This window comes from Danio rerio, chromosome 22 (assembly GCF_049306965.1).
Source record: "Danio rerio strain Tuebingen ecotype United States chromosome 22, GRCz12tu, whole genome shotgun sequence".
Lineage (NCBI taxonomy): Eukaryota > Metazoa > Chordata > Actinopteri > Cypriniformes > Danionidae > Danio > Danio rerio.
Genome location: NC_133197.1, coordinates 22,534,439 through 22,667,500, shown reverse-complemented (window position 1 = coordinate 22,667,500; position 133,062 = coordinate 22,534,439). Strand labels below are relative to the sequence as shown.

The 133,062-nt window shown below is 36.2% G+C and overlaps 1 protein-coding gene and 2 long non-coding RNA genes across 18 annotated transcripts in view; 2 read left to right on the top strand and 1 right to left on the bottom strand.

The window, feature by feature from the left end:
• The first annotated feature begins 12,315 nt into the window (after positions 1–12,315).
• On the top strand, positions 12,316–66,597 carry LOC141380326 (uncharacterized). Of its 15 annotated transcripts, none has more exons than XR_012398185.1 (8): positions 12,316–12,533; positions 12,838–12,914; positions 14,155–14,232; positions 35,843–35,975; positions 53,820–54,053; positions 57,122–57,265; positions 57,480–57,589; positions 65,779–66,589. It is a non-coding gene; the product is annotated as an uncharacterized lncRNA (long non-coding RNA). The 15 variants fall into 15 exon arrangements; XR_012398178.1 differs by lacking the exon at positions 65,779–66,589 and adding an exon at positions 60,929–61,214; XR_012398186.1 differs by lacking the exon at positions 65,779–66,589 and adding an exon at positions 60,929–61,209 and having other exon boundaries at positions 12,316–12,376; positions 53,727–54,053; positions 57,122–57,274.
• Positions 66,598–100,465: 33,868 nt separating this feature from the next.
• Positions 100,466–105,011, bottom strand: LOC141380325 (uncharacterized). Its single transcript, XR_012398176.1, has 2 exons — positions 104,964–105,011; positions 100,466–101,973 (listed from the first exon to the last, which is right to left on the bottom strand). It is a non-coding gene; the product is annotated as an uncharacterized lncRNA (long non-coding RNA).
• Positions 103,541–133,062, top strand: part of nr5a2 (nuclear receptor subfamily 5, group A, member 2) — an 87,143-nt gene continuing 57,621 nt past the window's right edge. The window contains exons 1-4 of one of the 2 annotated variants that reach the window (XM_009296226.5): positions 103,541–103,778; positions 107,587–107,705; positions 109,398–109,539; positions 117,170–117,864. In XM_009296226.5, the coding sequence (XP_009294501.1) occupies positions 103,727–103,778; positions 107,587–107,705; positions 109,398–109,539; positions 117,170–117,864 (1,008 nt within the window). In that variant the 5' untranslated portion in view covers positions 103,541–103,726. Of the gene's footprint in view, positions 103,779–105,185; positions 105,524–107,586; positions 107,706–109,397; positions 109,540–117,169; positions 117,865–133,062 lie in introns of those variants that run through there. The other variant, NM_001313729.1, reaches the window with a different exon arrangement.

Below are 133,062 nucleotides of genomic sequence, written 5' to 3'. Positions count from 1 at the left end.
TCCGTAATAATCGTGACACCTATCAGCACGTAAATTACATTTAACCTGACGTTCAGCTAATATATCAACCCCATTTAGATGAATTGCCGAGTTATTGCTGTAAAATGGCCGTGTTTGCTAAAAATCATTATGCTAGCGTGAACCCGAAAGCTCAGCGGACATCAGAAGGTCCCTGTTCACTTTCAGCCAAGATTAACATTTGTCAGGTGTTATTAGCATGTGTCAACATTTGAGTTGGAAAACTCAAAAAGTTCAGCGGGGTCTTACATGAACAATGTACTAACAGCAAAATTAGCAAATAAAGAAGTTTTACCTAAATGGAGATCGAGCGAACATCGTCTGTTATTTAACTAATAAAGTCTGTTTGTTTTTTTGGTAGTTAACCTAAACAAGGAAGGTCATTTAACAAGGTGGTAGCACTAATTACCATATTAATAATGTTTTGTTAATATTTTCAATGTGCCAATGAGATAGGCTATAGGCCTACTACACGTTTATATATATATATATATATATATATATATTTTTTTTTTTTTTTTTGCAATTGGTGCACATAAAATATTGAATATTCATGAATTAAAATAAACATAACACTTCCCCACACCTCATGAAACCATGCCTTTATGGCGTATAACCACATATAGTGTTAAATATGGGTATATTATAACTAGTGTAGTAAAACCATTTGTCTTTGGTTTAATTTGTACTAACACTATGGTTATTTTATTTAAATATAGTCGTTTCAACTTTCAGTCATTAATTGAGGTATGACATGCACATAAAATAAACATATAAAAAGGGTGTTTTTTCGTATTTAAATATATAACACATATGCCTGTATAAATGAAATTAGCTAAACTCATAAACAAAATTCTAGACAAACTAATTATTAAAATGATTATAGTTGTTGTTGTTGTTGTTATTAAGCTATTATTAGCCTATTCCAATTTCAAACAGGTCTCAGTAAAAAAAAATGAGCAGGGTAAAAATGATATCTTTAAATCATAGCTACATTTTCTTAAACATATCCCTAAATTCCTAAATTGCACAGATCTAAGCCTAAAATGGCCAAATTTATTAATTAATATAATAAATGTATCAGACATTAATAATAAAAACGACACATATGTGTACAAACGCCTTTGTTTGTTGTCTGGTGTACTTTTTAGCATATTTTTAAAAAGTTTATATATATATATATATATATATATATATATATATATATATATATATATATATATATATATATATATATATATATATATATATATATATATATATCTGCGTAATCTGGATAAGTTGGCAGTTCATTCTGTTTTGGCGACCCCAGATTAATAAAGGTACTAAGCCGCAAAGAAAATGAATAATTGAATAGAAATTAGTGCATGATAGCTTACGAATTTGTGTAGACTGTTAAAACTAAACAAACGCTGCCATCTAGTGTTCACCATGTGACGTCAACCGATTAGTAAACATTTTTTGCCTACTAATAATCGACTGCTTTAAAAAAAAAAATAAATAAAAAAAAAATTAAATAAAAAAAAAAAAAAATATATATATATATATATATATATATATATATATATATATTATGCTATAAAATTAAATGTATAGTTTACCCTAAAATTAAAATGACGTACTCATCCTCACTTGGTGCAAGCATGCTGAGTTACTTTCTTCTGTTGAACACAAAAGAAGATATTTTGAAGTATGCTGAAAACCGGTCACCATTGACTATGAAAGACAATGTACAGTTTTTACTTTACTTTGTTCAACAGAAGACAAAAACTCAAGCATGTTTGGAGGATGAACAAATGATGAAAGAATTATATATTCATTGAATTTTTATTAAATTCATATCCCTTTCTTTACAATAAGGGACAGTGTACATTAATCAATATTTCTTAAAATAATAATAATAATAAAAAAACGTAAATTTACACAAATTAGCCCAAAGTTTAGTCCTCATTGGTAGTACACTTGCCAGATGCTATAGGCTTATAGATAGTGTGGATTGCAGTTTGTTTTGATGGTTTTATCTGGATAGCAGTCAGGATGGGGTGGGCTGATGACCTGATGATGACCCCTGTCTCGAGGTCAGTTGTGTCATCTTCCTCATTTTTTGACTGTGTGTGTGTGTGTGTGTGTGTGTGTGTGTGTGTGTGTGTGTGTGTGTGTGTGTGTGTGTGTGTGTCTTATTAGCAGCTAATGATGCAGAGGGGACAATCTGCCTGTTCCAAAACGCTGCTTCTGCCTGCACTAGAGCTGATTTACTGGCCCTTGCAGCAGCACTTAGGGCTGAAAGATGGAGGCTTTCCTCTCATATTTTGTGCTCTGTCCTCCTTCTCTGTCTGTTTTTCATGTTTGAGATGGTGAGAGGATCACATTAAATGGTTTAGAGGGATGAATAGTTGCAAGTGCACTGGGAACTTTTTGTGAAGAAGCTTCATCTAAGAGAAAGAAAGAACCTTCAGAAATGGGCACTGTTGTTATTTTTCTAAAGAAGCTGGCAAAAATAAAGGAGGAAACCATTTGTTAAGGTCTTTAAAATAAGAAAAACAGTAATATAGAGGAGGGAAAATCATATTTGTTATTATTTTAAAATAATGAAAAAAACTAAATAAACATATTAACTTTAGAAATAATATAAGTAATAATTATAATAATACTTTTATCTATTCATTCATTTTCCTTTAGCTAAGTCCCTTTACTCATCAGGGGTTGCCACAGCAGAATGAACTGCCAACTTATCCAGCACATTTTTTTACGCACCTATGCCCTTCCAACTGCAAAGGCCACAAAATAAACTAATCATATGTTTAATTTATACATTGAAGTCAGAAAATCTATAAAAACAAGCAGGAGAAAAAAAAATAACATTAATAAAATGTAATATATATATATATATATATATATATATATATATATATATATATATATATATATATATATATATATATATATATATATATATATATTTTTTTTTTATCTTTTTTAATTTATCTATATATAGGCAGGTTAGGGTAATTAGGCAAGTTACTGTTTAATGATGGTTTGTTCTGTAGATTATAAAAAATATAGCTTAAAGGGCCTAATAATTTTGACCTTAAACTGTTTTTTAAAAAATTAAAAACTGATTTTATTTTAGCCGAGATAAAACAAATAAGACTTTCTTCAGAAGAAAAAAAAAAAACATGATCAGACATACTGTGAAAATTTCCTTGCTCTGTTAAACATAATTTGGGAAATATTTAAAAGAGAAAAAAAATTCAAAGGTTAAATAACTCTGATTTCATATACAATAATGTTAATAATGTTAAAACTTTTCATTTATCTTTGTCTTTAAGCAGAAAAAAACAGACCTACTTTATTATAATAATATATAAATAATAATATATTAATTACAATTTCTAATAATAATTATGTTATTATTATTATTATTATTATTAGCATTATTAATACTACTAATAATAATAATAATAATAACAATTATTGTCTGGCAAAAATGGTGAGGAAAAGTAACCATTGTTATAAAACGTAATTTAATAAATGATTTAATTGTAAAAACGTTTAAACGGAATATACTTTATTTACCACTAGGTGGCAGTGTATACCTGAAATAGGCTTCTTTTAAACAAGACAACGTCCATATCTTTTATACCATAGGCCCACATTTATAACATTATTTGTTAATATTAGTAAAAAAGCAAAACAAAAAACAAAAAAAAATCTAATTTAGACATTTTATGCGCTGATCACTAACAACAAATATGAACTACAATGTCTGATTATCGACATATGTTCTTTATAAACATATTTCTGCATTTTTTATATGTTGTAGTAAATATAATGCAGTTCTAATTAATTAAATTGCAATGTAGCCTATGTAACGATGAAATGTTGGCAAGAGCAACATATTTGCAAAAAAAAAAAAAAAAGAAGAAGGTTGCGCTTATATTTGAATCTGAATTAGAAGCTGAAGTATGAAAAGGTCAATGACTGTTTTTTTGCGTCTTACTGACACTCGCTGCGCTGTCGTTAGTAAAATAGACAGACCTGCAGTTGTGCCTAAATGTCTATCCGAGCACCTAAAGCTGCCCTTTGACCCGCAGCCTTATTTAGGAGGTATAAATGACGGAGGGGTGAACAAAAGAAAAAGACTCATCCGCATGGCACCGTCCGAGCCTCCTGTCCGAGATCTGCGACGGCAAATGGTCCGAGCGCTAATTAAAACCGATTGACTCCATTAAGTCATTCTTCAATGCTCCGATGCATGTCCGATTCGTCTGTGTTAAAGGGACAGACCATTCAATAAATAAATAAATAAATAACATCCTTTGCTCACCCTCAAGTTGTTATAAAACTAAGGCCCGTCATTTCAATTAAGTAGTATAAACAAGTAAAAACTTTGTGGTTCGAAAGACCTACCCCTCAATGACAAAAGTCCAGAATTTGTACTATACATGAGCTTATTTGTATGATTTTGACTGCTGCACCATCAAAAATTGTGAAAATAAAAGAGCTTTCAGACCAAGCCAAATTATCTGTTGACCGTCACATCAGTGTGACTTCAGCTAATCAGTTTTGTCCAATGCAAACTATTATTTTTCATTAGTCCAACATCCAGCTAAAACATACAATCTGGTGTAAGTGGTCATCTTTCGCTACTGTATTGTTTTTAAATAGAGAAAACATTTTACAAGTAACTTTTATTCTAAATCTTGGACCTTGTTCTTGAAACAAAAATTGGCCAATAAAAAGGTGTAAAGCCCCAGAAGTCCCATAATAAAATTAATTTGACTACTAATTTAGCTATTGTTGTTATCCATAAATCTTCAACCAAATATACTTTATTTACAAGAAAGGCTAGAAAAATCATAAATTGCTTTTATTTTTAATATGTCTCAATTTTTTATTATTGGAATGGCCAAATTCTGAATGAGGAAATTTGAATGTGCTGGCCAGTTTGTTATTTGCCTAATGCATTTTTTTTATTTAAAACTTAAACAGATTTTTTTGTAATGATATATGATGTAATATTCATTCATTCATTCATTTTCTTGTCAGCTAGTCCCTTTATTAATCCGGGGTCACCACAGCAGAATGAACCGCCAACTTATCCAGCAAGTTTTTACACAGCGGATGCCCTTCCAGTCGCAAACCATCTAACATCCACACACACATTCACACTTACGGACAATTTAGCCTACCCAATTCACCTGTACCGCATGTCTTTGGACTGTGAGGGAAACCAGGTCACCCGGAGGAAACCCACGCGAACACAGGGAGAACATGCAAACTCCACACAGAAACACCAACTGAGCCGAGGCTCAAACCAGCGACAGCACTACCTACTGCGCCACTGCTTCGCCATGATGTAATAAATTTGAATTTAAAAAATAAGTGTCCATTAATACTTATTTTTTTCTAAATCTTTATGAAATATTTTGGTACTGTAGATCATAAAGTGTTGTTATGATGACCATCTGACAAGCTAATACAGCTTAAAATTTTTTCAACTTCATAATTAAATAGAAAATGAGCCAGAAACCTGCAAAAAGGTCTTAATTTTGATTAAAAAAGAACCACCCCTTTCCCCAGGCTGGCTACGTGCCTAAAACGGTAGGTATTTCATTTTCCTGCTAAACACAAAATAGGATATTTTGAGTATTGTTGAAGAAAGAAACTGGTACACCTAGCTGGGTTTCCATTGCCCTGTGTTAGTGCACATTTTAAAGTAGCCTACTGCATGAGAAACAAGTGATGGAAATGCCAAATTTAAAAATTAAATTAGATTATTGTGGATTAATGGATTAAATTCCATTAATCCACAAAAAAAATGCTTGCATGAGGTGGTTTTGGGTGTTTGAATAAAGGGAGATGGAAACACATTTTCCTAAACAAACCCTGACATACTGAACAATGCACCCACTTGACTAATCGGCTGTTTCCATTGTGCTTGTCTTGTTTACTGTTGGTTACTAGGATACCAATACTACAGTCAGCCTCTCTAATAGCTTAATGGAAACCATTGTTCCTTTAAGGCAGGGGTCACCAATCTCGGTCCTGGAGGGCCAGTGTCCCTGCAGGGTTTAGCTCCAACTTGCCTCAACACACCTGCTTGGATGATTGAAGTATACCTAGTAAGACCTTGATTACCATGTTCAGGTCTGTTTGATTAGGGTTGGAGCTAAAATCTGCAGGACACCAGCCCTCCAGGAACAGGTTTGGTGACCACTGCTTTAAGGTAAGTATTTCAATTAACGGCCATCTTTGAAACGTCTTTCGAGCAGTTTGCTCGGGCATTCTGTCTGAATGGGGAAACATCAAATTCTCCAAAACTGTTGGCCAAGCTTATGATTACATTACATAAAAGGAATTACCAATAAAGTTAAACAACAACTGTATCATAAGTTTAGTTTCTGAACATCCAAATCAAGTAAAATCTTGACATTTTCAGGGTGCCCCAGCTAATGCGCATGCGCACTCGAAAGGAACGAGATCACGACACCAACCTTATTTATGGCCATTCTACACATTATCATCCTCTGGATAATATATCATCAGATTGTGCTGCTCTTCTGAAGTAATCCACAACTTGCTCTTGATGGAAAATCTCCTCCAGAAATGTCAGTGGCTCTTTGTTTACAAGTTTGTAGGTATTTGAGTAATTGCTGTCATGTGATGTGCATTTGACAAGATGGTCTGTACCTTGCGATTGTTTCATACAGATTACAAAATAAAAAAAAAAACTTTTGTCTTCAAGTGCACTTGGTTCATTTAAAAGTACATATTTTAAGCTTTATTTAAATATATTTTTTATGTCTGTGAAGCAAGTATTTGCTGAGATTCCACTGCATTTGTTGATCACCAAACTGTCATAAAAGCGCATGTCTGGTCCGAGATTTTCCCCTGGAGATTCGTCAGTCTTTAACGATCGATGATTGGCTTCTGTACTAGTAGACGGGGCTTTGTTCGCCACATTGACCATTACACTTTTCCCCATTTAAAACTATACCAGTGACACTTCTTGTGTATTCTAGAGTCTTTGTGGAAACTCACTTAATTCCAATCAAGTGATTCTCTTTTTGTAAAATTTTTAAAGATTCGCTTCACATTATAGGTTGGAAACTCGGCTATTGAAAAAATAGTATGTAATGTATATTCAAAATACTACTAAAATACTATGGAAGACAATGACTACCAATTTCCAACATTCTTCAAAATATCTTCTTTTGTGACGTTGTAAACTCAAACAAGTAATGATGAGAGAATTTTTTTTCATGAACTAACCCTTTAATTGCAAATCTAAATGTGAGAATTTGAGGGAAAAGGGGTGGCTAAATTATATATAACCCTCATGCGGCTACCTGGCATTTTTGCTTTGAATCTTGTGTTGTTATGACTGGTAAATTTTCACCTATTGATTTACCTACGAACACACAGTGGCTCAACGCGGCCTGAACTGAATATTGCGTAGCTAAACTACTCGTCTTATAGATTCTCTTTCTGTCTGACAGGTATATTCTCAATTAAATAATCATCCCCTGCTTGTTTACTCATACACTTTTGACAGGCCGAAACGTATACGGAGGAAGCATCTAAAATGCATGCATGAAATTAAAAATGAAACGCGGTGGAGCTCCAAATGAAGTCCCCAGCCTCAGAAAAAAAGGCAAAATTCAGATGAGAAATATCTGACAGTACTGGAAACTGCCAACAAGACTGCAGGTGAGGAGATGGTTAATATTTGACTTTCGTCCTGGGAAACAAATTCAGCAAACATTTGTTATGTTTTGCAAGCAGTAGTCATTATCGTTTTCAAAGACGTGTAGGCCTACTGTTGCTTATCAGTTGATGTGTTGAAACCTTTGCCTTTAAAAAAATAAAGCGGTTTTACATAGTAGCTTGGTGTTAAGTTTCTGCAAGTTATGTGAAAAAAATGAACACCCGATGGATGTATAAACTTTGAACTGACTTTTTAAAACTGTACCACTTTTTAACACAAGGTTGTGAGTTTGTGAACCTTTCACATTAACAAGTTTTTGTCAGCTGGCAAAATCAATACCATAAACATTCATTCATTTTCGGATTAGTCCCTTTATTAATCAGGGGTCGCCACAGCGGAAAGAACCACCAACTTATCCAGCATATGTCTTACACAGCAGATGCCCTTCCAGCTGCAACCTATCACTGGGAAACACCCATACACTCTCATTGACACACGTAAACTATGAACAATTTAGCTTACCTAATTCACCTTAGGGCATGTCTTTGGACTGTGGAGGAAACCGGAACAGTCGGAGGAAAACCACACAAACACAGGAAGAACATGCAAACTCCACACAAAATAAAATAAAACAATTAAAATTCATTCTTTCATTCATTTTCTTGTCGGCTTAGTCCCTTTATTACTCCGGAGTCACCACAGCAGAATGAACCGCCAACTTATCCAGCACGTTTTACACAGCGGATGCCCTTCCAGCCGCAACCCATCTCTGGGAAATATCAACACACACTAATTCACACACACACTCTTACACTACGGACACTACTTGGGCCTACCCAATTCACCTGTACTGCATGTCTTTGGACTGTGGGGGAAACCGGAGTATCCGGAGGAAACCCATGCGAACGCAGGGAGAACATGCAAACTCCACACAGAAATGCCAACTGAGCCGAGGCTTGAACCAGCGACCCAGCAACCTTCTTGCTGTGAGGCGACAACAATACCATCTGTGCCACTGCGTCATCCAATACTTTAATAAACAAATAAATAATAAAGGTAGGACATTACTCATATTACAGCATATCTCCAAAAATAATGAAACTCCTTTTCTATAGTTTGGAGGATTCGCTGTACTATTTGTATTATTTTACTTTATTTGTTACGGAAGCACTGTTTGAAACACATCTGAAACATAAGTGTATGTGTATTAAAAATACAATTAAATTAAAATGTATTGTGAGTGCACTTGTATCAAAAAAAAGTGTTCATAATACATTGCAGAACATTTACGGTGCTCTTGAGGTGTGATAAGGGAAGGGTTAGGGACAGGCTTGGTGGTGATGGTAGGTCTAAGAGTCGGTTAAGGCAGTGGTTCCCAAAGTGGGGGTCGGGACCCCCTGGTTGGGTCACAAGACAATGAGGCGTGGTTGGTTGGTGATTTCCAAAAATCTAACTCAATAGAACTACCATATTTTATCTATAACCCCCTGAGGAACAATATAGTAGTGAATAGTAATATTGGTAACATGTTAATAATACACATAGAAAAAACAACAACATGCCAATAAACAGCCATCAGCCTTTCGATTTTTTTTTGCAACCCCTGGGGTGACAATTGTCAGATGCAGCACATTGATTTTATGGAACCAGGTTAAACTTATCACTCATGCTCAATAAAAACATATACAGGCCTAAACTGAACATGGAGGATGATCTCCGAGTGGCGTTTTCCAAACTTTAACGATTATTAGACCTGGGCCTATTGGTATGTGTGCACTATTGTGTGCAAAGTTGATATATTTATAACCGTCTCAGAGAATATGGGGGGTCGCGAGTCACAAATGCAAGTAAATTACTTCTGGCACTTTGAGAGTCAATTGATGTCATTGAATTATAATAAAACAAAACCTATCACTCTGTAGAGGAGTGGTTTTAACCAAATTATGAACAAAGTGGTTTGGTTTTAACCAAATAATGAACAAAGTAATGGGGTTAGACAAACCCTATTTTTTACCAACAACACACAATCCTCTCCTACAAATGAGCACTGGTTGTATGACCACCAGACCTATGAATTCTGTGCAATATTGCCAAAAGTGCCAAGAGTAAAACTGTTACTATTTACCAAACTTGTGGGGCAAGTTGTAACAGACAGAGGGTTAGTAGTAACACATGCTTATAAAGTCAGATTTCACACAATTCATTTAGATCCAGTTTACTTTAAATAGTAGCTATATTTCCTTTTCATTCATTCATTTTCTTTCCAGATTAGTCACTTTATTAATCCGGGGTTGCCACAGCAGAATGAGCCGCCAATTTATCCAGCACATTTTTACGCAGCGGATGCCCTTCCGGATCCCCAACCCATCTCTGGGAAACATCAAGACACACATTCACACACACACACACACACACACACACACACACACACACACACACACACACACACACACACACACACACACAATGGACGATTTAGCTTACCCAATTCACCTGTACCGCATGTCGGTAACACTTTACAATAAGGTTCATTAGTTAATGCATTTACTTACATGAACTAATCATGAACAACACATGTACAGCATTTATTAATCATAATTGTACATTTACTAATGCATTATTAACATCCAAGTCCATGCTTGTTAACATTAGTTAATGCACCATGAGTTAACATGAACTAACAATGAACAACTGTATTTTCATTAACTAATGTTAACTAACATGAACAAATGCAGTAGTAGATGTGTTGTTCATTGTTTGTTCATGTTAGTAAATGCAATAATTAACATTAACTAATGAACCTTATTGTAAAGTGTGACCCGCATGTCTTTTGGGGAAAACGGAGCATCCGGAGGAAACCCACGTGAACGCAGGGAGAACATGCAAACTTCACACAGTGAGCCATACTTTTTCTGTTAAGAATATTTTCTATTTAATAAACATTTTATATAAAAAGTTTTCAACATTACAATCAAAATTCAACGATTATTCTGTTAATTTAATTGGTGTCCAACAGTGTGTGACTTATATTAACACCCTGTGTCGTATTTTACTACAATAATCACAACAATATGAGATTTCACAAACATACTTTCACGGATAAAAAAAAAAAAAGAAATAATAAAATAAATTAAAAAAAAAAATAAATAAATATATATATATATACTTACATGCTGCATAAATGTTTTTTCCTGTGTTTCTCATCCATTTTTCGCCAAACTTTTTCAGTAATTGGCAGGAAGATGACACTGTGGTGAAAACCTTGGAACCATGCCATGGTTAACCCTGTTTAAATACCTAAAAACTCCATTCTACTGGAGATTTAAAAAAAAAACATTACCTACATCTTGTATGGCCTGAGGGTGAGTTATTTTCAAAAATGAAAACTTACAAAAAATTAATAATAAATAAAGATAATGTAGATAATATTTTTTTTATATGTTTTGTTTACACTCACTGGCCACTTTATTAGCAAACCTATCCAACTGCTTATTAGAACCATCTATAGGGTTTTCAGAGAATGGTCCGAAAAAGAGAAAATTTCCCGTGAGTGGCAGTTCTCTAAGCGCAAATGCCTTGCTGATGTCAAGAGACATGGTAAAATGGCCAGACTGGTTTGAAATGATAGACAGCCAACAGTAATCCAAATAACCACTCGTTACAACCAAGGTATGCAGAAGAGCACCTCTAAACATACAACACATCCAACCTTGAGGTGGATAGGCTACAGCAGCAGAATACCACACCGGGTGCCATTGTTTTAGCCTAAAAGATGGTAATCACAGCAATATAAAATTTCACTAACATATTTTCAAAATTTAAAAAAAAAAAAAATCGACTAATAAAAAATACTTTTATGCTGCATAAATGGGTCTTCCATGTTTCTCATCCAAATTTCGCCAAACTTTTTCAATAATTGGCAGGAAGACAACACTGTGGTGAAAACCTTGGAAGCATGCCATGGTTAACCCTGAGTAAATACCTTAAAACTCTGTCACATTGTACTCTACATTACTTTGTGTCCCCGCTCCCCTAAACGGAATATTATTCAAATATGTTGCTTGAATTGTGTCTTATGAATCACTACAAACCATGATTTTACCTAAAATCTTCTTTAAAGTTCTACTGAAGATTTTAAAAAAACATTACCTTCATCTTGTATGGCCTGAGGGTGAGTTATTTTCATTTTAGGTGATCTATTAAAGACAGAGTTTTTCAGCACATACTATAAAAGTGAATAAAATCACTTCTTTCTCAGAAAAAGTGAATGTACTTGTCTTGTCCTAGAACATTAAATACTCATAAACAGACATCTCTGAAGCGAAGCCAAAGCTTTTGTTTGAGCATTTTTCTTCACTTTTCCTTTTTTAATCGATGGTCTGCTTCTTTAATGAGACATACTATATGCACGAAGCATGTAGGACTTGACAGGATCAGTCACCGGTGGCAAGTGTGCTGATACATCAAGGATACCACCTTTTACCCTGACAATTCAGCAAACTCAGGAGGCCAATTAACACCTTCACAGTGAGGGCCGAGAGAAGCGCGCCGGATTCCTTCCCTCGTGAGAAGCGCGCGCCGCTGCTGATGCGCGCGTGGCTGAGAATGGAAAAGCGCGGGAAAATCGCAGGTGAACTTCTCCTCAGGGTAATTGTGGCGGGACCTCAGGCGAGATACGGCTGAGGCGATGCTTTTTTTTCTTCTGTCTTTCGCCTTTTGTTTTCGATTGTTATCCCCGTTGTGATTCGAATTAAGTCACATGAATTAAATATTAAACGCACATCAGAAAAATATTCATTTAAAGGTAAGATTTCTGTCAGGGGAGCCGTCTCGATGCAATTGATATTCCTCGGACTGATGGTTAATACATATTCATTCATCAAAACAATCATTAAATGAAATGAGGCGTAGGTTCTGAGATTTACTTCTGTTATGCAGTTAGATTTTGGGGGAGTAAGCCAAGTATTGAAACGAGCATGTTTTAATGCATTTTAACTACATTATCACTATTAAGTAGCCTAGCCTATATCCTAACAGCTTATTAGGCTTATATATTTATGTACATGAAATGTTAATCTAAGTTTAAAATTAATTTTACTTATTTTCAGAAAAAAGGAAGAAATACTGACCAGAACAAGGGACATTACTTTGAGATATTGGACCAGTAAATGCCACATCTGACCAGGTTTGATCCTTGTAATTAAAAATCAAAAGAAGTACTATAAAGCTAGCTCAAAGACAATTGACATTTGTTGAAGACAATTATAAGAATAGAAAGTAAAAAATAAAAATGTGTTCATGTATAACTGACAATTAGCCTATTTTACATATAGCTGTCAAAATTTCAGTTTCACAAATCATCTTACATAAATAGTAATAAACAGTATATCCACAGTTATGGGTTCGACTTAGAAATTATCTGTTACTGATATCAACTTACATGATTTAATTGAAAATTACCCCAACTATATTTCAATGTAAAACTAACACAAACATTGATAAAATGATTATTAATAAATATGAAATGTTTGCTTGAATGTCATGTGACCATCTGATAACTACACTCACCGGCCACCTTATCAGGGACACTTGTCCAACTGCTGTCCAATTAACACAAATTTCTTTTCAGCCAATCACATAGCAGCAACTAGATGCATTTAGGCATGTAGACATGGTCAATATGATCTGCTGCATTTCAAATTGAGCATCAGAATGTGGAAGAAAGGTGATTTAGGTGACTTTTAACGTGTACCCATCTTCTGATGGCCAGCAGGATAGCGCACCATGTCATAAAGTGCAAATCATTTCGGACTGGTTTCTTGAACATAAGTTCAATGAGTTCACTGTACTCAAAGGGCCTCCACAGTCATCAGATTTTAATCAAATACAGCACCTTTGGGATGTGGTGGAAAGGGAGATTCGCATCATGGATCTGCATAAACTGCTCGATGCTATCAGGTCAATATGGACCAAAATATAACTTGTTGAATCTGTGTCATGAAGGATTAAATGTACCTCTGAAGGCAAAATGGGGGCCCAACCTGGTACTAAAGTGGCCGGTGAGTGTATATGCAAATATTGTTTACATTTCTAAAATACTGTATAACAAAATGTATAATAATGAACATGAAAATGACATGCTATTCCATGTTTATTACCATAAAGATTTTCAGAAAATAGTGAATTCCACTACTAAAGGCATTAAATTCCACTTGATAATAATAATTAGTTTTATAATCAAGACAAAAGTAGCTGTAATCTGATTATGTAATCTGGATTACATGTAATTTGTTACCATCCATCTACACAAATAGAAACTTTAAACATAACGTTATATCTGTCTGTCTGTCTATTTATCGATCTATCATATAAAGTATAGTTAGTTAAAAGAAACTTTGTCCTTTGTCTTTTACTTTGTCCTCCAGGTTCGTATTAGCATCCTCATCACATCCCAACTTGGCGACGACAAAGATGAGAGGAAACAAAGAGACAAACCCTGACAGGTGAGATATTGTACATTTCGGTTGTCTTTTCTATCCAGAAACCCGACATGGTGTGCGAACTGACACGGAGGAGCCATTGTGTCCCATAAAAAGACATCTCAAGACCCCCTGCTCATTGGATAGAATTTAAATAAGATCCAGGGGAATGTAGTGGGAGATCGGCATCATGGAGGTGAACGCCGGCAGCCGGGGTCACCATCCATCATGCCGACTTGGGCCTGGTGCTTTAGACAAGCTTGGCACAAGCCAAGAAACCCGAGCTGCTACAAGACAAACACATGCTCCCTCCAAAATAACAATGGGCTCCGGTGACACACGCGGCCTGCTGTCAGAGCTTCACTGCAGACTCACGACACCTGACATTGTTATATTGAGCGTGTCGTGTTACCAGACCCGCAGTTAGAACAGAGCGGCCTGTTTGTGCAAAGAAACGAATGCCAAAGATAATCGCAAGTGACAAGTTTAGGAGACAATCCTGCGGTCTGTTTGGGACGAGGCTCGCCATAGGGAAACTTAGAAGAGTAACATATAAGGACAATGATAGCACGCTATATATGTCAGACTGATGGAGAGCTGGAGAAATTGAAATCTTTTATTGTTCACGTTGTAACAAATGTAACAAATACACTACCGTTCAAAAGCTTGGGGTCAGCTTTTTTTTTTAAAGAAAATTATTCTGTTCTTCAAGGCAGCATTTATTAAATATAAAAAATGTTAAATTATTAAATACTTATTTAATAAATATATATTAATTACTTGTATGCATTTTTAAATGAAATTATTACTCCAGTTCTTATAGCTTTTTATTACTTTTACCATTAATAATATTATTCTATCATAAAAATATTATTAATATTAAAGTGATTTCTGAAGGATCGTGTGACTGAAGACTGGAGTAATGAAGCTGAAAATTAATCTTTAAAATCACTGGAATGAATTATTAAATTAAATGTTAAACTACGTTTGAACAGTTATTTTATAGTGTAATAACATTTCACAATTTTACAATTAAAGTACTATAAAATTAGTACTATATTTTTGATTAAATCAATGCATTGGAGCATGTTTTTGCTCTAAAGAAATGAAGACTGATTGTAATTACAAGTAACTTTCTTTTTAGACCTTAATTAATGACTAATGCAGGTACCTGTATATATAGAAGAATCAAGCAACACGTTAATTTAAGCAGCATTAAAGACATAGTTCACTCCAAAAATCTGTCATCATTTTTTATTACGTCATAAATCTGTTTGTGTTTCTTTTTTCTGTTGAAATCATTTTTTGAAAGATTCTTGCAAACCAGAAGTATTTGACTTTTGTAGTATTTAGGGATTCTCCAATCAAGATTTTACTGATTCCTTGTCATGGTGATTGACCAATAATGAGTACTGATTCCAACCCAGGCTTCTTCTGAAAATGTACCTCTATATACATTTCTGGAAAACGCCAAATACATTCCAGGAGCTATGTTTTTTTTTGGGTTTTTTTGCAGTTTTTGTTTTTGCAATTCCACCAGAGATAGCTGTGTACGCTTTTTGAGATCTCAAATTTCTCTCGCGAGTGCCATTCACACCTGCTGTTCTGAGATCTCCTGAAGCATACGGCTACGAAGGCTACGTTTTCAGAATGAGACTATGTTGACTGTGATGGAAAACTGTATATTTCATTCATTCATTCAGAAAGGCTCTGAGAGCATGCATCCAAGAGCGAAATGCAAACTCCAGTGGACAGTAGCAGACTCTGAAATGAGACAGATTCAAAGTTCCACATGATGTCTTTTTTAATTAGCAAATAATATAAATATTTCAAATGTAAACATTAGGTGAGCAGGTTACATTGTAGCCTTGTGTCCTAACAACAGGCTACGTGACGAGATAAGCAGTGATAAGCAACTTGGCTGTTCGCATCAAATGAAACACAACAGAAATTTAAATATAGCCGTTCAGAAGCACAGAATATGCACTGCGGCTGCTTTCAGTATATGGCATTTAATGTCATGTGAAATGGCATTCAAACTCACATTGTTAGCATTTAACAACGAAAAAAGCATGCAAGGTTTACCTGAGGTGATCATTGTCAGTTTTCTGTTCCACTGCTGCAGTAAATAGAAGCCATTTCTAATATATTTATTTGAGGTGTTGATTAGAACAAAAAATCCTTCTAATATAGAAAATAGTCCTTCTTTCACGTACCATTGCTTTAAAATAGAACACCATTTAAATCAGCCTTTAGGCTTGATCATTAGACTTGCTCTTGTTGGTCGTCAATCTGGCAACCTGAACTTGAATTTGTTTTAATTCAGGAATGTAATAACAAGTTCGACCACTGAGTGTCAAACTTAAAACTGCACCTTTAAGTGGAGCTTTCTTCTTACCTCAGGTTGCTGTATGTACAAACTTAAACATCTCTCTTAAATCCGAATGTACACTTGAATCTTGTAAACTCATAAAACGCACTTGTGATTGGTTCATAAGATCGGACTGATTTGTGTGTACCGATCGAGTCAATCAGAGCATCCCAATTAGTATTTGATTTTTTCTACTATTGAAGTCAGAGGTTACCGGTTTCTGACATGTTTCAAAATTTCTTCTTTTCAGTTAAACAGAAAAAATAAACTCTTATCGGTTTGAAAAGTGTTTTGTATTTCATGTTAGGGTGAATAAACTGTGAGTAGATTTTCATTTTTGGGTGAACTATCTCTATACAAACATATTCTTATAAAATGTACTATACACAATGATTAATGAGGAAAAGGTTCAATTACTACTTAAAAACAAACTTTTTAACATTGTAGTAAATGTATTCAGTCTCATTTTTTGATAATTTTAATGCATCCATGCCAAAAAACAAACAAATCTGACCTCAAACATTTGCTGATATACAAAAATCAAGCTTCATTTGTAACCAAACCCAATGTTAGCCAACATTACTCATTCACAACCTTAATATATCTGTTTTGTGTTCAATCCATCATTTTGTTTGAGGAATTAACTCTCTACCAGTCAATTCCCAGCCTCTCTTTGGATCTGATATAAACGTGGTTCATCTGACAAAATCCCACACCCTCAGATCAACACATGAGCACTTTAGTTTATTTCCAAAAACCCTTTCCTGGACCTTCCTGTCCGTCCACCCCATCATTCCTCATTGTGTGTGTGTGTGTTTTGGGCTGGATGTGGGGGAAGGTTCTTTAGGGTCCCTCTGTGCTGGAGTCCGCACAGCTGCACCGTGAGAGCGCAGATTTACAGGTGCCACTGACCCTTTCATCAGAGGAAGTTTACCAGGCCGGCTGTTCCTCTAGTACTCCCTCTTGCTCTCTGAATATCAGGCTGCACTTACACTAGTGTTTTAGTTTGTAGGCAACACACTGCAGGTGAATTGGGTTACAAAACTAGCTGTTTATTAGTACTTATAAAAGTATGATCTTATTGTATATCTTTAATTCTACCCAAACCCAGCTACTACTTTACAAACTACCAATAAGCAGCTATTGAGTAGTTACTGAGGTAATAGTCTTAGGGTGCTTTCACACCTGTGAATCGATTCAGTTGTTCCGAAACAGAGATTACAATTGTTACATTGATGCTCTTTGCTCTTGGAGCGGTTCGCTTTCACACTGCAAAGTTTCTAATTGGACCAAAAGAGCTAAAACAAGTCACGTGCGAGTAAACTCTCCTTACATTGGTCAGAGTGTCAGGGTTTATTTTGTATATCCATAAAACACTGTGATATAACCGCGCTCGGATCAGATCGCTTTCTCACTGCAATCGAACTGCTCTAGGGTCCGTTTCAATCGAGCAGAGACCACCTCATTCAAGCGATCTCGGAGCGATTACTTTGGCGCGGAACAGAGTGCGATTGCCCTGTTCACATAGGCCAAACGAACCACGCTAACTGGGCAAACGAGATACGTTCGGAAACAAAAGTGTAGGTGTGAAAGCACCCTTAGTTTATGCTTCGTTAATATCGTGAGTTATATAGTATGAATAATAAAATATAGTTACCAATTTTTAATGAATTAGTTACAAAATTTATGAAAATATATATAAAAAGACTTTTTTAAACTAAACAAACATTTTAGTTCACTAAAATGTTAATGATTACATATGTATCATTTTTATTAAATATGTGATTATTCATATACATTTCTAGAAAATCCAAACATTATATGAAGCTAGGTTTAATTTAGCTTTTTTGGCATATTAGTCAAAGGTTTTTACAGAGGGGATTTTAAGATATGTTCCAGATTTCAGACAATACTATGAACAGACAGAAATATTTAAAATATATCTATTTTATTCCCAATTATTTGTAAAATATAATGTTGTATAAAATCAGGCAAATTATGTATGAACATATCACTTTGTGAAAACCTAGAGAATTCAGATATGCATTAAATTGTGAAGAAATTACAAAATATCTTTAAAAAAAGGTTTGGAACCACTTGCGGAAGAGTAGATTGTGAGCAAATATTTATTTTTGGGTGAACTATCTCTTTAAGTAACTTTACACTAGTGCTTTTTAAGATGCACAGATTTAAGATGCAGATTTAAAAATGCACAAATTTTTCTAAGGTCATCCTAGAAATCCACAATATTCCAAAACTTACAGCTCTCAAAAATGGAGACAAACAGACAAAATGCTAATTTATGGAAATAAAGGCATGGTTATTTATTTTGACTTTCGGATTATTGTGTAAGTGATGCTAAAGTGAAGATCAATGACTCAAATACACTTGGGTTAAACTCATTTTGAGAAAACAGATTTAATTTGTTTTAATTAAAAAGTGGTCCTCATCCATACATCTACTAAATTTCAGTAAAAGATCTCATTCAAAACTGTAGTGTGACTATTTTAATATGTGTTTAATAGCTATATTATCAAAAGCTTATAGAGTTTTCAAAATAAAGGAAACATACAGGATGCACTTTATGCCATCTCGGTTTCACTAAACTTAAACATGTCACAAGCAAAGCTCAGCATTAGAGTCATTAAAAACTGACTGTAAAAATGCATAAGTTAACCTAATTGCTTTTACAAACTTTAGTGCATTGAAAACAATTAAGTTGTTAAACAAACAACTCAACATTTTTGTTGATTCAGCTCATTTTAAATAAAAAGAACAAGCAGTTATTCAGAAGAGCCAATAAGAGAGTCAATGTGAAGAGTCATGCCTTTATTTCCAAAAGTTTGTATTTTATTTGTCTGTACTGAAACATGGTGGCAACAACTTCTCATAAAAGTCTCCATTTTTGAGAGCTGAAAAAAGTGGAATATTGTGGATTTCTAGGATGACCTTAGCAAAAGTTGTGCATTTTTAAATGAAAAAGCACTAGTGTAAACTTACTTAAAGGGAGAGTAAAAATTAAAATTTGCTCACTATTTACCAACCCAGGCTCATTCTGAAAATGTACTGCTATATACATTTCTGGAGATCGCCAAATACATCCCAGGAGATACCTTTTTTTGGAGTTTTTGTTTTCGCAAATCCACCAGAGGCTGCTTTGTAAGCTTTATAAGATCTCAAATTTTTCTACCGAGTGCTATTCATGCCTGCTGTTCTCATGTAAATCCACCAATGACCGATAGTCTATAGACGATAGTCGCCTGACTGATCAATTGACTGACCCACCCTGCTCCTTCCTTAAACCCAACCAATAGTGTTTTCAAAAGCACTGATTGACCCATCCACCCCCTTCCCTAAACCCAACCTACATTTTTTAAAAGCTGGTAGCATAAAAATAGCGGTGTCATACCGCACTGTATTGCTCGTTTTTAAATATGAAATGCAACCATACGTTCTTCTGGCTGCATAATTCGTGATCTCCAAAAATGTATATAAGGAGAAGGTTTCAGAATGAGCATATGTGGCTATTTCCTCTTCCTCAAGTAGTTCCAAACCTTTTTTTTTTTTTTTTTGAAGATATTTTAAAGAAAGCTAAGGAAAAAATGGAAACCACTCACTTCCATAGTATTTCAAATAAATGGTTACCAGTTGCCAGCTTTCTTCAAAATTTGTGTTCAACAAAAGAAAAAACTGAAAAAGGGTTGGAACAAGTTGAGGATGAGTAAATGATGAAAGAGTTTTCAGTTTTGGGTGAACTGTTCTTTTAAATCTTTAACAGGTTTGAGTTCAGCGTATCGGAAAATCCCTATTTTAAAGCAAGTATTAATAAACGAGAATGTATTCTTTGTTGAAAAGGGAGAAGTTGTACGACACAACTGGAATGGCAAGAAATAGTTCAGATCGCAGAATGAATTCAGTATGAAAGAGGACAAGTTTCTGCAAATCAATTCCTTTGAAAAAATGTTCATTCGATGTGCTGAATTGCTCGGCGCTCCTGATGAGGAATGTTGTGTGTCTGAAATACCTCCTGTAAAAGCACTGACCCTGAACATGACAAACTTTGGCAAAAAAAAAAAAAGTAATTATTGAGATATTGCTTGCTTTTTTGATGTTCTTTTAGTTTGTAGTGTCTGATTATCCAGACCCGACATAAACGATAGCAAAACAGGCGGCATAACATGTTTTGGAAAAATAAAAAACAGATTCTTATAAAGCATATTTAATATATTCTAATAAACTATATACAGTTGAAATAAAAAATGTTAACTCTCCTGTGAATTATTATTTTTTAAAATATTTCTCAAGAAATGTTTAACAGACCGAGTAAATGTTCACAGTATTCCTTATAACATTTTTCCTTCTGGGGAAAGTCATATTTCTTTTAGTTTGTGTGGAATAAAAGACAATTTTATATATATATAAAATTAGATTTAGGTCAAAATTTTTAGGACCCTTTAGAATCTTTTTTTCAGTTGTTTATGGAACAATCCACTGTTGTCCAATGACTTGCCTAATTATGCTATCTCGTTAACATAATGACCTAGTTAAGCCTTGAAATTACACTTTAGTCTTACATTAGCATCTTCCAATGTAAGTATAAAATATTATGTTCTGTCTTCATGGCACAGACAAAATAAATTAGTTATTATAAATTAGTTAGTAAAACTATTATGTTTAAAATTTGTTGAAAGAAATCTCTGTTTGCAGCAGGCTCTTTCTACAAAATGTACCGCTATATACATTTCCCGAGAGCACCAAATACGTCCCAGGAGGTACTTTTATTTTATTTTAATTTATTTATTTTTTTTGCAGTTTATGGTTTTCATGAAATCACCAGAGGCCGCGGTGTACACTTTCTGAGATCTTAAATTTCTCCCGCGATTGCCATTTGCGCCTGCTGTTCTAGTGTAAATCCACCAGAGGCCGATGTGATTTTTACCATGTTTTCAGATTTTACCACATTCTCACCCTGTTATTTACATGTTTATTATATTTTTGGGTTTTCTTCGACCCCGTCATCATGGTCAACTCCTCTCTGCGTCTCAGTTATCAGACTGATTAATATTTATTAATACAGTTATTAAAAATTAGTTATTAAAACTATTATGTTTAGAGGGAAAAAAATTAACGGGGGGTTAATAATTCAGGGAGGCTAATAATTCTGACTTCAACTGTATATGTATATAACATCTTTTGTAAATTTATGTAGAGTACATTTTTGTGATTTCATTATTGTAAAACGAAGGATATTTAATTTCCTTATAATTCCTTTAAATGAAATAATAAAATTCTAATATGTTTGGATATAATTCAGATAAAGAAAATAATACATTTTGTGTATGAAAAATGCTTTTAAAGGGGTGGTCCACTATGATATCATATTTTAAACTTTAGTTGATGTGTAATGTAGCTGTGTAAACATAAACAACATCTATGAATGTAAAAAGTTCCAAGTTCAATACAAAGGGAGACCTTTGTTTTTTACAGAGTTAACTTAGCAAAGCCTACAATGAATGAATTTTGGGGACTACAAAAAATACTTCCGCCCCCTGTGACACCACAAAAGTTCGTTACTGCGCATCCAAACTGAGCAGGTAAGGCCCGTGGCCAGAGGCGCTGTAACGTTATAGCACAGATGAAGCTAAAAATGCGTCTAAACACGGCTGTTTCCGTAGAGCTTCGTCCGTTTCTTTATTTAGGCTTCCAAAAAACACGACACAAACACAGAAGTGCTTACAGTTCAATATTAATTATTTTCCAGAGAATTATAAAATACAAAGCAAGCATGATATGACAAAACTAAAAAAAAGCTTCCAGAATCTCTCCCAGTTCAGTGCTGGATTCGGCTAAAATCTCCTCAAAGTAGAAGCTGTCAGGTACAACCAGTAAGTGTTTTTATTAGTTAAAATTGATCATGACATGTACAGTGTCTAGCGTTAACGGTATGCTGTAGCAACGATGTAAACAATGGGTAATTCTGCTTTGCGGGCAAACGATTTAGCTACAAACTCATATTTATTAGTCAAACTGCTGTAAACACACACACTCCACCAGCACGTTCATGTCTCTTATGTGTGTGCGCACGGGACTGCACTGAATCTGATTGTCTTCAGGCAGCTTTTCCATACGTTACACATCTCAGATAATGAAGTCGCAAAAGATATGTGGATAATTCATATTACTTACACCTGCTTATTCCGGATACACGTGAAAGCCGTCATGTTACTCGTTGAGTTAAAAAAATACAGTGCTAGCAGCAGAAAAATAAATCCAGGCTCAAACATAGCATCCCACATCTTGTGCTTTATTCTTCTGTCACAATATATTACAGAAAATAACTTAATCCGAGCATCAGAGAAAAAGAAAGTCCCGCGCACATGCGCTTGTTACAGAAAGTTCACACATTTACACACACACACACACACACACACACACAGACACACACGCAAACGCTATTAAAGGAGCCACACCCCATTTTCATTTGTTACAGACACTTGTCAGATATTATTTTAGAGCAGGCAGGAGGTTGACTGAGGTTTACACAGCAGAAAAGCGTGTGCTTTTACAGTCGTGACGTAGACCCGATTCGCCAATCGCAGCACATTATAACGATGACCAATCAGAGTCACTTAAGGGCTGGCCTTTCAGAGGAACTAGGACATACAGTCGTTTTCATGTTAACTGAGTAGCTGTGTATAATCAAAGTGAGATATATGAAAAAATTAACACGATTTCCTTCAAGTGAAACATAAGCACACATTGTTTTGCATCTTATAAACACAACCAAGACTTAAAATTACATTGTGGACCACCCCTTTAAATTTATTGTCTTTATTTTCAATAACTATTCTAACCTCCGCCTGTTAGCACTTTATGCCCTTTTTTAAGACTATCATAAAGACCCAGAAAGATAAATGAATTAATAATTCCTTTAATTAATTATTACATTTAACTCTGAACTTTAACTGACACAGTTTCAATTGTAATTTACTAGAACTTCTATGTTAAGCCGCTTTTACAACCTACATTGTAAAAGCGCTATAGAAATAAAGATGAATTGAACTGAATTGGATAAATAAAACAGTAAATTAATTGCTGAAAATATCATAGAGCCAAAATAATTTTCGCCGTTTTTAAAGAAAAATGCCTCAGCATTTAAAATTTAATTGCTGTACAATTTACAGTATCACTTTTAGTTTGGGTTGCAAGTAATACTGTAAAATGTACACGTGCACTGTAAATAAACAGTTACAACTGTGCTATAGTTTTACAGCACAATTATTAACGTAAAGTGCACTTGTAAATTTTACAGTATTACTGGCAACCCAAATTGAAAGTAATACAGTAAATTGTACAGAATTTTTTTACAGTGTTTTGTTTGTAATTAAGAATGTTTCCCCTTGTAATAGATTGCAATCATCAAATTCATAAAAAACACTAAATTAATTGCTGAAAATATCACAAAGCCACAATAATTTACGCAGTTTTTGAAGAAAAATGCCTCAGCAGCAACATCTTCATCTCAGAGTCTGTCCTCCAGAATAATGTGTGTGAAGATGAACCAACGCTCACACATTTATATATTTCAGCCGCATCTCAATAACCAAATAATGAATCTGAGAAAAAAGGACAAGACAGAATCGATAGACGACGATTGGCATCAGAAAACACGCGCAGATGGACAGAGATGGACTTTGAATGGGATCAAGGTCCAGTAACCCCTCGCCTAATAGCAAAATTAATCTGCTGAATATAAAAGCGCTGTTAATGCAATGGGCTGTGCTTTAAATGAGGCTGTGTTTATTGATCAGAGGTCAGATCTTTCTTCAGGAATAATGTCAGTGAATGTCGTCGCTTGGCTTTATTCAGATGTGGAAATGTGCTGGATGTCTGAATAGACCGATCGCTGATACAATAGTGAAGGGACAATCACTATCCGTCACCGCTTCGCCAGTCGATTGGAACTGCTAATAAACATTCCTCTTCAGTATTGTTGTGTTTTTGGCGATGCAAATGTCAGGATGGATCCTATGAATCAACTGAATTGAAATTGTTACCAAAGCAAAACCATTTGTGCCTGTCAGTATAATAAGATTATTTGACTAATTACAACTTGTTACATATTATATTGGTTTATATACGCGAATGAGTGTATGATAAACTGCTTATTATATTATTAGATATAAAAAATGTCTCTGTCAAATGCCAAATCTGAATCTTATCTAACAAAATAACTTACGGTAATGGTCCAAAAACTAGTACACTCAAATTTATGTTATAGAAACACATTAAATACAAATTTAAAAAAAAAGAAAAATCATGAAAATCAAAAAATCTAGTTAAAATTTTGTAGGTTGTAATTTATTTATTTTTGCAAAATTTTGCCTGAATTTAAACGTATTATTGTTCAATTTCTCAATATGTTCAGTGACAAAAATATTATTTTATTTATATATATATATATATATATATATATATATATATATATATATATATATATATATATATATATATGTTTAATAAATATATTACAGTGTCATAATATACCAAATACAACATTTTTTATGTTGTACAACATAAAAAAAAAAACAATACAACATTTGGATAAACTATGCATATTATTATTTTCATAAATGTTTTCCTACTTACTCATGACAGATTAGTTTAAATGACATTTAATTCATAATTAAAACCGTATACTTTTTCGTATTATTATATTTTTTAAAAATTATATATATGTAGGAGAGAGCGGGGACGAAAGTAAAATTTTTTATGAAAAAAATTTGCTGTGCACTAACTCACAAGAGTGGTGTAATCAACATCAGGTTTTATTTTGTATCATTCATTAATTTTCTTGTCGGCTTAGTCCCTCTATTAATCTGGGGTTGCCACAGCGGAATGAACTGCCAACTTATCCAGCACGTTTTTACGCAACGGATGCCCTTCCACCCGCAACCCATCTCTGGGAAATTATTTTGTATCAGTGTAGAATAACTCCAATATAACTTCAGTTTAAACAAGATGCACATTGTTACTTTTGACCCAATCAGCAGGGACGAAACTAAACACCAATATTTGCTAGATTTACTGGCTTAATCTTGTTCATTTTAAATACATCTGACCCAGAATTTTCATTTTAAATTTTAAATTTCACTTCCATTTAATGTTTCAAAAGCAATCCAACAATGCAATATGTTAAGATTTTCCACATTTTTTGAAAATTTTTGTTATTATTGTCGGCAATATGCATTCATTCGTTAAAACATCTGAATCCAAACACTGCAAACTCTAATGTGGAAGTGAAAAATAAGGTTTGGCTATTAGCAGTAGGACATAAACAACAGTGTTACTTTTGTTCCCACAGGAACTCTTGCCATTTAAACTGATTTACTTTTTAATTGAAAAATTCAGATATTGCAAATTTGAGGATGTGTTATTGCACTAAATAACCCGTAGATTGATAATTATTGAGACACATGAAAAGAAAAACACAACTTGTAAATATTAAAAAAGAACCATACAATAAATAACTTTTTTGCACTTAAAAACAGAAATTTACTCGTGGGACACAGCCACAAAATCACATGATGTTTGGTAGCTCCATCAAAGGTTGCATGCTGAATGTGCTGCTATAGCCTGGAAAGCAAATGTTGTCTTTGAAAAAAATGGTTTGTTACTTTCCTCCCGCTTCCCCGCTCTCCCCTATGTAATTAAATAAATAGTTTTATTTTTACAAATGTTAATTAAAAATTATTTTTATTAAATGTCAGTAATGTTAATAAATATTGTAAATTATATAATTTATATGAAAAAATACAATAATATTTAAGTTTATTAAATTTTGAAAAAAATCATTTGAAAGTATATTTCTCTAAAGAATGTCCCCCCTTGCAATAAATTGCACCCATAAAATTATAGAATTTAAATATATTGACATGTGTAGTGTATTCAAAATATTTAATTTAATTTTTTTATTATTTTTATTTTTATATTAATTTAATTTTTTAATTTTATTTAATTTTATTTTTTTCCATACGAGTCAAGCATCCCTGGTCACATGTTAAATGGTAACATATTTAATCGGCATGGTTGTATTTTCCCTTATTATCCTATTAATATTGTTGTATATTTATACCTTTTATATCACATAAATTATATATAACAATAGTTAGCATTGTTGCCTAACAGCAAGAAGGTCACTGGTTCGAGTCTGCATTCTCTGTACAAAACATGTGCTGGATAAGTTGGCGGTTCATTCCACTGTGGTGACCCCTGATGAATAAAAGGACTAAAGGAAAATTTATTAAATTAATGAACAATATTAATACTATTAATACTATTTAATAGTATTTAATAATATTAAATTATACATACATCATTTTTTACTTTGTATCCCTGGTAATAATATTTCAGCCACAGCTGATCACGTGTTAATGGTTGACATCATTAAAAGAGAATAATGTACAACAGTGATTGTGAGCGGAAACATCCAGAGCAGTGCGTTACTAATGGAGGTATTGGAGCTTTGACTTCGCTGTTAAAAAGAGACACTTGTGTGTGAAAGGATGTTCATTAGGAGCTCAATGTGGCTAATGAAGCTCATCTAAATGAAGAGGAGGAACCAGCAGCTGTGGCAGAGACACTGCAGACAGCGGCACACATTTTAGCTAACAGTCTTGGGGTCAGTAAACATACAATTTCTCAAGAGCGCTTTTTGAAGGAGACACAAATAATACCGCTAAAACTGTACTAGAATATGTATAGGGGTGTCATGGTCGCTCGGTTAGCACTGTTGCCCTACAGCAAGAAGGTCGCTGGTTCGAGTCCCGGCTGGGCTAGTTGGCATTTCTGTGTGGAGTTTGCATGTTGTCCCTGTGTGGGTTGCCTCCGAGGGCTCTGGTGCTTTAGGTGAATTGAGTAAGCTGAACTGGCTGTAGTGTATGTGTGTGTGTGTGTGTGTATGTGTGTGTGTGACTAGGAGTGAATGGGTGTTTCTCAGTACAGGGTTGCAGCTGTAACAGCATCCGCTGGGTAAAACATATGCTGGAATAGTTGGCAGTTCATTCTGCTGTGGCAACCCCTAATGAATAAAGGATAAAGGGACTAAGCCAAGGGAAAATAAAGGAATGAATAAGAATATTTATACACAATGGTTGTTTTGACCGTGTTAATGTACACAATACTATCTGTCACAGCTAAAGTTGTTATTGCCAAAGTAGCTAAAAATATATTGACATCATCTGGTAAAGAGAAAATAATTGCTTTATCTGATATTTAAGTGAATAAAATAGCCTTGACAGCAGCATTATCTAAAAACATTTGTCAATTTAGCTTTTTTTTTGGACATTTCAACAACAGTGCATATTTTAAATAATTGTTTTCTCCAAACGTATAAAAAAATTTTATGTGTTAAATCTTGCAGTATGTGTTAAATCTGCAGTATCAAATAGATACACAAAACTTAACAATCGTTTTTATTCATACTGTAAAAAATGCTGGGTTCCACACAATCAATTTATGTTGGCACAACACAAAGGAAATAAGTTACTTATTAGTTTCTACAAATTTAAGTAGATTGAGCATTAAACAATTGAGTTGTTGGAAAAAAAAACCTCAAGAATTGTGTTGTTTCTGCTCATTTTAAATATGTAGTTTGAACAAACAGCATATTTTTTGAGAGTGTGTTCCAAAGGTTTTGTATGAGGGATTTGTTTACAGTGTTTTAGCCATTCCTGCATGTTTACGTAAATGTGATATGTAAAACTTTATCAAAATGCAAGAAAAAAAAACTTTCTGTTTTTGGCTATTGTTGTTGTGTCAAAGTAGAACAATATACCTCAAGTAACACACTTGAGAAACTTAGACTTCAACTTAGTCCCTTTATTCATCAGGAAAACTTATTTAGCATATTTTTACACAGTGGATGACCTTCTAGCTGCAACCCGGTACTGGAAAACATCCATCCACACCCATTGTACACATACACCATAGTCAGTTTATTCAATTCACCTATACCGGATGTCTTTGGACTGTGGGGGAAACCGGAGCAGCCAGAGGAAACCCATGCCAACATGGGGAGAAAATGCAAACAAAGAAATGCCAACTGACCCATGCAGCCAGGACTCGAAACAGCAACCTTCTTGCCTTGAGACGACAATGCTAATTACTGAGCTACCGTGTCACCCTTGGTTTTAACATGTCACCAATAAAATACAAAAAAAAAGATCAGTAGAGGACTAGTTTAGTTTCCTTTTAAACCAGTATAATTTCTATTAAAACCATTAGAAACCCTATGATGGTTCCTATATTTGTTGTTTTTTTTTCAGCAGGGAACAAATCTAGTCCTGAATGAACATGTTTTATTGTAAAAGCATACGTTTCCTCCAGTTATGTAAGAGTGCCCCTCAGATCCCTTTAGACTTGCCTAACAACAAAAGCAATGGATTTGTCTCATAAACACAGTTTTATCTGTCAGACAAGATGGCACAGTCCTCGTCTCTGAACTCACAACAATCATCTGAAGCCTTTTCCTGGCAAACAGCATCGTACGCAACAGTTTTCCTTCCCCGCGTAACATTCGAGCTTCAGGATGAGACGCGACCGTTTTCAACACTTCCTGCGGCTTCGGCTGTTTTTAAAGAGAGGCGACGGGAGGGGTGAGACCGAAAACAAACGCTGCGACTCGGGCACTTTGATCTTCATTTCCTGCCAATTATTTACGTCTGTTTCTCACGAAGCTTTTTTTTGTGTGTTTTAGGCTGATTTTGAGGTGCTCGTTTCCCTCACTTTTCACCCTCAGACACAATGCGATTTCTGTCAGGAAGCTATAAAAACACCTCTGATGGTGATGTTTGTGTTTAGGAACAGCCTCCTGGTGGGATATTGTGCTTTAAATGTTTGATTACCCATTATGAAAGAACTTATCGATGTAGCAAATGAGCTGAGGGACAGTTCATTCAAAATTCTCTCATTATTTACTCTTCCTCTACTTGTTACATACCTGTTTGAGTTTTTTTTTTTTTTTTTTTTGTGAACACAAAAGAAGATATTTCTAGAAAGTATTTGTTAGTATTTGTCTTTCCTATATGATAGATGTATCTTCCTTTGTGTTCAACAGAAGAAAGAGACTTGTAATTGCTTTGAAAACACCTGAGGATGAGTAAATCGTTTTTTGAGTGAACTAGCCTCAGTGGTCAGAACTGTCACCTCACAGCAAAAAGGTCGCTGGTTCGAGCCCCTGCTGGGTCAGGTGGCATTTCTAGTGCTATAGGTGAATTGAATTAACTAAATTGGCCCTAGTGTATGTTTGTGTGTGTGAATGTATTTGTGTTTCCCAATACTGTGTTGCAGCTGGAAGGGCATTCACTGTGTAAAACATATGCTGAATAAGTTGGCAGCTCTTTCTGCTGTGGTCACTCATGATGAATAAAGGGACTAAAGCCTAGTTTATGCTTCTGTGTTGAGTAATCGGCTTAACCCACAGCGCCTGCCTTGCACATTGTCATGCATTTCTACTTCTGCGCGCTGTTTGTGTTGCTATGCGATAACACTTCCGAAACACTAGCTGGCAGTGAGGTTTTTATGTTCTTCTTCGTCGAGTTTCTTTGTTGATGTTTAGTTTTTTCTGAACGTTATCTTAATGTACAAGTTAGCTCAAACTTGCTAATTTTGAGGCGGGAACTGGGGGACGTGCAACAGCTTTAATCATAAGGTAAACACAATAAACAAAACTTTCCATCTGGAGCTCCTTTACAGGACTCGACACATGTAAACACTCGCTCTAATAGGTTCGTGCAGATAAATTAAAAGTAAAAAAAAAAAAAAAACGAAAAAGTCAATAAGATAAATTTCATAATCAAAATAATTAAAGGATAAAAACAACTGAAAAACAACAAAATGTATTAGCGTGAACTAAATAAGCTATTATAAAAGTAAAAAAAGAATGTTTGTACATTTTATAATATTTAAAATAACTTAAAATAAATTAGTATTATAATTATTGATAAAATTATCTGAAAATAGATCATTAAACATAGTATTTGTAGTGTATTTTAGAGTCAGTTTGAATCTATTTAAATAATTTAACTAATTAAAGTAAAAAAAAAAATGAAAAAGATGTCTGAAAAAGCTGAAAAGAATTAGTTTTTAATAAAAAATAAAAAAATAATTTCCAGACACTTTTTTCTTGTAAAAAGGTTTTGTATCTACATATAACATAGAAGCAAAGTCAAATGAAACTATAAAATATATTTTAATAAACATACACTACCAGTTTGGGTATGGGGTAAGTTTGGGGTCAGAAGAATTCTTAAATGTTTTAAAACAAGCTTCTCGTGCTCACCAAAGCTGCATTTATTTAATCAAAATTACAGCACAAATTGTAAAATTGTGAAATGTTATTGCACTATAAAATAACTGTTTAATGTAGTCTATAAATGAATTGAATAATTTATTCCAGTGATTTTAAAGATTATTTTCAGCTTCATAACTCTTCAGAGTCAGGTGATCCTTCAGAAATCACTCTATTATTATTATCATTATCATTATTATTATTATTAATAGTAGTAGTAGTAGTAAATGGTAATAGTAATAAAACCATGTTTGATGACTAGTGTAATAATTTCATTTGAAACTACATACAATAAATAATAAATAAATATTTGATTAGTGACTATTTACAAATTAACGTTTTTTTTTTTTTTTTTTTTTTTTTTACATTTAATAAATGACACCTTAATGAACAGATTATTATTAAAATTAAAATTAATAATAAAAAAAGACCCCAAACTTTTAACCGGTAGTGTATATGCCTACAAATGGAAGTTATACAGTAAATACAAGTATAACAGTAAGTGACTTCAATCTTTTTTGATTATCCATTTATTGGTTATGAGGCTAACTTTTCCCTGTTGAACAAAGTTTACTGTTTCATATCAAAAACAGTATGTCTTGATAATCTTATTTTTTAAATAGATCATCACTGGTTGTCAGAATCTAAAATCTGAAAATACGATTAATACATTAGATGTAATTGAATGAAATATTTGCATTTGGTTCACTTAGGTTAAACACAGTCTATTCAAAAAGAGGATGATTAGTATATTGATTCATACAAATGCATATGACTTTAAGTGCATGAAAACCCTACCACTAATCCCACCCTTCATACTTAAATGTATGGATGAGATAGTACCAATTAATAGTAATTAGCTACTAAATCAAAATGTGTAATTCGCACACTGACTAACATGCAAAACATGCTGAGAGTAAATAGTGAACAAAACCAATAATCTCAGAAAACAAAGCACTCTCGACGTCCAAACTATGATGTCAACATTAAAGTGTGTGCCATATTCAGTCAAACATTAGCATCGGCGGCGCATTGCTTATTCAGAAAAGCCAGTGAAGAGTGTTTAGTGCTGAACTATGTGCTGTGAGGAGAATAATGAGCGCAGGACCTCCAGAACGGGGCCATTAATCTGAAGCCCGCAGTCGCACCCGCAGTTCGACCCGCTCGACCCGTTCCCTTGACCCGCACAACACACAGATCTGCTGAAGAGGCACAGCAGAAAATGACCATTCAGAGGAAAAACGCTCAAGACCAGACACTGCAACACTAAAACACCTGTCAGCTTGCAGATTTCATACAAAATAACATTTAAGGAGTTGTTTTGGTGCATTTAGTCGCAATTTGTGTTTGTAGATTTCAGTTACAGTGCAGATTTTGGTAACACTTTACAAGAACAGTACTTAAATAATGATGTATTAATATATAAACTAAAATAATTACTTTATTATGGACTAATGATTCATGCGCTAATCATGAACTAACTTTAACTATATCATGAGTCACATGAGTTCGTCTGTGAATTACGGCTAGTACAACTTGCTAGTACATGCTTGTTTGTTAATTAATGTATTAAATACCACATTAGTTTTTGCTTAATTTAACCAACTTATGAGCTTTTAATGTATAATTATATTATGACTTTACTTGGAGGGACACATCATCACTAACCAATTCTTAACTCATCATAAACTGCTTATGCGGTTTAGTAGGTTTACACTGAATAAACAGTTTAAACACAGGAGTTCATTAAGGATGAGTTAATGATGATGTGCCCCTCCAAGTAAAGTCATGACATAATTATCACGAGTTTATGTTGGTGACATTTACCATAATCATAAATGTTAATTAATACATTTATTAACAAACATGTACTAACAAGTAACTATGGTAACCATTATTTACTCACAAACTAATGTGCCTTACCATTAATTCATATTAAAGAAGTGTTTAGTTTACATATTAATGCATTATTATTCATGTAATCTGTGTTACCCAGATTTTTTAAAGCTGTTCTCTAAAAATGCGTTTTTTTTATGTTGAGTTATAAATCTCCACTTCTGAAGCTCTTAGAAACACCAAACTACTTTTAGTTTTATTCATATCTGTATTCTACAGGTTTTTACAGAGGAATTTATACCTACATAAATTGACTTGTCATTGTTTTTCTGGCTTGTGAAGTATTTGCAAGCTGTTTTAGACAAATGCATTTCCCTATATGCACTTTACTTTGAATCAGATTTAATATCTGACATAATCTTTGACCTTTTGAATTGTTCATGGTTTTTAAAGGATTCATAAAACATTTGTCCAAAACTGAGCAATGGGTTCACCATAGACAACTAAAAATAAATTATTTAAACAAGTGAAATAATGAAATAAAAAACATATATTTTACTTGATTAAATATAAAAGAAATAAAACATATATTTTGAAAGAAATAAGTTATTAATTATATGTACATGAATATTTACAAGTTGCCATTTTACAATTCTTTAAATAAAAAATATTATTGTTACTTAAAAATATATATAATTACAAATAATAATAATACATTTCAAGTAGCAATAAAATGTATATAAAAGCATATTTTTAGATTGTAGCACATTTTACAGTTTACTTAAAATATTCAATATAAAATTCTAATTATATATAAAATAACTATTATAAAAATAACACAATAAAATTACAAACAATACAAGTTGCTTATTTTCAACATATTCTAATAAAAAGTGGTTATTCAAACCGTATTTTATATTGAACAAACACAGTTAACAATTTTTGTAAATTGCACTGTATTTAACTGCAATATGAACTGTATTGTACTGTAGGACAGTTATGCAGTTTGTTGTAGTATTTTAAAGTCGCATTGTCAAAATTACTGTTCATTTTACAATAAAGCTATAAAACACTGTAAACAGATATAGAGCAAAATCGGACATTAACTGCTGTCAAATACACTGTAAATTACTTTGTATTTTACTGTAATATTAACTGTATGTGTAGGATGGTTATGTAGTATATTACAGTATTTTAAAGTTGCGTTTGTGAAAATGACTATATTTTACAGTATAGATGTACAATATATCAATATATATGATATCAATATATCATATACTGTAGAGCAGGACAAATGGTGCTGTAAATGTAAATACTGTATTCTTGCTGTAATTGATTTACCGTAAGTCACTGGTAAACTGCTGCCAGTAAGTTACTGTAGATTCTGCAGGATATTGTTAACAGTTCAATATAATAAAGCCTACGTGTAAATTGTATAAATCAATAAATCAAATTGCATCTGTTTGGTTAATGCTGCTCATTCAGAGTGATCAGCTGTGGTCGGTGCGCATCTGAGATCCTCATCTCTTATCAGAGTGTTTTTCGGGGGCCGGTGTGAGATGAAAGGCTGCGGGGGCTGAGTGTTTGCCGTCTGCAGTTGGGAGTCTGATGACAGAGGGTCTTTGGGAATTTAAGAGGAGCTCGGACGGCGCTTTTCCCTTCGGATGACAGACCAGGAAGGAAGGGCTTTCTTTTCAAAGCCTCTGCCTTTATTTATATTACACATTTTCATCGAGGACTCTTTCAAAGGCAGGCCGCTTGTTTCCACAGATGTGCTTTTGATTACTTTCCTTTCCTTTAATTGTCATTTGTATAAAGATCTTTATTGGGACGGTAACTTTTTTTTTAATTCGGTAAAACTTTAGTTGAATTTCCATTTCCCACTGTTAACTGCGTATTAAGATGTTGGCTCTTTATTTGTATATACAAAATACGTATTCTACATCCCTAACCTAATACCTAAACCCAAATGCTACCTTTTTAACAACTAATGAGCAGCAAATGAGGAGTTTATTGTGATAACAGTTTTAATTTAAGTTTATTAATAGTGAGAGTTGCACCACAAAATAAAAGCATGATCATTAATTAATTCTAACCAAAACCTCGTGAACCGGCTTTGTTTTAGTATTTAAGTCTTTAACACTGCATTATATAAATAGGTAATGTATTGTTATTTTCATCTGCAGGTGATAAGGTGCTTACTGTCTTTTCTACAAGAGCTAGTAGTTTTGTGCAAAATGCAGAAAAAATCATGTAGAAAGCATTTTCTTGAGTTATGAGACGTAATGAGAATGATTTATAAATCTGTTGTCAACAAAAGAGAGGCACTTCAGAAATGTTTCCCATGTTGCTGTCTGCCACGATAAAAGCCCTGTGTTTTTACATTTTAAAGTAAAACAAGAACAGTTATTACAGTATTTTTTACTTATAATAATAATAACAATAATAATGATGATTATGAAAGTTATTATTATTAAGTATTTTACTGTTCAGTTACAGAACTGTTCATTATTAAATACTTTAAAGTAAATTTGGGTAAATAATAATAATAGTAAGGATAGATTATTATTATTATTATTATTATTATTACATATGAAAGTAGCATAAATCTGAAGTGAAAAGATCCGATTCCATGCGGTTTGGGCTGTTCACACTGTCATTACTTGAGTCACATGAGGGGGAAAAATTCAGATTCGGGCCACATTTGGCTGCAGTGTGAATGTAGCCCAAAAGAGGCTGCTGTGTGCGCTTTTTGGGATCTCAAATTTCTGTCCCATTCAACCCTGCTGTTCTCATGTCAATCTACCAGAGGCCGTTGTTAACTGACTGACTGACTGACTGACTGACTGACTGACTGACTGATTGACTGACCCATTGCCCTCCTTACATAAACTCCAAAAGCACAAAAAAAAAGCACAAAAGCACAGATTGACCCACTCACCCACTTCCATAAATAAAAGCAATCCAGAAAAAGAAAAGTCCTTGCCTGATTTTTACCACATTTTCAGATTTTACCACATTCTCACCCTGTTATTTAATTGTTTATTTTGATTTTTTGGCTTCTGTTTTTGTCTTAGCCACTTTCTGGAACTGTTCTTTGCCAGACTCAAACCCCATCGTCATGGTCAACTCCTTGTGTCTCAAGTCCTCTGATGTACATGGCAAGCTACTGGACAGACTGATAACAGCGGGAAAGCTGTCCGCACAGAGGTAAGCGGTCAGCTGGTAAAAGTGAAAAGAAAAGGTGCCATACCGCCATGTAGTATTCATTTTAAAGACAAAATGAAGCCATACGTATACATAATTCATGATCTCCAGAATTGTATATAGTGCTACGTTTTCAGAATGAGCCTATACATTGGGGGAAAAAATGTTTTATGTGGTATTCCAGTTTTGCACATAAGTTTAATTCACATCTTTGGATAGAAACCTACTGTAGTTATTTTGGCTAATTTACACCAACAAAAAAGTTTTGATCCCTGAAACTTTTAAGTTTATTATAACACATAGACCACTTACATGTCAAAAGAACAAACAAATTTCTATATATAAAAATACAAATACACTGATTTAGAGCTCAATTTTCGTCATTATCATTATGGCTGTCATTGTGAACGTGTGTTTGCGCACACCCGCTCTCTGATGTCCAACAGTAAACACAGATGAGCTCCAGTCACTGATCTCTGAGCAGTTCATCTGTCATTGGTCATTATTAGCCTGAATGATGAATCAGCTGTCATTCAGAGAACCACATCAGTTAAGGCCACAGTATCAGTACAGTAGAGAGGCGTTCACCTCTTCAAAATCTGTCAGATGCTCCTGCTGAAACTGATGAACCTCAGCCTGTGATTGATAAACACAGCACATGTCAAAACAGGACATGAGGTCAGAGGAAACGACTAATACAAGGAAGTCTGGTGACCACTCTCTAACTACCAGCAACAACATTGTGTAAGGTTAAATAAATAAATGTGTAAAAAAAATAGATAGTTTGTCCTTGTATGTATGCAGTTGAAGTCAGAATTATTAGCCCACCTTTAATTGTTATTATTTTTTTATATTTCCGAAATGATGGTTAACAGAGCAAGGAAATTTTTACAGTATGTCTGATAATATTTTTTCTTCTGGAGAAAGTCATATCTGTTTTATTTCGGCTAGAATAAAAGCAGTTTTTTTTAAAATCCATTTTAACGTCAAAATAATTAGCCCCTTTAAGATATTTTTTTCTGTAGTCTACATAACAAACCATCGTTATACAATAACTTCCCTAATTACCCTAACGTGCCTAATAAACTTATAAATTAGTTAAGCCTTTAAATGTCACTTTAAGTTTCTTGAAAAATACTTTGGTAAAATATTATTTACTGATATTAAAACTATTACGTGTAGAAATGTGTTAAAAAAATCTTCTCTGGGGACAAAAATAAACAAGGTGCTAATAATTCTGACTTTAACTGTATATTAAACTTACTCTTTTAAGGGATAGTTGACCCAAAAATGAATATTTTCTCATACTTCCAAACATGATTGAGTTTCTTTTTTTCATTGAACATCACAGATGCTATTATGAAGAATGTTTGGGGGGGTTGCACAGTCAAGTGATAAAAAAACATGGTGAGGACATTTTCCTTTTGGAGTAAACTATCTCATTTTAATTAGATTTATCCAGTTGAATTATTAGACTAATCTTCATCAGATATTTGAACAGAATACAAAAGTAACTACCTATGTTTAGGTTTATGTAAATTTTTAGTTTTTAAATTTAGCACATTTAGATATATTTATTTTAAGTGTATTGAGCCATATATATGTATGTATGTATGTATGTATGTATGTATGTATGTATGTATGTATGTATGTATGTATGTATGTATATATATATATATATATATATATATATCAGATATTCAGCAGATTTGTATTTAGCATTATTTTAGGTTTATTCATTCATTTCCTTTGGGTTAGTCCCTTTATTAATCAGGGGTCACCACAGCGTAATGAACCGCCAAGTTATCCAGCATATACTTTACACTGCGGATGCCCTTCCAGCTGTGACCCAGTAATGGAAAACACTCATACACACTCATTTACACACATACACTACGGACAATTTAGTTTGTTCAATTCTCCTGTAATACGTCTTTGGACTCTGGGGGAAACCGGAGCACCTGGAAGAAACCCATGCCAACATGGGGAGAACATGCAAACTCCACACAAAAACACCAACTGACCCAGCCAAGGTTTGAACCAGTGACCTTCTTGCTGTGAGACGAACGTGCTACCCACTGCACCACCGTGCAGTCAATTATATTTATATAAACCTAAAATAATGCCAAATGGTACATTTTGTTCCCTTACTGAATATCTGATTAAAAAATATTGATCTCAAAATAATATTAATATTAATTATTGGCTTAATACATTTAAATAAATATATCTAAATGTGTGAAATTTAAAAATTCTTAAAACTTTTTATTTACATGAACTTAAACATAGGCAGTTATTTTGGTTTCCTGTTCAAATATTGGCGGAAGATTAGTCTAATAACTGACAAATTATTTGACAATAAGCTGGACAAATCCCATTTTAAAGGGATAGTGCACACAAAAACGAAAATCTCCTCAGCATAATTTTCCTCACATGGCTGAGTTGTCATGACGTCATATTGATGTTATACCCCAAAGACATGTGGTACAGGTTAATTGGGTAGGCTAAATTGTCTACTGCATGTGTGTGAATGAGAGTGTATGGATGTTCCCCAGTGATGAGTTGCAGCTGGAAGGGCATCAGCTGCGTAAAACATAAGCTGGACAAGTTGGCGGTTCATTCTGCTGTGGCGACCCCGGATTAATAAAGGGACTAAGATTTTATATTGGGCATTGACGTTGGCCTGACGTCCATCATTATCAGTTCCAAACAAAATCCAACATCCCCATGACTGTGGGGTACAACATCAATATGACATCATGCTGATGTCCTGTGCTTGCCGGGTTACTACACTGTCATTATATATGATGAAAAAAAATTGTAATACATATTTAATATTTTTATATATGATATATATTTTTCACTGATCCCACTAGTGTTGTTGCAACAAATTGCTGCTTACTTTGGTATGTCAGGGATTTGACTTGTTCACATTGCTTATACTCCTGCAAAGCGCAGCTCCTAATAAAGTTACCAACCAACTGCCTTTATTTACTCTGCAAGTCAATTTTTACTCACATTTGCCACTTGATGACTGATAATTTGGGATACTAGATGCAACTAATACCCTATAAAGTGTGAAAACAGTTTGCACAGGGTGATTAGACAGGAATCTTCATGCAGTTGGTATCTGTCACAACTGTGCAGGTCAAGAAGTCAAGCTGTTTGAGCCTGTGCCATTCAATAACTACCATACCACAGCACTCGCAAAGAGTGTGAATCATTTAATACTAATAAGAAACATTATTACATGTTATAAAATGTAAATGTAAATATTATTATATGTTATAAAATAAAATGTGCGCTGTAACCTGCTCTACACCAAACTCACAACGTTCTGTTTTGTCAATGTTATTTTGCTAATTTTTCAGATATTTTTTGGACATCTCCTGATGCCATTTGTGCTGGTCATTAACCATAAATAAGCAAGCTATTCATATACTTCACTGTTTAATGTACATGTACAGTGTGTTTATACTTCGTCGCACAATATATTTAGTTATTTGAATACTGAATACGGTTTGTATAGTTTTTTCCCAACACAAAATGTGGAAAGGTTTGTGAACGCCCAAAGTGCAATAGCACTACACGTCTGCACACTGCCCATATGAGACTATCTGACAACTTTGTTTATATACTTTTCTTTAAAGTACAAAAAAACAAAACAAAAAACAATGTTGTCTCAGAATATACACAATTTGTAGGTAAATATAATATGAATTGCCATACATGTGGGTTCAGCTGTTGGAGATACAAAATGTAGTGTTACAGAGTATGTAGTCAAGTGCCTGACAAAGGGTTCCCGGTTAGCAAAGAACTTTTTGTTACAATTGGATCTTATAAATCGGAGCCTTTCCAAGTGGATATCGGAGGCCATATCCATTAACCAGATTTGAAAAAAGGACGTAAAGGAGTTTTCCAGTTTTTTTGTATTTTTAGTACTTCTAATATAGCTTGGTCACAGTCATGCCTAGAGTGAGGGCTCGTTGGAGATGTTTTGTAAGGGTGAGAGAGTGTTCTGAAACACCAAAAATAGCGAGCTCTGTGTCCGGTTAGAGGGAAACGTTATAGGCCCATAAATCAGTATAAGTATAAATCAAAAATGTATATCCAAAAATTTAACAAAGATGAGCTAAACCAAAATGCACGAGCTGTGGTGTTCTCTGTAGTTTTACACTTGTCACACATACTGTAGGTGAAATAGAGGGGAAAAATGTGTAAATTGGTTTTGCTATACGTAGTGCAGGCGATGAGTAACTTTGAACTGTATTAACTGGTTCTTACTGTTTACCGAACAGGACCGTACTGCAATCAGGCACTTGTCCCATAGTTCCTCTGATATCTCAGTTCCAAGTTTATCCTCCCAAGCTAGTTTAAATTTATCATTAGTAGTTGAAACAAAGGTTTCAAACATTCATTTATTCGTTCATTTATTTTCTTGTCAGCTTAGTCCCTTTATTCATCCAGGGTCGCCACAGTGGAATGAACCGCCAACTTATCCAGCAAGTTTTTTTTTTTTTTTTTACGCAGCGGATGCCCTTCCAGCTGCAACACATCTCTGGGAAACATCCACACACACATTCATACACACATTCATACACTACGGACAATTTAGCCTACCCAATTCACCTGTACCGCATGTCTTTGGACTGTGGGGGAAACCGGAGCACCCGGAGGAAACCCACGCGAACGCAGGGAGAACATGCAAACTCCACACAGAAACGCCAACTGAGCAGAGATTCGAACCAGCCACCGAGCGACCTTCTTGCTGTGAGGTGACAGCACTGCCTACTGCGCAGGTTTCAAACAACCCCACAAAATTTGAAGTATGATGAGTGGACTGAGTGTCCAGGAAGAAATCAAAAAGCACACGTTTATCAGGGATGCATTCAAAATGACAAATTTTAGCTTTCACATAATGCGTTACTTGCGAAAAATGTGAATGTGGTATATGTAACTTTGTATAAAATTCCACCTCAATGCAATCATTTGCATTACTAAAGAAGCATTTTTAAAAAATATACTTCAACATGGCCAAACTGCTTGATTACAATCAAAAATGGCTGCCTTCACAGTCAAACTGTGCATGTCTATGCACACTAAAAACATGTTAAAAACTGAACTTAAACATGGTAAATATGCACATTAACACAAACTAAAGAAAATACTATTAAAAAATGCACCTCAACACATCAAACTGTGCATGTTGTTAACACTTGCTGAAGAAACATATTCAAAGTAGTGCATTAAATAGATTGTTGTAGAAAGTGAATAACTCAATAGAGATGCAATGTCAGACACAATGCACTCAATGGAGCTAGTGATGTTACTGGTACTGAAAATGCTTTGTAATGATAATTTTTATTATCTCAGTAAATAGTATTATTTTGTAGGAATTTTTGTATGTAACTCAATAATCTAGATCAATCATACTGATTAAAAAAAGCACAATCCTATAAAATAAGGACATAGAGAATCGAAAGACATAACTTGACCAGGATTGTCATGACAGCACAGTTGCACTATATTGCAAGCAGCAGGAACAAAATGCCCTGTCAGCCTATTATTTGACCAGATTTTACTGTAATATCCACAAAGCGGAATTTTGAGCTATTTTGAACTTTGAAAGTGGATCGCACACATTCCTTTGCTCTTGCTCTTTGGTTGACGAAGCTAAAACGGCCTTTGCATGGTTTTAACTTTTTTTGACTTATATTTTTGGGCATTTTTTCTCTTTATCCAAAACCGTGAATGCCAACAATGTTCAGTTTAAATTCAGTGCCTTCCTAGTTTATTGTTTTTGTTCTATCTTTTCTGTTAATTCTTCAATAGTTACCCACATAGCAAATTTCTGGCCCAGCTCTGGCCCACACAATCCACTATTGCTTTGCCCACATGCCCCAGTAAATTACAGTTCATGATGGGACCAAGTCTTGCTTCCAGGGAAGGGCCTAACATGGACCATTTCTGGGCCAAGTGTCAGCTAAGTTAAAAACCCATGACTGAGCCTGAACTGGGCCAGACATGTTGGTGTGTCACGACTACAATGGAATTGATAAACCCACGAATGACTGTGTTTTAAGCACGCTATGGGCTTCCTTTTTCTCATAGCCACCTTATTGGTAATTTTTTTTCTTTAAAAATAAAATAATAAAAATGTATTTTAAATGTGGGTCAAGATAGGCCAAACTTACATGATTTCCCACATATCAATTATTAACATCTGGGCCAAATATTACAGTTTACATCTGGCCCAAGTATTGTGTGCCACCTTGAAGATGGTGCCACCTCTGCCAAACTAGGGCCATGTATAGGGCACACATGCTTAATGTCATTGCCGGATGAATGCCTGCTGTGCCAAATTTATGCCAAATCTGGGCCAGAATTCTTTGCTACCTGGGTAAGTAATGGCCAAAAAAGTTCTGCCCCCTTGTGGACAAACTAAGTGAGTTAGGCATACATGCTGAGCTCTGTATTTTTGTACACCCTAAAGTAAATGTTAGGGTTAAAAGTATAGCTCACCCAAAATAGGAAAATGTACTCACCGTTTACTCTCCATCATGTGGTTTCAAACCTTTATGAGTTTTTTTTTTTTTTTTTTGACTGAACACAAAAGAAGATATTGGATAGCTTTTATGTTCACAGTGGAGAAAAACACTACGGAAGTCAGCTTTTCTCTGGTGAGCAAGTTTCATATGTTCACCAACTGAATTGATTTTCACATTTGGCACTTGCCGATTGTTCATTTTCGGCCCTGAGGATACCAATAAAACTTCAGCCACCCCTTCGAAAAGTTTTTCCCCCATGCCATCAATTAATTAATTAGGAAAAGGTGTCATTTGTACGAGACTCTTGAGAAATCAAGGGCAAGAAAACTCTTTTTCTCTCTCTTGTCATCATGTTGTTCTTCTTGTCACTGCTTCATTAATTTTCTCGGGGTAAATCACGTCAAGAGTGTGCATGTGTAAGCTGTCAGGCAGGAGATGTATCTATTCATCACCTCGGGGAGCGCGTGTGTGCGTTTCGCGTGGCCCGTGGGTAATCTTGACAGGGGACGCAGGGGAGGTCTGGCACGCCTTGTAAACAAGATGCTAATGTCTGATAAGAAAAGCTGATGGCTAATGACAAATTGCTAATAACGGCAGGAGACTGCAGAGAGCGAGAAAGTGTATTGATTATCCTTATTACTCAAAGCATTCGTCTTGGGAGATGAACGGGCCGAGGGAGAGGGAGGAGGGAAATTAGCCTGCGCCTTCCCCCCGTTGACGGACTGATTGCTCTCGGGGCCCTGAATGGGACAAATGCGTTCACACAAAAACACATAAACCTCAACCTTCTGCCTGCAGGATGAGGAAGCTAACAGATGATCCAGAGAAAATATCCTCAGCTTTTGGATTGACTTGATAAAAAAGTACTCTTGGGTTTACTTCAGATCTTCATTTTTTAAATATTGTGTTATTTAAAGAGATAGTACGATTGGGTAATAAGAGATTACCCAAAAATGACAATTATGTCATTTTATTCATCATCCACTTGTTTGAGTTTCTTTCCTCTGTTGAACACAAAAGGAGATATTTTAAGAATGCTGCAAACTCTTAGCCATTCACATCCATATAATTTTTTATTATTATAAATGTCAATATTATTCCATCCACATATTTTTATGTGCATTCTGAAATATTGCATAAAATATGCTTAATGGAAATGCCAAGATGCGCAAATATTTTATCAAACTCATAGGACAACTGAGTAGGACAAACTTTTTATCCGATATGAAAAAATGTGCATAATCATGGGATCATGATCATTGGCAAATTGACATGCCAGCTCTAGAAATGCTTGTTTCGGTCATTCTAAAATCCCTCAGCCATCAATGTAGTTCAGTATTATTATACCTCTCAGAACTGTCTTGAGCATCTGCACTCCCAAAAAGGGGTTTCACACCTCCGAAAAGCCACTGCTCAGTTTTGTGTATAAGTCTAATTCACATCTTTGAATGGAAACATACACTCTCAGAAATAAAGGTCTGTCACTGGAGCAGTACCTTTTCAAAAGGTACATTTTTGTTGTTAACAGGTCCTTGAAGGTACATATTAGTAATTAAATAGTACAAATGTGTACCTCAAAGTACCTTATAGCTACAAAACTGAACCTTAACAGTACAAAAATTGTACCCTAAAATTACTAATGTCCACCTGTATGGTACAAAAAAATTACCTTTTGAAAAAGTACCACCCCAGTGAGAGATTTTGTATCTTTTGTTCGGAGAGTGAATCTGCTTATTTCTTCAAAATATGTGTTGTTTTATAAACAAACTTCGAGAAGAGAACGTGATATGATTGAGACCTACCTGATCTCGGACCCCCTAATATGCTAACATAAACGGGAGCCCTGGGCTCAATTATCCTTTAAGCTCAGGGTTACCAAACCTGCTAATAGCATCAAACAATATCTAGTGTGAACGCCTGAAATTCTTTTGTATTCAAAACACAAAAAAGAAGCTCATATTGTTTTGGAATCACTTCAGGGTTAGTAAATGGTGAATGTGTTTTCATTTTGGGTGAGCTATTGCTACATGTATAAATAAAAAAAAAAGGATTTTGTTGATATTGATTTCATATGATAATAGTTTTTTTTATTACTGATTTATCCGTCTGACATAAGAGGAAATAGATTTAATAGTAAATAAAAATAAACAAAACTAATCTCTGCCTTTATTTACCATTTTACCTTCTCCAACTCATTCAATATCAATCACTATTAAATATTACTTAAAAACTCTGGCTTTAGTAGCACACAGTAGGCCTGGATGTATTGGGCTTAAATATGAACTTACATCCTTCTCTGCATACACAGACATAGCAGTGCTTTATTGTAAATAAAACACAGTTATTGCCCAGTCGCCATCAATGATATGCATTTTATGAAGTATATTATTTCTATAAACGTGCTTCTGTTTCACAAGCTTGAGTGCATTTGTAATCAGGAATCAAAGAGCGAGAGGTTTGGCTTGTCCGTCTCGCCACATCTAAAAAATCTTGCCTTTCCTTGGGCACGGTCCACTTCTACTCATAAACCCTGGTTGGAAAATACTTTGAGTTAATGGTGACCACCCTGAGAAGTCTTGGAGTTATAGCTTCAATGCATTTTGCGTTGATTTTCAGTTTTGAAGATGGCATTCTGCTGTGACTTGGTCGCTCAACCACTTCAAGTTTTGCAGGTATATCTGTACGCCAAGAAAGAAAAAAAGAGCTTTTTTGATGGTTAATCCACAATTACTGTTGTTCGTCTGAAGTGCTGACTTCTCCAGAGAGCAGCGGCGAGGGCCGTCTGGGTCACTGTAGGACTGCCCATCTAAGCAGCACAAAAAAATGAGGTCACTCTTTTCTGCTGCTTCGCCAAAATCTGTCCCGGGTCGAGCCGGAGACATGGGGATCCATACCTGCCTTTGTTTCAGGGACATCTTTTGTGCAAGAACAATAAGAGACAAGAAAAATGAAGAATTATTAGTTAGGGCATGTTTTAGTCATTTGTGCTCAAGGCCTACTTGACCGCAGGCGTATTCAGACTATTTTGATGCAATTTAGATGTACAGATGTTACTACAACTTGTGTTTTAATTGAAACTTAATATAATATAATATATTAATAACTTAATATAATATAATATAATATATTAATAACTTAATATAATATAATATAATATAATATAATATAATATAATATAATATAATATAATATAATATAATATAATATAATATACAACATTTTATTAATTTAGCTATTTTATTGAAAGATAACAATAAATTGCACTACATTTGCTACATGCGCTGACTCACAATAAAAATGTCATCATCGCAATAATGTTTTTTCATTGTTGCTATATTTATTATTTTAACTAAAACTGACAGGATATAATCTGTTTAAATATATAAGTTATTTTAAATATACATACACTCATTGGCCACTTTATTAGGTACACCTGTCCAACTGCTTGTAATGCAAATATTTAATCAGCCAATCACATGGCAGCAGCTCAATGCATTTAGGCATGTAGACATGGTCCAGACGATCTGCTGCAGTTCAAACCGAGCATTAGAATGTGGAAGAAAGCTAATTTAAGTGACTTTGAATGTGTCATGGTTCTTGGTGCCAGATAGGATAGTCTGAGTAATTCAGAAACTGCTGATCTACTGGGATTTTCACGCACAACCATCTCTGGGGCTTACAAAGAATCGTCCGAAAAAGAGAAAAAAGTGGCAATTCAGTGGGTGAAAATGCTTTGTTGATGCCACAGGTCAGAGGATAATGGCCAGACTGGTTTGAGCTGATAAAAACGCAACAATAACTCAAATAAGCACTCCTTACAACCGAGGTATACAGAAGAGCATCTCTAAACACACAACACGTCCAACCTTGAGGCAGATGGGCTACAGCAGCAGAAGACCACACCGGGTGCTACTCCTGTCAGCTAAGAAGAGGAAACTGAGGCTACAATTCGCTGAGACTCACCAAAATTGGACAATAGAAAATTGGAAAAATGTTGCCTGATCTGATGAATCTTTTGATGCTTTCTGCTGCGACATTCAGATGGTATTGTCAGAATTTGGCATCAATAACATGGAAGCATGGATCCATCCTGCCTTGTGTCAATAGATCAGGCTGGTGGTGGTAGTGTAGTGGTGTGGGTGATATTTTCTTGGCACACTTTGGGCCTATTAGTACCAACTGAGCATTGTGTCAACAACACAATTGCTTACCTGAGTATTGTTGCAGACCATGTCAACCCCTTTATGACCACAGTGTACAGATTTTCTAATGGCTATTTACATCAGGATAACATGCCATGTCATAAAGCATGAATCATCTAAAATTGATTTCCTTAACATGACAACACTGTACTCAAATAGCCTCCACAGTCACCAGATCGCAATCCAATAGAGCACCTATGGGATATGGTGGAACAGGAGATTTGCATCATGGACGTGCAACCTCCAAATCTGCGGCAACTGAGTGATTCTATGTCAATATGGACCAAAATCTCAGAAATATTTCCAGTACCTTGTCAAATCTATGCCACAAAGGATTAAGGCAGTTCTGAAGGGAAAAGGGGTCCAACCCAGTACTGGTACGGTGTACCTAATAGAGTGGCCAGTGTGTGTGTGTGTGTGTGTGTGTGTGTGTGTGTGTGTGTGTGTGTACCTAATAAAGTGGCCGGTGTGTGTGTGTGTGTGTGTGTGTGTGTGTGTGTGTGTGTGTGTGTGTGTGTATAAACATTATAGGCTATTTGATCTGTTAAAAAAATGTATGTATTAATGTTTAATCATGTTATAATTTCTGTGTGTTTAGCTACATTGAGTACAGTATCTTTTATGAGGCACAAAGGCCTACGGTTTTTGTTCTTCTGTGATGTAATGATCTTTAATATCTGCAGTCTGTTAAGCATTTTTATAGTATTTTCCAGCTACATCTGAGCTGAGCTCCTCAGGCCAAGCAGCTTCCGTTTGTTACAGCCTCATCTGGGCTTTCGACTGTAATAATGGCACCAAATCAATAACCATATTTGTCTTACAGTAAACGTGCTAAAGTATTTATGAATGATTTGATCCTTTGCCCCAAATAAAACAAACACGCCTGAACCCGCGTCATGGAGGTCGGCGTAATGAATAGCGGCATTAAAATCAATTGGTATAATGCTCGCCGAAGAAAGAAAAGTAAGCAAATCAATCGGGCTGCATTATCATGCACCCGCGACACGTTTACCACGAGGCGTCGCGCACGCGCAGTGAGGAGAGTGTTGGCGCAGATGCTCAGGTGGAAAGACGCTGTTGTAATGCACAGATGTACTGTGAGACAGATGTATTATTGTGATGTGCTGAAGGTCAGGCCTCATTGTGTGGCACTGTTGTAATAACGGGACTGACAGACAGCGAAACAACTCGCCTCAGTTTAATCTCTACGGCAACAACCCAATCAAGATGCTGCAACACTTTCAGCATTCATCATCACGACACACCGCTGTAATTGTGGCCTTTACAGAGAAGACAGAGGCAAGACTGTAAATTACATTACGACTGTTACTGTGCATAATAATAGGTATAAGTAGGCTTGTTTAACTAAATCTAACTGTTGTTATTATTATTTATAAAGGCCATAATTACATGCTACACATTACAAAAATGTTATTATTGTGCAATTTATATAATAATAATAATAATAATAATAATAATTATTATTATTATTATTATTATTATTATTATTATACAGACAACGAGGTGGCGCAGTACGTAGTGCTGTCGACTCACAGCAAGAACGTCGCTGGTTCGAGCCTCGACTGGGTCAGTTGACGTTTCTGTGTGAAGTTTGCATGTTCTCCCTGCGTTCATGTGGGTTTCCTCCATGTGCTCCGATTTCCCCCACAAGTCCAAAGACATGTCATACAGGTAAATTGGGTAAGCTTGTTCGTAGTGTATGATAATGAGTGTGTATGGATGTTTCCCAGATATGGGTTGCAGCTGGAAGGGCATCCACTGCGTAAAACGTGTGCTCTGTGCTGGATAAGTTGGCGGTTCATTCCACTGTGGCGACCCCGGATTAATAAAGGGACTAAGCCGAAAAGTAAATGAATGAATTATTATTATTATTATTAATAATAATAATAATAATAATAATAATAGTGTAAACGTTATAATAACATAAATGTAATAATTAATATGTACTTATTACATAATTACATTGTGTATATGCATATAACAAATTATACATATATATATATATATATATATATATATATATATATATATATATATATATATATATATATATATATAAATACAGCTTTTATAACAATAAGAAGAAGAAGAAGAAGAAGAAGAAGAAGTAAAAGAAGAATATAATTTAACAATTATGCATAACTAATAATAAATAATATATAATAAAAATAATTTAAATATAATATTTTTTTAATAATTACATTCATTCAATAATTTTCTTTCTGGCTTAGTCCCTTAAATAATGACATATATAATAATAATTACTTATAATTCTGAGAAAAAAGTACACATACATACACACACACACACACACACACACACACGTTATCTAATATAGTACAACCTCAAATCAGAAAATGTTGGGACAGTATGGAAAACGCAAATAAAGACTTTCACTGCAGACAATAGACACGTAGTACAATTTTGGTTAATTGCAACACATTTCATAAAAAGTTGGAACAGTAAAGCATTCACCCCTTGGTAATGTTGCCATTCCTTCGCACAACACTTAAAAGACATTTATGGACTGAAGACACCAAGTGATGAAGTGTTTCAAGTGCAATTTTGTCCCATTCTTCCTGCAAGCAAGTCTTAAGGTGGGCAACAGTACAGGGTCTTCGTTGTAGCATTTTGTGCTTCAAAATGCACTACACATTCACAGACAGGCCAGTCAAGTACTTGTATCCTCTTCCTCTGCATCCAGGACTTTGTATTGTGTGCAGAATGTGATTTTGCATTGTCTTGATGAAATATACATGGCCGTCCCGTCCGTCGTGTACTTTTCAGCATTAAGGGTGCCATCACAGAAGTGCACGTTAACTTTGCCAAGGGCACTGACACAACCCAACATCATGACAGACCCTGGCTTTTAAACTTGTTGCTAGAAACAGTCTGAATGATCCTTTTCTTGTTTGGTTCAGAGTGCACAGTGTCCATTTCCCTCACCAAAAAATACCTGAAATACTGATTCTCCTAAACCCAGGACACAGTTCGACTGTGTGATGATCCTTTTCATACACCTCCGAGCCCAGAGAAGTTGAGAGGCCTTCTGGACACTGTTAACATAGGGCTTCCTTTTGGCACAGTGCAGTTTTCACTGGCATTTGTGGATGTAACTACATATTGTGGTACTTGACAAAGGTTTGCCAAAGTAGTTGTAAGCCCATATTGTGATATTGATTATAAATGAATGAGGATTCTTGATGCAGTGCCACCTGAGGGATCAAGGATTACGGTAGTTCAGCTTAGGCTTGTGCATTTGTCCTTTATGCACTGAAATTCCTCTTGATATGCACTGTTGAAGGTGAAATATCCAAATGTCAATCCAATCCTTCTTTGAGGAACATTGTTTTTAAACATTTCAATCATTTTCTCACTTATTTGTTGGCCAACTGGCGATCCTCGGCCCATCTTTGCTCCCAAAGGACTAGACCTTTCTTGGATGCTGCTTTTGTACTAAATCATAATTACATTCACCTGTTGACATCACCTGTTTCAAATTACATCATTATTTGCCTGATTACTAGCCCTAAACTGTTCCCAACGTCCCAACGTTTTGCAGGTCTGAATGGCAGGAAAGAATGTATATTTACAAATGTAAAGTTGACCAGAACAAAAAGTGAAATATTTTGTGTTCATATTGTCTGCAAAATACATTTGGAAATCTCTACTGTCTTTTTAATTAGCATTTTACATAATTAACTTTTTCTGATTTGGGATTGTACATTATATTTATATTACGTTTAGATCTCTAATTATTTTATTTTAAATTATGTTTAAAAATATGTTTTTAAATATTGATTTATATTAAATGTTAAACTTATATATTATTATAAAGATTATATTATAAGTTAATATAAGCTATAATTAGTAAAATTATTTGCATAAAAATATATAATATACATTTGAATTATGTAATAATATTACACAAATGATCTTAACTATAATGAAATAATTTGAATGTTAAATTGTAAAAAAAAATATTATTTGTATTTAATATTAATTCATATTTCAATAATAAGCTTTCAATAATAGAAATAATAATACAATTGTATTATCATGTAGGCTACCATTACTATTCATAACATTATAGCCCAATATAGATGAATAACAATGAGTTTGCTTGAAAGGTACCAAACTATTTTAGTTACTCTCAAATCATTCAGAAATCAGAATAAAGTTATCCATTAAACACTGTCATAAACACTAAATACTGTGATATCATGCTCACTATAAAAACTCCCTCAATGACTTTTAACAGAGTCAACAGTTTATCAAGCATTAAAAATGGCCACCGTGAGCTCAGCTTTCCTGCAGCAGAGCGTCTGTTTGCAATCAGCGGCGCAGCTCTCTTAAATCAAGTGATGTCACCGCTCGCTCGACACGTGGGAGGTTTGAGGCGGGAAACATGTTGAACAAGCGCCTTCCTCGTCAAACTCGAGGAAATGTGGGAAAACACTGCGGTCAACCGACACTTACAGACGGGCCGAAAACACAGGACGCTGGAGGTGGGCAAGAGTTTAAATAAAGCCTTTCGGGACGTCCAGGAACGAGTGTTGATGTTGAAACCGTCCCAAAGTCTGACCCTAAAACTCGGACTGTTTAACTGAGGCAGGTTTCGGGTGTGATATTAGCTGAAAACGATTACGGCGGACCACACGGAAAAGAGATGAAAAAAGGGCGGTATTTTTAGGAGGACGTCGGAATGAAGATTTACTACATCGGTGTAAAGAGCGCATTTTTAAGTGCCACCTATGTAGAAAGTGAATTTGATGTATATCATTTGCAGCCAATTATGGAAAGGGAAGGTCTTTTTTTTTGGTGACGCCATATTAATCATGGACAGAGATCACAATGATGAGCCTGTGCTGAAAATTATACCAGAGATCAGTGGTTGGACTTTGATATTTGTATTTAGCTGCAGAATAGCATTTATTTTTGTTTTCAGCATAAAACTACATTATGCTTTCATTTTTATTATTGATAAAATGAAATGAAAGGCTACTAAAATATTTATTAGTGTATATTTTTATCATTAGTTTTTATACATGAATAAATAATATAATTTAAAATTAAAAAGGCCTAAATAAGTATAACAGTAGGTACTATATATGGGTGACACGGTGGCTCAGTGGGCAGCACTGTCGCCTCACAGCAAGAAGGTTGCTGGATCGAGCCTCGGCTGGGTCAGTTGCCATTTCTTTGTGGAGTTTGCATTTTTTCCACTTGTTGGCGTGGGTTTCCTCCGGGTGCTCCGTTTTCCCCCCACAGTCCAAAAACATGCAGTGCAGGTGAATTGGGTATGCTAAATTGTCCATAGTGTATGTGTGTGAATGCGAGAGTGTATGGGTGCTTCACAGGGTTGGATTGCAGATGGAAGGGCATCTGCTGTGTAAAACATATGCTGGATAATTTGGCGGTTCATTCTGCTGTGGAGATCCCTGATGAATAAAGGGACTAAGCCGAAAAGAAAATTAATGAATGGATGAAATTGGCCATATGTGTATGCATGTAAATGAGAGTGTATGAGTGTTTCCCAGTATTGGGTTGCAGTTGGACTCATATTAGAAAATAGAAAACTGTGCAGTTCAGAGAAAAGATTAGAATTGTAAAATATCAACCCAGAACTGCAAGATATAAACGTTAAAAAGAAAAAGTTATAACTCACAACATTTAAAAAGAGAATTTCTCGAAGCCATCTGATAAAACGTTTCAAAATTCATATTCAATAAAAAAATTCCCAGCTTTATGACTTTAGCATTGCAGGTTTTTATTTCGCAACTCTGGGAATAAAAGAATAGTAAAATGTAAGTTTAGAATTGTGAGAAATAAAATCAGCATTGCGAGACAGACTATAAAAACCCTATAAAAGAATTAGAGTCGCAATTCTAAGAATAATATAAGAATTAAACAAATTTGTTGCAAGAAGCAAGAAATACGACAAATTGTGAGAATTCTGAATTCTGTCTCAGTACTAAAAACAATAGTGAGATATAAACTATAAAAACTGACAAAAACGTCACAGGTCACAGTTTGGATGTTTTTTCTTTCTCCCAGCACATTTTACATTAGTTTTTATCTCACAGTGTGCTATATAATCATGCAACAAAGAAAAAAAATTGCAAGTGACAGGAAAAAAGTATACCAATTGTAAGAGATAAACCCAACACTCCGAGCATTGTAATGTTGAGAAGAGACACAATGCTAAGGAAAATTAAATAAACCCAAAATTTCTTAAAATCAAATCAATACAGAATATCCGAGATGAAAAAAAATGCAAAAATAATGAAAATTCTGATATTCTTATACCTTTAGTAGGAGTTTGTACCTTGCAATTAATGGTTTATAACTTGCTTCTATTTCACAATTTTCAAAAAAAAAAAAAAAAAAAAAACTAATTGAATTGAGAGAGGCAAACTTGTGCTTGAGAAATACATGTGTAGTTCAGATTAATAATTTAATAATTTAATGCATAATTGTTCTAAAAAGTGTTTGTATATATATATATATATATATATATATATATATGTGTGTGTGTGTGTGTGTGTGTGTGTGTGTGTGTGTGTGTGTGTGTGTGTGTGTGTGTGTGTGTGTGTGTGTGTGTGTTTGTGTGTGTGTGTGTGTGTGTGTGTGTGTGTGTGTGTGTGTGTGTGTGTGTGTGTGTGTGTGTGTGTGTGTGTATAAAGGCAGAATTTGAGAATAATATTATGAAAAATAGCTAAGAATTCAGAGTTTTTATCTTGCAATTTTTATTTATTTTTTGGATTTTTAAAAAAGATTTTGAGAAAAAAAAACTACTTTAATAATTTTAAATCTTTAATACGTGTTTCTGTCTTGCAATTGTGGGTTTATATCTTTCTAAAATTACATAATTGAATTATTAAAATTATTTTTTTATCCTCTAGCAGAAAGAAACTACTTTAAAGAACAATTGCATCACACAGAAGAGCAAACCTTGTTATGAATAAAACTTTCCTCAACAGGTGACTGCAGACTGAAGTTTCGATAGGAAGCAGCAGGTAAAATCAGAAGGGGTCAAACAGCAGTCCAGTCACCCTGCTCTTGTCTCGTGTCAGCCGCAGGAAGAGATAGGAAGCCCAGGAACAAGCTTGATGGATGTCGTGGAGTGCAGAGAGGAAGAAACAACATGGACGGGTGCAGAGGGTCTGGCTATTTTTGCACCGACATCCGGAAATGAGCCACAGTCCTAAGAGGAAGCAGAAAGAGTCGCTTAGCAACCAGAAGCAGGAAAGAAGCTTGTGTTTGTGGACGTAAAGAACACAACAACAAAAACTAGTCTGCTCGCAAAGGTATTTATTTATATATATTATCAATGTAATATGTTTTGATAAAAAATATATTTCCATAAGTTTATTTTATTAATAACACAAAATGATAACTAAAATATCTAATCAAATACATATTGTGATGCATATTATATAGTATGTATATATATAATTTATTTTAATGCTTTATAAAATTGTATATGTTTATATATAATTTGTTATATAATATATGCATATCCTAATATTTGATGCTTAGTAACTTTAACAACAGAATTAATCTGTTTATTTATTTATTTAATATTTATTATTATCTATAATGAAAATTGTTCTTTTTTTCAATTTGCATTTATGAGTAATTATACCCCCCAAATTTTAAAATACTAATTATTAATAAGGGTTACACAGTGGTGCAAGGAGTAACGCTGTCACATCATAGCAAAAAGGTCGCTGGTTCTAGCCTCGACTGGGATTTTGCATGTTCTCCCTGTGTTGGCATGCGTCTCCTCAGGGCGCTCCAGTTTCCCCCACAGTCCAAAGACATGTGCTGTAGGTGAGTTGGGTAAGCTAAATTGCCTGTAGTGTTTGTGTGTATGTCCTGGTCCTCCAGGTTGAGCAGTAGGGGTTGAGCGTTGGGCTAACAACCCACCTCATAAAAACTAGATGTTACGAAACCCCAATATGGTGCTGCTAAATATCAACTTCAATATAAATGCCCCTGGGAGTAAGTAAGTACTTAAGAGAATTTATGTCTTGCCATTCTAATGCTGATGATACACAGGGCAACCGTTTGAGAAATGTTGAACGGCAATTTTAGGAAATGACGCTATAAATGGGCAACCAGGTAAGACACAGGGTAACTAATTAGGGCAATGGGCTACAGATACAATACTGTTGCCCAGTCTTAATAGAAAAATAGCCCAGCAACATACATAGCTCCACAAAATTGGCCAGCAACATTGGTCAATAAGTTGTATCATCAACATAAGTGTATATCTCACAATTTTCCATTTTCTTAGAATTATAAACTCACAACATTGAGAAAAATGTTGCAGTGCTACACTGTAAAAAAAACTTACTTTTAAAGTTTTTAAATTATTTTATAAAAGTAAGTTAAAAAAAATGTGTTGTTTAAGTTTATTAACGTTTTGCCTAATTAGAAATCAACAGTTTCATGTAACAGTGGGTTTACTCACTCTTTTATGTCACTAACCACTTTTTAGGGAAAAACAAGATGTTCAAATATTAGAATAAATTTAATATATATTTTTTTTAAATCTCTATTTTATGGAGACCCGGAAGGCACGTGATTGTGGGGAAAAATGGGTGGAAGAAGAAAAAAAAAACTGGGTGCATGGGAGAAAAAACTAAATATATATATATATTTTTTTTAAGTTTTTGTATTTTGCTAAGTTGTTCTGCATTCCCTCACAGAATTGTTGTTCCACAAACACTTCCTGTTCAATATATACATGTCAACCCTCCCGCTTTTGCTGGGATTCTCCCATATTTTGCCTTTCTATCCCCGATATCATCCTATCATTAAGTATTTTTCCATATTTCTCCCATATTTTGAATCTTGAACGGATATTGAAATGAGTATAAAAATGTCTGCATTTACTTTCTTTCCTTTAAATCTGTGCGTCAATCGTCGTCATATGCAACCTCTGAATCAGTGAATACATAAGCTCTGATTGTCAGACGCACTACTTATGATAAACTGATCCCAGACCAGATTCTGTACATGCCATTTAAAGTGACACATTTGTTATCAAACAAGAGAAGAGCAGCAAATGAATCTCTCGCTTTGTTTTGTTTGACAATAGAGGTGTCAATTTATGAACGCAAAGATCTATAATGAAAGCATTCGATTACTATGCTTAATTAAGAGAAAATTAGTTGTTTTTAAAATAAAACACGCAGGATGGACATGTTTACAAATAATTAAGTGTATTTGTGTGCTTCCCGAATCCCAAAGTGTCCTGCACTTTAGCTTCTCTTTAAATTGTGTGTATAAGCCGATCTTGCATCAGTTTATCATTCGGAGCACGTCCATCAGAAAGTGCTCATACATGCGTTCACTGATTCACAGGTTGCATATGATGGGCGATGATCGACGCACAGCTTTAATAGAAAAAAGTGAATGCAGACATTTTTATATTCACTTCAACGTGCTTTCAAGTTTAAAAATATTGGAGAAAGATGGAAAAATACTTAATGATCGGATGATAGCAGGATAGAATAGTAAAATACGAGAGAATTCTGGCAAAAATGGGAGATTTGAAATGTACAGTATGAAGTGAACAGGAAGTATTTGTCAAACAACAGTTTCGCGAGGAAACGCAAAACATCTTTGAGAGGAATCGCAAAAACTTTTTAAAAAAATTTTACATATATATATATATAATTTTATATACATTTTTTTTCTTCCAACTATTTTTTCCCCACCATCATGTCCCATCCAGCTCAGAATTATGACCTTTTTTCTCACAATTTAGTTATATATCTCCCAGTTCTACTCATTGTGACCATTTCTTTAAAGCATGAGAATATAGTGTATCTCATCTGCTTGAAATTCTGAATTTCTATCTCTTTATTAAAAAAAGTCAAAATTGTCATATTATTAAGTTTCAAAAAACTTTTAAACTGTTTTTAACAAGCATCCACAGCTCCTCCATATTGGCTGTATGGTAAAATGACACCCTAAGTATACCGTATAAGAATATCTGCCTCAGCACTCCTGCACATTAAACAGCTCCATGTGGGCCTCCTTTTGCCTTTCTTTTCAATGCCTCTCCTGCCAAGGCTGTCTTGTTGTCTCTAAATGTGTTATTTCTCCAGTCTGATTAATGTCGTTCTCCACCACAAGATGATGTTTGAAACATGGTAATCAAGACGTAATCCCCAAATCCCTGTGTGGTCAACACGACTGAATCTGGACTTTCTCATGGAGGTTTTGCAGCATTTATTTCACGAGAAACCTCCTGGAAACGAAGCAGCTTCATGCCAGCTTCTGCAAACTGTGGCATATGCACTTTTTCCCAAGCCACAGCGCAGGCCAGCGCAGATTAATTTCCACTTCTATATTTTTGCAGAAGGAGAAGTTAATAAACTACCGTAACCAGTTTCAGCACATACAGTATGGACAAACTTATGTAAAATATACAGTGCAGTGGCAGTGCTTTGCTGAGCCTCGTCTTGATGCTGGATACTAAAATGATTAAGGCGAGACACTGCAGGTGAATAGGGTAAAAAATTATGAATTTTTGATCATAAAAAATAAAGTTTATTAAGTTTAAGTTAAATAATTAATTTTTAAAATGTGATGGGAAAAAAGTCAGCATTTCAGGCTCAGAATTATGACTTTTTCCCTCAAAATGATGTTTATACAATGCAATTCTGAACTTTTTCCTCTCTGAGTTGTGACAATTTCTATAAAATGTGACATTATAGTGTATCTCACATTGCTGGATCGTCATGTCAGTCGGTGGACTTCAGACGCAGAGTGGAGTTGACCGTAATGAGGGGGTTTGAGTCCGATGAAGAACAGTTCCAGAAAGCAGGTAAGACAAAAACAAAAGTAAAATAAATAAATAAATAAACAAGTAAATAACAGGGTGAGAATGTGGTAAAATCTGAAAACAAGGTAAAAATCAGGGTTCTTTTCCTTTTCTGGATTGCTTTTTAAAACACTGTGGTTGGGTTTAACCCTTAAAGACCGAGACAGCCGCCCGCGGCTAAAAATAAGTATTGCTCTTAAATGTTTAATAACTTTTGATCCGCTGATCCGATTCATACAATTCAAAGATTGGCATAAAGAAGAGAGTCTCAGCTTTCCAGTGCTGTATCACATAACATTGCGGACTTTCAGAGGCTCCGGAATCAGTGCGGTTACGTCATCAAAATTTGACAACGCTGATTTGACAAAGAAACGCTCGTCACTGTGTCTCCGGACAAACCAGACATCATACATTGATGCATTGTCCCTCCTCCATGCCCAGATTGGTTCAAACTCGCTATATCACAACCAATAAGCATAGGTTTCGCTTTTGTTTGTGGACCAACACGAGCTTTTTGAACAACACGGAATGAGAGATAGGCATACATTTATGCGCGGCTAAATAAAACGCAAAAAAAAAGTTTTGCATGAAATAATTCTCATAATAAGTACTTTTGCATGCACAGCTGCACAGAAACATGACAAAACAGTGACACAGCAAAGACGAACTGCTGCTCTTGCTGTTTTCAAAAGACGCAAATGAAGGTGCAGCTGTTTGTCTGCATTGCAGACAACCATATCCAAATCCACAAACAACCATATCCATGCTGGCACATAAAACCTAAGGATGTTCCATATTGAATCTAGTTTCGTTATGTAACTATTTATAGTATAGTAAATATTTATATCTATTTTTTTTACTGAGGATTTGCACCATGTTTATTTGGACTTTGACACATTATTTATTATTTTCTTATTTTTTTTATTTGTTCATTGTAAGTGGTGTTGTTTATAGTAACTGAAAATATATTATTTGGAAAAAGTCAAATTTGCTTCACTGTTCTATTATTTTGTAACATTTTTTTTTCTGTTTAGTTCATTCCCAGAACTTTTGGGCAAATACATTGTCAGTAAATAAATGCATTTTTTCCCCCATAGAAAAACGCCTTGGAATAACATTGAAATAAAATGCTATAACTTGCTCAGGGAATTGTGGATGTAGACAAAATTTATTTTGGAAGTATAAAACATCATAGCATGTATTTCTAAAGAAAGAAAAACAAACTTCATAAGGTTTTGTTTGAAATAACTAGAAAATGCCACTTTTTTTAAAAATCGTTTCTGGAAAATTCTGGAATATTTTCTGTCTGTTCATATGTTTTTGGACCAAAAAATATTTTAGACTGGACCTTTAAATGATACAGATTGAAACTTCAGGTTCTCCTGTTTAAAATGATATATGACACTTGAGGCTGACTGCTAAAATAAAAATAAAACTGCTTTAAAAAAAAAATAATAATATAGGCCCATTAGGTGCCCACAAAATACCTCTAGGTCTTTAAGGGTTAAGGAAGCGGGAGGGTAAGGGGATTGATCAGTTGGTCATTCAGTCAGTCGACACCTCTGGTGGATTTAGGTAAGAACAGCAGGCGCGAATCGCACTCGTGAGAGAAATTTGAGATCTGAAAAACTATACACAGCGGCCTCTGGTCGAGTTTTGAAAACGAAAACTGCAAAAATCGCTCTTGGGACATATTTTGCTCTCTCCAGAAATGTATATAGGGGTATGTAATTAGAATTAGCCTGAGTTGAAAATGATTGAAAATGAAAGGCGAGACACTGCAGGTGAATAGTAGTAAAAAAATGACTAATTTCTTATCATAAAAACTATGAATATTTAGTAAACTAATAAATTTTTACAGTGTGAGGGTAATAAAGTCAAAATTATGATTATTCTGAACTTTTTTCCCCTCTGAATTGTGACAATTTCTTTAAAATGTGAGATTATAGTGTATCTCACAATTCTGAATTTATTTCTTGATCATCAAAGAGGCTAAAATGATTAAGGCGAGACACTGCAAGTGAATAGGGGTTAAACAAAATTATGATTTTTTATCATTAAAAAATATGAATTGTTTAGTAAACTAATCGCTTTTTACAGCATAAGGGGGAAAAGACAGAATTATGACCTTTTATTCACAATTCTAAGTTTACACCATGCAATTCTAAACATTTTCTATCTGAACTGTGACAGTCTTTAAGATGTGAGATTATAGTGTATCTGAATTTGTTACTTGTTCATCTATGATACTTAAATAAAGAAGGTAGACCCTGCAGGTGAATAGGGTTAAAAAAAATATGATTTTTTTATCATATAAAACATGATTTTAATAATTGAATTGCTTTGTACAGTGTGTGTGTGTGTGTGTGTGTATGTGTGTGTGTGTGTGGATGGGGGGGGGGGGGGGGATTATGACTTTTTCCTCACAGTTATAATTTTATACCATACATTTCTAAACTTTTTTCTCTCTGAATTGTGACAATTCTTTTTTAATGTCAGATTATAGTCGATCCCGCAATTCTGAATTTATTTCTTGAGACTAAACGGTTTAAGGTGAGGCATTGAGGGGGATGGGGGTAAAAGAAATTAATTTTAATTGCCATACTAATCTATTATTATTAGTATTTACAATTGTATGTTTGAATAAGCAAATTAGGCATGAAATATACACTGATCTGCATTTTTTTTTTTTTTTTTTTGCACACACAAAAAATTATGATGTCAGGTTAAAAAAAAAATTAGGACAAATTAGAGTTGAAGTTTTTCCAGAAGAAAGTTGTGAATCTCTTTTTATCTCAACCACCAAAATTGGATTACAATTTAATTTTTGGATATTAAATTATCAGGTGAATTATATATGAACAAATCACTAAAATCCATCAGATTACAGATATGAAAAAAGCTTGGTTTATATAAAGCAACTTGGTTTATGTAAAGCTTTATGTAAAAAAAATTGGTTTATGTAAAGCTGGAGATAGCTGAGATTTTGACAAAACAGCTTTTTAGAAATATTTATATTGTTTTAATTTACAGATATATTAATAAAGTGTGATAAAATAAAGACTTATATACTGTATTTGAGATGATTTAATTCATTAGACTGAAAAAACACTTTACAAAAAGCCATTTCACAAAACTGAAAGGTGCATGACAACTTACTTTTGAGGCTTTCATTGTCTTAATTATTTTAATTTAAATTTAGAAAGCTGTTCAAAAGGAAAATATCCCTAGTGTTAAAACAAAAGCTATTATGTTTAAAGAACTATCCTGGGCTCTTTAACAAGGTGCACATCTCCTTGAAGGAAGTCTTGCTCTGGTGTAACACAGTTGTTTGCTCTGCAGGTTTGCTCCTCAGATATTTCCTCAGGAAAACAGAGCCGTTGAAATCCACAGTCCTTTTCCAGTAAAACTCAACCTGAGCTGACAAAGAGAAATCACCGCCCTTTCTGTACCGCTACAGATGTAGGTAGAAAAAGCAGTGGCGTGGGATATTATAAAAATACTGTGGAACTTTAAAGAGGATGTATTTCTTTACAACATTAGTGTACTTTAATTTCCATTCCGTTATGACTGTATTTAATTTTCTCCTGAATACTTGCAAGAATAAAAAGAATATTTCCTTGAGGTTTTTTTTTTTGTTTTGGTCTATTTACCATTGCATGAGTAATATAGTTAAATTTAAATTAATAAAACCACTAGGTTGAATTAAAAAATCAGAAAAGGTAAAATTTAGTTTTGATATTAATAACAACAACCATAATAATAATAATAATAATAATAATAATAGTTATTATTATTATTATTATTATTATTATTATAGAGAAATAACAATATTTTTATTTATTGTACATCTAATAAAAACATTAATCAAAATAAATAAATAATAATAATAACAATAATAATAATATTAATTATAATGATTATTATTATTATTGAGAAATAACAATATATTTTTATTCTTTGTACATCTTAGAACAATAGTAATCAAAATAAATATAATAATATAATAATATTAATACATTTATGATTTAAAATATATAAAAAATAAAAACTGATGAAAAGGAAATGCTACTGAATGCTAAATTTTGCTATATAATACAGTCAACATTTATCATTGTTAATACTACTACCAATAATAATGTAATTATAATAATTGATTCATTTAAAAAGAACAAGAACAAAGAAATGTTACATTAATGATTCAAAAATGATATATTTAAATCCCTAATTTAGCATGTCAGAAATATATTACATTTAAAAAGTAGACTTATCATGCAAACACAGCTTGAGTAGTGATGGCACAGATTCCGATTGGACATAGAGAGTGCCAAAATATAAGATCCCAGGACGTGAGGTGTGAGGGGGATAAAAAAATAGAGGAGCTCCTGAAGGAGTGGCCACCAGACTGCGATGGCATCTTGCTCTCTGAAGATCCATCAATGTCCTTCCGAGCTCCAGAGAGCCGACATGCTGACTTGTTTTATGTGGGAAGGGCTTGGCAGGCCAGAGGGGGCCTGCGGTCTGATTGTAAAACATGGAAGAGGAACATGTTAAACATATTGATACAGTCATGTCAGGAAATCCCATGACCCACCACCTCCCTAGTTTCCGCTCCAGTTTCCATTAACACAGGCCATTATAGTCTGTCTGGGTTTGCCTGGGCTGGAAAAAAACAGGTGAGCTCGGAAATAGAGGAAAATCTGTCATTTTGAAAAGAAAAAAAAACATTGATTCAAATAGCAAATACACAACACAGGCTCATTCTGAATACGTCCCCCTGTATACATTTCTGGAGATCAAGAATTATGTAGTCAGAGGAATGTATGGCAGCATTTCGTTTCTTTTCGTGCTTACCAATTGTCCTTTATACGGATCGCTTTCTCTCTGTTACCAGTTTGTCTAGTGGCTCGCCATGTACGTCAGAAAATTTGAGATGCAGAGCAGAGTTGATTGTGATGATGTGGTTTGAGTCCGATGAAGAATGGTTTTAGAAAGCAAGCTCGACAAAAGCCAAAAAATAAAATAAACAAGTAAATAACAGGGTGAGAATGTGGTAAAATCTGAAAATGTGGTAAGAATCAGGCTGCCACAGGGGCTTTTCTTTTTTTGGAAAACACTGTAGGTTGGGTTTAGGGAAGGAGGAGGGTGGGTCAGTCGATCTGTCAGTCAGTAAACAGTCGGTGGATTTATGTGAGAACAACAGGCGTGAATGACACGAGAGAAATTTGAGATCTAAAAAAAGAGTACACATCGGCCTATGGTGGATTTGCGAAAAGAAAAACTGCAACAAAAAAAAAACCTGGGATGTATTTGGTGCTCTCCAGAAATGTATATAGTGGTACATAATCAGAATAAGCCTGGGTTGCAAATACATTCACAGTTTTAAAGGGGACAAAAAATGCCCCTTATCATAAGACGTAAAATAAATCTTTGGTGTCCACAGTCTGTGAAGTTTCAGCTCAAAATACCCCACATATTAATTAAAGCTTGTCAAATTGATTCTTATTTAAAGAGTCAAAAACATGGAGCAAAAACGTGCCATTTTTCTGTATATACCTTTAAATGCAAATGAGCTATTGCTTTCTCTACAAGGGAGGGGACTTTATATGCCACTGCAGAAATAGTAAAACAATGGAAAAATCACTCAGCCAAAATGTCAGAAATAACGAGAGGTTAAAGATTTACATGTTCATAGCAGAGTCTTGCTATAATGGAGAGGCTGAGAAACTTTTAGACTGAACCAGGGCACTTCTGAATGGTAATAGCAGATACATTTGCTACATAGTTGATACATAGTTGCTTTGGAATAAAGTTGATTTAACTAATCGACAAGCATTACCTGATTATTACACTATTTAGTGATGCATTGATCATGATTTTTCATAGCCGATTCACCTTTTTTTTTTAGCAAATTGGTTATAATACAGTTTTCCTGTTTTTGTTTTGTTTTGTTTTTTACATTGTTATTAAATGATATTGCTTGAGTTTTTTTTTTTTTTGAGGGGGGGGCAATTTATTATTGTATGAGTAATATAGTTAAATTTAAATCACCACTAGGTTAATTTAATAATCAGAAAATGTGAAATATAATAATAATAATAATAACAATAACAACAACAATAATAATAATAATAATAATAATAATAGTAATAATATGAATTTTATTATTATTGTTATTATTAAGTAATAACAATAAATAAATTTTACTTATTGTACATCTAATAAAAATTGTATAGTCAAATGAGTAATAATATATTTATGATTAAAAATAAATAAAAGATGTCAATCTGAAAAAAATTTTACTAATTCTAATACAGATTTTTTTTACATTTCTATTCAATTATTATTTTTATTACTAGAAACCAAAAAAAGAGTTTGTGAGCAAACTGTTTATGTACTACATCACAGGCTGAATCGAAAGTGATTTCAAATTACAGACAATATATAGTATTTTGGGTAATTGGGAATTTATAATAGGTTGTATAATTAAAAAAAAATATCTGACTTTATGAAATTTTGCTACATAAAACATACCGGCACAAAAATAAAATGGTAGACGTGCTAGTTAAAGATGCTAATTCATTCTCTTCCAGCAGATGGCGCATAGAGAAGTTTAATGCGCACTACATCTAAAATTTTCATCCAAAATGTTTACATCAAAAAATAAATATGACCTCACATTTTGTCAATCCCATTTACCAGTAAAATTATTGGATTGAGTTAGATTTTTTCCCATCCATAGCCAATGTTTTGAGAGCTGTTTTGACAATTCAGAAACAGTGTACAAGCAAAGCCAAAATCTACAATGGCGTCTGACAAATCATTCCACTTCATTTCGAAGCACAGAACAATTTATGGCAAAAGAAGTGTGAAATATATAGACAGATTGTGCCGGATTTTTGAGAATCACTGCTGTAGCCTAATGGATGCTGGTTTCACAACTTTCCCTTTGGATATGAAGTTAAAGTCTGAAGTGCAACCATTAACTCGTCCTTCAGAAAAATCATTGAACTGTTGTTAAAGCAGTCCAGCATAACATACATTTTGCCCAAATATGAAACCTTTTACCAACATTTTAAAGCAGATTTCGAGTCTATGTGGAATCTTATGTTTGTTGGTTCATCCTTAACAGAATATTTATTTTTGGCAACATTTAAGCAAGCATTGTAAATTATACAGCTTCTACAGTTTAATTAATCTTTATTTCAATACTTTTACAATGCAGATTGTGTCAAAGCAGCTCAAGTAACCAGAAATTAAATGCAGATTAACAGAGTTTGGGTAAGTTTAAAAGTAATACATAGTATTACAATATTGAGTTACTCCCCAAAAAAGTAACTAGTTGCACAACTTTGTTGTGCAAATAATGTGTTATGTCACTTTGAATTACTTTTGCGTTACTTTTTCTTACCTGGCTGAGGCTTGATCTCTTTTAGAACTTGTTTTTTCTCCTTTTTTTAATATAAGACCTCGGCAATTAACAACACACTTTATAACCTTCTTTTATCTTTGAAAAAACACACAAAAAATAATTATTTAAGATAATGTTATATGAGAACTTCCTGAATTCAGAGCTACTGTATACATGCCATATATACAGATTAGGGAAAGTTTAAAGCAGCGTTTGCTTATGTTCTTTTTGTCTTATTAGTAAAATCACCGTCCATTGAGACAGTCCCCTTTTCCTCCATGTGTTCAATAATAATGTGAATACTTCCATCAGAAATTAAAGGCTCTGGTCTTCGCATTTTTTCATTGAGGGCATGATTCAACTTGGTTACGTTTATTTTCAACCCAGGCTCATTATGAAAACGTAGTCCCATGGACGTTTCTGGAGACCGCGAAATACGTCCCAGGAGGTTTGTATTTTTGCATTTTTTGTTTTCGCGAATTCGCGAGAGGCCGCTGTGTGCGATTTTTCAAATCTCAAATGTCTCCTGCGAGTGCCGTTCGCGCCCGCGCTGTTTTCACGTAAACCCACTGGAGGCCGCTGTCGAATGACCATCTGTCTGACTGACTGAATGATTGACTGGACGACCGGCCAATCGATCGACCCACCCTCCTCCTTTTCTAAACCCAACCAAAAATTCACAAAAGCCACCCAGAAAAAGAAAAACCCTTGTCTGATTATGTCCTGTTATGAACTTGTTCACTTTATTTTTTGTTGCGAACCATAATGTGTTTGGCTGCAGTTGTAGCCTCTCTTGGACGAACTGAACTGAAAGTGGTTATGTCACACCCGCCTGCCCAAACGAGTGAAACGTGCTACTCCAAGGCCAGCCTGGGTTGCCAGGTTTGTGGAAAGCACTTGATTTACAGTTTAAATCCGATCCTGCCTCCGATCTTCAATGCTAATTTCATCTCTTCATATGAGATCTCGTCACACCTCTAATTATTATGTAACTCGCACTACCTGCATTACCCCCAATACTGCAGATTAATATATACATCATAGGAGAGAAATCCGAATGACTCATTTTCTGAGAAACATTTTCTAAGTAAATGCACCAGAGACCTGATTATAGCTCTTAAACGCAGAAAATGTACGATTTCATTAATTTGTCCCATTTAAAAATTCATTTTCGACGAATCAAAGATGGATTCAAAGGTTTAAATGAATTGGAGTGTCGACAGAACACAGAAGAGGGCAAAGTCTCCTTCAGAGGCGGATGCTGCTATATAGTGCACATCAATCATGAGAGGTCTGACTGGAGACTATAGAGCTTTGATGAGAGGGAGAGAACCTGAAAGAAACCACTCTGAACACTGTACCTGTACTAGTCTGCTGGAGTCAAGGTAAAGGGCCCCATTATGACTCTGCCTATTTCTTGGACGTCACTTAATATCTATACCTTTTGAAGGATGGTTCAATTTGTTCTTCTTTCTCCCGCTCGCCAGATCTGTTTTCCCATTGCTTCTGTGATTTCTATTGAGATTTGACACACAAAAAGGTTACTTGGGTCCAGCAAAAATATATAGTTTAATAAATAAATGTATTCAGTGAGATGCCTCTTTTGCCTTCAGAACTGCCTTAATCCTATGTGGCGTAGATTCAACAAGATACAAATACTCCTCAGAGATGTCGGTCCATATTGACATGATATCATCACACAGTTGCTGCAGATTTGTCGGCTGCACATCCATGATTCGAATCTTCTGTTCCACCACATCCCAAAGGTGCTCTATTGGATTGAGATCTGGTGACTGTGGAGGCCATTCGAGTAAATTGAACTCATTGTCATGTTCAAGAAACCAATTTTAGATGATTTGCGCTTTATGACATGGTGTGTTATCCTGCTGGAAGTAGCCATCAGAAGATGGGTACACAGTGGTCATAAAGAGATGGACATGGTCAGCAACAATACTCTGGTAGGCTGTAGTGTTGAAACAATGCTTAAAGAGCCCATATTATACATGAAATAGGGTCATATTTTGGTTGTAAGGATCTCCAACAACAGTCTAATATGCATGCAAGGTCAAAAACACTTTCATGGTCTTATAATTTGCATTTATTTTTACCTAATTATCCCAGCGACTCCCGTATGAATCGTCCAGTGATTCATTTGTTCCCAAACCCCTCCTTAGCACGAAGCTAATCTGTGCTGATTGGACCGATGACAGTCTGTTGCAATTGGTCGACTGCCTTCAGTCAGAGAGACAGAGTGAAATGCCCAGCAGCTAATCAGCAATATAGAAGTAGTCACAGTGCATACACGCTCGATAGTGTAAGGCGTAGAGTTTAGCTGCCAGTGGCTGAATGTAAATACAGACGACTAACTATTTTATTGAGCAAAAACTCCAAAAACTGTCGAGGTGATCTCCTAGCTTGTCTCACTCTGCTCTTTTCACAGACACACACACACACACATATTACCCTCGTCCTTGCGCGCACACACACACACACACACACACACAACCCTCCTCCGGACGACAACGCGCGCACACACACACACACATAACCTTCCTCCGGACGACAACGCGCGCGCACACACACAAAAACACACACACACCTCCGGACGACAGCAAGCGCACACACACGCACACACATTACCCTCCTCCACCGAACGTAAACAAAGCAGCACGCGTCGCGTTTTAAACGTGGCTTTGCACACGATATGAGAATATAGCGAGTTAACCTGATACAGTACACGCGGTTACAAGTAACAAATCACAACTAAATACATTTGCATGCTAGAGTAAACGAGGCAACAACTTTAATCGCATGTACTTACACTTGAGAAATGGAGGAAGAAACCGATCCATGTCCTGACATGTCCATCATTAAGTTACTCTTTACTGATCCTTCCTTTAACAAACGCAGATGAAGAATTCTCTGTAGCATGTAGTTTCCAGAAGTTTCCAGTACTCCAACTAGTTTCCAGTTTCCAACTGTTCAAGGCTTGGTTATAATGCTGAGGTTTCATCTTTGGGTAGAGATTCAATAATATCCATCTGCAGTGTGACTTTAATCGACCGGCATATTTGTGTGTGTGTGTGTTTGTGTGTGTGTGTGTGTGTGTGTGTGTGTGTGGGTTTCTGTGTTAGAGGGCGGGGCCGCAGGTTTCAAATCTCCCGGGTTTGCGCGTGCACGTGAATAACTTGGTTTCGTTAGTACGTCATGGCGAAACACCTAATGACTCATTATCAAGGTGACTCATTTGAAGCACTATGAGTTGACTCTTTTATAGATGAATCAACAGTTTTAAACACTGTACACTTACAGATTTAAGCCTTAGCTGGATACTTCACTTCACTTACACTACATGGAAGGGCATTTTTAAAAACCCATAATTTGGGCTCTTTAATTGATACTAATTGGTCCAAAGTGTACCAAGGAAATATCCCCCACACATCACAATTTGCACAACTATAAGAGCAACAATGAATAAGTGCTGTAGGCAAGTTTCAGGTGTGTAAAGTCTAAGAAGCAAACCATTAGTAATGTAAGTTTTTTTTTTTTTTAGTACAGTTAGTGGTATAGCCAGAGATGCAATTGCAGATTAGTAAGGGAAGTGGAGACTAAATAGTTGAGTTTTTAGTCATGTCTTGGAGAAAGCGAGTGACTCTGCCAATCTGATGCAGTAAAGGAGTTCAGTCCAACAACTGGGCAGATTGAATGCGAGAGATAGGGAAAGTGATTTCTTCCCTCTTACGGATGGAACCACGAGGCGACGTTCATTCACTGAACGAAAGTTTCTGGAGGGCACATAAATCTGCAGAAGTGAGAGCAGATCCGAAAGAGCAAAGCCAGAGGTTGCTTTGTAAGCAAACATCAGAGCTTTGAATTTCATGCGAGCAGCAACTGGCAGCCAGTGCAAACAGGTGAGTAGCGGAGTGACATGTGCTCTTTTAGGTTCATTAAAGACCACTCGTGCTGCTGCGTTCTGAAGCAGTTGAAAAGGTTTAATATAGTTAGCTGGAAGCCCGGCTAGTAGAGAGTTGCAATAATCCAGTCTGGAGAGAACAAGAGCATGAACAAGGAGATGAGCTGCATGTTAAGATAGGAAGGGTCGGACTTTTCTGATGTTATAGAGTGCGAATCTGCAAGATCGAGCAGTTCTAGAAATGTGGTCAGAGAAGTTTAGTTGGTCTTTAATCGTTACTCCAAGACTTTTTACATATATCAAGGTTATTATAGTTAACGACAACTAACGAAAAAACGGAAACTAAAATGTAAAATAATTGTCGTTACCTGAAATAAAAATAAAAACGAGAGTTTTTTCAAAAACTAGAACTAACTGAAACTGTATTGTGTACATACAAAACTAACTAAACTAACTAGAATCATAGCAAAAACCTCCTTCGTTTTCGTATTTGTAACTGTATTTAATACATAATCTTACTGTAAGCCTTTTAGAAGTAAATATAATCAGAGCTGCAGGTGTTTGTGTTTGACCCTTTCACACCTAAGAGTCTCCATGTTGCCAGCATTAAAAAATAAGATTAATATAATGTTTGTTAAATAAAATTAATCGATAATGTATTGCCCACATTTTTAAAATAAATGATATACACTACATATATTTCTAGTCTACAAAGATTTAACTTATTTTTAAAGCATTTAAAGCACAATTAGAAAAAAAAATAACACTAATACACCTATAGGGGAAGGTAATGAAATTTTAATATCAAGTTCAAGTTCACTAAAGCAGTAGTAAAATTAATTTTAAAGGCTATTTTTTATGTATAATTTCTACAAACTTATAATGCACATGATTTGGATAACACCTCTCCAATCCAGTTCTAGGAATCTGAGTCTTCCATAATACACACACTTAATTAATGATTCCTACTTGTCTTCCTCGTGATGAAGAGTAGGCAAAATCTAAGCATGGACGGGCCCCTGGGCCTGTGCCCATAATGCCCATTGGTTAATCCGTCCCTGCCCATCACTACTGTGTGTCTAACCTCACAAGCAGCCTTGCACACATATTGTATTTGGGGCTGCTATCTTGTGGGCTGCTGTATTGGAATTTGAGGACGGGTAGATGGTTGTGGTAGATGATAGTGTTCATGTGTCATCTGAATACATGTTTAAAAAAACATGAGTTTTTATTATACAATAGTTATTCTGTTGATTTTAAATCTTGCACCTAACAAATATCCTCATTTAGAAACAAAATAAACAAATACTGAAACTAATTAAAACTAAACTAAAACTAAGACATTTCAAAATATATATACACACAAACACACACACAAACACACACACACGCACACACACACACACACACACACATTGTGTTTTGTGAAAAGTAAAATGTTATATTTTTCATGTCTCTGTGCATATTATTGTATTATATTTGATTGAAAAACTCAAAAATACATGCATATAAAATCTTTAAAATTATATATATATATATAAAATTATATATGTGTGTGTGTAACTATATTGGTTTACTAATAATAATTATTTTTAATTTAATGTATGTATTTTATTATATTATTGTATATTATTACAGAATATTTCAATGGATATAGTTTGAATTAGAGGATAGGAACTGCAATTTTCATTTTGCTTGATTTGTACAGTAAGTTTCTTTTTCCTTTTACATTATTAAAACTTAAAAAAACTTGGCACTCAACATCTGAGACTGTGGCATATTGCGTAATCACAGGAGGTTTGAGCTTACAGTCAAAGATTTTAGTGGGAGGATATCGGTGTGACCCTTGGGGCCTGTGTACAGCTGAACAGGCTGTACCTCTTCCTGTTTGGAGCCATTTATCTTGTCCACTGTTATCAGGGCATCAGTATGTCTGCATCATTTTTACTACACTTAAGAATAAAATATATAAACAGAATTACAGCATTTCAGCAAATACGACAAACTACGCCTGAATGCAGAGCAGCAGAAAGCAGCTCTTCCCAAAACAAGGCTCAGATGTCACTAGCTTTGATGGATTGGTTCCCATTGGTGTCCCACGGGTTACGGAGGGGGAAGAGTCGGCCCCGGTCTCCTTAGATCTCTGAGCAGAAAGCCGAACACAATGGAGGACAACCCTCGTGGAGTCTCTCCGCTGGTCTGTACGGGTGCATGTGGCATTCGCAGGAAGCCAAGACTACAGGGTGTGGGGCCGTTGCTCTCTGCAAAGATCCGATTTCCACATTCTTCCCTTCTGCCACACCTAAGTCCTTAATTGTCTGGCCACAGACAAAGTATTTTGAGACCACACCATCGCAAGCCAGTTTTTTATTCGGGACCTGGATGTTTCATTTGGGCCAGAACCAGAGGTTTGGTCGAGACCGGTCGGCTTGCGTGCAGCCGTTCTCAGGAGGAGGGAGTGAAAATGGGATTATTTGGGAATTTGGCGACTGAGAGGAATGTCATGTTCAGATTTGAGCCTGTAACTGAGATAACTAAATAAACACCATTTTCCATAGTTTACAGACATTGGTATCATTCTTATTGTGAAGTGGATTGCATAAGACGATCTTTTCATGTAAAATTCAAATCAATGAGTTGGGAGAAGGGAAAGAAAATGGGAGTTTTTGAGAATGAAAGAATTTAATGACTGAGAAGAATAAGGTGTTCTGGTGGGTCGTCATTGAACGATTTGTTCATTTTGAACGAATCTTTTATGTGATGAGAATGATGAGTCCTCTCAGGGAGTGTTTTGTTCATTCACGCATGCACATGGTGGGAAAGAAAATTTTTTCCTTTTTTCAAGTCTTCTTTTGGGTCGTTGTTAAATATCAATTAATTCATAACGAATTAATTGATTGTTGCCTACCGTTTTTACATACCTGACCCACATGGTCTTTGCTTTATTCATAACCAAACCATAAAAGTCACACACAAGTTACCACCTGTCAATCTCTTTTTTTCTGCAGGACTTTAATGGCGTTCTAATGGCTTTTTCCACAGCTGGTGGAGGAGACTTCGGTTGGAGTTCACTGTAATTTGTATTGTGATTGATGATAACTTCCTTAATTTATTATTATTCTGAAGAAATAATAACTAGTAAAGATGCTAGGGCTCGACTGTTTTGGTCGCATATGCGCCCAAATTTTTATCTATGCGACCTTAAAATATATTTGAAAGCATTTGGGCGAGTGCATACATTTTCACTGTTTTCATTGTAAAATCCTCACCACGTGCGCAGATTTAGGGGACATTTATGCAGAATGCATCTTTGCCCCTTAAAACGCCAAACGCAGCTCTCAGGAACAGGTAAACAGTTGTTATGTGAACCGCCTTTGAACTCTTCTTATTGGCCACTGCTCTAGAACTGAACACAAATGATTGGTTAATATCAGCTGTCAATCACTCAGTCAATGTCTTCTGCTTTCAGATGACAGGAGCTACAACCGCAAAAAAAGTGAAGCGCTGAAGATAAGAGAATGAAAATAAAACTGACAGATTTTGCATTAGAAAACACCTAAAGTTACTAATAATGACAAATCTTATTAGTGATCATGTGCTGAATGTTAATCCACCATTTACACTTGTCCAAGAGTGGATAAAAAACTTCCAGTGGCTTCAGGTCCGCTATGAAAAAAACTTTCCATTCACTGTAAAGTAGAGGTCTGCAATACCGACCAGATTTCTGCAGCGTGGGAATAAATTTCCGAATAAATCGCGGGAGCGGTCGGTAACGGGTTTAATTTGGGACGGGAGCAGGCTGTCTAGCAATATCGCGGATATTGCTATGCGAATGAGAGAGAGAGAGAGCTTTGACTGTGTGTGTGCTTGGTGCTTGTGTGTGTGTGTGTTAGTGCGCGCACGCGAATGAGAGAGAGAGAGAGAGAGCTTTCCCTGATAGCAAAATACACTCGGCCAGTTCCGGCTAGATTCTAGCCTACTGGAGACTTACTACTCGGCCGGGCTCCGGCTGCTGGACTCGGGCCGAATGCTTGTGGACTCACTGCCCGATTCAGGCTCGAATGAATCGGGCCAGATGCGGCGGCCGTAAGCGAGCCGACGCTGCCGCATCCACGTCGGAATCGGCCCAAGAGTAATGTGCGCTGCGGCCCCGGAGCAGGCGCGACTCAGTATTTATATACCTTTATATAAAACCTTTTGGTATTACATGGGTACTTGATACATGGTATTACAACCCTTTGAGTTGATATAACAGCAAACGCCTGTGTGTCTGCTTTGTGCTTGTGCGTATGAGAGAGAGAGAGCTTTGTCTGTGTGTGTGTGTGCTTGGTGCTGTGTGTGTGTATGTGTGTTTATACAGACAGCTTGGCTGTCTGGACTATATAGCTGGGTGATTTTCGGTTTTGTTCTCCCCCGCTCTTTAGCGGGATCGTGCGCGGCGGGCAGAAAACGGAGCGGGTCGGGCAGCGGGACAACAAATTCTTAATATAAGCGGGAGCGGTCGTGTTCGGGCTAAAACCTGGCGGGTGCGGGCGGGAGCAGGATTCAAAATTTAGTCCCGGACAGATCTCTACTGTAAAGTCTGTGGGACAGGGTTTGCAGGTAACAGCATTTGCCACTGAATCTACACATTTTAAGTGTGAGAGATGCTGTGTAATCCTTCATTTAATTCTCACAATGCTGTCAGCCATGCAAATGGCAACTATATGTAAAATTTAACACAGCTCATGAAAAGACCATTATTGCTATTAAGATTACATGCAAATAATAAGTTATATATCAATATAAATGTGAGGCGGGGTGATGTATCGCCATGCCGGCTCAGCATTGTGAAGTTTGTATGGCATCATTTGTTGGCCCAACCCTACGATGAATAATTATTTTCTCTTTCTTATTGCATTGTAGTTGTTACTTGTTTGTAGTGTGATTTGGGCAAGTTGTAGATGTGTTTGGAAGCAACTCGTAACATTTCAACGATATTTTGGCAAATGGAAATTGATTTCCAAAAAAGATTTGTTCATCTCGATGAATGAGACTCAAAGTTCCAAGTCAGTAAAATCATCCAAACTTCTTATCACTATTAAATACATTATTTTGCATATTATACCGATATTTATATGACTTTCGGAGCAAAGTGTATTGTGTAAAATTAAATCAGTGCTGTAGGAGGATGTAAAAAATTGGCTATTTTGGGCAACTGAGAATATGCTAAAACATAACCAAATGCTCACCATTTTCAATAAAGTATTTCGATATTGATATTAATATTAATGCAAAGCGGACTGTGTAGGATGTTTTGTTTTTCTAAAGTAAATTACAAATCAATTGGGAAAGGGGGGCGGTTTTAAGATAAGGGAAGACAAAACTAATGAGCATTGAAATAAACAAAATGAAACCGTGGAGAATCCAGAAGATGATGAGTCAAAAGAGTGGAAAGAGGAGGAAGAAAATCTGACTCTCGAACACAGTCACTCAGTCCTTCACCAGCTGAAAGGCTCACAATCACAATGTTACTGAACATTCCTCTGCAGATGCTTTAACTTCTCCACATCCTCTATAGATGTGATGACTCAATCAGCGCAATAACTTGGACTAATGTCCAAAAAATCTGGTTTTATTATCAAGACATGTTATGAATAAAAATAACACTGCAGATTGTTTGTGTTTGCTGTGAGGTATCATTTCACAATGAAGGTTGCTGAACGTGTCGTGGATTAATGACATCAAATTTCAGATGTGTGTGTGTCTGTGGTTGGCTCATCTTGATTGTTGTTCATTCTAACATTATGACAACTGAGATCTTACAGTGTGACATGGGGATCATGTTTGTACAGTCTGACACGCTACAATTGTAAATTGTTATAAAAAAATTACAGAATGAGAGACTGGCTTTAAACAAAACCAATATAGCAACATAAAATAGTCTATTACTACTGCTCATTCATGGTGTCGCTCATAACCCCCCAAGCCACCAATGCCTCGGTCCTTCATTTGGCTCCTTGCAGATGACGTCTACCTCTCCATACCCCACTAATAGCAATGAGACCTTTGTCCCTCCCACCACAATGAGCACCCTCAGGTGGCACTGCCCACCAGTTTGTCCTCCTGGGCAACACAATCCCCATTAATAGAAATTGTTCTATGTTAAGGTGGTACTCTTACCACCAAGGTTCCTGTATCAAAAATCTATCATCATCATTACTCCTCCTCTTATTCATCTACAGCTCCTCCATGGAGCTCATTACCACACACACCACCAGCCCCATTTCCGTGGCTTTCTGCTTTGCCCTGCTTGACACAGGGATTTTTTGGGTAATTTTGTGATGAGTGTTGTGTTTGGATTTAAGTCTGCAAGTCTGGATTTGAGCCGGGTCAACTTGGTTCTATGTCTGTGTAAATCACATTCTGGGCCTGCTCTGATTGGGCACTGAGAAAAACGCTCGAATATCAGTCAATTTGATTGTGTAAGAGGCCCTGTTGATGTGATATTCCAGGTTTCCTCTGGGTGCTCCAGTTTCCTCCCCAATTCCAAAGACATGTAGTACAGGTAAATTGAGTAGGCTAAATTTTGCTTTTGTGTATTTGTGTAAATGAATATGCATGGATGTTTCCCAGTGATGGGTTGCAGTTGGAAGGGCATCCCTGCGTAAAACATATGCTGGAAAAGTTGGCGGTTCATTCTGCTGTGGGACTAGGCCAAAAAGGAAAGGAATGAATGAATGAGTTAGTGAATGTATTGAACATTCAAATAAAGTGAAGTTAATCTAACTAGCAACCTTTAGGCTTGTCCATCACACTGACCATTAAGGCTGATTTATACTTCTGCGTCGAGTGATCGGCATGACCCATGGCATCTGCCTTGCGCGTGGTCGTACATGTATACTTCTGCATGCTGTTTGTGTTGCTCTGCAGTAACTCCTCCGAAACACTAGCTGGCAGCAGGTTTTTTTCGTTCCTCTCTGTCAAGTTTCTTCATGGGTGTTTTGTTTATTTCCGAATGCTACAAGTGGCTAAAAATCACTCATTCAGAGGCAGGAATCGGCATATGTGCAACAAACTGAATCTTCATAAGGTAAACACAAAACAAAATTTTACATCTGGAGCTCCTTCATGGGACTCGACAGTTGTAAACAAGCACTCTCAGCACCACCCACACTCATCACAGCTATCAAGCCAACCAATTACAGAGCTTGCACTATGCGTCGTTGCAATGTGTAGTTACATTTGCATGTAAGCATTGGCGTCAGCCATGACAAGGGCTATGCGATCACACAAAGATTGCAACAGACCATTGACGCAGAAATATAAATCAGCCTTTAGGCCTCAACTGCGTTGGGAGGCAGTAAGGAAGTTTGGATATTTTGGGAATACAACAGGTGAGAAGAACGCAATCTTTGGATTTGAGTCTGCAATTGAGTGACCTAATCACACGCCATTTTCCACATTATCCCAACGTTTATATCAATCTCAATGTGATGTGGATTGCGTAAGATGGTCTTTTCATGTAAAATTCAAATCCATGCATAGGTTACATCAGATATAAAGCTTATAGACGGTGCATACATCTTGCATGAGAAAGCCTTGGTTCCTCAGTGTTAGCAGCTTTCTTTCAATTCCTTTCCTTTCATGTCTTTTTTCCCCCGCTCCACTTGATTCTGATCAATAAAGGTCTATTTTCTCCCACACAAGGTTTCCCATTCAATACATCTGCCAGGGGTTTTAAAAACATAGAAGCATGATCCATTTATTATTGGCTGTTACCATGATCTATCTTCCCAGATTCCTGCCATTGAGAGCCAGTTTTGTTTATTTGCTTTATACGCCCTTTATTGACTGCCATTGGTGGATGGCCTATCAATCATACCTTCAGAGATGTGCAATTCGCCAGTACACACGCAGCCTGCCCTGAGCAACCAATAAGATTGGGTTTTGCCTTTATTTCCTGTTCATGCACATTTTACCAGATCAACCGCTTTGTAATTCAGATGAATACATAATAAGGCATGTCTGACAGGCCGGTGAATAATGTGATTGAATATTTCATCAGGTGTAATATGCTGACCCACACGAACAGGTCAATACTTATGTGGCAGAATTGCTGATTTGAATGAGAGTCAATAGTCAACAAATATGCTGTGTTGCTTTTGGGACCTCCTACACTGTATATGTCTGTAGGCTGACTTTGCGACTGACGAGTTGAAATGTATTTCAATGAATCATTTTGTATAAATGCTTCGTCTGATAAACTACTTTGTCTTGATGTATTAGGTGGCTTTTTTTCATGAGGTATATATAGTTGAACTAAAATGTATGAGCTAAAAAGTCAGAATCACAGCTATTAGGTAACCACACACCATAAATATTATAACAAATTAGTAAGTAAAGGAGTTAAGTTTTTATGACAGTACTTTGATTAAAAGTCTACCATGGAAACAGCGATTTTTGATTGCATTAATCTGACTAAAGTCATAATCGAACTAAACAGAAATCGAATTAAGATATGTGGAGTATGCCGATTTTACTTGCATTATTGAAGAGCAGTACAGATGTGTAAACATCTTAATCAAACTATTGCCGTCAGGATTTTCACTGCATTTTGTGACAAGATAGTCTATACACACGGCTGTTTGATATTATTTTTTGCACCTAGGTCAATAATGCGACAAAAATCGGCATACTCCTCATCATAATTCGATTTCTGTTTAGTTCAATTATGACCTTAATCAAATTAACTTAATCAAAAATTGCTGTTTTCATGGTAGACTCTTAATCAGACTATTGTCTTAATCATATTAAATTAATACAATCAGGGGCAGACTGGGAGAAAAATTCAGCCCTGGCACTGTAGCCACACCAGCCCACATTACCACACGGGCACACACATATACTACTTATATTGGTGTACAGATGGTGAAATAATATAAGCGGTACCATATGTAATAGATATTTAAACATTTAATGTATGTGATTGGAACAAAAACAACCCGTTGTCATTCTCTTCGCCTCTACCTAAGAATTAAGGTAGCTTGTAGCCTGTGCCACCCCTCCTCTTTGTACACATTAACAATCACCCCCCCCCCCCCCCCCACCCCCCCCCCCCCCCCCTCCCTCACTCCCTACCTTTCTGATGTTCTGCTGCTAATGCACAAAGACACTTTATGGACATTCATGTTTGCACTCATTTGCCATAATGTAAATACTGTGACTATTACATTTAGTATATTTTTATCTTACATCTTATATTTTTAGTATTATGTCTATTGTTGGTTTTTATGCGACTTATTACATTTAGTATACTTTATCTTGCCTCTTATATTTTAGTATTATGTCTATTGTTTGTTTTTCTCTCTTTTTATGTTGCTGCTGGTCTCTGTGAGTTACCAAACAAATTTTGTTGTACAATGACAATAAAAGTTCTTTACTCTTTTCTTTACTCTTTAAATACATACTGTAACCTATGCATGTATTTAATGTTTTACTTTAAAGACGAGCTATGTATTCACAGTTCACTATACAAAAGCCGTCAGTACTATGGCTATAGCTATAGTTTTTTTGCATGTTAGACTATATTGCTTGTACAGTAGCATACAGCAGTCTGTTTACCCTAAATCCCACATTATCTGCTGATAATGACATTTTAAAATGTGCGGGAGTTCTACGCAAAGCTTACAACTGTTAAACACAGTGTGGGTTACTTTCAAAAACTGTCAGAAGTGTGTGAATAGTGTCAAAATTACTTTTATATATTTTAGTATAATGACTAAGAAGTATATTTTCTGTTTTCTTACCCCCTCTACCGCGCTACTGTCCACCGATGCAGCGACCCAATTTAAACCTTTAGAGAATTTTTCTGTTCATTTTATGTATTTGGCAGCGTCTGATTTTAGAGCCCCTTTTTTGCTTTCTTGAAGCTTTCCTTTTTTACGGTCCATCTCTGACAATTAGCTTGTGTTGCACTTACAGTTTGTTTGACATTCTTGCCAGATTTTGATTATGTTCTTGTAACCTCTGATTGGGTCGGCCCCTCTTAAATCCAACCGGTCGTCACTAATTGGGCTAAATGCTTAGTAGGTGACCTTATATTTAAAAGTGGAATTTTCATTACGTCTCCAAAACTAGTGAAAACAAAAATATACAGCATACGTTAAAGGTTTTAATTTAGTAGCTTATTTATTAATACATGTATCTGTATATGACATTGGGCCTGTTGGTTAGAAGATTTCTCCAGTGGTTTGCATGTGTCACAGTTGTAAAAGTAGACTTTTCAAAGATAAATAAATAAACAACATCCTACTTTAATAATGACCATAATAATAATATTATATATATTTTTAATTTCCTAAAAAATAGCTTACTGTAAATTAGGCCTACAAGCAATTAGACCAATTTAGAAAACTAAATTTTGTATAAATAGCATTTACCAAAGCTTTACATCAGTCATTTTGCTTTATAAGACCAACATGCCAGGAGCAATGAGTATTAAATTAGATTTTCCTGTATGTTTTTCATCTATTTATTTTATTTGTTTACTATGTTGACTCAGAATGTGCTGGTAGCAATTGTTGTGCGGTTACATCTTGAAAGGTCTGAGGGTAAATAAAATAATAGCAAATTTCCATTTTTTGTCCTAAAATACCCACATCTAGCATTAGTATAAGAGCGATTTAAAACATCCGAATTCCAATGGTCTCATTCCCTCACTTCTTTCAACCCAGAAGTCTTGACGTCACTTGCAAATAGGTGTATTGATTGGATGAAAATATTCAGAAGTGTGCATCTTCTGAATGTGCTTAGCAGAAGGTTCCTGGCGGTCAGCAGAAAGAATCGTGAGCGTTTTGTCCCAGTGATAAATGGAGCACTCTGACAGGTCACTTCTATCGCCCCCCATCCCTCCCCGAACGCCACAATTTGTTCCCTACGGAGGGCGGGAGACGAATCTCTGCGGGTGACAGATTTATTGGTATCCACATGAGGCAAAACACCTCAAAGTCCCTGTAAAGGCCCCGGACCACTGCGGAGAGAGATTGAACCCCTATTTATATCCAGTTGGATTCCAGTAAAATATTTCATGCTTCATCGGGGTCATTGAGAAGACCTGGAAGCCTGGATTTTTTTGTGAAAAGCAATATTTCTTTTCAGAATACAGGTTACTCTGGCTCTTTTCATCCCAATTACAGTGTTATTTCCAGTATGTGTGAGTTTATGTAACTGTGACATATATCGATGACACATTTTTGTATAAATAGCCTTATTTATCCACACAATGCAGTAACATGCAGATACAGCATGACTGAAGTTTGTCTATTCAGTGCGAGGATAAAAGGTATAATGTTAATATGCTAATAGGTGAATGAAGTAAAGCATTCCTTAATCGTGGAGTAAATATGATTTAATGTATCACAAATCCAGCTTTGTTTCTTGTAATAGTGACTTTAAATGTCACAGTTTCTTCATATCTTCTTGGAATTGCATTATTTCCTTAGATACAGTCACAGTAATATGTTTTTTTTTCATAAGTATTGAACACATCACTATTTTTCTCAGAAAACATATTTCTAAAGGTGCCGTTAACTTGAAATTCTCACCGGATGTTGGTAACATTAAAAAAAATCCATAAATGTAAAGAAAACAAATCTAATTAGTTTACAATAAAATAAAATGCCTCAGGAAAATAATATAGAACACATGAAGAAAGGGAGGTGTAGAAAGGCAGTAAAAGCCCAGACAGCAGCTGAAATCTCTCAGCAGTTTTTCAGCAACCTTCTGCCCTTCATCATTGTAAATTAATATTAGCTGCTTCAGTTCAACATCTACATTACCAGGATGATGATGATGATGATGAAACCAGGGTGGACATTTCAGCAAGACGATGATCTAAAACACAGCCAAGGAAACTCTCAAATACTTTCAGAGAAAGAAAATCAAGCTGTAGAATGGCCCAGCCAATGACCTGGCCTGAATCCAATAGAGAATACAAAATAAAGATCAGATTTGATAAACGAAACCCACAGAACCATCAAGTTCTTTACACTCTGGGAAAAACTCACACCTGAGCAATGTATGTGACTTCATTCTTCATGTGAGAGGCAACTTTAAGCTGCCATCACCAAAAAATCTTTTATATAAAGTATTAAATACATTTCAGTAGTTCCGTACTTTCTCCTTGTGTCATTGTTATTAAACATAACTATTTTTTCTGACAATTTTTCTTTATTTTTCTGTTTGTATTGTTTAGATTTTTACCAAAATCTGGTTCAATTCCATGTCAACATGCAGCTCTTTTAGAAATATTATTCCCATGGAAAAACACAACGTGTTTTACACTTATTTTCCCTGTTGTATAATGGTTTAAATAAGCCCTTTTTTTAAATACATGCCCAGCCATCAATTTCCAAAATGATCCTTAAAACGATGAAATAAAAATCTCTATCTTAGCATAAATCACAGTTTCCAAAACAATTTTGCTGCACTATTATTAGCAAATTTTATGAAATATATTTCACATCGCTAATAATCCAACATTTTTCCATCACCACATCTGACAGATTTTGGACATACTCAAAGCCCATTTATATACACTTAAATCCCAGTGTTACATTACATTTCATCAGAGTGCAAGCAAACACCTGAAATCCTGGATTTTATAAAGCACAACATTTATTTTCGCACATTAGCAGTGACAAGCATCTTTGAAGGCGCTCTTAAAATATTTGAACGCCGCCATAACGTGTCAACAGCAGGGTTTTCCCCATCTGCTGAAACACATGTGGAGGATTTCTGGGTGCCTGCAGGAGCTGGAAGTGATTTTTTTATCGGCGGCTGGAGCTGGAGACATGAATCAGGGCCCGTTCTGTGTGTGTGACAGGCCACTTCAGAGCTCGCAGGTGTCCCGCCGCAGAATCCACCTCGAGAATGGCTCTAATTAATGGTGGAGAGAAAGGACATGGGTGGTCCAACTTGCCTTACCTCAATCTGGTCCCACCAGCCGCGCTGCTCCGAAAATATACAAGGCTTTGGACCAGGTTACCCGAGTCTGCCAGGCATCTCTCTTTCAAGCCCAATTTACATTCAGGACCCCTGAAATGCTCGGTCCAAACTTCCGTCAAATCCAGACTTCTTTGTGGCGACCACATCTCAATCTGCTGTCAGGACGAGGAAAAAATGTGATTGTTTTCTTCACAGCCCCAAATTGAAGACGCATGTTTGATTCAGGAAAACCTTCCACGGCTCGCCTGCCAAACAGGAAGAAGAGGCTGTAGAGAGTAGGAAGAAATAAGAGCGATCTTCAACGCAATGCTCGGGCCAAGATAAATACAATCTCGCCGACCTTAATGACACCATGTCAATACTACGGCGCTTCAGAATGAAGACTTGAGAACATGATACGCTTTACTTTAAATAAGCTTTTGTGGTTTCTGCCCAAGCCAACTGGAAAATGAGTATCTTTTGTTTACAAGTACATACTCCATGGCACGTAATGTTTAAAAGGAGATTCGAATCATCTAATCGGCTTGTAATGTAGGTTGTTAGATGTTATGGTTGGGTAAAATGGACAATTGGAGGAATATACCAGGTTAAATTCAGCTCAACAGGCAACGCTTGTGCTATAATGCTAAGTAAGGCTTTTAAAATATATATATACTATGTTATGGTGAAGTATTAATTAGTGAAGGACCTAATGACTGAAATACAGTCATTTTTTTAAATATCTGTAATTAAACAAAATTACAAAAAGGACAAAAACATTAAACAAATGTTTAAAAAAATGTGAACAAAAGAAAATATATTTAAAAACCTGAAATATTTAGGAAATAAAGTTGAAATTCAGAGGAATAAGATTCAGAGTTATAAGAAATTTAAATAGTTAAATAAATTAAATAATGTGTCCTACAATAATTAGAACTATAACTAATATAGTTATATATTTAAATATATATGCAGTAGGTGATTATTTAATGTGCCTATTACTGCCGTTCCTTGTATCGCCGCCGCTCTAAAGGGGTAAGAACGTGTTTTTAAGGTATGACCGCAGTTCCCCTTCGGTTGGGGAACTTCAGTCCCATAGAGTGGATTAAATCCACGAATGGGAGATTCGGATCAGAAGCTGCTTGTCTGGAGAGTTATTGAACGGGCAAATGAATGAAATTAATTGGCAGCGTAAGCTTGCGCAGGTGTGCTGCATCGGCAATTATCCCAGGATATAAGCACACCTGAAGCCAGCAGACGCTATCCTTTTCGCTTCAGATCCTTTCTGAGTGAGTCGATGAGGGTTCCTCTTGCTGTTCAGCACTTCAGAGTGGGTCCAGAGTGGGTCTTCGCGGTGGCAGACGGTCGAGCTGGGTTTCTCCCTTGCCTGCGGTTCTCTGGGTCCGGTCCTCCAGAGCGGTGCGTATTGTTGTAAACTTCCTAAAAGAGCAACACAGTCGTGCAGCACGTCCTTTTCAGGATGGCGCTCCGACTGTGCGTTTCTGGATGCGGGGGTTTCCTGGCTCCGGATGATGGACACGATCACTGCATTGCATGTTTGGGGGTCCAGCATGTTAATGCGGTGCTCGCGGGCGGTTCATGTCGTCATTGCGATGCCATGACCGTTGCACAGCTAAGATCGCGGCTAACTTTCGCAAGAGAGCGAGCCACCCCAGTTGCCTCCTGTTCTAAAAATGCAGCGGGTACTCGGGCAGATCTGAGGGTTCCAGCGGGAGATAATCCGCCGCCCACGGGCTCGCGGACCTCTCGCTCCTCACGGCGCTCCATCCAAGCTTCGGGTAGTGGGAGTGATCCGTCTAACCAGATGTTAGCTCCCACACTAGCTGACACCGAAGATCAGATGTCCTCCGCGGCATCGGAGGGTGGGCTTTCACTGTCCGACGAAGATCCGGACCCGCTCGCCCCCTCCGGGCAGGTGAGCGCCATCAAACCGGATCCTGAAGCGGACATGTTAGCCGTGCTTTCCCGGGCTGCTTCGGCCGTGGGGTTGGAGATGGTTCATCCCCCAGCTCCGCGGCCGGACCGACTAGATGGGTGCTACGTAGAGGACCAGAAGGCGAAGCCTTCGAAGCCTCTCGTCCCCTTCTTCCCGGAAGTGCACAGTAGGCTCATGTAGTCTTGGAGGGCACTTTTCTCTGCCCGTGCTGTGTGTACCTCCGCCATCAACGCCCTTGACGGCGGAGCTGCCAGGGGGTATGAGGCGATCCCGTCAGTGGAGCGCGCTATCGCGGTCAATCTTTGTCCGCGCGGCGCCTCTACGTGGCGGGGTTTGCCCCGCCTCCCGTCCAAAGCCTGTAGGTTGTCTGCCTCCCTCAAAGCCAGAGCTTATAAGGCTGCGGGCCCGGCTGCTTCTGCTTTGCACGCGATGGCCACCTACCAGCGCTACCAAGCGCAGGCGCTGGCCGAGCTGCACGAGGGCGGGTCCAACCCGGTAAACGGACCGCGAAGCGTCCCTGAGACAGGCCATCCGGAGAAGAGGAAACTTGCTCTTTCCCCGCTGGAGGGCGGGGCCCCGATAACAACGGTACTTTTCAGTGCCACCAAAACATCAATAAAAGAGCACTTTTCCCCTTCCCCGGATGTGACTGCACGAGTTCTGCCAGTCCGGGACGCGCTGCCTTCCGGCTCGCAGATTCTATGTGCTTCGCCAGTGGCTCACGAGCGCTGGGGGGACGGTCTCCCTTCCCTCAGCCCTCCAGCCCCCTCTCCGGAGTCCGGGTGCGGAGCCAGAGCGAATCGCTCTTCTCCAGCTCTTCCGCGGGACCCTCGTGCTTCCCGGATCAGCACACCCACTCCGCGCTGCCCCACCGCTGGTACGTCAGCGATTGTAGCGATGACTCTATTAGCGAGGGCTCTGCCTGCCTGGTTAGCGCGGGCCAGCCCCTCGCGGTGGCTCATACGCACAATCAGACTCGGTTACGCGATTCAGTTCGCAAAACGGCCCCCTAAGTTCACAGGCGTGTATTTCTCCAGGGTCAACCCCCTGTCCGCCCCTGTCTTGCGAGAGGAGATTGCTGCCCTCCTGGCGAAGGGTGCAATCGAGCCGGTTCCTCCAGCCGAGACGGAGAGTGGGTTTTACAGCCTATACTTCATCGTACCCAAAAAGAGCGGTGGGTCACGGCCAATCCTAGATCTGCGCTTTTTGAACCGCTGTCTGCACAGCTGCCGTTCAGAATGCTCACGCAGAGGCGCATTCTCCAATGCGTTCATCCTCGGGATTGGTTTGCAGCCATAGACCTGAAGGACGCGTATTTCCATGTCTCCATTCTTCCACGCCACCGTCAATTTCTGCGGTTTGCGTTCGAGGGTCGAGCGTGGCAGTACAAGGTCCTCCCCTTCGGGCTCTCTCTGTCTCCGCGGGTCTTCACCAAACTCGCGGAGGATGCCCTAGCACCCCTTCGGCTCGCGGGCATCCGCATACTCAATTATCTCGACGACTGGCTGATTTTAGCCCACTCGCGGGAGCAATTGATTGTGCACAGGGACAAGGTGCTTCGACATCTCCGCCTACTGGGGCTTCAGGTCAACCGAGAAAAGAGCAAACTCGCCCCCGTGCAGAGGATCTCCTTTCTCGGGATGGAGCTGGACTCGGTCACCATGGTAGCGCACCTCTCCGAGGAACGTGCTCGCCTGTTGCTGAACTGTCTGAGGGAGTTCGACAGCAAACTAGTGGTCCCACTGAAGTTCTTTCAGAGGCTCCTGGGGCATATGGCATCCGCAGCCGCCGTCACGCCGCTCGGATTGCTCCATATGAGACCACTTCAGCACTGGCTTCACGATCGGGTCCCAAGACGCGCATGGCACGCGGGCACACACCGGGTCTCTGTTACTGCGCTGTGTCGCCGCGCCCTCAGCCCTTGGAAGGGTGCCCAGTTGCATTGGCATATCAATCACTTAGAGCTGTTGGCAGTGTTCCTCGCTCTCCACCGCTTTTTACCGGTGCTGGAGCGGCAACACGTACTGGTCAGGACGGACAGTATGGCGGCAGCGGCATATATCAACCGCATGGGGGGTATGCGCTCTCGCCGCATGTCTCAGCACGCCCGCTGTCTGCTCCTCTGGAGTCACCCGCGGCTGAAATCGCTGCGCGCCATTCACGTTCCAGGCACGCTCAATCGTGCAGCCGATGCGCTCTCACGACAGCTGTTACGCTCTGGAGAATGGAGACTTCACCCCGAGTCTGTTCAGCTGATATGGGCGCGATTCGGGGAGGCCGAGATCGATCTGTTTGCTTCCCCCGAGAACGCTCGTTGCCAGTTGTTTTTTTCCCTGACCGAGGGCTCTCTCGGCACGGATGCACTGGCCCACAGCTGGCCTCGGGGCATGCGCAAGTATGCGTTTCCCCCAGTGAGCATGCTCGCACAGCTACTGTGCAAGGTCAGGGAGGACGAGGAACAGGTTCTGCTAGTTGCGCCCCTTTGGCCCAACCGGACCTGGATATCAGAGCTCTCACTCCTCGCGACGGCCCTCCCCTGGCGGATCCCTTTGAGAGAGGACCTACTCTCTCAGGGACAGGGCACCATCTGGCACCCTCGCCCCGATCTTTGGAACCTCCACGTGTGGTCCTTAGACGCGAGGAAGACTTAGGTAACCTACCGACTGCTGTGGTTAATACCATCACTCAGGCTAGAGCCCCCTCCACGAGGAGCGCCTACGCCCTGAAGTGGAGTCTATTCACTGAATGGTGCGTCTCTCGCAGAGAAGACCCCCGAAACTGCCAGATTAGTGTTGTGCTCTCTTTCCTTCAAGAGAAGTTGAACAGCAGGCTGTCGCCCTCCACTCTTAAGGTTTACGTGGCCGCTATCTCGGCTTATCATAGCGCGGTAGCTGGCGGCACCGTGGGAAAGCATAACCTCATCATCCGGTTTCTTAGGGGTGCTAGGCGAATTAATCCATATCGCCCCCCTCTCATGCCCTCTTGGGATCTCGCCCTCGTTCTCACGAGTTTGCGATCCGATCCCTTTGAGCCACTCGAATCAGTATCTCTAAGATTTCTGTCCCTGAAGACAGCTCTGCTGGTTGCGTTGGCCTCCATCAAGAGGGTCGGGGACCTGGAGGCATTTTCGGTCAGTGACTCGTGCCTGGAATTCGGGCCGGATTACTCTCACGTCATCCTGAGACCCCGCCTGGGTTATGTGCCCAAGGTTCCTACCACCCCCTTTAGAGATCAGGTAGTGAACCTGCAAGCGCTGCCCCCGGAGGAGGCAGACCCAGCCCTTTCTTTACTTTGTCCAGTTCGCGCTCTGCGCATTTATGTGGACCGTACTCAGAATTTTAGATCATCTGAGCAGCTCTTTGTCTGTTATGGCGGTCGGCAGCAGGGAAGTGCCGTATCGAAACAAAGATTATCCCACTGGATTGTGGATGCCATTTCACTCGCTTATTCGAGTCGAGGTCAGCCGTGTCCCCCGGGAGTGCGTGCACACTCCACTCGGAGCGTTGCATCCTCTTGGGCGCGTGCACGCGGCGCCTCTCTAACAGACATCTGTAGAGCTGCGGGCTGGGCGACACCCAACACATTTGCAAGGTTTTACAATCTGCGAGTGGAGCCGGTTTCCTCAAGGGTATTAGGTAACCCTTGGTGATTGAGGAAACAACTCGGTAGGGTGTTGAAACATGCTTGCTGCGCCATTCTCCCTAACACGGAGGTACGTGCGCCTTTTTATCTGTCAGTAAAGTTCCCCGTCAGGTGAGCCCTGCAGATTCCTCCGTGGCCCCCAGCACTGACTCAGCGGAGGAGTCACTTGCTGGCCCACTCTGTTGTAGTTCTGCCCGCTGGTCAGCCCGCGTTTTGGGTATAGGTGCCTGCTATGCGTGATCCCCACTAGGCGATCCCATATGCTTATTCCGCCACGGTTAAGTCCCCCCCCCCTGGGCGGACCCGTGTCTTCCCTCTCCGCTAACCACTCTTTTGCTATGCGTACTACCCCTTTCTAGGGCTAGTCCATATGTAAATTCTGCCATCTATCCCCCCCTTGGGTAACGGATGGCCTCTGCAGCGTCCTCCCTATCGGGATTGCACGCTTCCCAACGTACTGTCGTATTTCCTAAAATTATCTAGATGCTCACGACTTCCCAAAAATTATATATCTAAATCCGTAAAACTTCTGTTGAAGTAGGATAAATTAGGGCCAGGGACACGTTGGAGGACCGCGCCTCCCATGATGTGGGTGCGTCACGCTTGCTTGACTATCCCCTCATCTGGGGTGTTGGTAAAGTGCAGTCATTATGGTGCTTTCCATACTTCTCCCATTCGTGGATTTAATCCACTCTATGGCACTGAAGTTCCCCAACCGAAGGGGAACGTTCGAGGTCACAGAAGTAACCCTTCGTTCCCCGAGGAGGGGAACGGAAGTGCCATACTCCGTCGCCATAATGACTGTCCCTTAGCTGTTTGAAAGTCTCTTTCTTGTCAGCTTAAAAGGATAGCGTCTGCTGGCTTCAGGTGTGCTTATATGCTGGGATAATTGCCGATGCAGCACACCTGCGCAAGCTTACGCTGCCAATTAATTTCATTCATTGGGCCGTTCAATAACTCTCCAGACAAGCAGCTTCTGATCAGAATCTCCCATTCGTGGATTTAATCCACTCTATGGCACTTCCGTTCCCCTCCTCGGGGAACGAAGGGTTACTTCTGTAACCTCGAACGTTTGTGACTATGCCGCCATAAGGCACAAAGGGACGAGATGCGAACGGACAGAAATAGCCTATACAGTAGCTGTAAATATGGTAAATAAAGATGAAACAATAAAACAAAGCATTGTTATTCCTTCAATAATCATTGAAAATTTGTTAACATGCTTTATTATCATTGTAAATTGTTTTTAGTCAACGCTACACTTCCGGAAAACGGTTAATGTGACTATTTAAAATTTTGTAAGATTCCTTTTACAGTATCAATATCGTAATGTATCGGCTAGCGCAAAAACTCCATTAAAAATTAATTCATTCGTTTTCTTTTCTGTTAAGTCCTTTTTTAAATCTGGGGTCACCACAACGGACTAAACTACAAACTTATCCAGCATATGCTTTACGCTGCGGATACCCTTCCAACACTCATACACTCTCATTCACACACATGGAAAAATGGAATTTAACGCAGTGCTTCTGGTCATTTTATGCAGTGCTTCAGGTCTGGTCTGAGACCCACTTTATATTGTATATCTATCAGGCAGTGAAGATAACTTATTTTTAAAGAAAACATCTTAAACATGGCGATTTTGTGAAAGACAGTTCACCAGAAGCCGCTGGCGTGTCTGTCTAAAAATAAAAGTAAAAAACTAAAAATAAAACCCCACCGCTAGAAATAAATTTGAAACTATAAGGCTTACATCTACAGACATATCATAATTGATAATAGTAATTCTATTGCTTGTTAGCATGCTAGATTCATAGTAGTTACTGTGTGCACGGGTGTTTCTGTCAAGCAATAAAATTGCTCTTTTTGTATATTATGATTTATCTATTTGCCAAAAGTATAAATATCTTTTTAAATAATCACTCAATTCCATAATATATTCATCAGAAACAAACAACAAATATATGTATGTCTTTAAATTGCTTGCTAACCTTTTCTATGTAAACTTACATCCAATATTACACATTTATTTTTTTAACAATGGCTAACAATGGTTGAATATTGCTCCAAATAACTTAAAGAATCAATTTAGGCATTTTATAAGCCAACAAAATTTAAACTTAATTATTTTTAACCAAAATCATACAACAAATGCTATTGATGAAGCTGGAGTTAGTCACACTATATTAAGGGTTATACAGACTGCAGGCAAAACAGTTGTTTGTTTTTTATTCAATGGTCTTTGTCTGGGCTTTGTGGCTTTTCATAAAATGTTCTAAAAAACTGGTAATCTGAAAACGTGGTAAAATCAGGGGGCTTTTCTTTTGCTGAATTGCTTTAAAAAAACACTATGTTTGGGTTTATGGAAGGGGTGGGCGGGTCAATCTTTGCTTTTTAAAACACTATTGGTTGGGTTTAGAGAAGGGGGTGGGTGGGGTGATTGATTGGTCAGTTGGTCGGTCAGTCAGTCAGTCAACAATGGCCTCTGGTGGATTTAAGTGAGAAAAGCATGTGCGAATGGCACTCGCGCAAGAAATTTGAGATCTGTAAAAGCATACACAGCGGCCGCTGGTGGATTTGTGAAAACAAAAACTGCAAACAATGTAGCTCCTGGGACATATTTGGTGCTCTTCAGAAATGTATATAAGGGTACGAAATCAGAATTAGACTCGGGTGAATGTTTTGGGTCATGGGTGCTGTTGGGGGAGGGGGGTTGTTAGGTGGGGGTCGAGGGTTAGGAGTTAGGATTATAATAAAGCCTGGTTTTTACTCAACATGTCCGCATGATTTCGGCCGGCGGAGCTCAGGTTTTTTTTTTTTTTTGAGACCACATAGCAAATGTTTTCTGGCCCAGCTCCGGGCCAAACAATAACTTTTCCCTCGGCCCAAGTACCGCAAAGAATAACAGCCCTGAAGTGGGCCATAACTGGATTAAAGACAAGGGCCACACATGGGCCATAACCGGCCCGAATATCAGCCAATTTATCACCCATAACTGGCCCTGAACTGGGCAGAAACAGGTTCATTATAGGTACCGATTCTCAGCCATAAGTTAACCATATCAACACCACCTTTTAACCAGAAACCCCAAAACTGAGCCATAACCCAGCCCGATACCGTAACCATGTGAACAAATAAATCACAATAAGTCTAAATTCTCAAAATGTGTTTATTTAACAATAATGCACAAGCCATAGAAAAATATGACGGCTAGAATAGTTTACATAACTGTGTGATAGTTGCCTAAACTACATCAGTTATAACTTAATGAATTTAAATGAACACAGCACAGAAATCAAAATAAATTACACTACCTGTCAAAAGTTTGGGGTCAATTTATTTATTTAATTAATTAATTTCATTTAATATTTAAATAAAATTATTCCGTTCATCAAAGTGGCATTTATTAAATGTAAAAAAAAAAATGTTAAAATGTTAAACATTTATTTATTACTTATTGTATGTAGTTTCAAATTAAATGATTACTCCAGTCATTATTGCTTTTATTATTCATTCATTTTCTTTTTGGCTTAGTCCCTTTATTATTCTGGGGTCGCCACAGCGGAATGAACCGCCAACTTATCCAGCATATGTTTTACGCAGTGAATGCCCTCCCAGCAGCTACTTATCGCTGGGAAATGCTTTTATTATTATTACCATTAATAATATAAATAATAATAGGTGATGCAGCGGCACAGTAGGTCGTGTTGTTACCTCACAGCAAGAAGGTCGCTGGTTTGAGCCTCCCCTGGGTCAGTTGGCGTTTCTGTGTGGAGTTTGCATGTTCTCCCTGCGTTCGCGTGAGTTTCCTCCGGGTTCTCCGATTTCCCCCACAGTCCAAAGGTTCAGGTCAACTGAGTAGGCTAAATTGTCCGTAGTGTATGAGTGTGTGTATGAGTGTGTGTGGATGTTTCCCAGAGACGGGTTGCGGCTGGAAGGGCATCCGCTGCATAAAAACGTGCATAAGCTGGATAAGTTGGCAGTTCATTCTGCTGTGGCGACCCCGGATTAATAAAGGGACTAAGTTGACAAGAAAATGAATGAATGAATTTTGAACGATATTAACGATATGACAAACTACCGGAAACTTTCTACTCTGTTTATCCGTCTGACTCTGGTCAGTTTCTTCTTTTTCCTTATCCGTTTCAGGTGCGCGATGTGGCGCCAGGCGAAAGTATAAACTCAGCTTAAGGGCCCATGCACTTTAGGGACCCCAGGAGTTACTATTACGGGCCTACTAATCATCCCCACCTCCTTGCTCTTCACTTTTGTCCTAGATCCCCCCCTACCTATCACCCCCCCAGCTCCCACCACCCTCACTCCACAACCCCCACTCCCAACTCTTACATTTCGTCCATGATCCAATCTTTTTTCTGCCTGTTGCTGTATTTAAGAATTATGGAGTGATAAAGAAATAGGTTCTTAAAATTCCCTCATTACAAATCCTATACTTTAATATAAACAACAAAGTCTAACAAGAATTTTGTCTTCATTGTGCATAATTTGCATATTTAAGTAACGTTTTAGATAACGTAATACAATACATTTTAATCAATTAACATTATGCAAATAAGGTGAGCATTATATTAGCAATTTGTTTTACCATATTCTCCTGCAGTGCTTTTGCTTTACCTCCACTAGAAAAGGGGTTTCCCTACAGCCCATAAACACTGACTTTCATAACTTGCTGTTAACACCTCTCGTAATGATCAAGACTTTACCACAAAACCAACACAAGTCTTAACAACGTCTTTCAACATCTCCCCAGCGTCTTGAAGGCTTACAGTAAACGCTTACATGACTCAAATCTCCCAGGACGTCCCGTCTCGAAGCAGCTCCCATCCACAGACATGTTATTCTAATGGGTTAATGATCGCCTCTCCAGTTAGAGTGCCATTAAACGCAGAGCAAACTGTATCTCTTTTTGTCCAACACACACACACACACACACATTAACGCTGAGGCCTAATTGATGGGGATTCTTCCCTATCGAAACGGCCCACCACCATAAATGCCATTCCAGTGTGTCGCGCTGTTCAAACAGTGGCTCTGTGTTAATGGTTAGGTAGACATATTTGCTCTGCATTAGTCGGTACCTGAGCCGGCACAATAGTGACCCTTGATGATGGAGGAAGCAGACAAAAACAAAAAGAGAGGAGGACTAAATGGGTTTGAGTGCTGCAGAAAGTCTTACCGACATTTGGCCCCTTTGGGAAAAGGTCAGCAAACATTTTAGTAGGTTGGATACTAATCACATGCGCAATGGATATACTTGCTCTGGGTTTAATTGGGAAGGAAAGGTTGAGAGGGTGTACGCTTGCGTTTTTTTTTTTTTTTATGAAATTGGGCTGCAAAACTAATTAAAGGCCAATTTTTTTATGTGCATTTTGTCAGTAAAGCCATAGTTCGTCTCAAACACCTGCTTTCAGATGAAGCAGTGTTACTACACACATTGTAAAATGCAATTAGTTGACTTTACTTTGAAAAGTGAGTAAATTCATTGCTTTAAAACGACTAGCTGACTTAATACTTTAAAAAGTGAGGAAACAAATTGCTTTTGGAACAATTAGTTAACTTTACTTTAAAAAGTTGGTAAAACTTTTGCTTTCAAAATAATTAGTTGACTTTAAAAAAGTAAATAAAACCATTGCTTTTAATGCGATTAGATGACTTTATTTTTAAATAGGAAAACCATTGCTTTTAGTTGACCTAACTTTAAAAAAAGTGAATAAACCAATTGCCTTTAAAGTGATTAGTTGACTTTACTTTATAAAGTAAGTTGCTTTTAAAGCGATTAGTTGACTTTACTTTATAAATTGAGTACATCCATTGCTTTTAAAGTGATTAGCTTACTTTACCTTAAAAAAGTGAGTAAAACCATTGCCTTTAAAGTGATTAGTTGACTTTACTTCATAAAGTGAGTAAACATGTTGCCTTTAAAGTGATTAGTTTACTTTATTTTTAAAAAAGTAAGTAAAATCAATGTTTTTAAAACGATTAGTAGACTTTACTTTAAAAAAAAGTGAATAAAACAATTGCCTTTAAAGCGATGAGTTGACTTTACTATGAAGTAAACATATTGCCTTTAAAGCAATTAGTTGACTTTACTTAAAAATGTGAGTAAAGTCATTGCTTTTAAATTGATTAATTGACTTTACTTTATACGGTGAGTACACTCATTGCTTTTAAAGCAATTCGATTTCTTTCAAAAAATTTAGTAAACCAGTTGCCTTTTAAGCGATTGGTTGACTTTACTTTAAAAAAAAAAGTGAGTACACCCGTTGCTTTTAAAGTGATATGTTGACTTTACCTTAAAATGTGAGTAAAGCCATTGCTTTTAAAATGATTAGTTGACTTTACATTATAAGGTGAGTACACTCATTGCTTTTAAAGCAATTAGATTTCTTTCTAAAAAAGTAAGTACATCCGTTGCTTTTAGAGCGATTAGTTGACTTTACTTTAAAAAAGTGAGTACATCCGTTGCTTTTAAAGAGATTAGTTGACTTCACTTTAAATAAGTGAGTACACCCGTTGCTTTTAGAGCGATTAGTTGACTTTACTTTAAAAAAGTTAGTACACCCGTTGCTTTTAAAGCGATTAGTTGACTTTACTTTAAAAAGTGAGTACATCTGTTGCTTTTAAAGCGATTAGTTGACTTCACTTTAAAAAATTTAGTACACCCGTTGCTTTTATAAAGCGATTAGTTGACTTCACTTTAAAAAAAGTGAGTACATCCGTTGCTTTTAAAGCGATTAGTTGACTTCACTTTAAAAAAGTGAGTACACCCGTTGCTTTTAAAGCGATTAGTTGACTTCACTTTAAAAAAGTGAGTACACCCATTGCTTTTAGAGCGATCAGTTGACTTTACTTTAAATAAGTGAGTACACCTGTTGCTATTAGAGCAATTAGTTGACTTTACTTTATAAAGTGAGTAAACCAATTACTTTTAAAGCGATTAGTTGACTTTACTTTATTAAGTGAGTAAATCAATTATTTTTAAAGTGATTAGTTGGCTTTAGTTTAACAGAGGGGACTCTTATTGCTTTTAACGTGATTAGTTGGCTTTGCTTAAAAAAGTCAGCCTGTTGATAATAAAGAAAGCAGTTTTTAAATTATTATTTAATAATTTGCTGTATGACAAATGCAAATCAGCAGAACGAAAATAAATGAATGTATGGTTGAATGAATGGTTAGAGGTGCATCGATTGGGGGCACGCCTTCTTTAAAAAAATCATATGTTTTAACTTTATCATAACAATCATAACTTCATACAAATTCGCCATTTTTCTGACAATTCTAGTTAAATTTCCTCATTAGATTAGGCTGCTATGACACCTGGAGTTAAGCTATGCAAGTGAATTGAATAAATTGACAAATGCTTAAAAAGTAAAATTGTACACATTTATGGCAATATAAATGCTATTTCATTTTAATAAATTAGCTCAAGACAAAATAATGCAGCACCTTCACTAAAATCCAGACTGGAGTAATGCAAGTAAATGTAATAGCGAGGGGAAAAAATAATAATTAATGCATATTTTCATAAATAAATCTTTTTGTAAATAAAATATAGATTTCTGTCAATATTTTTTTGTATTATTATTATTTGCTTTTTGGATGAATAAAATTTTTATGTCAAGCGTCTGACATAAATTGTATTCAATTTACTAAAAAAACAAATACAACTTATATAATAAAAATGCTATTTTATCTATCAGATCTCATTATAATAAATATTGTGTTTGGTGTTGAAATTAAATTCTGAAAATAAAAATTCTAAGAAATGAATAAAATATTATTAGTTTTTTCCAACAGTGAATACAATCTTTTTTATTATTTATTGTTTTACACCAAATTAATTAGTTGGTCAATAAAAAAGTGTAATATTGATAGAAGTAATCCTGAATATGTTTAAAAAGCTGTACAAAGTACAATTGTTACAAATTGTTTCATTTTGCAAAAAGAGTCTGCTTGCATCAAGAAACTAAAGGATCTCTTTTATAAACTCCTTGTAAAGCAGTTTATACACACTCTAATAGATTCTCAATACAATCAACATGAAGTGCTAACGAGTAACCGAATAATGCACAAATGCGTCTTGTGTACAACTCCTGAAGCCTCATAAGAGGGCAAATCTTGCCACCTTCTCTGCCTGATATATTGATCCAGGGCTGTTATGTGCAATTAGCTTTTATTAGACCTTACAGTTGACACAAGCAGATATCATTGAAAATGACAGAATGGATTTACAATATTGGCAGGGTGATAATTGCCCTTCTAGGGCTACGTAAGTCCTTGGGAGGCAACAAGAAAGGAATATCTTAATGTTTGCCTGATGTGAACGGAGGAGACTTAAGAGGCTTCTAGTAGTTTCCTATCAGTTCTGAGTCATTAGCGGAGTGCTGGATCGGGCTATTGTGAGGGTGCGAGATGAGGTTTTCGTGCACCGCCGGCTTGGCTTTTTTTTCTGTTCTGCTCTGCTGGTCGAGGGGTGGGTGTACAGAGGGCTATTGCCCCATGCAGGGGTCAGGTAGAGGCGACGGGGCGGCTTGTCACTGGAGCTCATTCAGCTATGATTTAAAACAAACACCGCAGCCGTGTTCAGCAAATTGAAAAGGAGCCGGCTTGTTGAGGTTAAGGGATTATTGTGTATGAATAACTGTCTAATTTGACTTGCCTTTTTATTGCTGCTTTGTGCAATAAAAGAAAATACTTTTTATGTATTAAAAATATATATTCACATTTTTGGCATGGTCTGATTGTAATTTGGTAAGTCTGAGTTGAATGAGGCTGAATTTAATGAGTCCCAATTGGAGTAATAGGAGTTAATGAGCCTGAATTTTGAGTCTGATTTGGATGAATCTGTGTGGCATGAGTATAAATTAGACTAGTCTTAATTCTAAATTTGATCAGTATGAATTTAAATTTGATGAGTCTGAACTGAATAAGTCTGCATTAAATGAGTCTGAGTTGAATTAGTCTGCATTAAATGAGTCTGAATTGAATTAGTCTGCATTAAACAAGCCTGAATTGAATTAATCTGCATTTAATGAGTCTGAATTAAATTAGTCTGAATTGAATTAGTCAGCATTAAATGAGTCTGAACTGAATTAGTCAGCATTAAATGAGTTTGAATTTAATTGGTCTGAGTTAAATGTTTGCATTAAATGAGTCTGAACTGAATTAGTCTGCATTAAGTAAGTCTGAATTAGATTAGTCTAAATTGACTAAATCTGCATTAAAGGAGCCTGAATTGACTTAGTCTGCATTAAATGAGTCTGCATTATATGAGTCTGAACTGAATTAGTCTGCATTAAATTAGTCTGAACTTAATAAATCTGCATTAAATTAGTCTGAATTGAATTAGACTGAATTGAATTATTCTGCATTAGATGAGTAAGTTAGTCTGCATTAAATGATTTTAAATTGAAAAAGTCTGCATTAAATAAGTTTATATTGAATTAGTCTGTAATAAAGGGGTCTGAATTGAATTAGTCTGAATTTAATGAGTCTGAATTAACTTAGTCTGTATTAAATGAGTCAGAATTGAGTTAGTCTGCATTAAATTAGTCTGAATTGAATTAGCCTGAATTGAATCAGTCTGCATTAAAGGAGTCTGAATTGAATGAGTCTGCATTAAATGAGTCAGAATTTTTCGGGTGTAACATAGAAAAATGTGAACTATTTAATGAGTCTATAAATAGTCTAAATTAAAGTCTAAATTCTTAATTTGCTGAGTCTGAACTGGATGAGTCTTAAATTATAATTTAGTGATTTGGATTAATCTGAATAATCTAATCTAAATTGAATAAATATGAATAAGATTAGTGGGCAGTGCAATGGCTCAGTGGGTAGCACTGTTGCCTCACAGCAAGAAGGTCACTGGTTCAAGTTCATGTGAATGAGGGAGTGTATGGGTTTACCAGCACTGGCAGTTCATGAGTTAGTGTGCTTTCAGTGCTGGGTTGCAGCAGGAAGGGCATCGGCTGTTTAAAAAATATATATGCCAGAGTAATTGATGGTTCATTCCACTGTGGGGTCTCCTGATAAATTAGGGACTAAGGAGATGGAAGTGAGTGAGTGAGTGAGTGAGTGAGTGAGTGAGTGAGTGAGTGAGTGAGTGAGTGAGTGAGTGAGTGAATTGGATTAATCTGAATTGTAAATGTAAGGAATCTGAATTTGATGAGTCTACATTCTGCATTTGAAGAAAGGGGATTGGGTGAATTTTAATCAACACAATTTAAAAATATGAAAGTTAGCTCATATGTGAGTTTGAGCCCACATATACCTTATTATCTGTATATATTTCTTTGACTCTCAAAACGGTGGTAGACTTGCCTACATTATATGAATCACCAAGAACCACGTTTTACTGACAAGAAAATGCACCCACATCTCGGAAGGCCTGAGATTTTTTTCAACACATTTTCAATGCTCTCTTTACAAATCAAATTTGCTTTTAGCCTTTTGCCACTTTTTTAAAGAAGAAAACAGTATTAGAAATGAGATTCAACATTCACAACATTTACACACTTATCTACACTTATTTAATCATCTGCTCTGCATGATACAATCCTCATCCTCTGCGCTTGACATTCCAGAACCATGTGTTTTCATATTTGCAGCCATAATGTTATACATTCAAGACACCAGTCAGCTCTGATTCATTTCTAGGATCAGGATCAAACCTCATTTCCCCATGTTGTGGTTTCGAAAGTGTTTTGTTTCCAGCCTCACATGTGCTTTGTTTTGGTTTTCGTGGCGACCGCAAACACCTGACAGAACCACGAGCGCCATTGTTCCACGAAGCTCTTGAAAATAGAAGCATATAGGAAGCAATGAACAATGACTGTTGCTTGACCCGCTAATGGATCTAGCAGCTTGTTTTCTCTTCTTTTCTTTTTTTTCTCTCTTCTCCTTCGTCCTCTGCCAAAGAGAGAAACCCGAAGAAAACATATGGGGTTTAATTAAACACGAACAGGACAGATCCAATCAGTCCAGAGCTGACATTCCTCTTGTACAGTGCAGGAATGCTAATGCAAACACAGGTATAGAGAAACACGAAACAAACACGATAAGCGGACCGTATGACTCAGAAATGCCGTGGCACAAATCCCAGCCCTTTCCCAGGCTCCGGGCGCTGTTTACTCTCCCAACAATGCCGACAACACTCGCTCTCCACTCTCATCCCCTTGTTCTTACTGTTCATTGATGACGGCCGATGAAGGTCAACAAAACCACACACACTCGCTTAGCTAATTCTACACAACACAAAGCATTAGCACTGTCACAGCCAGGAAACATCTACTAAATCTGAACATCCCACGCCCTTTGGCTTTTTTTTTTCTTTTTTTTTTCCATAGTCACCATGTAGGTGATATCAGCAGCTTTGAGGTGGGGGCATGAGAACTGTTCATTGTGTTTTAAGCCTCAGATGTCAACATCGTATCACTCTGATGATTGCACACCAATTATTTAGAGAATTACGTACAGTATTGACAGGGGTTTGTCATCAAATAACAACCCATTGACAAGCTTACAATGGAAGATGTATAAATACATCTACACTAGTGGAAGAGCAAATAATATTCTTATTATTAGCAAACCTTGAAGTAGAATAGATTAATCAAAGCATCATCTTCTATATTTCTCAGACTTCTAGTGAAACCCTATAGGAATGTTAAAGTGAGATTAAATAAGCTGAAATGTTCGATAAACAAACATGGAAAGGATTTGTCGAACGGTTTTAGTGGCACTTGTGTAATTTGTTTTATAAAATGTGCATTTTTCTATTCAGATTTCCTGTGGGCCTGATCATGAGATCAGCACGTATAACCTGCTTTTTAATCACAGTTTTATCAGAGGAGAGATGTGGCTCACATTGTGTTTGTTGAATTATATGATCATATCATTGATTTTGATAGTACAATAAAGTGCAGTCATAAAGACATAAGCCAGTGCTAAATGCCAAAGTCACCATGCAGTGGATTTATGATGAAAACAAACATAATAATACATTAACCCTAACCCAAATCAAATTTTTCTCTGAATATATATATATATATATATATATATATATATATATATATATATATATATATATATATATATATATATATATATATATATACAGTGCTCATCATAATTGACTACACCCTATTTTGAAAAATTTATATTTTTATCAATTTTTTCAGTGAATATAGCCGATATATTTGGTGCATTTAAACAAAACAGATTTATTAAACAGATACATTTATTTAAATAATATTTTAGTCACCAAACATCTTTTGAAATTGAAAGATATACAATTAAACTCAAGCAAAATATTGCAAAAACAAATTACTACCTACAAAATAAAATTTAAAAAATTATATATATATATATATATATATATATATATATATATATATATATATTTTTTTTTTTTTTTTTTTTTTTATATTTATTTATTTATTTATTTTGCTTCTCTTGATTTTTCCTTGTTACATATAAATTTGGATGTAGAAGTTATTGGCTGTTATCATAAGTTATTTTGTTTGATAATTTCCGGATTTGGCTTCAGTACTAACTAATGTAATTTAAATGCACAAATATAATATTGTATAGCTTCCTATTAAAAATATAAACTTAAAAGATTTGTGAGGGGTGTACTTATATCTGCTGAGCACTATATATATATATGAAGAGTTCAGATGCAAAAACCTCTAATTGCCGTCTGAAATTTCCATAGAAAATGAGCATTTTTCTCAGACTTCTTTATGTCGCGTTATTTCATTTTAATGACCACAAAAAGAACATACTCTTTGCCATAAAACTGAAATTACTGAACCTACACATTGGAGCCTGATAAAAATGTAAATTTTTTAAAGAAAATTTCAGATGGCATTTAGAGGTTTTTGCATCTGAACTCTTCACATATATATATGCATTTATTTTTATTTATCGAAACATCATGTACATAAATATATGCGTACGAGCTATTTCCCAAAGAAATTTTGTTTATTTATTTATGTAAAACTACTAAAATAACTAAAAGTAATACAAATTAAATACTATAAAATGCATTAAATATGTAAAATAAAAACAATAAAATTACAAAAATACAATAGAATTACTCTAATCTTGAAAACATTTTAAATTCAGAATAAAAAAGCATTTAATAAAACTACACTGTAAACACTGATGATCAATGTATCACAATAACATGTTGAATGAACTCAAAAATAAATGGACAAAAATAAATTAACCATGCTTCAACTTATTTCACCTTATTATTAAATCCAAAAGTTTGTTTTCTATATTTGATTTAGGACTATGGGGGAAATAAATGGGAATAACAAACAGCAGTAAAGCAGCAAACTACCAGTTCTACAAACAAGTGTGTTTATGACTGTACATAACAATAATTCATTCATTTTCTTTTCGGCTTAGTCCCTTTATTACTGTAATCTGGGGTCACCACAGCGGAATGAACCCCCAACATATCCAGCATATGTTTTACACAATGGATGCCCTTCTAGCTGCAACCCATCACTGGAAAACATAAAAATAATATAAGAATATAAGAAGAAAATACCAGTTTGCTGCATCAATCAGCATAACGAGCTAAAAAATCAATGGAAATAAATGAGACCTGAAATCTCGAGCTGGTAAGATTCCAATAGCTGCATGCACTTGTATGTGAAAGACTAAGCTTAATGAAGAGTCAACTTGGTATTTTAGTTAACTGTAATTTAAGCTGAGTTAACTTGAGAGATTAATTTGATTTAACTAATGTTTTAGGCCCTAAAATATTAAAATACCACTGATAAAATCAACAGTCATGTTAAATCAACTACAATTTTTGTTTTCAGTCCAAAATATGTATTTAATGTATAACTCAATGCACCAATAGATTAGGTTTTATGATACCAGTTTTTTTCAGTTGACCACCTGTAATTCCAGTAACCATACGCCCAGCTCTCAGCAGCACATACATGACTTGAATATCTCTTTGTCCGTCAGTCTGCATGATCCGGTTTTCATTAGCTCCCGAATCCCTCTCCTCCACCACTGAAACCTTGACCCCAGCCGCGCTACACTTAACCATGTTTTATTCTGCTGTAAAGACCTCTGTGTTTAGTGCAGGGCTCCATCCAGCATCGTAAAACACGACTGAAGGGGGGGGGAAAAAAAGGCAAGCGTGGGGACAGGGGTTAAGTTGACAAATCCCCCAGCTTTGAGCCTCAGCGGGCTGGTAATCTCTCTGGTAAGCAAAGAGCTCTCAGGTACTTTTGTGTTATCAGCGAACGTCCACTTGTACTAGTCAAGACGCTGTTGTTTTGTGCCTTGTAGCTGCTGTGAGACGGTGACATGAGGGTCATCAGGTCCCCAAGCTTCAGTCAACAGGCCTGTGTTTGCCAGGGCCACTTGTGCCGAGACGCTTTATCTTTTGACGCCAAAATTAGATGGCATTGTTGCCTCTCGCCTTGCATCAAATTGCTCCTTTGTGTGGAGTGCTGTGAAAAGATGGGAAGAAAGAGAGGATCGTTGAATATTTGGACATATGAATGTGTTTGAAGAGTTTAAAAAGATAGATAGACAGACAGACAGGCAGGCAGGCAGGCAGGCAGGCAGGCAGGCAGGCAGGCAGGCAGACAGACAGACAGACAGACAGACAGACAGACAGACAGACAGACAGACAGACAGACAGACAGACAGACAGACAGACAGACAGACAGACAGACAGACAGACAGACAGACAGACAGACAGACAGACAGACAGATAGATAGATAGATAGATAGATAGATAGATAGATAGATAGATAGATTTGTTTAAATTCAATAAACAAATTCAAAATTAATAAATAATATTAGGTATTATGCAAACATCTAAGATATGTTGAGTTGATAAACAAAGAATTAAAAGTATATTAATCTGCATTGAGATGTTGTTTATATATTTCCTATACATATATTAATACACTAAATAAACTAAAACACTAAATCAATACACTAAATAGATTAATAAATGCATCAATGTAACATTTATGTAATACTAATAAGTATGCAATAATATGTTAATAATGAATAAATGTTATACATATAGATCCTAAATAGATAGACAGACAGACAGACAGCCAGACAGACAGACAGACAGACAGACAATATGTAACTATTACTATTAATAAAATTTGTTCATAATTAATAAATATTATACATTTAGAGCTTATATTTAATGTGTTAGGCCTCAGTAAATAAACAGATAGATAGATAGATAGATAGATAGATAGATAGATAGATAGATAGATAGATAGATAGATAGATAGATAGATAGATAGATAGATAGATAGATAGATAGATAGATAGATAGATAGATAGATAGATAGATAGATAGATAGATAGATAGATAGATAGATAGATAGATAGATAGATATTCACTCATGTTATGTATTTATATAAGCATGTATGTGTAAAATATAAACAACATACATATAAAAAGTTTCACATTTAGGCTACACTTTTTGTATAGCCTAAAACATTTTGCAAAACGTATGCTTCAAACACGGACTTGTTTTACGGAGGCCTACATTCATCCCATTTAATAAACGAATACATAAAAAATTAGATAGGCCTATGTGCTTTTTGGACTCTGTATACAAACATGAAAAGTATAAACATATACTTTGGAGGTGTGTTTACGTGTATTTATTTCCGTCTGTGAGGTGTGACTTCATCTGATCCCGCAGTGAACACGCGTGTATATCCTGATCCTCACACGTCCAATAAAACCGCTCGTGTTTGGCAGAAACTAGTTCAAAGTTTGCGGCCCACTATCAACCTGTTGTGTTCTTTTGATCTCGCATTTTACCACCTGTCTCATTTCCATTCAGTCATTGCCGTGGACGGTCTTGTCCGCCGGTTAATCATTCCTTCAGTACTATCTGTCCGCTCCGGCTTATCTGTTCGTGTGTCACTTTATAACTGGCTCTTATCAATCTTGTCCAGCTCCACGTGATCTGGGCAAACCTATCAACCTCAGAAGTTTTGAATATTGTTGAGGAGGTGAGATATGACTGCAGGTTTAGTGCAGGTCATGGCGAGGGGGGATGAGGGCTGAGAAAGTCAAGAGATGTCAGGCGGATGGTTTGGGGCAAAAAAACACCTCAATTTTCTATTCAAACGACGGTGAAAGATTTGGAAAGAATGGACGCGTTTTGTGGGATATAACTAGCCACTCAGGTGGATCACCTGGTGTATTTCTGCACTAAAATGTCCAGTAGTTTTGAGAGTGAATTAGGACAACGTGACTGCAAAGACTTGGGTAAGTGTGTGTACTTGCTTTTCATTGTGATCTTTAACAAACCTGAGGAGAATGTGAGGAATTGCGAAGCGCAAATGAAAGATTTTAGATGGTCGGGTGTGAAAAGTTGGCCTGTTGATGATTTCTTTCCTCTTTATTGCCGACTTTATGACCTTTCTGTGCTATTAAAACGGTATTTAATTTAGTAAACAAGGATGTAGTGTGCTTTATATCGCGTGTAATGACATAAACAGCATTTTACGCGTTTTATTGCGCTGTTTTGTTACTGATAAGCGGAAAAAGAAGTAGCGGGATTTATGAATAATGGTTTAAAAGCAGCATAACATTTAAAACTTTACTAGTTTTAGTTGATAAGTATTATATAGACTACTCTTTTTATTATTACATCACAGTATAATAGTTATAAAAGGAAAACATTACTATTTTAATGAATGGTCAAATGTCTCAAAATTATTTTTTTAATATCGACGTTGAGGGAATCTAAATAACATTTCAAAACATGTATCAAGTTTTACAACAATAGCCTATAAATATAGTATTTAGCATTATATAACGAGTTTTTAAAATGAGGTCAGAAATTGTACTTGTTTGCTTTGATCTTCGGATTAAATTCATGTCGATATTTCCTCTTTAAGTGTGCCAGCTCTTTTCGCTATGTTGCAAATCATGTGTTATGATTTGTATAACAGATTTTTTAATAGTTTTATTACTATATTATTGACATTGTATCGTCCCGCATAGACTTTGCGTTCAGAGCGAGTTAAAACATTTTATAGAAACATTCCCTGCATCTTTCCCCGCACATAGTCATACATTTTTTAACATTCAATTTAAATTATTTAGTAGGCCTACAAATATAATAATATTAAAAATTCGGATATAATTAAACTACAAAACTGTTCTTTCCACTGTAGTATTAACATGAATAATGCATCTCCTAATTTAAATAACTATGTTTTATGTAGCTATTTCCACAAATTAAACTTTTAAAAATCCTTTAGCATCTTGGTGCAAATAAGTAAGTCGCAAATATATAAAAAACGCAATTTTATGAGATTATTTTAGATCTTATATCAAATTTTATTTAGCCTGATTTTCGTCTTGCCTCCAATTCCCCCTTTCTCTATATTTTTTAATAGCTACATACAAACATTTTACCCTCCGGTAGGCTAAATCACCACATACCTCCCGGTGCTCCAGTTAACGGCGCGGCGTGTCTCGTAATGTTCAATTAGTTTAGTTTGTCTGTGTTTGCCGGTGCAACTGAGGCGCTTATTCTCGGGCCCGTTTCTGATTGGACAAACGCGTGACGCCAGCGCACTGATCCGAACGCTGATTGGTCGACGCGGTGTCAGTGCGGCGTAAACAAAGCAGCGAGAAGCCGTTTGAACTTCACAGATAGAGCGACACGGAGCGCGCGCGGAGGAGGGGCTCGTGCCAAGTTCCTGACAGTTCGCGCACTCCGGTTTAAAGACCAGCATCATAGTCACTGCAAAGACCACCCGAATGAACTTACACAGCGTGTGAAGAACTAAAAGAAAAAAGAAGGGTAGTCGAAGTCAAGCCGAGGATTTGTTTCGGACGTTTGGACGGCGTTTTTGAGAATCTGTGGTGGCGCGCAGGCGGAGCGGCGCGCGCTCATCATCGGCTCAGCAGAGCTGTCATGCTGCCTAAAGTCGAGTCAGAATATCTGGGACTCGCTCGATCGCATGGGGAACAGGGGCATATGCCTGGAAACATGCAAGGTAAGCGGCATGCTTGTCTGAAGAAATGTGCGCCATGCACTCTCATCCATGCACTGTTGGACATGTCACAGTCAGTGATCCTTTTAGACTGCACGCCACAAATACAGCTCACACGTTTTGTCACTGAAAATTGTAGTATGAGAAAATATTTTGTACGTGAACACGCTTCAAATGATAAAGACGTAAAATAGTTGAGCAAAAGAAGCCAATTGCTTGCATTTAGCCTACTTTAGTCGCTCTGCGTAAAGATAAATTAGGAAACAAAGTGCAATAGCTGAGCGTGAATTATTTTGAGCTGAGTGAACTTTTATAAACTCAACATGACCTGCATCACCTGTCAATGAATTTGTTCTTAGTATATACAACAGAAGAGGAAAACGAAACCATAATAATGACTATGACAGAGCTCAGCTTTACGGCAAACATAAATCGTCCAAAATAGTTAAGCCTGCATATGCTGCACTTTTTAAATGAAGATTCCTGTCAGGACGAAATAGATTTAGAAAACAAGCTACCAATAGGTCACATATGAGAAACCGACCGACAATTTATCTTTTAATGTGAACTCAGCGAATTTTAAACATTCGTAACTTCAAGAATGAAGTTTTTATAAAATTATGATGTATTTATTATTAGTTTTAGGAGCGCACATTTTCGGTCGTTCTAAATAAAATGCAATCTAATGCATTGCGCGCGTTCAAGTGACTGAAAAACAACCTTTATTATTATCACGAAATATGTCAAACCTAAAGCGATAAGTAACCTATAATGAGATTACAATTCATGCACGAGAGAAATTGGGAGTGAGAGAACGTCAGCCCTTGTGTAGTTTGGTAAGATATTGTTTTACAAATATAAATGTCTTTTTAAATTCATTCATTTAAATTGTTTTTGTTTTTACGCTACAAGTCGCAAAACAAGCTGTTACCAGCCGTTATATATAGGTCTAACAAATTATTCTAACAAATCAGTGAACATGTCAGCCGTGTATAGCTACATTTAAAACTAAATTCATAAATAGAGAATAATCGACGAACTGAAAATGCTTCAGACTTGATTATTGTCAATTATTGCAAGCTACATATATTTGCGTTGGTGCTTTTTTAAAGGCACTTGTTGCGTTGTGTTTAAAAAATGAACAAATAACGAATTTAGAGGGTATTTCATTATTATGGAATAATAATGCGAATATGTTTAGTTTTATTGCTCAAAGTTCCTCTTTACTGTACATGTGTCTGTCTCATACGAACTGTTTCTTTTTCTAAGGAAAATGTGTTATGACTGTTTTTTTCCTTCACATTTTAATAAAAGCGCATTCTTCAGACGCCGATGATTCCCAAACTGCACCAGTTTATTAGTGATCATGCTAATTAAAATGTGAATTGACATTACAACAAAAACACATTTAACTCCTTTATATAAAGAAGTAGCAGGCCCACAAAAGGCACACGCCACGGTAAATGTTTTATTTCGCATGCAAACAATTCTCGTTCATTTACATCTTGTTTTGCTTTTGTTCGCCTCGTGGCTAAACGGTCCACTTCAGCGCGAGACAGCAGCCTCTCTCGTGCTCCCACACCAATTTACGAGCCATCATGAATATTAACCAGATCGAAACTGAAGTTTTACCCTGTCTGCGACCATCCTCCACACCCGACTCGTAGCTTCGTCAAGTTCCCAGAGACCCAAAACTGCATATTCTTACAGAAAATTCACTCTTAAGGCTAGACTTGGTGAACAACTGGTGGTTCGTATTTTATTTATTTCTGCAAAAACTGCAGGCTACACGTAGACGTTAGCCGAAGAGATGGTTACAATTGAAATATTTGCTTTAAAATGATGTTTTTTCAATCATTGAAGCTCTGAATTTGTTTAGTCTTTTCGTTGTGGAGATTCAAACAGTTCTTGTTTTTTTAGCTGCTTCTTAATCTTTCAAAACGAACCTCATAACACATGACAGCCAAACCATTTTTTATTTTTTTTGTCAAAAAATAAATTAATTAATTGAATAGGTTCTGTAATGTAAATTGTTACTCACTGTATTCATACTCTTATGTTTTTAGCCCCACAGTTTAAAATGATGGACTACTCCTACGACGAAGACTTGGATGAGATGTGTCCAGTGTGCGGAGACAAGGTGTCCGGATATCACTATGGGTTGCTGACCTGTGAGAGCTGTAAGGTGTGTAACATCAGCTGTTTTTATCTTCTCAACTGGTCACCCTAAAAAAGCATTGTTCTGATAGGGAGAAAAACAATTGTGGACAGAACAAAGCTTACGTTTTAGAATATTTGTTGGTGTTTGAAGAGAGAAGAGAACTATTTTAAATACCTTGTGTTGACCTTGAAGGTTGTGCATCCATTCAAATGGTATTTTGAAGCAAATCCAAGTAAGATTTAGCACAACCGCACCATCACATTCATGAAAATTTTGCTTTTAATGATTTTTAGTATTGTAAATTTTTTGGGTCACAATCTGGACTTGATTCCAAATTAGTTAAAGACTCATCTAATGTGTTTTAATTCAGTTTTTCCTACCAAATTATTACAATGTTTTTATTTTATTAAAATCAAATTCCTATGGACTTTTTTGTTATGTATTTAGTGTATAATGTGATTTTATGGAAAAGACTGTGTGTTTAAAGGTAGAAAATGACTATTTTTGTCAACTGAAATCCCGTGGTGTGTTTATTTCTCGACACCGTTAAAGGTTTTGGAGTTCACTCACTTGAAAATCTGGTGTCTTTCTCTCAGATAAAAGCACACACACACTGACTCACAGTGTTTTTTTTTCCCCTAAAGGTGTTATTCGGTGGTTGATTTTCTTCTTTAATTGTCAACAGATCTCTTATCCGCTCAGTATCGTCTTTTTGAGTTTTGACTGAGATGTAAATGTCATTTAAATAAATCTAATTTAAAATTCTCTTTAAGGTTTTTAAATGCTATAGGTACCAACCTGTGGAATACCTTACATAATTTTAAATTTGCCTTGTTTTAATGATTTAGTCTCTATTCAAGGTTAAGCACTTTATGAACTGCATGTGTGTGTGTGTATGTGTGTGTTATTTGAGTTCTGGCCAATATTGATCCTTTTAGTTTTAAATGGGCCAGTCTCCCTACGGTGTTGATCAAGAATAAGTTAATGCCGTTCCTCGTTTGATTCTCTCCAGCCCTGAAAATGAATTCAGAACAGTTGCAGGTGGAATCTTGTAATCCTGTGGCTGTAAATTATGGATATAATTTATTGGATTTTTTCACTTGCTTTTTTTTTTTTTTTTTTTGCTTCTGCAGTATGAATAATAGGATCAGAGACGTTCAACGGGAATTTATTTGGAAGAAATTTTGGTAGTTGTACGTCACATTTGGACTTTAAAGGTGCTTGAAAAAGCCAAATTAGACTTAATTAAAGTTTCACAATACTTTCAATGGCTTGTGCTCATAATTCCTTCAATGCTAATAGCTGAAATATCACTAGGTCACCATGCTAAATGGGACTAAAGAGAATCTTTTTATTAGTGCCGGTACACTTAGTCCACTCTCTGTCTCCAATCTGTTGGTTTCCATCCTCAGCATGTATTTTTGTTTGTTCATGTCAAGTGTGCGTGTGGGTGCACATGTCAGTTTTTGTGTGGGTGTGTGTGTTTGTGTTTATCCAAGTGAGCGTCGACTGCTGAGGGAGCGTTTCTATGCCCGTGGCTCTACTTTTATATGTGTCTACTTGTGTGGCAGTGTGTGTAACACCTCTTTTTTTTCTGTGTGAATGGATACGAGCGTTTTTTTTCCGTATGTGTGTGTGGGTTGTCTGTGGCTGAATAGCACATTAACAAACACCGGAGGTCAAAAGTTTGACATCTTCATTCACCTCACTCTGCAGGGCTTCTTCAAGCGCACGGTGCAGAACAACAAGCGCTACACATGTATAGAGAACCAGAGCTGTCAAATAGACAAGACCCAGCGGAAACGTTGCCCCTACTGTCGCTTCCAGAAGTGCCTCACAGTCGGCATGAAACTGGAGGGTAAGAAGTCTTTATAGTTCATCCATGCATTTCTTCCGCTAACTCAACACAGATTTCTGGTCTTTAAACAGCTGTTTTGTCATCATTTGCTGGTGTTACAAAGCCAAAAGACTCTGTTTTCTTCTGTAGAACAAAAAAGGAGACGTTTTGAGCAATGTTCGTGCTGCTCTTTTCCATACAATCGAACTGAATGGTGACCAAACTATGTCAAAAAAAAGTTTGAATATACCTAATAAAAAATATTAAAATTGGAATAAAATAATATTAAGTTACTTAAAAAGGTATGCAAAGATAAATTTGTAAAATATATATATATATATAAATAAAAATAATAATTACTTCAAATATATTATTATATAAAAATAATATTATAAATATTAAAATATTAAATATTAAAATTTATTGTTAAATGTACTTAATTTTCTGTATCAAATTAAATTTACCAAAAAAATAAAATAAAATCCAAATAAAGTGTCTACTTTAATGTTTAAAAAAATGTCAGAATATAAATATTATATTTTGTATTTTAAAATAATTAAGAATTTAAAAAGAAATCTTGTTAACTAAGGGGAAATATTTTGAATTAATAATTAAAATTATTTAGTATTTTGTTGTGGTGCGCTGTGATCCCTAAATATAGCCTTTTATATGTCATCTAATGATTCTTTAAGACATTTGTTGTCAAATATATACCTTTTTACACTGAAAAAATTATTCAAAAATGATTTCCTGGATTTTATATATATATATATATATATATATATATATATATATATATATATATATATATATGTATGTATAAGTGGTTGTAAGCATTTTATTTGAGCTGAATTTAAACAAACAATTTAAGTTATTCATTAAATAAATGAGTTATTTGTTGAAATTCAACACATATAAATTGTTTGCAGCAATTTTGCAGGCATCATTCTTTTTTATTGTACATTTACATGTAGTTTAAGTAAAAAAAAATGCAGCTTTGGACCCCATTCATTTTCATTGAAAGGAAAAGAGCAGCATGAACATTAATGCCAAGCATCTCCTTTTAGTGCCCACCATTATAAAGGTTCAAAAATCAAACAAACCTTCCCTTTAACCACCATCCAAGAAATCCACAGGCTTCCTACATGATTCTTTCCCCTTAACATGTCGATGTATGACTGTTAATTGTTTAACTGCTGGAGGGCAGAATTTCTAGCAGTGTCGTTTTATTGCTAGCTGGCTTTGATTTGCTGCCGCATGTTACCAACAGTATTCGAGGCCCTCCAGCACCCTGTCAAAGCCGTCCAAAGAGATGAGCGCTCGCTAATACTCCCCACAGGCTTCTTCTGATAGCTCGTATTGCTAAGGAAAGCTGCAGAGATGGAAAATATTAACCAAAATTGTGTTTTGAATATAAACCGCAGCAATATGTTTCATGCATATGGCTTAACAGCAGACTTACTGCAACCAAAAGGTGCAGAATTTTGTGATAAAATTGAGGCAATTTTAGGAAATTTTTTGTAAGCTTCAAAAATATAATTACTACTGCTGCTTACCTTAAAATTCCCTTAATTGAAAATTACATAATTTTTTAATGAAGTAATTATAAAAAATATATATATATATATAATAAAAATAATTTATAATAAACATAAATTATTACATAATGAACCTATTATTAATAACTATATAAAATAAATATACAATAATTAATGTAAAATATGTTGCTTTTATAGCAATATTTAAAAAATTCAGTTTTTTATAAAAAATTTCAGTATATTTTATATTTAAATTTCAAAGTAATAATATAACAACAACACACAATTGGTGGCAATTCATAGTATCTCAAGTATTTTTTAAAGACATTTCTATAGAATATAGTATATAACTTTTAAAAATCTGTATAATAATAACACTGCTTGACCTAGAATGAATCACTTGTGACTTAACTTTATTTTTAAAAAAAAAAATAAATAAAACAATGTTAATCTATTAGTGTAGTCTGATGCCCCGGGCCCCTGACATTGTAGTGACGAACGTGCCGGAAATGAGTGCTTCAGTTGAAATCTTTCTTTGTGTATTATCAGAAAGCTTTCACCACGCTGATTTAAGTGCAATACTTACTATAACTGAACAAGTAGCAAAACAAAACATCCATATCAGCGTGACACAGACAAGTGGCCTTCTGTGTCTCCATGGAAGCTCCATTATCAACACAGATAAGAAAACGCTGCTGTTTTAAAGTCTTCTAAAAAGCACAGGCGAGTATGTTATGTCTTTCAAGGAAGGCCTGTAATTATCTTCCTTCATATATTTGTGGCTACAGATTAAGACAGTGAATCTGATCTCTTTTTCTAACCTCTGTAAAATCAGCATTGAGCAAAAGAAGCTACACTCTAGACTTGACCGAGCGTTTATTCATTCTGCTCGAGTCCAATGTTGTGCACAGCGGAGCGTAAAATAGTTTAGATTTCATCAAACGTCTGTTATCCATATTAAGGGCCTTGATGAATCTGACGATCTGCCGCAGCTTTACTGTGGATATTCAAAACATGCTCCGCGTTTTGCATGGTGCACTTTGTCATTTTTGGGGGCAGAGGCGCGCTCGACGGTGGCAGCGGCAGCCTGTCCCATTACTTATGCATAGGTATCATAGCTATTCATGTGTGCGCATGGAGTAGAGCTCCAGCGGACATGACAAACTGTGTGTCAGGAGCCGGCCAGGGGAGGCATTCATATGCCTGTGATAGGACAGGGATTCTCGCCCAAGCAACGCTTAATATTCCTGTATATTAAACACACATAAATCAGACAATAAGCACCGCTCGAATCTGCCCAGACGGGCCCCGTCTACAGAGACGCGCAACACGCACAAACAAACAACATCTATGGACGGCCAATTCAAGTAAATTAGATCAGGCAACTGCTTTTATTACCAAGGCAATTGCTTTCCGCAAGCCATTTGAGTAACTCGCAAAGTGGTTTTATAACTCATGTACACACACACACAGGCGTGTGCAGTACAGACTACAAACTCTCACAGTGTACATAAAGGAAGCACACTGTGTTTGGAATATAATACTAGCATACTACTTACTAAATGTTTTGAATAAGTTTGCACTATTCTACAAAAAAGCTAGCTAAAAATGAAAATAAAAACTGCTCTGTGGTAGCTTAAATAATGTATCGATCCTCTTTGGGTAAAGGATTCATCAGAATAAACAGCAAAAATCAGTCTAAGGCAGTCGAAAAATGTGAAATAATATTAAAAAGATTTTTCAAAAATATTTTTCCACATTTTTCGAGTGCCTCAGACTGATTTTTGCTGGAAAAAAAGTTTGTTTTTTTTGCCAGCAACAAACTATAAGTCAATAAAAGGGTTAAATTAATATTTTCGGTTTATGGAATGTTAAGGTTGCATTTTGGAATGTGGAGTACGCTACTGCGGGGGGACGCAGTGGCGCAGCAGGTAGTGCTGTCGCCTCACAGCAAGAAGGTCGCTGGTTTGAGCATCGGCTGGGTTAGTTTGCATTTCTGTGTGGTGTTTGCAAGTTCTCCCCTTGTTCGTGTGGGTTTCCTCCGGGTGCTCAGATTTCACCCACAAGTCCAGAGACATGCAGTACAGGTGAATTGTGAATTGGGTAGGCTAAATTGTCAGTAGTGTATGTGTGTGAATGAGTGTGAATGGTTGTTTCCCAGTGATGGGTTGCAGCTGGAAGGGCATCGGCTGCGTAAAACATATGCTGGATGAGTTGGTGGTTCATTCCGCTGTGGCGATTCTAGCCCAATAAAGGGACCTAGCCGAAAAGAAAATGAATGAATGAATGAGTAAGCTAGTCCTTGCTATTTTTTGAGAACATGCTAGATCATTTTATGCACGCTAAAAGATTAAGTATGCATGAAGTGTGCATACTGTATTGTTCAAATATGATAGTAGTAGTACTGTATTTCAAACATACAGTAGCTATAAAAATGTTGCATATGTGCATAGTATGCATACTATATTTACTGCAATATTGGTAATAGTATAGTACAATGCTATTTTAAATATAGCCAAAAACCCACAGAATGTTATTCTATGCAAAGAGAAACTTTGCATAGTGTGCACAGTTGCAAGCTATATACGGCAACAGAAGTTGCAATATAGTAGTATGCTACTTTGGATATTAAAAGATAGCTCACAAAGTTGCACACAGTGCATAATATGAGTTTACTATATACATACTGCAAAATTACCTGAATACTATGGTATGGCATTTCACACGTTTCACAATACTGTGCACACAGTAAATTGCATACTGTTTGCTGTTCTAAATGTAGCCACACACACAAAGTTAATGTAGATGATAATGTAGATGCTCTTCAATGTTTGGAACTTCAGCAGTGAATATTAAACACACCGAAATGAACTAAGCTGAAATTCTACAAAAAATACTGGACTGACAAACTTTTAAATGACTTGAATTTCTATGTTAAGCTGCTTTGTTACAATCTACATTGTAAAAGCACTATAGAAATAAAGATGAGTTGAACTGAAAAATTCTATACATGTAAGTATTTGCATACCATGCTCAGCAACATAGAGCTGCAACGGCAGTGTGGTACTGTTATTAATACCGTCAGAACTGCACACACAAATCCCTTGTCTTATGCCTAAAAAATCAGTATGACATGCATGTAAATAACCTTGTTTAATTAGACGCAGTGAGAAAAAAAATCTTATCAGAAGACAAAAAGGAAGAGGGGGATGGTGTCAGACAGAGTGTGTAAGCGTGCATGGGGGTACAGCATGCATTCATGATCTGAGTCGCAGGTCTAATTGTGATTTCCCATAAGGGCCGACTATTAGTTTCCAGCTCATTAATTACCCTGTTGCTCAGGAATCATTAATAGTTAAACTTACCAGTTTTTTTCTGATTGGATATTCTAACAACCACATTAAGACCCCCAAAAAATCCCCCACCAAGTTGCTCTGGAATCATTTTTGGATGTTACAAGAGCTGTCAGCGGGATCGCCGTGGCAACACTTTGCCTCCTGCTCTCACCGGATCAATCAGATCACACACGTGGTGAAACCACACACACACACACACAAACACAAACTCACCGCTGTGACAAGGACCATTAAAATTACTCCCAAGGCAGCTGCTGGACCGAGGGTTTCCTTTTAATTGTTTTATTTTTTAAGATCTACCGTTTGCGAGATATTAGGGCCTAACGAGCGTGGTCAAGTAGCCAATGTGTCCACAAGCACATATGCTGCTACTGTGTGTTTAACACTCTGCTGGAACCTCCAGCCATCCACCTGCCGACAATGTGGAGCATAAAAAGAAATAATTAAGCATAAATAATTAACATGGGACCCAGCAGACGAAAGTGGAGTCTACTGCCCTGTGGCGGGGATCAGAGTCGCTTCCGGGCAGTGGCACTCTCTTCATTTTATTTGCCATAATGATGATCTCGTCTGCTTGACTTTGCCTCGCTTCAGTTTAATATTGAATCATTAGCACCGTTTCTCTCCAAATTGTGTCCTCTGGCTCGATTATGCTGCGTTTGCTCTAGGTCTGGCTTTGAAAAAAAAAAAAAAAACTGTTTGCTCGGGCAGTAACACAACTAACACCACTGACTGTAAAATGCATAGATAAAAATTATACTGATTGCTTGGAGTGTAAAAGAGAGCAGCTGTCTGAGTAAACCTCATTCCCCTAATCTTATGGTCTTAAGAGACGCAACAGACAAACCTTTTGTGTCTACCACCAATGCTGGAATTACTAGTGTAACACTGGTGCCATTTTCATGATGGGAGGTGAGGTTTAAGGCTGATTTTTACTTCTGCACCAAGTAGCCTTTGCGTGGTCACATAGCCCTCGCCGTGGCTGATGCCGATGCTGACATGTACTGCTCAAATAATGTAACTACATGTCGCAATGACTCATAGCACAAGCTCTGTGATTGGTCAGCTTGGTAGCTGTGACAAGTGTAGGCAGTGCTGAGAGCTGTGAACCCAATGGAGCGAGTGTTTACAGGCGTCTAGTCCTAAAGAGGAGCTCCAGAGGGGCACTTTAGTTTTGTGTTTTTATCTTATGATTAAAGTTGTTGCACATCCTCCAGTTCCTGCCTCAGAATGAGCGAGTTTTAGCTACTTGTACAGTAAGGTAGCGTTCAGAAAAAACAAAAACACCTGCAAAGAAACTCGACAAAGAGGAGCATAAAAACCTACTGCCAGCTAATGCTTTGGAAGTGTTATTGCAGAGAAACATAAACAGCATGCAGAAATATTAATGCGCAACTATGCACAAGGCAGGCACTGTGGGTCACGCCAATCACTCAACGCAGACGTAGAAATTAACCTTTAGGGATCACCAGTAGCAGTGCAAGCTTAACTTACGCTCTAGGCAAACAATGTTCATGCTGCCCTCATGGTGTTTGTGCCGCCCTTCCACGGATGAAAGTGAAGACCGGGGGTGGGGGTGGCGTTGATGTCGCGGACAGAAGTGATGAGCGGAAAGGGGGGTTGGCGGGTTGTTTCCACATGCCACCCCTAGCAAGATACCAGTTCCTTGCAGTATTCATGTCGACTTTTTGCGGACGAAAGTGAAGAGCAGGTGGGTCTCCATGCAACCCCTAGCAAGATGCCGCCCTGGGCAATCACCCACATTGCCCATGCCCATGCCTTTCAGAGTAAACTAGCCCACTTTCCATGCTGGAATCCACAGTCCAAATCCCATCAAGTGCAGTTTAAGTAGAACCACAGGAGTTATATTGGTACCATGACCCCGGTCAGAGTGAGGTTTAGGAGGTAAATGAGAGCAAGTGAGAACATAACCTCAATCCCCTGATCTGAAGTGGCGCATTTGCAACAGACAAACCTTTAGGATCTTTGAAGTGTGCCCACCTCCCATGCTCACCAGTCTAGCAGATCTACATGGGCTATGTTATTGGTTTAGGGGGGTGAGTGTAATGGAGGCCACAGCTAGAGAAAGCTATGTGGCAAACCCAGCGTGATCTCAGGGGAATGTAACTTTTTTTTTTTTCATTTAGTGGCTAATTTGCTCAAATTCATATGAGTTCAGAAAAATGTAAATGTAAGATTTTTAAAAAGAGATGTGGCACCAAACCCCACCCTTAAACCCAAAATTTTGGGTTTAAGAAAAATTGTACTGAATTGTACATATGAGAAATCGCATATTTTCCTACTTTGTAGTATGTGAGAAACAGTATGCGAGCTGAGTAGTGTGTCTAAATATTCTAAACAGTTGGCCAGAATTAATGATGATGGATAACCTACTACTTCTGGCCAGATTCTGAAGATGAGATGAAGTGTACATCCAATGAACACTTTGCTATCCCACGAGTCCACATGAGAGAATTTATGAATGGGAGTGAAGCAATGCAACTGATATGGCTAGGTCATGTGATGATAAATGGCGTATGTAGTAGTTCATTCATGCTGCTCATATTCATACTATATAGAACATACTTCTTAAATGGTTATGAAGTAAATTCCAATTTTAAGTGCAGTACCTATTGGAGAAGTGTGCATTGCCATCATCTTTATCAGTTCAGTTCTAAATTACTGTTTTATTGTGTGAATTCTGTGATGTTCCTATTATTTATGATCAACTAATTTTGTGCTTTGTCCTTCTATAAGCTGTGAGAGCCGATCGAATGAGAGGAGGTCGCAACAAGTTCGGCCCCATGTACAAGCGAGACCGGGCGCTCAAGCAACAGAAGAAAGCCTTGATCCGGGCCAACGGACTCAAGCTGGAGGCCATGACTCAAGTCATGCAAACCGTCCCAGCAGACCTCACCATTACCTCTGCCATTCAGAACATCCATTCTGCCTCCAAGGGGCTTCCACTGAGCCACCATCACCACCACCACCACCATCACCACCACCACAGCTCTTCCAGCGCAGGCCTGCCACCTGCAGACTTTGACCGCAGCCCCTTCGTCACTTCACCAGTCAGCATGGCCATGCCACCTCATGCCGGAGGACTGCAAGGCTACCAGGCGTATGGTCACTTCCAGAGCCGCACTATCAAATCAGAGTATCCCGACCCCTACACAAGCTCGCCAGAGTCCCTCATGGGCTACCCTTACGTAGAAGCTTACGCAGGCGGATCGCCGCCCTCCTTCCCTCACTTAGTGGTGGAGCTGCTCAAGTGTGAGCCAGACGAGCCCCAGGTGCAAGCCAAGATCCTTGCGTACCTGCAGCAGGAACAGGCCAGTCGAGGCAAGCATGAGAAACTCAACACTTTCGGCCTAATGTGCAAGATGGCTGACCAGACACTGTTCTCCATTGTAGAATGGGCCAGGAGCAGCATCTTCTTCCGGGAACTAAAGGTATGTGACCCTTTCATTGTTCTGGAAGGAAAGTAAAGTTGGTGGTCATGAATGTCAAGGTATTTAAATGCATTTGCAACCAGCCAGGATGTTTGTTGGCCTAAAATTCAGCAACATTCCTACAAAAAATTATTCAAGAGTTCACACTTAGCTGATGATTGATAATTAAGCTTGTTTGGCATGCTGTCTCGGGAAAAAGCTCTGAGCTTTTAAGATCCTTGAGCCCTGGGCTCCCTCCTGTTAGCAGGGCGAGAGTGGAGTTTGAGCTCAGGTAGATCTCGATGGACTTCCCCCACTTATTTCTGGCTAATTGACAGATATAGGTATGGCTAGGGAGAGATATGCATCTTGCTAGGAGCTTGACTATGATGCTAATTTGGTAATTTCAATATACTTAGGTTATATGTTTTTTTTTTTGTTTGTTTTTTGGACTGTGGGAGGAAATCCGAGAACTTGTGAAAAACCCAAGCGAACACAGAGAGAACGAGTAAATTCTGCACAGAAATGTCGACTGGTTTAGTTGGGATTTTAACCAGAGACATTCTTGCTGTGAGGCAACAGTGCTAATCACTGGGCTGCCTTGTCACCCATCTAAAATGAGAGGGATTAGGGGTGGGTAAAGGGGGGCGGTTCTTCAAAATGAAAATACTGAGATAAGAAACTCTGGTGATTTATAGAGAGATAGGAATCATATGTTTGGTAAATCAATCGTAAGCTAATGCGGGACCAGCCATGAACAATCATAAGAACGTGATCCTCTCAAAATTAGTTTATAAATAAACTTCACTAACTGTTATGGTAACTACATTAGTGTACACACCAATGGCTGATAACTGATTCTTAAAAGTGCAGTGTAGTTTATGTCATGTGCTACTTTGAAAGCTTGAGCTCTTTAAACTTGGATGGATGCAGATTGACTGATTATTCCTGCAAACTATAGATGCAAACATTCTGTTTGTTATGCATCAACTGGAAAATTAATATTGAAAGTGTTTCCAATTACATATTTCCTTTGTCTTTTTTTTTTTCAATTTATTTTATTTTTTATTTTAATTTAATTTTTTTGTGAACTTCTACAGTATATCCAAGTAGAATTTGATTGATTAAAATAATATCAGTTAACATCAGTTCTGTTTAAATAATCAAGTGATGTTCTGATAAATCATACTTATAAAGCGTTAATGTTTCTCGGCTTACAGTATACCAGTCAAACCATTAATATGAATGAGACAAATGTTCTTCTTTGACCGGGCAGCTAATTAGTTCATAGCTTTCCATAAATAATTGCAGAGTCTCAAGTCTATTTGTGAGCAGTTTTGGGAATGTCCTGAAAAATGCATTGTGTGTTTGTGTTAGGATTTCAAATGATGTCAAGTGATCAATTATTGAAGGTTTACTACATCAGCTGAAGAGGCCAGTCTGGCGTCGTTCATTTTTTATTTTCTTGTTTTAACCAGTTTTTTTTTTCTTCTACAATACACATCTGCTTGACAGAAATATTGATGGGATTGAGAAGACTGTGAGGGTTTTAGTAACTCGTGCATGTCTGCCTTTGTGAAAGATTTCGGTCGTGAGCAAGCTGTATTTTACCCGCCCGTGACATGTTTTGATATGCCACTGGGAAATCTGACAGCACCCAATTCAAATCATTCATGTTATGCTCTTTGAGCTACAGGCACCTTATTGTTTTCCTCTCATCACGTTCAATAGCTCATGAGACGCTCTAGAATTCATTTATACCGAGCACTGACCTGGTGTATGCTTGAAATATAATCTGATGTTATGGCCGATATTATTTATTTTGGAAATACTCACGTTGTGATTATTGGGGTGGACATCCGCTTTGAAATCAGGGTCTTCAGCCAAAGTAAAGTGCCACTGACGTCTTCATTAGCACCTTTTGGGATTGCTGATGGCCTAAACAAATAGAAATCATGTGAAAATAAATAATGTCACATTTCAGAGAACAATAGCTGTTCATCCCTCTTTATTGACTAACGTATAGCATTACCAATGGTTAATCTTTACATTTTTTAAACACTTTCTGTCCAAAAAGCCAGCCATGATAGAATTTATTTGTCAGTTTTTGTGCTTTTGCTATAAAGCTGAATGCTACATTTCCCCCTATAGAGTTTTATTATTTGTTCTTGCGCTTTTGAGTGCAAGCACTTTATTCCCACTTTAACATGAATTAGCATTTGCGTATGGCTAATTGCTGTCTGTATGATTTACCTTTAATCGTGTTTGCACTTCACCTTTTGCCGTGGTGGAGTAGCTTTCCCTTGATGTTATGACTACTTTCTCGCCCTGGCTAATTGTTTAGCACAATAGTTGTTAAAAGAGACAAGGGCGTAGCTGTCGAATTTGACATTAGCAGTCGTAGTGTGGTGTGTTGGAGTTGTAATTAGCTCAGCTCTCATGTGCCCTCTCTAAATCATACGCCGGAGTGCTAACGCAAAAACCGCAAACAAAAAAAAAGGTAGCACTAGAAAGTCTGAACCCACTCCTGACTCTAATTAGCGAACACTCGTACAGCTATTGTTACCCACAGAGCTTTGTGATGCTGATGGAGGTTTATCCCACATAACGTAGCGATTTTAACAAGCTTCATCTTTCGAGAGCTCAAATAAAGCTCGAGCATCAAGATGAGAGCTATATATTCAGGTTTAATAGCAGGGAAATGCAGTAAATGGAGCCTCCTTTTGAATTAATTCATAATGAAGATTCAGTGAAACATAGAATCAACATGCTAATAATTGAAATCATCTATTTCAATTGCACACACACTAGCAATACTGCGCTAGCCCTCCTCTGTGTGTTTATAGAGCAGCACCTGTGTAAACAATCACTGCTACTAGCATATGCTAGCTAAACACCTGTTTGCGGAGAGCTCAAATATGAATAGTATGTTATCCAACAGCACCACAGACAACAATAAAAGCTTTATCTACAAGATTAATGAAAGAAATGTGTAAACACATAACTTTAGCGAACATTTAGCTAGCAAGCCAATGAGAAATCTCTGGTGTAGCATACAATAAACAGAGGAAATGCAAGTGAATATAAGGCTTGTCTGTGAGGGTGGCGAGTCAGCTATAAATATATCTACATTTACAGCGCTATTATTAGCGTCGTAAGAACAAAAGAATTTCTTCTCGTAATAGAGCCCGGTGTGAAGCGTCTGCCAAGTGTTTAAAGATTTAGTTTCCATAAGTTAGACTTCGGTTACAGCTCTCATAAATATTTGCTCATGATGGGATCTCTGAAGAGAGCTCACTATTGTGTTCAGACACTGAGAGGAACATTCCGATGGCCATTTCTCACACTTGGGCGACGCTAAAGTTGTAAAGTTTAGGAAAAGAGGAAGAGGAGAGGAATTAGCGTAGCTACCAAATGATCACAGACATGACAAATTTTGTGGCTGCAAAAAAACAGTTTTAGGAGACTTTTAACCATATGAAATCTGTATTAATATTCAGGTTTTCTTTTAGGCTGGTTAACACTTTAGACAAAATACTGTATAATATTTGATGCATCAGGAGTTTATTATATATGATTATATGTTACCCTGAATCATGTTGCGCAGGTATGTATAGGACATATATATATATATATATATATATATATATATATATATATATATATATATATATATATATATATATATATATATATATATATATATAGGACAATTTACCAGAAACGTGACAGGGCCCGACTTAAGCTTGCCGTCTTCAAAAAATGATACAATAATAAGCTTAAGATCATACAATCCAATGATAGAACACATCTCTTATCACTGTCAGCTTTTCCATCAAATGATGTCATTTCCGATAGCCCTAAATGTGTATTGCACGCATTTTATGTTAAATTTAATGCTAATGTGACAGGACTGACAGAAACTTGGGAACAATTGTAAATATATTTGTATTATATATTTGTTGTGTTTATTTGCACAATATATTTATAATTTCATGTTTTTAAACCAATTGATGTGAATGATAACACCTTAAACTTGCTATTTTTTAAAATATTTTTTCTAACAGTTTTTAGCAAAACAAAACTTTTAAAGCTGTAGGTTGAGCTGCGGACAAGAACAATGACAGGGTTTGTACATTTGTAAAGTGTTTTAATAAAGAAAATTATTATGAGAACTAAATAAATGACATATTTCATATAATGTACACTTCTGGTAGAATGTCAGTATATATTATTGATTTTTCTTTCATGCCAAAAATCATTAGAATATTAAGTAAATAAAATCATGTAAAGTAAATCATGTTTCATGAAGAAATTTAGTACATTTCCTACTAATGATTTATAAAAACTCATTGCAAAGCACTTAATCTAGACCATTTTAAAGACGATTTACACAGTATTCATTTAAATATTATTTTCTTAACCTTTAGATTCTAGATTTTCAAATCTGAACCAAATATTCTCCTATCAAACCAAACCATCCATTAATGGAAAGCTAATTTATTTTGAAATAAGCTTTTGGGTAAAATCTGAATAAAAATGCATTGATGTGTTTATATGGGAGGAAATATAGCAATTTGGTGATATTTGGCTGTCAATTTGGAAGATATTGGATGTAAATGAATTTAAATCGTCTGTAAAATGCACATAAATATCAGCTATTATTCTATATCTGTCAAGTCTCATTACACAACCAAACACATCTTCAACGCAATACAGTAATCAAGAAATTACCTGCTCAATATTTATTGAAATATTACTACCAATATTAATGCTATTTTATCAAAGATTTAATCAAACAAAACAGCTCCAAACTAAAGAAAGCATGCATTAGATTGTAGGTTTTTAATACATTCTGACTGATATTAAGAAGCCCATTTACGTAAAGTTGCATTAAAATCCATTTTAATTCAATTTAATTTGATTCTTCTTTGTTTCTTTAGCACTTTAACAATGTAGATTGTGTAAAAGCAGCTTAACATGGAAGTTCTAGTAAGTTGAAACTGTGTCAGTCCAGTATTCAGAAGTTCAGTTTAGTTCAGTATTTTAGCCTCTTTATGCTAACTAGCTGTTGGTTCTGTGTTGCTAAAATGTTTGCGTATGCATTGGCATGTGTTTGTGTGTGCGTTTGAAGGTGCGTGCCAGTCGTCTGGCTGGTTTGTCATGCTAAGGGTGGGAGTCATGTTTAGCAGGCGGTGGTGGAAACAGATGCAAGCCTCCTACTGTCAGAACTGACAATGCGAGCTGCTATGAAGCCGCTGTGCGTGTTTGTCATTCGCTGCCCGGCCCAAAACGTGGAGAGTGATTCACATCCATAGAGAGATCTCCCTTTCATTGTAGCTGGCTGGCTATTGTTTACCGAATAGGATGCGTGCATTTAGCTTTTCCTCAGCCACACAATGGCATTAAAACTTGCAGATTCACCGCTGGTTTAATCGTTCTTGTGAGGTTTCCGTGCAATTTGTGCATCGATTCGGTCCCCAAACACAATGTACTTCAGCGGCACAAATGTACTGCCTTAAATTTAGTCCTCCGAGCTGATAAAAGTCAACTGTGCAAAACTTACAATACCCTGACATGTGGCGCCAATATTTATTTTTATTCTTTCACGGCTGCTCGGGGACTGTTAGGCACTTCTTTTCTTCTTCTTTTTTTTTTTTTTTTTTTTTTTTGCTCTTTCTCTCTCGACTCTGAATTGAATGACATTACCAGGCCTGCCATTAAGTAAAGCAGCACTGTATTAGGGCCTTGTTCTCAAAGCTGCGTCCAGCCGTGAGCCTCGTGCTTATTGGAAAAGCAGCTGTGAGGAGAGAGAGGACATTCTGTGGCTGACCATCACTTACATTACACTTTAAGTGTTACTCTAACTGGATGGTCACTAATCATTCAAGCCATGGCATGGACTGTGTGCTTTGTGTATTTTTGTGGTAAATGTAATCATATAAAATATGCAAATTGTGTATTTAGTTACACAGCATATTTATATTATTTTCATATAAATATTTCACTTTGTATTTGTTATGCAGCCTTTATGTATTATAAAATTATAACCATTTTAAAGAAGATTTACACAATATTTAGATTTTTCTTAACCTTTAGATACTAGATTTTCAGCCTTTATGTATTATAAAATTAATATTATAAAATTATTGATCTTGGTATTTAGTATATACTATATATTTATTATATATATTTATTTATATTTACAAATTTTTTATATTATATTTTATTATATATTTTTTATTTTATTTCAATATAGAATATTAAGTAAAGATCTTGTTTTACAAAGATATTTTCCAAATTTCTAATCTTACTGTAAATAAATAAAAATTTATATATATATATATATATATATATATATATATATATATATATATATATATATATATATATATATATATATATATATATATATATATATATATATATATATATATATATGCATGTATTATATTATATTATATTATATTATATTATATTATATTAAGTTATATTATATATCCAAAGTCATAGAAATGTTTATGATAATGTTAAAACTTAAATATTACCTGAAAAAATACTAAATCCCTAAAATCTCTTTGCTGTGTATTAAATATAATGTTAGACTGGTATATAATTACAATAAATAATACAATATAATGCATTATATTATGTGTATCATGCAGTACAGTATATTTATCCTCTTCTACTTAAACTTTAGGATTGTAAACTGCACAGTAAAATTGCTTAGAAATAATTATTTTTTCAAGGTAGTTTTCATGATTTCAGAATTTTCTTTGCTTAATATTTATTATACAGGAACCTCATTTGGACAATTAAGTCACAAAAAAGATTTTTAAAAGTCTTCAAAATCTCTTTGAAGTCATTTACAAACCATTGTATTCATATATATGAACCTTTTATGCTTGAAAATATTTTTGCTCTTTATATCTTTTTAATACTTATTTTCTTTATGTCTATATAAAAGGTCAACTTCTTTTTAAAGAAATGTATCCTTTTTTCCAACAAGAATGCATACAAATTCAAAATGACAAAAAAAGCCATTTATAATCTTATTAAACATCTGATTCAAATAAATCTGTCACTTTCCATTTATAAAAGAATCATAAAAATGATTCACGGTCTTCACTCTTTTCAACACCGATAATAAAAAAATGTTTTTGTTTTTGACTAGCAAATCGTATTCATTTTAAGTGGCCAACTGCATTAATATTTATAGCATTTTTTTCTCTTTTTTAATCCACCAGTCCAGTTTCATTTATATAGATATATTATGCATTAATTTATTTCGTTATTATGTTACCACGCATACTTTCACAAATATTTATCTTTATTTTTACGTTTTTTTTTTCTTCAGTATTTAATAACATTTTAAGATTTTCCCTTTTTTGCATAAATTTGACATTCAAATTACTATATATAATTATATTATTTATTATATACACACAGTTGAGGTCAGAATTATTACCCCTTTTTAATTTTTTTTCTTATTTAAATATTTCCCAAATGATGTTTACCAGAGCAAGGAAATTTTTACAGTATGTTTAACAATATTATTTCTTTTGGAGAAAGTCTTATTTGTTTTATTTCGGCTAGAATAAAAGCAGTTTTTCTTTTTTTAAAAACATTTTAAGGTCGATATTATTATCCCCTTTAAGCTATATTTTCTTCAATAGTTTACAGAAAAAAACCATCATTATACATTAACTTGCCTAATTACCCTAACCTGCCTAGTTAACCTAATTAACCTAGTTAAGCCTTTAAATGTCACATTAAGCTGTATAGAAGTGTCTTGAAAAATATCTAGTCAAATATTATTTAATGTCATCATGGTAAAGATAAAAGAAATCAGTTATTAAAAATTAGTTATTAAAACTATTATATTAAGAAATGTGTTGAAAAAAATCTTCTCCATTAAACAGAAATTGGGGAAAAAAATAAACGGGGCTGACTTCAACTCTACTGCATATATAGTGTATCTAATGATGTTTAATTTTAGATTTCAACCCTTGATTAATATAACTTTTTTATTCTTTATTTACTATATTTGTGCTTATGTTGTGTATTTTCTACATGTATTCATTTTAGTTTTTCACCCTACATTACCATTCTCATCTTTTCCCCCATTTTTTTTTTTTTATCCCTCAGCGTTAATCCGCCAGTCCAATTTCAAAGGTTGCAGGTCAGCGACAGTAATTTCCGTGTCCGTCGCGTCTGCAGAAATTAATAAGGCGTTGCGCTCGCGATCTGTGAACTTGTCCAGGATTTATATCCCCATCTCTCGGCACCTCCACAAGCGCAGGCGTCCAGAGCGTCTCTGCCCTCCCCGTGACTCTCAGACGGCCTGAGGTCAAACCTGCGCCCGTCCTGACAAACAGCCTCGCTCGCCGGAGATTTGTAACCCTGTCGTTGCTCCGGCAGATTTGAATTACTCCGCTTTGCGCCGGCGTGTGGCGTCGAGGGGTTATTGTCACGGGACGAGCCCCAGAAGCGGCACCAAGGGCAGGGGTGCGTGCTGAAGGACAGGGGGGGAAACAGGTGGGAGGTTAATGGCCCCTGGACCGGATCCACACTTGATATATGGGGCTTTGGGCCCAGTGCAGGCGTAGGCTTTCAAAGATATATTATTTCATTTGAGAAGCTGCGCTCTCGTCCCTGCATTTGTCCACTGATAGATGATATCCCTTGGCGGGCCACAATTGGCGATGGCGTTTGAGTTTTCGTAAGGCATATTTTTCTGTCTGTGTGTGTTTGTGTGTTTTTACCAGTGGTAACAATGCGTGTTTGATCAGACGAGATGGGCAGCAGGAGAATGTCCACAAAGGCCTTTTTTCGTTCATCAATAATGCACAAATGGACAAAAACTCCATGTATCGTCATGAATTCTGGAAGAATGCGGTGTTTTGGCACTTCATAAATATTGCAGTCGTGAAGTTCAGGTTTTCGGGGCCTCACTGAAGTTAATAATACCTCAGACGTTCAGCTGGAGAGCAAAAAAAAGATGAGAGTAAATATTTGTTAATTGATAAACAAGTCACGACCTCTATTAAATCGCATAATAATTACATTAATTAAGTCAGGCAGTCAAAATTGATGCCTTTTTTTTCCTTTACACAAACACACAAACACACACAGATATATATATATATATATATATATATATATATATATAGCAAGTTAGGGTAATTAGGCAAGTGGATTACAATGGTTTGTTCTGTAGACAATCCTTAAGAGGGCAAATAATATTAAAGAAAACAAAAAACTGCTTTTTATTCTAGCCAAAATAAAACAAATAAGACCTTCTCCAGAAGAAAAATATTATAGGAAATACTGTGAAAAATTCCTTGCTCTGTTAAACATCACTTGAGAAATATTTTAAAAAGAAAAAAAAATCACAGGAGGGCTAATAATATATTAGTGCTCGGCCGATAAACTATTTTGATGTTGAATTGAGCCCCTGAAAATTATCGGCCACCAAATAATAGGTTGTGATATTTAATGAACCCTCTCATTTTTGTGGCTTCAGTTATTGTTGGGCGACTCCTTTACATCTGGAAGCATAAACATCTTGTATCGAAATAAATATCCTTATTGTTCAATATGTGAAAGAAATAATCACCATATTGCCCAGCCCTATATACATATATATATACACAAGTACAATAACAATTGTGACAATAACAGAATTTAGATTTTCCACCCATTTGTTTTTTTAGCTCAAGTTGCTCACCTCAAAGCAGATGCATGTCTAAAAAAGAAATGTATGCATTTTCACAATGTTGTAGGTTTTACAAAGTAAATGAGAAATTCAATAAAATATCACAGTAACAGAGTGGACAAATAACTAAAATAGTGACATTATTTGAGTCCATGAATCAAAATTATTTATATTGTGAATGTTCAGCTGAAAAAACTTGCTAAGAGGAAGCATTTGTTTATTGATACACATGTTATGACCTCTGTTATATCACATAATAAAGCTTATAGGATAATTAGAAACACGTAGTTTGATTCTGTTAATCAATGGTTGTAATTCACTTTGAAAGTAGATTCTGGTTTAGAAGCATCATAATAATCAATTCCGACATAAACTGCATAAATAAATAAATAAATAAATAAATAAATAAATAAACATTAATTTTACTTCTGGTTAGTCCCCTATTTATCAGGGGTCACCACAGCTGAATGAACCGCCAACTATTCCATCATATGTTTTACGCAGCGGATGCCCTTCCAGCCGCTCAGTACTAGAAAACACCCATGCACTCTTGGATACACACACACACACACACACACACACACACACACACACACACACACACACACACACTCAAACAGTACGGCCAATTTAGTTCACCCAATTCACCATTATATGACATAGGACAGTCTTTGGACTGTAGGGGAAACCTGAGCACCTGAAGGAAATCAACGCCATCCGCCACACTACTGTGCTACAAGTAAACAAATGATTATATTCATTTATTAATTCATTCCTTTTCTTTTCGTGTAAGTCCCTTTAATAATCTGGGGTCGCCACAGCAGAATGCCAACTTACCCAGCATATGTTTTACACAGTGGATGCCCTTCCAGCTGCAACCCATCTCTAGGAAACATCCACACACACTCATTCATACTTATACACTGCAGACAATTTAGCCTACCCAATTCAACTGTACCGCATGTCTTTGTACTGTGGGGGAAACCGGTAAGAAATGTTTCTTGATAAACAAATTAGCAGTTCTCAAACCTTGTTTCAGAATAAGACCTTATTTTAATGTGTTTTTGATCAATATAAAAAAAGCAAAAATCTAATTCATACATCAATCGAGCAGCTATTTTGTCCTTATTGCATCAACGCTGTACCTTATAGAGACAACTTTCCCTCCTGAAGGACCTATAAATGCATCCCAACTCAGTAAATTTGCATCTACGTCAGACGGCAGCTCTTAAAAGCGACATTCACAGTCATCTTCCACAGGCCATTGCATTCAGCCCTTCTATATGGCAGCCGAGGTCAAACTTCACTCATACTTTCTGCCCACAAAAAAAGCGTCCTGCACCCTGAAGGCCTGACCGGGCGAAGGAAGGAAGTGCATACACTTGTTAAAAGGAGAGATTTAGGGTCCGAACCCCCCTCAGGGCCCGTCTGTGACTCCGGGGAGCGATTTTGAGCAGTCGGAGAAGAGTCTGTTCATCCACTTGTGGCTTTGATGAAGGATAAAAGCCTGTCACGAAGTTGTGGATCCTGCAGAAGAGCCGATGGACCTTCACTTCTCTTAAAATGGGGGAAATAACAACAAGAAATACCAAAATATGTTCACTTTTCTTGATCGTGGGCATTTGTAAGCACTTTGCGCACCAGAAAAGGGACAAATGTTTGATATTATCTTGCGGCGATTAAAGGTAAAAGCCTTTTTTATTGGCCCCGCTGGAGGTTTGTTAAAACCAGGATGTAGAGCGAAGCCCCAAAAACCACCATCAGACAAAATGCTCGGAAAAGGCTGATTTGAGCTAACAAATCAACTCAATCAACATTTTCACCCCTTATGTACTGGTCGAGAGGCAAGCAAACAACTGCACATTTGCCCTCATGACTGCAGATAGTGGCAAAATAGATTCTGCTACAAGAACTGTAATATCAGGCGTGCATTTAAATTACTATATCAATATATAGTAAACGTTTCTACAACACAGAATAATATTGATTTAGTGTTTGAAATAGCATTAAAGCAACATAAAAGCAAAATATGCCATTGTATTATATATTATATTATATATTTATATATAATGTGCGTGAATGAGTTTGTATGGGTGTTTCCCTGTGATGGGTTGCAGCTGGATAGGCATCCACTGCGTAAAACCTATGCTGGATAAGTTGGCCTTTCATTCTGCTGTGGCGACCCTTGAATAATAAAAGGACTAAGCCGAAAAGAAAATGACAACTTATTTAAAATAAGCAGAAACAACACAATTCCAGAGATTTTTTTGGGACAACTTAATTGTCGTTTGTTTGTTACGTTAACTTAAACAATTTGTTTTGGGACAACATGAAGGAATTGTGTGGAACCCAGCATTTTTTACAGTGTGATATTTATATAATATTTTTAGATAAATAAATAAAATTATATTATTACTGTGTAATCTAAATTAATATTATTAATAATTGTATTATACAAACGGTTTAATGTACTTTGAAATATTTTTTTAAATATAAAATTTGCATTTTTAAATACACTCAAAAAATATATGTTTGCTCGTTCAAACTACTTATTTAAAATAAGCTGACAACACAATTCTTGAGATTTCATTGAGACAGATTAATTTTTTAATGTTTAATCCACAAAAATTTGTTAGTGTTGAGTTAACTTAATCAATTTTTGTTGGGACAACATGAATTAATTGTGTGGAACCCTGCATTTTTACAGTGTATATAAATGTGACATTTATAATAAGGTTGTACTGAAAAAAAAATTGGTCAAAGATTATTCCTTGGATTTACTAATTCTTTTTTTTTACGTTAAGTGGTTATAAACAATTTATTTGGGCTGAATTTAAACAAACAAATTAAGTTGAACATTATTACATTTAATTTGTTTAAATTCAACACAAATAAATTGTTTGCAACAGTTCTGCATGCAACACTTTTTTTCAGTGCATTTACTAAAACATTTATTACAGTATTTTTTATGTGAGTTAATGATAAAGTAATTCATTGTTAGTTCGTGTTAACTCTTGGTATGAAATTGAAATTAAATTTTTAATAATGAATCCTGGAGCACTGTAAAATAAATGCAGAGTTTTCTCACAATACATTAATGTTGTCCCAACACAAATTGATTTAGTTAACTTAACACTTTTAACAAAATTATTTACTTCAAGGCATAAAAACAAATAAACAGTAAAACAGTAAAACGGTAAAACCATAAGTATTAAAGTATAACAATAAGTAAGATAACAATAAATTTAATAGAAAGAAGATTAATATTTGGGTAAAAATATATCTACTGTATAAAACTATTAACATGTTTAAAATGTATAAATCAGAGATGCCCAAACTAGGACCCGTGGGAAAAAGCGGTAACCTTTGGTTTGGCCAAGAGCGTAGATTTGGCATGGATGGAGGGGATGTGTCCCCACCAATATCCAGCAAATACTAAAATGTCCCCACTAATAATTGCATTTGAATGTGGGAAGTGCCAAAATAAGGAATTTTCTCAGTCCTCTTTCACTGTACAAGACGTGGACATAAGTAGTAACTGTTTAATGAGTCAAGCTTTTTAAGGTCAAGTTCAATTAGAGTCCACCATAATAATATTACCCAGACTGTGTAATTATTAGAAATTTAGTTTCGATTTTGAAGATTTTCATGAAAAATAATCATCGGGATGAAACGGTTAAATTGCATCACGTGCCTCTTTAAATTTCTCTACATTCATATCTCCTCAAAGCCAGATTGCAAAAAAAAAAAAAGTAAATTGACTTTTGCAGCATGGGACACATTTCATTAATTGTTATTCATATTATTAAGTTTAAAGCAAGTTTTTAAAAGCATGAAAGAGAATTTGTGCTGTTCTTTGCATGCTCTATAGAGATGTACTGTATGTCCTCACCAATGTGAAGAGCAAACCTACACCCTTGGATTTGGCCCATTGCCATCCCATCTGAGTGGTGTTCTTATTGCAGTAAGTTATCATTTAAAAAGTTATACTGCATCAGTTAATATGATTTAAAGTAATGTTTTTATTCTGTTTGAAACATTATTTAAAAAAATGTGGAAAATATCCATGGCAACTTTATTGTTGTATAGTTTTTTATTTATTTTTTTTCCCTTCATACGAAAAAGTTTGGGCACCCCTAGTATATATAAATGCATGAGAGTGACATCAGGCTGCTGAAATGCCACTCAGCCTCTACTCTTTTTACTCCATAATTATTCTCCTCAGTCTCGCCTGCTTAACACTTGTAAATTCAATTTGCCCAGCAGCTGTAATGTTGCACCTGTTTTACCCAACAGCTTTAAAACGAAACCATAAAACCCCAGCGCCACCCAAAAGTTTTAACTTTTCTTCGTCCAGATCGGCATCCTTCATTGTTTAATGAACTTGTAGTAATGATTGCAGGCGTGAGGTTTCCACTGTCAGCAACTGACTGTGACGTCTATTTTTGCCTCTGATTTCCAGCTGTCTATTCGGGCCGTGCTGAAAGCTCCAGAAGACAATAGATAAGGAGAGTCAGGTCTAGGTTTACACTTATATTTAACTGTACTGTGCCAGTGGATTTGCTGCTGATGAATGGCATGTGCGTTCAGCGTTAGGCCAAAAGCCACCTGTTCATTAAATCGCTTTATATCTTTTATTTCTGCCACACGTTCAAGACGTCGTTTTAAACCTTTCCAAATGCATGACGACAATGTGTGCAACGTACAGAATAGTGTTCGTAATGACGAAGGTGAAAGCAAGAATCTCGCCGTTTCTTTTATTTGCCACTTTCATTTTTAAAAATATTTAATATTGTAGTAAAATAAACAACTACAGAATTAATAAAACATGTGAAATATGCTTTAAATGCTTTACACCTATTTTTCAAAAATGTTAACTGTTTCGAACAACTAATTAAATCAAGTTATTTCTTCAAAATAATGTTTATATGTGTATTTTGGACATTTCGTTTTGAAAATAATGTAAAGAATCTCTCTACACTTATTTTCGACTATCTTAGTTTTAAATAAATAAATAAATATAATTAAATTAGGGCTTTAATGTGGCTCAGTGGTTAGCACTGTTGCCTCACAGCAAGAAGGTCACTGTTGCGAGTCCTGGCTGGGCCAGTTGGCATTTCTGTGTGGAGTTTGCATGTTCCCTACAGTCCAAAGACATGTGATTGAAATGGGCTGTAGTGTATATGTGTGAATGAGTGTGTATGGATTCCCACTACTGGGTTGCAGCTGGAAGGGTTGTGTAAAACATGCTGGAATAGTTGATGGTTCATTCCGCTGTGGCTAAGCTGAAGGATAATGAATGAATTGATGAATCAAAAATAATTCTTACACAAGTGGTTTAATATACTTTTAAACATTAGTTTAAAAAGTAAAATTGACATATTTATATGTGTATATACATATTCTGGAAAATGCTGGGTTGTTGTAACCCAACTTTGGGTCAGATATGGTGTAACCCAGTGTTTGTTAACCATGTTCCTGAAAGACAGCACTGCATGTTT